This window comes from Anoplopoma fimbria, chromosome 2 (genome assembly GCF_027596085.1).
Source record: "Anoplopoma fimbria isolate UVic2021 breed Golden Eagle Sablefish chromosome 2, Afim_UVic_2022, whole genome shotgun sequence".
Classification (NCBI taxonomy): Eukaryota; Metazoa; Chordata; class Actinopteri; order Perciformes; family Anoplopomatidae; genus Anoplopoma; species Anoplopoma fimbria.
Window position 1 is genome coordinate 14,653,241 of NC_072450.1, and position 102,136 is coordinate 14,755,376.

General features: G+C 40.6%; 3 protein-coding genes across 4 annotated transcripts; all 3 read right to left on the minus strand.

Annotated features, from left to right (window-relative positions):
* Positions 1–7,045: 7,045 nt before the first annotated feature.
* cenpf (centromere protein F) lies at positions 7,046–25,753 on the minus strand. Its single transcript, XM_054611649.1, is given in 39 exon segments — positions 7,046–8,421; positions 8,791–8,912; positions 9,360–10,058; positions 10,356–10,485; positions 11,018–12,154; positions 12,363–12,404; positions 12,578–12,675; positions 12,759–12,948; positions 13,036–13,179; positions 13,734–13,952; positions 14,187–14,392; positions 14,662–14,748; positions 14,751–14,769; positions 14,877–15,130; positions 15,423–15,534; positions 15,761–15,884; positions 15,993–16,131; positions 16,297–16,511; positions 16,642–17,471; positions 17,708–17,881; positions 18,084–18,671; positions 18,787–19,065; positions 19,493–19,622; positions 19,945–20,153; positions 20,412–20,618; positions 20,967–21,246; positions 21,373–21,502; positions 21,589–21,724; positions 21,879–22,001; positions 22,529–22,657; positions 22,773–22,898; positions 23,048–23,250; positions 23,451–23,724; positions 23,802–23,893; positions 24,145–24,278; positions 24,463–24,533; positions 24,737–24,862; positions 25,013–25,184; positions 25,699–25,753. Coding segments are annotated over 38 exon segments (8,496 nt in total). The 5' UTR covers positions 25,175–25,184; positions 25,699–25,753; the 3' UTR covers positions 7,046–8,265.
* A 567-nt stretch (positions 25,754–26,320) lies between these two features.
* Positions 26,321–37,181, minus strand: smyd2a (SET and MYND domain containing 2a). Its single transcript, XM_054613131.1, has 12 exons — positions 36,895–37,181; positions 35,027–35,090; positions 34,182–34,292; positions 33,659–33,719; positions 32,390–32,517; positions 31,564–31,631; positions 31,068–31,170; positions 30,827–30,937; positions 30,200–30,320; positions 29,840–30,014; positions 29,123–29,231; positions 26,321–28,829 (listed from the first exon to the last, which is right to left on the minus strand). The coding sequence occupies exons 1-12, from the start codon at positions 37,065–37,067 to the stop codon at positions 28,746–28,748; spliced, it is 1,308 nt and encodes a 435-aa protein (XP_054469106.1). The 5' UTR covers positions 37,068–37,181; the 3' UTR covers positions 26,321–28,745.
* A 4,659-nt stretch (positions 37,182–41,840) lies between these two features.
* Positions 41,841–99,385, minus strand: galnt2 (UDP-N-acetyl-alpha-D-galactosamine:polypeptide N-acetylgalactosaminyltransferase 2). 2 transcript variants are annotated; one of them, XM_054608352.1, is made up of 16 exons: positions 99,013–99,385; positions 61,149–61,236; positions 56,767–56,920; positions 54,011–54,109; positions 53,832–53,899; positions 53,679–53,744; positions 53,425–53,546; positions 51,293–51,380; positions 50,744–50,831; positions 50,446–50,549; positions 48,894–49,020; positions 45,457–45,549; positions 44,677–44,760; positions 43,983–44,133; positions 43,296–43,415; positions 41,841–43,169 (listed from the first exon to the last, which is right to left on the minus strand). In XM_054608352.1, exons 1-16 carry the CDS (start codon positions 99,106–99,108, stop codon positions 43,014–43,016), a joined length of 1,704 nt encoding a protein of 567 aa, XP_054464327.1. In that variant the 5' UTR covers positions 99,109–99,385; the 3' UTR covers positions 41,841–43,013. The 2 variants fall into 2 exon arrangements, with proteins under 2 accessions (XP_054464327.1, XP_054464328.1); XM_054608353.1 differs by having other exon boundaries at positions 44,007–44,133; positions 99,013–99,384.
* Between the last annotated feature and the right edge of the window lie 2,751 nt (positions 99,386–102,136).

Genomic DNA, 102,136 nt, shown 5'->3' on the forward strand with positions numbered 1-102,136 from the left:
ACCGTAAAAGTCTTAGCTCTTAGGATCTCTTTATAATGTTGGCATCTCAACATTTTGGTTTTGATAGAAGGCATCATTGGATGTTATTTGCTACCAACTCTTCTTAGTTTTAGTAAAGAGGAAGAAGCTGGATGCATTTCAAAGTGGTCTTAGTGTGTCCCTCTGATTGTGGATGTAGTTTTAAAATAAATTAGAGCCCTGAATGTCTATACTAGGAGATTTTTCAAACCATCGCTGTGCCTTAAAGTCTTTTCTTTGCCAAACCAAGGCCAAGCACAACACACTGTGAGGAGGGCAACAGATTTAACGTGGTCATATACTGTTGGTGTTTATCCAGTCCAACAAAACTAAATGTGTTGCTCACACTCATAATGTTCTACTGGCCTGGATCCAAATGTAGCCATATTCATCTAATCATTTGTGTTTCCTATAATAATATCATCTGTATGTCTCAGTGGAAGAAGACTGTTATAGGCTTGACTGCTTGATCTGTTTTTGTGGCTGGATAGAGAAAATGTTCACAACTAGACTTTTTTCACAGCAGACTTTTTGGTATGTCCCAACAGGAAAAGGGCAGCTGTAATTAATTACATTAGTTACTGGATTACATTTAAGTGATATAGTTTAAGGTCCCCCCATTGGCTCATGCTGACTCTCTATCATTCCTTACTGGGACACTTAATGGAACTGAGCCATCATTAACATAATTTATTTGACCTTCTGGTGTCCCACATGGGGTCTTATTTCATTAAAAAAGAAATATGCTGGTCAATGGTGAGAAACAAATATGTTTTGGATCCTATTTGAATTGTGCCATAATGAAACAACTTCACCTCTCTATTCTGAGGATCTGTAGAGCCTCTGATGTATTTTGTTATTGCTATTCCAGTAAAAGTTTCAGTTTATCATCTGCAGACCAACCTTAAGCTGCAATAATATAACACAGTGAATTCATTCTATCTGTATTTGTCATTGTTATAGCTGTCATACCTCTGGTGTCCTGGGTAACATGTATCTCTACTTTAATCAATTTACTGTCTACATCTTTAAGAGGAATAGTGGGAAATTCTTAACATTGTTGATGGTTGATTCACAGATGTGGATTTGCTCAATGACAAGTCATGAAAGTTTAATTGTGACAGTAGAAGACTCAGTATTAATGCCCAGCTTTCACTCAGTCGCACACGCACACACAATGAACGTTGTCTTTCATGTGTGTACGCCTGCTGCTGAAAATGCACTTTGATTTAACAGCCTTTAAACGTAACAACATGCTATCCAGTCGATCCAATCAGAAGGCATGATTCAGTTGTTATGTGGCATTAACAACAACTACACCATTTAACACACAAACTTTTCTCTTTACTGGAACAATCCAAGCAGGATAATTTAACCCTTAGACAATTACCCACATATAAGAGGAGTATGAAACCATTTTATATCTGACTGCTTGATTCAGTTGACAACTTACAAAATGATTCATGTTGAGAATTTTCTGAGAGGGTTTTGAATTGGTCTATTGAATGTAAAGACAATGAGTCAGTTGTCCAGCTTGTGGTTTTATATGGCACCAGTAATACACTGAGAACAGCAGGTAAAATCCTTATGAATCAGAAAACAAAAAAAAGAATCCAGTACAATTTCAATTATTTGATGTTTTCGGTTCTAATTGACTTGTATCTGTGAGAAATGTTTGTTTTACTTTTATTGGATGTCCTAATGAGTCTTTAAGGAGCCCACTTGACATCCTAATTGAACAGATAGAACGGTTGGGGGAGCAGCAGGAAAGTCTTATAGATGTTTTAACTTTAACTAAAGTAGACTATAACAGTGCCTATGGTTCATTACTAACTAAATAGAAACAGTAGAGGCGTTACACTGTGTAGTGTAGTGGTCTGCCTGTGCCTTTTTCTAGCAAACATATGGCATTGTAACATAGTTATCAATTTTAGCTGTGCTTAACTCTTTAAGATTTAATTTACTGCTAATGTGCTAGATATGTTAATGCTTTGTATGATGATGAAAACTGTATTTTTCTAAACTGTATGTTTGTACTTGTAGTGTTTCTATACAGATGTGAGTCCGGGAGAACACATTTTATTAATAATGTCTGTAGAGCTGATCTAAACACAATGTAAGAAAGATTTTTGTAAGATGAATGACTTAAAAATACACCAGATTTTAATTAATTGGCTGGTTGCTGTCTTATTCCAAGTGCTCGACCTTTGCTGTTGGTTCTGTATATCCACAAGAAGAATATGCATCTCATGATCAATCTATCTGTAACTGCTTCCGTCCTCACAACATTTTCCAAACAACAAAAGATTGTTCCTTAGCTTTTTCATCTCCATTGTAAAAAATGTTTAAACTCATTATTTGTTGAATTACATCATACTTTGTCAGTAATTCCAAAGGTGCTGGATATAAGCATTTCTATTGCCACTCAACATGGCGCAAACTGGAGCATGGGTGCTACACTTCCACGATAATGCCATCGTTGGGGACCGCGCTATCAGATATAACTAGTATTTGAGCATGCTTTATTTTGTGTTTGAATTAATACAACCCACAACTGGCTAACCCTCAGTCTAGACACCAATGGACTGTAATTCATCCTAAAACACATTTCTTTCGAACTCAAAAATAAGTCTTAATTAATCCAAATGAATCCAGGCGATTGGTTCAAAGTCTATGTATAATACCTGTCATACAATCCTGCACAAACAAAATTAAACTCACCAAGCTGCCTGCTCGCCCAGTCGCAGCTGAATTGCTTGTAGGTACAGCGATGTGTACTTGTAGTTCAGTTAGCTGTTAGCGGTTAGCCAAACACACCGTCCAAAACAATAAATGTGAAGCATTGAGCAGCAGACCAGAGGTAAGCAGTAGTGTGTGTATTGGTAGTTGAGTTAGCTGTAAGTCAAACAAACAGAGTAGCTGATAGAGGGTCGGAGATGCACTGTGTTATCACCAGTGGCCCCTTCCGGACAGGGGCCGGTTAAGAGTAGTTAGTGAGGACTAAGCAGGCATTCAATGACAGAATATAACATGCAATGAAAGATGATTTGAAAGTGTGAGTCACCACAATAACGAGAGGTCCTTGAACATACAGTCACAACTGGGCACCCAGAACCTATGCAGTTTGCTGCTGAAGAATGGGAGATTAGACGTGGACAGACACAGAGATACACACTCACTCACGGACGCACGCGCACACACACACACGACTGATCGCATGATCCACCTGGGGGAGTTAATAACTTCAGTAACACCAGGTTGAAATGGAGCATTCAGTACCCTGCCTGGTTGAAGGGGTTAATTTTACTGTAACTCTGACCGAATCTAGCAATAATGATGGGTGTGATCAAAAGTGTACTCTCTTACACCCTGTAACCACACCCAACACGGTATACCAACATACCATGGAGTACACTTCTACATCATTGCAGCAAAGTGAGTAGTTTAACAACTGGAAGTTTAAAAAAGAGGCTGACACACCACATAGAGGCAATTAAGATACTTTAAAATCCATTAGATCCTGATTGCTTCAATTCCCGTAAAAAGTCAAATCCGAACACACAGACATAATACATATATTTTTTAATTCATTGTGACTTTACACTTGGGATGACGTAACTGTCAGCAGTGGTGGCTTAACTTTATTAGATAATTGGAAGCACAATAATCAGTATCTTCTCTTCTCCCACACAGTTCACAGCCAGTGAACCACTGAATAATTATTATAGTTTAAACTTCCTGGATGAAAGAGTGGTCTGATGAGTGTGAAGGGCCAGGGGTAGCAGGTCTTATGATGCATGAGATAAAGTTATCAAAGCAGGAAGTACACACCAGAATCAACAGCACACAGTCAGACAGATACAGTCCACTGGATCATTTCACCATTATATTTTCTCCATAGTAAGAGTCCATCTAGCCAGCCAAGCTGGCTCATGCAAAACTGAGTCCTGATTACACTAATTTGTACGGAATATGGTTAGTGAATATGTACCCTCTTTAGGTCCACTGAAGGTTTTCTAATCAGGTGATATTGCAAATCCACAGTTTTTGCCAGTAAATGTTTCTACAACTTCAAATTTACAGAAAACTCACAAGCAGCCTCATGGAGCAGAGATGACTGGTATTTATCTTCTCTTGCCTTTTTTCCACAGCTCTATATTTTTATCACAAGTCTTTCGAAGCGATTTCCCTGAGGGAGGTTAATGTTTGATCAAGTCAGAAGAACTGAAGCGTCGAGAGGATTTTATGTTGGTTTTATACTAAAGATTTCTATTTTTAGTTCTGTGTGTATGAACACATTATTTGCTGTAAAGGTGCTTTAAAAAATTGGCCTGGGGACACTGGTTGTTAAAAATAGCTTGTTTCTGTGTGAACATAGAACATTTTATCTCAAACCAAGAGGAGGCGTTGAGTTCAGAGAGGAAATCCTGTCAGTTATATGTGCTGTAGCTTCAGGGTTAAGGTTTTTCTTTATTTTCCTATAAAGATATTTTTAAGAGAAAGCCTGCGCTACCAATCGCTTGCATGGAGTGTGAAAGAGTTGACCAGGTAGGGAGGGTCTAACAAAAGACACTTTAAAGTTGCATTATGGAAAACTTTGGTTCTTAAGCCATACTAGGAACTTAAAGTCTGTCTCTTTTAAGTCCTCCAACTTGTGTTGAGTTCAAAAGATGATAGGAATGAAGGCAGGATGTCAGCAGCTATATGAAATATTTTGCAAAAAATACAATGAGACATGTTAAAAAAATCTGTGTGGTCAGTGGCTAATTTCATGAGCCCACTTGGGAGGCTCATGGGGGTTTAAGAAATACCTATGGAATATGGTTAACCCTGAGCCCCATAACCTGCCGGTGGGATTGAAAAACGTGTTTTCTTTAAACAATCGCCAAAACTACACCGACGGTCCTTGAAAACGTATGTATGACAACCGCTTCCATCAAAAAAAGCAACCGAAACAAAGCTTAAAATTGTGATATTTATGGCATGGTAACAGTCTTACTGCACAAAATACATTTTTGAGTTACCTCTGCTTCTAGCCATGATTGTGCTTTTTCCATAAAGGTGCAGTGCTTCTATATTGCATTGAAAATCAAGGCCAGGGAGTGAAAAATGTGAGTAGCAAAAAAACACCCCAAAACTGCTTGGGGTTCAGGGGGTAAATACATAATTTACAAATGGTTTGTAACTTAGTTAAAAGAGATTGATAATAATATATAGTTTGCTGGTCAAACAGTGACTGATAATAATTTAGATAAAGCCTAATCAAATAATTAATTTACTATTGATAAAGCCAATGATTACAACTTAAAAGCCTTCTGTAAAACCATACTTGAAAGTGGTTCCCATGTGGTGCGTTGCTTCGTCCATATTTCTTCCTCACTCCCTCTTAAAAAGCTACCTGTGGGTAATATTTTAACATTGCAGATAACATAACTTTTTTAAATAATTTAAATGCACTACCATCGGTTCAACTCTTCCCCTCTGTCCTATTCATACAAACTGGTGGACACTTCCTGCCGGTGACTCCCTCTGGCCCCGAGATCTGCTGCTTACACAGTGTTGCCTGGTGAAGAATGGGACAAATCATGCATACAGCAGGGGGATCGACGGTCAGTCAGTCTGTCAGTTTTAAAGACAGACACACCCACACATGCATACACAAACACACACTCTCCAGTCTGAGTGCCAGTGATAACACAGCTCAGTGGACTCATCTCCTCGTTTCCCGTGTCCTCGTCCAGAGTTGGTTCTGGCACTGCAGCTTCCGCTTACAGCTCCAGCCAGAGACATCAGAGCAGGACAGTATACGCTGTGAGGTGTGTGACTCCGTCGTCTCCTCTCTGTTCCCATAACCCAGCATGCCCTGCTGCCCCCTCACCCACTGCCAGGCAGTAAAGAGTCGGGAATGCATGACAGTGACTAAACAAACCAGGTGTGTGTAAAAAAACCTCAGCGATGCTCCAAGAAGAAACTGATGAACGTCTATTGTGTCCCATCTTAAAGTGTCCTTACATGCTCTCAGAAGAACAAGAGGTCAAAAGGTCGGCACACATCAATACCTCAAATGCTAACATCTATGCACCAGAGTAGAAGATCAATGTTATTGATCCAAAGCAGTGTTCCTCAGACACAACGTAAAGGTTCAGAATTTAATCATTTCTGGCATTTCCTGTTAGCTTGTATTGTCACAGTCAGCATGAAGGGCACTTGAGGTTACATGTGTGGCATACTGATGAGCAATAAGCTGCTTTTAATCAAAAGATGAATGTCAAAAAGAAGAGCGTACATAGCTTTTTGTGCCGTAGAAACTCGATCTTTAAAATGTTATCCTGAATTAGAAATGTAGAGATGTTACATCGTTCTGTGCAGTGAGCAAACACATCAGTGTACTAGAAATGGAAGTTATGAAAAGATTATATTAAGTACTGATTTCAGATACGTGTTGATGTTTTTCTGTTAAGAATAAATATATTATATTTTAAAAATAAAAAATATCTATAATAGTGTATGCCGGGACTTAATCTAAGTAGAGTAGTTGTCCTGAGACAAGCCTGATCACTTTAATACCCCAGACAAACAAACAGAATCACTATATGATTACTTCACTCCATCATGAGGCAATTAGTTTGCTTCCCAATAATCTTTTGTTATATTACACGATACACCTTCTTCGGTACTTTGTGAGTAAATTCTATCAATTTTGCATCAGGATCTGCGTTATTAAAAAGGCCGAGAGGCCGCTGGGGAATCTTCCTCACCAACATATTAGGTTAACGAGATGTTAAAGTGAACTGGAAGAAGATCATTGTGTCCCAATGTCCTGCAGGGCATGAAGTGAGTAAAGGTGGACTGAAAGATTATATGTTGACTCTAAAGTTCAAAATGAAAATCCGATAAATTATGATACATTTATCAGTGCAACATAGCTTTCAGTATTGCACAACAGTTTCAATAACATTTATGCTTCTGACTTTTAACTCATTTTACGCTTTTTTGTACTCGTTTCTAGTGTCCGTCCTGAGGAACCATAAACAATTGTCTCATTCGTCATTAAATTGTCCTTCACTACCATCCTAAGGTGTAATATTCACTGACAGTCACACTCAGTCATCCCTCTGCAGTACACGCATGTCAAACATCTTTTCTCCGTATGGCTCAGGTTCTCCACCTTGTGGTGGCAGAGTTTTTAGTGTACTTGTATTGCAGCTACATACATACTAGTGTGTGCCTACTCTACCACACTTCCTTTAATTTCCTATATCTTTTCCAAAGTTACCATTTAATAGCAGCAAAGACAAGACTCCTGTGTGTGTGCAACAAAGAGACCACACAAGCTATGAAGCAGTTAAGGTTTAGTATAAAAAGGGAAATTAACTATTTACAATGGTCAGTAACATTTAACTACAGCTACATAAAACAGACACTAAATTCAAATCTGCATTCAATATTTACTGCAAAGATTAGTAAGAAAGAAAAAAGTTCAAAGAAAACTTTTCTTGACTTCAACTATAAAAATATTTAGAAAATATCAAAATCTATAAAATCTTAGCTGCCATAAGCCATCAGTTGATATGTAACAGGATTGATAGATGGAGGAAGCATAGCTGTTCTATATCATCTACAATGTACAAAGTTCAAGACATCTCTCACTCTCACAGACAAGAACTATACAAAGGAAAACAAAGTACGACCAGTAAGTCAGTGGTAAAAAGTCATGAAGAGAGAGGAACAAACAAACGTAGCTTGTTTACCTTCTGAGCCATCACAAAACAATCAGGGTTTCATTCAGTCTAAAACATTAAAACACCAAAATAAAAAAAAGCCTAAAAACATAGCATAATGAAAAATAGTGCTTTGAAGAATATCGGCTCTTGGAGAGAGTTATCCACTTATCTTTAATCTGTCTCAACATCTTACTTTGGTTAGTGATTTATTGTTTTTCTCATGACTTTAAGATACCACCAGAACATGAGATTGTAGTCGTGTCTTTTGCAGTCCTGGAAGAAAATGATCTAACAGGAAACAAAAAACCAAGCGATACACACACAGACACACACACACACACGCAGCCTCCCCACTACCCCACAAAGAAAGAAAAGGTGCGTCTGAAGTGTTTACTTATAAAATGATTGCATCCTAAAATAAAGTATTAATATTTTGTGTATCTATGAGTGTGCATGTGTATATTTAAAAAAGAAAATCAATGCAAGACTTTATGTGTGTGTTTCTGTTTGTATGTACATCCATCTACTGGACATGACAGTTGTCTTCTTGTTGTCTCTGCTCCGGTGTCTTGTGTGAACTCAGTGAACGATTCGCAAGTTTCTCCTCGCCATTAGGGGAGACACACTTCCTGTTGGAGCTCTCCGCAGAAGGACTCTGGAGGAGTATGGACCCCAAAGTCTGTGGATGAAGAGCAAGACGAGACAGAAGACAAGATTAACAGAGTAAAAGAGAGAAATACAACAAAGATTTGGGGAATTCAACACACTAGTGCATTGCCTGTGGAGTCAGACTCTGTTTTTACAATTTAGTTTGGTCAACTCTGGTTGCTTTTTAATGCGCAATACAAATTAAGTTTAACTTGACAATACTCTGTTTTATACTGTGGTCCTTATAGTAATGACTACATTTTAAAATGAATGGACATGATTCACTGTTTTAAAGCTCTTGTCACGAATGCAATGCATATGACAAGCGAGTGTGTTCATTTTGTGATGCTGGCACAGTTGGTCATGTGTTTGGTAGCGAGAGATGGTTGCTGCTGCTCACCTTGCCGTCAGATGCAGATGTGGGAGCAGACTGTCTGGCAGCCAGTCGAGGACTGCAGCGCTTCACTGTGGTTCTCCTCATGATGAAAGGACTGGCCTCACCCATAGGAATGTCAGCAAAACCTGTCAGAGTACAAATAATGACTTCACTTTTCTGTGCGGAGAGTGGAACTGAAAATGTGCTTTGTTCTGCCCGCTACTATTTCACCCAGTCATCATTTTCGTTGACTATACGGTTTATTTTACACACACACTTAAGCATGTCTTCAGTGTGTGTTCTTAAGGATCAGCAGAAACCTCAGAACAAAAAGCTGGAGGGTCTACAGTCAAAGAGTATTTAAACCGATACAAATTAGGGCAGAGCATGTAACTTGTGCTTATTCCCTGTTAACACTATGCTCTTCCTCCATGTTAGTAGCTAATCACACTACATCCCACTGGCATGAGAGACCAATCTGCTAAAACTATCACTCACACTACAATACACTGGCATAGAAAACACAGAAAACAAACTACAAGTGGCTTTTTTTCTTGATGTTGGTGAACTACAGTTGAGGCGACAAAATGTACCTCTCTGCACCAGCTCAGGAAGTCCCTCTGGTTTGAATTCGTCGTCTTCCTGTTCAGTTTTTGGTTTGGGTGTAGTCACTGAGTTGGCTTTGATCTTCTTTGTCAGGTTGAGAAGGGCCTCCTGGGCACTGTCTTTATTACTGATGTCACGGTGACTGCGCTTCACTGGAGATGAACCCTGAGGAGAGTTCTGAGGTGTTGAAGGAGCAATGTTCTCTGTGTTGTGATCCATTACTTCCTGGTGTTTGGAGGAAGACTTCCTTCCTGAACGCCGGCGGGGAGTATCGTCAGTGCTGCTAGAGGGGACTTTAGCTTCGTTAGCGCGGTGGCTAGCAGTGAGCTGCTCCAGCCGGGTTGTCAGTGCATCATTAGTCTCTTCCAGTTTGTGGACCTTAACCATCAGGCTGCAGTATTTATCGATGCTCTCATCCGCCTCCCTGCTTTTCTCCTCCAGGAGTTTATTCAGTTCATCTAACTCACTCTTCATCGTCCCCACCTCTGAGTTCCTCTCTTCCAGCTCCTTCTTCGTTCCACCGAGGGCAGCCTCAAGTTCTTCCACCTCCTTAGTTTTTTCTTCTTCCTCCACCCTCTTCTGCTGCAGGGCAGTGTTCAGGTCTTCCACTTCCTTCTTTCTTTTCTCTTCCTCCATCTTCAGCTGGTTCCCCTCAGTCTGCTCCTCCTCGCTGCTCTTTCTGTCACCTGTAACAAAAAAAAATTACATTAATAGAATTACTAAACTGATACATGGACTACGGCATGTCTGAAACTGCTATCATAGCCTTCTTGTTTCATGTGATCGTCTATGCATTTCATTATATTAGCCTTTTTCTGGAATAGGTTTTATAAATAAATAAAATTTGGATTAATTTAAAAACAAATCGGATGTCTGTAACCAGATTGAGAATTGTAGTTGGTCCTGATTACTTCAATTGCAACAACATTTTTTTTTTTTTTTTTTTTTTAATAATACCATAACACTTAAATGTGTTTCCACACCTGAGCTGTTTAACATCTCTTGCTTCTCCTGCTCCAGCTGTTTGCAGGTCTTCATCCAAAGACCCATCTTGCTCAGGGCAGAGTCCCTCTCTTTAGACAGACGAGCGACCTGAGAAGTTAGCTTTGACACCTTAAGTGGGAGGACAGAAAGTGTCAAGATTTAGTCATGAATAAGATAAAACAAGATATCAATATCACTTACAGTACATCTGTCTTGTATGTAGGGTCATTTTAAAATTCACAATTTTTTGTGATACATGCAGAGTGTTGGTTATTTGGATAGTCAAGTAGAACACATAACTCCTGCTTAAAAAGATGTCAGTGTAGTTTGGATTATATTGCCCACTATCGACTATAAATGTAAAAACTCATACATCTCATCCAAAGAAAAATCTGCGGTTGTTTATAAGAATTACTGAATAACAGCTTGTGGAAACTGCTGCACTATCATTCTGAATCTGTTGTGTTGAACAGTGCATGTACTGAGGTGACTGCTTGTGGCAAATTCAATTATTGGAACTTTTTGTTATGGGACCAAGATGACACAAACAAGTAAAAGTTAGCAGATGATTATTATTTAAAGCTAGTGGGTTAAAATGGATTATTTCAGAGTGCATGTGTGGACATTTTATATCTTAACAGATCTTAATGTGTCTCTGTACCTGCTCAGTCAGCTGTGCAGCAGACACTTTGGATGCTTCCAACTCCTTCTCTATAGAGGCAACTGTAGTCTGAAGAGTCTCTTGTGCTTCTTTAAGTTTCTCTTTCTCTTCTTCTGCTCGTTGCTTCTCTTGTTCCAGTGAAGAAAGAGCTGAAGATAGGTTATTATTCTCAACCTCACTCAACGAAAGGCAAGACTGCAATTCCTGTTTTTCAGCCTCTAACATCTGTTTCTGCTCCTCTATTCTGTTCTTCTCTTCATTTAATGAAGAAAGAGTTTGTTGCATGCTACATTTCTCCTTTTCTATCAAGGAGAGACTAGACTGAAGCTTCTCCCTCTCATCAGCTAACATCCCCCTCTCTTGCTCCAGTCTTTCTTTCTCTTCCTCAACAGATGCGAGAGTGCATTGCAGATTATCTCTCTCTTGTTCCACTGAATTCAGGGTTGAGTGCAGTTTCTCATTCTCCTCTGCCAGCCGTCCATTTTCTCTTTCTATCTGTTCTTTTTCATCCATGATAGACGAGATGGATTTTACTGAGGCGAGTCTCTGCTCTGCCTCCTTCTCCAGCATTTCTCTCTCTGCCTCTTTAGCTTTTATGAGTGTTTCAAGCTCCTTAATTTCTTCTTCCAAAGCCACAATACTGGTCCTCAGGTTGTTTCTCTCTTTCTCCCACTCATCTCCTTGAGAGCGGAGCCTCTCTACTTCTGTCTCGCACTCCTCCAGACAAGACTGCAGAGAATTTTTTTCTTTCTCCATCTTTTCCCACAGAGACTGCATTTTCTCTTTCTCCCCTTCTGTTTCTGCACTCTTTTGTTCATGGGAGATCTCTCTCTGCTGAGAGGCCAACAGCTGTGCCTGGATGTCTTCCATTTGACTCGTTAGCCTTTCTGCTTCCTCTCTCATTCCTTTCTTCAGCTCTTCTTCCCTGTGTTTCTGTCTCTCCTCTTCCTCTCTTCGATCCACCTCGGCCCTCTCCAACCCCCTCTCCAGCTCCTCTTTAGCGGCCTTCAGTTCTTCTATCTCTCTGTTTTTGGTTTCCAGCTCTCTCTCCATTTGTTCTTTCTCAGATCTGAGGTTTTCCAGCTTGGCAGAGAGCGCTGATAGTTTCTCGCTGAGCTCTCTCTTCTCCTCCTCAACCTGAGGGTCAGAAGGTAGTGACGATAATAGAAAAACAGCAGCAGAGTTTGTGATTCGAGACAAGGCAGATGATAAGTGTAGAAAGGAAAAGAGTAGAATGAGAGAAAGGGGGAGAAATCTGATTAATATATTGTGTGGTTTACAACAACTGTCACTTTTACTATAAGCGCAAAAAGAAAAAACATCACATAGATAAATATGAATGTACCTTTCTCCTTTCCTCCTCCAACTCAGCTTTGGCTGTTTCGGCCTGTGTTAAGAGCATAAAACACTTGTATTAAATACAAACTGAGAAAATACTGACCTTTTTTTGAACACCCTAAATGTGAATTTAACAAGGCAATGGTGAAAATGAGCAATTACAATGTAAGACAGATAAAGTGGTTATTTCTCTCAGACATAAACATGTTTACAACAGAATACCTGTAACACAGCGTCCTCTAGACTTTGCTCGTCGTCTTCCTTCTCTCGCTCCAGAGTATCAATGCGATCTTGCAGTGAGTCAGACTTCCTATTGGCAGCTAGAAAAGTAAAGAGTCACAATTAGAAAACAACTCACAAAACTCAATAGGGTATGTCATTTCAGAGGATGTAAAGAGCCAACCTTTGAGGAGCTCTCCCATCTTCTTTTTCTTCCTCTCGTCCGACTCAATGCGGACCTGGAGCTTTTCAATACCAGTCCTCATCTGCCGGACTTCGTCTTGTGTTGAGTTCAGACGAGAGGCAATCTCTCCTTTTTCAAGTAGAGAGGACTCCAGAGACTGTGAGAGACGGCAAACTTCTCCCTCTAAAGCCTTGAGGAGAAACGAGGAGGATTAGAAACTAAAGAGTTAAACGGTTTCTCTGAGGAAACACAACCACAATAAGTTATAACCCCTCACCTGTATCTTGCCCACCATGGACTCAGTGTTTTGATCGGCAGAGGTGTGGTCTACTGTGATCTTGTCCAGCTGGCTGATAAGATCCTGTCTTTCTCCACTCTGTTGGAATATTGCCTGTTCCAGCGCTTTAATCTGCTCCAGCAGCTTTAGAAGATGAGAACCAAAGTGGGAGAAAAGGGAATTAACTCTCTTATCCTCTAAATTGCAATGTCAACATATCTGACCACATGACAGGATCTTCTTTGGATCCCATCAGAAACATCATTAAATTAATCAATTGTTCATTTTTGCTATTCACATATCTTTAGATCCACAATTATGATTAGGATACAGATAAGAATGTGCAGAAAAGGTCAGAATCTGAACTTTTATTTTAAACTTGGATTAATTAATAAGTTTGAGTTTTCATCATCAATTTAGCCAATAGAATCAAAGAAGCATTTCTGCTTCTATCCATCCATGTTGCCGTGTTCTGAATTGAAAACATAAAAAGCCAAAAGAGAAGGACTCTGTGCCTCCTTGACTGGCCCAAAGAAGCAAACCTAATAACTTTATGGACTTGTGCACATTGATAGCGGTTCTTTATGCTATCAATGTAAGCCAACTCTAATCAAAAGCCTCTTTCAGCCTGTATTACAGTAGTTGGGCTACAGGAACTTTGCACAAGTCCCAGACTCTTGAATGTCACATGTACATACCTGTCGCCTCTCAGTCTTCAGTTTCTCCATGCTGCTTTGCAGGGCTTCATACTCCTTCCTCCCTGCTCTGATGTCATCCTCCAGGATGGAAATCAGGTTTCTGGTGTCACAGTTAGTCTTCTCCAGACTGTGAACTTTCTCTCTCCACTGGCTTAAAGACTGGTTCAGGTCATCTCTCTCCTCGGTGCAGGACACAAGCTCAGACCTCAGCTGGGTTGTCTGGAGAAAATTAAAGATTGAGAACAGATATGGCACACTGATTGATCAGTAAGCCTAAAAACACACCATGTTCCATAATGTCTTGCTGTTGTCCCGTTTTTGGACAAGGAAAAACAAATGCTTGAGCTTACATATTGCTTTAATCGATAAATCCCTGATACATGCACATTAATTCAGCTCTTACATATCCAGTATTTCGATGTTTTAGCTCACAAGCTCTTGATAAGTCCTCACCTCTGTCGTAAGTGTTTCTATCTGCTGCTCCATGCTGGAACAAGTCTTCCTCTGGGTCTCAATCTCATCCCCAAGTTTTCTCTTCTCTCCCTGAAAGGTGTCCAGCTCAGACTCCATGCCCAGGATGTGCTGCTCCAGGTTGGCTTTCTCAGAGCGAACCCTCTTCAGCTCACTCTCCTGCTGAAGGAATTTCTCGTCCCATCCACCTACAGAATCAAGGAAAATATCTCTAATAGATGCAATAACATAGTACAGACCTTAAAGCCGACACAATCCTTCAGAAATCATGCTGTGCCGGGGCATTTAAGCTGCTGTTAAAATATGAACTAAAACTATGCTTATATTTTATTTGAAGGCATTATCAGACACGTACTAGGCATTTAGCACCTTGTATAAGGCTGAGGTTCAAAATAAGTTCATCATCATGCATGTTGAACTTAATCCCTCATATGCAGTAAAATGGGGCAATATTTACCTTTCGCCATTTCCAGTCCTTCAAGCATCTCCAAAACATCAGCCAGCTGGAATTTAGACGTTTGAAGCTGCAGACTTAATGTCTCCTCTCTTCTGACAGTTGAGCCATCTAAAATTGAGGTAGGAGTATTAATATCAGTTGAACATAAGTGGCAGTGTGAACATTTAATGTATTATTCAAGCAGTGTTTGGCATTCTGCAATTTCTCCTCCCTACCTGGTCAGCAACGTCTTTCTTCTCCTCCAAAGCGATCTTCAGCTTCTGTGCTGCACATTGTGCTTGCTCCTCTGCTGCATGAACTTTCATTTCTAAGTTTTGAACTTGGACTTCCACTTCAGAAGTCAACTCCATTCTCAGTGCGAGGTCGGACCTCAGCATCTCACACTCTGAGCGTAGGGTCTGGAGTTCTTGTTTTGGGATCATTTCCGTGAAGTGGTTGAGGTCATCTTGTACCTTGGATGACTCTGCTGCTGACAGACAGATTGAATGACAAGTTATTGAAACATATTTGGTCTGATTTAAAACAATATTTCCTAGTGTAGAGTCAATTCTAAGTCGCTAAAGTTTAAAATAGGGTGCGATGCTTATATCGTGTTTACGTTTCAAAAACTTTTGGATTCCCTTTCTGATTTAAGTATTTTTTGCAGAAGAAATGTTGAAATCATGAGTCCATGGTGGCAGGTCAGTGTAAAGCAAATTAAATGAAACAAGAAAACGCTCAATTATTGAAACTGCAGTTATTAACACCATTGAATTACTCACCAGAGGATTCTAACTGTGTAGTTTCAATAAAAGAGGTAGATGCTAGAGAAATATCGCATATTTCAGGATTACTTTCAAGAACATCTCCAGGACTACTGCTGTCTTCAGGAAGCTGCAAGAAAGAAAACAAAATTCAAACTTTGTCTTCATCAAAACTCAAATTTACCAGGAACAAATTGCATCTTAATGCAAAACATGACTTACAAATAGAGAAATATTACTAGGAGTTGGCAAGTTCCCTGATTACATAAATGATAAATCAATAAATGAAGTATCCCAAATTTAAACCCATGAAAGCATCATGACTGAAGTACAATTACACAGTTATCATTTTCTACCTGATCTAAGGGTTGCTGTTCCTCGTTATCCTTAGAACCAGACACACGTGCCTCTCTTTCCTCGTCCAGCTGTTGGACCTCATGTTGTTCAATGATGTCCTCCTTCATTACCAGCTCTGTCTCACTGCCAGGGTTGAGGGAGATTTCATTTATTTATCACACAATAAAAACACATACAACATACAAAAGCACATTATTGTGCATTTATGCTTATTATAAATACTCATTGTACCTGAAAGCCTCATCAGACTGGTGGGAAAGTTCATCCAGTTCAGCTACCATTGGGCTAAGCTGTTCTTTTACTGGGAGAGACTCAGCATTGATGCTTCTATCAAGTGTTGGCTCTGCATCAGTCTGTCCTCCTGCTTCTGCTGGGGAAATCAATTTAAATACATGTATTGTAGAGCTGGCCGATAAATCAATTTCATCAATAAATTCAAATTTATGGTTAAGGAAGATGTTTAAAAAAAAAAGGAAAATCTAATTAAGAAAAAACCCCAATAAAAACCTGTAATCTAGTTTTGGTTTACACTCACCACCAATATCCGTCTCCTCGGTCTCCATGTGGCTAATCTTTTCTCCTGGGTTCTTCTGGGTCCCCTGTGATTCTGAGAGCTGCTGAATGAGTCTGTGCTGTTGGCCCACCTGCTCCAGCAGGGAGTCGTACTGCTGCTTGAACACAGTCAGCTCCTTCTGTAAGCTCGCCAGCTTCTGATGCAGTTCTGCCTGCTCCGCCTCAAACTGTTGAACCCTGTCAAACGTCAACATGAAAGTGATACCATTATAATCCCAGCTAATATTACAAGTAAAAATACAAAAAATAAAGAAACTTAAGAATTTAACTATAGTGACAAATAAAACTAAATATGTACGGTCTGTACCTGTCTCTGTTCTCCTCCTCAGTCCTCTTGTCCCTCGTCTGGAGCCGCTCTTTAAGTGAAGCCACCTCTTCTTCATGCCTTTCTATTCTGTCTTGTAACTGCAGCTTCTCTTCAGTTACTTGATTCACACTAGATAGTAGTTTGATGTTCTCTTCAGTCAACTCATTATAGTTAGCCTCCAGCTGAAGCTTTTCCTCAACTACTTGATTCAAGTTAGCGACAGAGTTATATTTCTCTGAGATTAGCTCAGTTAGTTTAGCCTCGAGATGAAGTTTTTCCTCGTTTATGAGATTGAGGGTAATATCTAGTTGGGCTTTCTTCTCAATAACTTGTCTAAGGGTCGATTCAGCTTCCTGTTTCTCTACAGTAATTTGATCAATCTTCTGCTTCTCCTCAGTTAACTGCTGAATGTTGGTCTGCAGTTGTTTTTTCTCCTCAGACAGCTTGTCTAAACTGGCTTCCAGCTGTTTCTTCTCTGCATTCAATTGAATCACTTCAGTTTCTACTAGCTCTTTTTCATCTATTATCTGTTTCAAAGTAGTCTCAAGGTTGTTTTTCTCCTGTTGTAACTGGTTAAGATTGTTGTCTTTGTCCTCAATTGCCTGCCTGAGAGTTGCCTCTAACTTGATATTTTCCTCTGTGGTCCGGCTGAGTTTAGACTCTAAAGTCGCAACATTCTCCTCCAGCTGTTTTTGTCTGAGAGTGTCCTCTTCCAGACGAGTTAATTCACAGCTCCTCTCCATCAGCTCCTCCTTAGCTGTGACATACTGTGTCTCCAGCACTGAGTTCTGAGATTGGACCTCATCCAACCGGGTTTCCAAGACAGAGACCTGAAAAGGTTAGAGTTAAGATAAAATCCAATCAGGGACATTTCTTCCCTACAGAGAAATAGGAGCCGGTAAAGATGATGACATTTGCAGTCTGAAGTAAAGATAAGTAAATACAATCAGGCAGTTATGAGACACATGGAATAACTTTAAATATTGAGCTCCAAAGAATGATGAAAAGTAATCTCAACACTAAATCTAGCCTCTGTGGCACAAATGATAGAACAAAGTGGCTCTACCTGGGCTTTGCTGTCCTCCAGCCTGGCCTCCATGTCAGACATCTGAGTTTGGTTGTGAGCTAGCTGAGCATCCAGTGACTCTATGGTTCCCTTCAGCTCCTCCACCTGACTCTCAAAAGAGTTCATGACTGTCTCGTTGTCCTCAAGGTCCATTTGCAGCATCTCCAGCTGAACCTGAATGTGAAGAATGACACAAATAAAGCAAAAGATCCAAATATGACTCATCAAACTTCATTTTAAGATAACCTCTTCTGACTTACCCATTTAGTACAATACTCCAGGAAAGACTAACAATGTTGTACCCTTCCCTCTATATGTAATAAGATTGTCAACATGTAAGGCCAAAAACATAACCAAGAATCATTCAGTAACCAACCTTGATTTTGTTCATGGCAACCATCTTTTCCTTCAGGAGATCTGCTGTTTTGCCCTGCTCTGCCTCTGCTTTGTTCAGCTTCTCCTTCAGACTCTTTATCGTGTTGTCTCTCTCTTCTAAGCCGTGTGACGCAGCCGACAGAGTCGTCTTCATGGACTTGATCTCCTCTCGTCGAGAACTTGATTCCGTTTTAGCAGCGGCCACTGATTTTTTGGCGGCTTCAAGCTTCTCTTTGAGGATCTTCTCTTTGTTGAGGAAATTTTCTACATCCAAAGCATGACTCTCTGAGTCTTTGCTTTTCTTCTCTGTGAGCTCTTTGACGTCATTCTCCAATGTTAAGATCAAATTGATTTTCTCACTGAGAGTGTTCTCCAAATTACACTTGATTTCAATAGTGGAGGAGTGATTCATCTCAAGAGCTTCTAGACTCTTCTTAAGGTCAGCATGGGACTGGTTGACCACGGCCAATTCATTCTTCAAGACTGGAAGCTTCTCTGCTGCATCTTTGCCTGCGGTTACCTCCTCTTCCAAGGAAGATATCTGCTCCAGAAGGTTGTTGATTTTCTCAGTATGAGCTTTCTGGAGGTTCTTCGTGAGAAAAAGAGTTAAGATTATTATTTGTAACATGTACAGAGCATGGTAAATCCAGTATTAGATATGCAGAACCAACGAAACATACTTTTGTATTAGTACAATATTTTACCTCAGCCTCTTTCTTCGTCTCTTGAACTGCGTTTTCCAGCTCAGCCTTTTGTTTCTCCAGAGACGAAATCTGAGCTTCAGCCTCTCTGAACTGCTTCTCCTGCTCTTCTGTTTGGCTCTGCAGATCGCTGAGCTCATCCTCTAACTGTTTTAGCTCTTCTGATTTCTTCTCATGCATCTTTTTGTGTTCCTCTGCATTGTCGGAAAGCGTCTTTATTTCTTTCTGCAGCTCAGCTCCCAGTTGCTCCTGGACCTTCAGGAACTGATCCGTTGAACTGACCTGAAAAGAAAGAGAACTATAGCTTTTACCGGTTCAGACTAAAGTAAGGAATAACACCCAAATTAATGTAAAAGCACGGGGCATAAGATTACTAAATAGGCAGAATAGATTGAATCTACTACTGGAATTCAAACCACTCATTCGTAAAATGATTCTAGAGCCAGATATAACATTTGTAAATATGACATTTATGACAGCAAAGATACTCTGATCATAATTTACTCATTGGTTATAAGATTATTTTGTATCTTACAATATATTGCAATCTGTTACAACAACACTTAAATCAGCCAAAAAATGTCCATTTAGTTGAATCAACTCTAAACGAAACAACTGAATGTGTAAACAAAAGACTGCTACATGTTAAAATAATAAATAAATGGTAATCTGTTTATAATGGTTGCTGTTGCAGCACAGTATAACTGACCTGGTTTTTAGTGAGCAGCAGCTCTTGCTTTGTCTCCTCCAACTGAAACTTGAGCTGCTCATTCTCTTCAACCTTTGCTGAAACACTCTCCTCACACTGCTTCAGCAGAGCACCTTTCTCCTCTGCCAACCTGGTGGAGTTCAGAAAACAAAGAGAGAGAATTGAATGTTAAAAGCAAGCTACAGTTATTGTTTCCCCAAAGGAAACAATAGGGACACAGTGCTCATATCATACTTATAGAATAAGACACTAAAGCATCCCTGAGTATTTTATTGTGTTGGCCATTATCAATTACGCTCTTAAACCCTGCAATCTCATGTTGCAAAATGACGCACTCCCAACAAATTCTAAACGTTAATCAAGTTTATAAAGGTAGGCTTTATCGCAGGGCTGTTATACAGGAAAAATAGTTTTTTCAAAAATATTAACTAAACAACAAATCAAACTCCCACCTGGTAGTTTGCTCCTCTTGCTGTGCAGTGGCTTGAGTGAGGCTCTCCCTTAACTGGCTGATCTCCACTTGGCCCAACTCGATGAGCTGGTCTTTGGAGCGAGCCAGGTCGCAGGCTGCCTGGTGCTCGTCCTGCAGCTCTACGTTGGTCCTCTCAGCCTGCTCTGCTCGACTAATTACCTTTTGGAGCTGCAACTCCAGACCTTTGACCTATTCAGATTAAAGAATAAGCACCAGTCAAAGTTAAATCAATGGGTATTCATTGTATTGCTTTAGGTCAACTCATCATTTAAAATGTTATTGGTGCTGTAACAAGACTAAAATCTCAATTAAAAAAGGACATTGTAATTCAGTAATGCAGAAAATTTGCTTATCATCTAATTCCATCACAAATTAGGGAGGGATGCCATGTTTTCAATAATAAAAATCAACATTTAAAGATGTACAAAAAATAATCAAATAAATCACCTGTGCTTCAAGCTGAGCCACCTGCACAGCGACATTCTCCAGGTCTTTGGTGTGTTTCTCTCTGGCCTCAGAGAATTCAGACTGGAGCACGTTGTACTGATGCTCCCTCTCCTCCAACTCTGTGCTCTTGTTGAGGAGTTCTCCCTTCAAAGAATCAATGTGAGCAGACATGCTGGCCTTGTCTCCCTCTACACTCATGAGCTGCTTCTACAATAACAAGTAGAAATGAATCAGAACACAGAATTAATGACATAACTAAAAATAAAACCCATCCTAAACTGCACTTGGCAACACAGGTTGAAGATTTTCACATTGAATAGACTTAATACACTGTGCTACTTGTGCTTTCTAACTTTGTTATTATTAAATAAATAATTTGTGAATTCAGAGCAAACCTAAAATCTAAAAACAGGTTTTGGGGTATTACACAAACAGGTTCTTTCAATATGCATGTCTTTGTGCTAAATATGACAGAACAAGTGTTCAGTATGCAAGTGTATCAATTATACCTAATCCATACTTTAAGTGAATATATTGGGAGCCACAGCGCCTTACCTTAACGTTATCATTAGCCTCATTCAGCGAGATGATGCTGTTCTCCAAGTTGCCAATTTTGTCAGTGAGGTCTTTTTGCACAGCCTCAGTCTCATTAATCAAAGTCTCCTTTTCTTTCTTCCACTCCAGCAGAGCTTGGTGTTCTTGTTTCAGTTCCTTACTCTCATTTTGACTCGCAGTGAGATTGGATTTCAGCTCCTGACTCTCGTTCTCTTTCACCGTCAACCTGTTGGCCAGGTTTTCTGTCTCTTGCTTCTGTTTCTGAAGTTCACTCTGATATCTACAGTGTGATGAATAAATTGACAATAATTGAAGAGCATGTTAAATATCATAGTATATAACGCTTTTTACTTTTACTCCAAGCGTGACTGAACTTTCTTCTTTTCTACAGTGAAACTATGCTTACCTGTCATTTTTGGCCTCTGCATCAGAAAGTGTCTTCTTCAAGTTTTCCAGCTCCCGGGACGAAGACTGAGTCTGCTGCTCCAGTTTAGTCTGAAGTTTCTTCAGCTCCTGAGCCTGTCCTTCTGATTTGGCTGAAGTACATATAGACATAAAAGTTAAAAACTGATATAATTCTCCAAAATATCTGCTGTCATTGCCAGTCCTACAACACATTTACCTTTAATGTCATCCAGTAATCCCTGGGTGCGTTTGAAGCTCTGGTCTGCGCTCTTCTTCTCGTCCTCCAGCTGAATCAGACGCCTGCTACTCTGGTCCAGCTGGACAGACAAACTGTTCTTCTCTTTCTGCAGCTCCTGGAGGGAAGAAAAAATGCAGAGAACATGAGTGGCAGCAAAAGATGCTCACCGTTTGGGGGGGACGGGTCTTTTTCTTTAATATTGGAGTGGAAACCTCAGCATCAAGGCCAAAAATGCAGCATCCAGTATAGTGAAAGGAAAAGCAACACACCTCCATTTTCTTGCGGAGGTCCTGCTCTTTGTTCTGGCTTGCCTGGAGGCTCTGCTCTGACCTCAGCAGTTTCTGTTTCTGGTCCTCTACCTCCTTTTCAATATGACTCTTCTGGAAGCACATCTGGAAGAAAAAAAAAAACAAGAGGAGAGAAAAAGTTAAGACGAGAAGAGAGAAGTAAATCCAAGAGCAGAAAGTGAGAAATTTGACACAAATGTCAAGTGCCCTAAATCCTTCAACAGAAAGAAGTTGATGCAAAAGCTGGAGTTACTACTTAATGCCAACATTCCATCATGTATCAGCAAATGTGAGCTGCAAGATAACGGTAAGCGTTTACAGCATTGCCGGCGGGTGGAATGTTTGCATAAGTACATGATTCCACCAAATCTTGAACTGAATTGCACACTTCTCACAGCTATCATTAAATGTAGTTTTGGTCTGCGTAGACTATGCTGACAGTAACAATATCAGTGAGGTAGACAATAATATTAGCTACACAACATAATGAGAAAGAAATAAGTAGAAGCTTATGGGCTACCCTCAGAGAAGGCTCAGTGACTTCCAGGTTATTCAAGTGGATGGCTGCCTGAAGAACAAGTGATCAGAGTAGATTGAGGAGCAGAAGAGTGACAAAAGAGCGACAAAGTTACCTTCTCCATGTCAGCCTGCAGTACGTTGTGGTCTTTTTTGGACTGTTGAATCTCTTGGGACATCTTGGTTCTGGTCTGGTTCAGCTGCTGTTCCAAAGCCTGGTGAGAAGTCTGCAGCTGGGCTAGCTCCTACATTAAATATAACAGAGAGTCAGAAACAAACTTACTAAAATATTAAAAAGCATTTTCACCATAAACCTAAAACTATTAAGGTCTTATAATATTTATCTCCAAGTTATTGCACCTTTTGACTATCTCTCTCTTGGTCCTTGAGTTTCTGCTCCAGGGCTCGTTTGCAGCTCTCAGCGTTGTGCCTCTGACAGCTCATCTCCTCCGAGACTTGTTTCATCTTCTGCTCAACTGATGAACACTAAGAGCAATAAGCAGAATAGTTGTCATTTACAGATTGTCTCGTGTTTTACCCATCTTGCCTTGTATAACTATGTTATAAAGCAGAAATAGAAAAAAATACGTATCACATATTAATAAAGTCTTTATGTACTGATCATGGTCGCCTACCTTGGCCACAACCTGCTGATGTTCGTTCGTGGCCTGACTCAGCTCGTGGCTGGTCTTAGCCAGGTCTCTGTCCCGTTCTGTCAGCTCTTTGCGGGCCTGGTTCAGCTGAGTTTGTAGTTCCTGCAGCTTGGAGGCCTGGCTACGAATTTCCTTCTCCTGAGTGGAGAGATTCTTTTCCAGCTCTGACACACGGCCACGCAGCTCTGATGAAGAAAGAGTAACATTTAGGTGCTGTGGTGGAACATAATCAAGATATTTAACTCAAAAGGAGCCAAATACATATTCCAGTGGTAGTAGCTGTGCAAAATAATAAAAGCCTCCCTAATATTTCACGGGAAACCGAAAGATACCGAAACACTTTATAAAAGGTATCAATTCAAAAAACTAATTATTAACAGTCCACCTTGGTTGATGGTCTTCAGCTGCTCCATCTGCTGGGAGGATCCACAGGGACTCTGCACTGCTCTGGCAGAGCTCATCCGCTGGCTGGTTTTAATAGGCGTCTCCTCATGGGCGTCCCATAGGGATGTTCCCCGCCTCTTCAGAGGCGTTTCCATTGCATCCTGAGACTGGCGACTGTGGGCCTGATCCTGTAGTTGCCATGGGAATATGGAAGATCCAGCTTGGCGGGCAGCAATGTCCTTGTGGCTTACAGTGACTGAGGACTGATTCAACATCTAAAAGGAAAGAGTTAAGTTAGCGTCAACAAATAAAAGAAATAAACCCACATAGTAAACATAAGTAATGTACTTGCCTTGACCTGCATGACTTTGAGTTCAGTCTCCAGCCTTTTTCTTTCTTCTACCTCCTGGCTGTATTTCTCCTGAAGCTCATCTAGTCTGTTATCTATGGAACACAAATACAATCATCATGTTAGGGCAAACTGACTAACTCATCCAGATTTACTCAGATACATATGTCATTTTTGCTTATATGCAAAAAAAGATAAGTAGATGAGAAGCAGCAATATAACTAAAATGTGCCTTAATACCACCCTGGCAGGTGAGCATACAGTATTTCTGGTAACCAAACAAGTAAAACAAACATAATACATACAGCAGAAACTTGAGAAACAGGTTAAAAACAAACTGAAATACCCTGCTGTCTGTAGGCTTGGACAGAAGCTGGGGTAGTAAAACTTTTCTGTGGAGTGGTGTAGGGCTGAAGCTCAGAGGAGGAGGATGACAAGGAAGAGCCAGCAGTCTGCGAACGATCCAGTTCATTTTTGTACCTGAGCAGATGGAAAGACAACGAAGAATGCAGTGCTCTCCATCAGGTCAAATGGTTTATAATATCCATTCATATTGATCATGACTCACTCAGTACTTGACAAAGCCACAAGTCCCAGGAGCTACATTGTAAATCCACCCTCTCTACTCATGTAAAAAATATCTAATAACAGAAACTGAACTCACTTTTTGAGCTCCTGCTCCAGTCGCTCTATGGTCTTCCTACAGGAGTTAAGCTGACCATCCAGATAGCTCACCTAGGTTTAAGAAAAGAATGGAGTTATGGTTAAAAAAAATGTATACATGTAGTCTTAAAAATGTATTATATGTTAGCTTTAAATACATCTGTAAAATATAAATATTAACTGAAAATGTCTGTCTGCTAATACTGATTTAATAATGTTCAAACTTAAGAGCAATAAACTGCAGAAGATCTTTCTTTCTCAAACCAGTCACTAACCTGCTGCTCTTTGACTCCAAGATCATGGACAGCCTTTTGACGGGATTTATCTAGAGAGTCACAGGACTCTACTAAACCCTGGTTCTCCCTTTTCAAAGCAGAGGTCTCAGAACGTTCACTGTCCGCCTGGAGAAAGATGGATAATTAAGAAACAGATTTCTATAATAAAAAAATAAAGAGATAATTCCATTGTTTGTATTTTTCTGTTAGAATTTCAACTTCTGTCGAGACAATATGCAAAGGGATTCAATGCAGTTTATTTGATCAAACACTGACCTTTTGTTTCTGTTTTTGCAGGGCGGCTTCTAAGGAGTCCAGCTGAAACTGTTTCTGGTTCCTCTCCTTCTTCAGTTTGTCCAGCTGGCCCTCCATCTCCTGGATCTTCTGCAGGGCTTTCCCTGGAAGTCCATCCTTCCACTCCTCCACCGCCCAGCTCATGGTTGATAACCTGCCCAAACAGATTCCTATTTATTTGATGGGAGGAGACAATACCAATCTGCAAACTGAATGAACAACTCATCAATCACATGATGACCAGTAGGTAATAGTATTACTATATGATGACAACACATGTGTTTAGCCTAACAGCAGCACAACAATGGACAGGGACAATGCAGAAGTAAATCACAACACAATAAACTACGTGAGCCACGTGACGTCAATGTAACCACATTAGTTGCATTTGAGTTAACGTAAGTGAAGTAACATTTACGACAGATAAACATCACAGGTTCATTTGAAGAGAGGCCTGAACGTTGACGTTACGTTAGCGGAGCACGTTTCTGTTGGACTCGACGTCAGACGACGTCAACGTTAGCTGCGTTAAACAAGGTTTTACCTAACGTAACATTTAAAAAAACGGACTGGAAGCAACTAAATATTTTTTTGAAATGACACGTGTTAGCGTTAAGACTCAAAGGAATCGCATCAAGTTAAGGTTCAACATATCTGGGTTCACTTACTTTGGGCGCGACGCGTCTGATCACACAAACTGTTTGTGTCTCTGGTTGAAAATTCAAACTCCACAGGAGCAAACCGCAACTCACTCAGCTCCACGCCCATTGGCTACTTCATATGACGTCAGCCATACAACGCACACGATTGGTTGGTTTGTTTTTAGTCTCCCAGCCCACCATGCGTTGGGACTGTGTAAGTACTCATCCTCCACAGATTGACATCTCTGAAACGCCCAGTCTGTCTAGCTTATTCGTTGACAAATGTTAGGCTGGGAAGTAAATGGAAAACATTTAATATCCTCCCAAGAAGTTATACAAGATTTGCACAGCTAAGATAAATTGCTATTTGGTGATGGTCTGTCTGCCTGGTAAGATGATGCTACAGGAAATATGTCTTATAGATGCTCTGTAATTGAATTAATTGGTATAGGGGTAGGAGGTTGTGATGACTATTGACTTAATTGAGTGTAGTCCTCGTGCTCACTCTCAATAGAGGATAAAAAACAATAGTCAGATAACTCACATAAAATAGTGTTGGTTCAGGACCATTTATAGCACAGGGGCCAGAAAGGAGACTTCCTGGTTAAATAAAATAAGTATATTTATCAACGCAAGTGCAATGCTGCCATTTCTTTATTTCCACTGACATGGTACAGAAAGAATCAGAGGCTCAGATTTTAGTTGTGCATTCCAAAAGAACAACATTCATGCCTGATTAAGTAACAGCTCATTACAGTAAAACATCTGTGTGGCCTTTCATCTGGTTGTATATGAGCAGTATGTGTTTCAGGTGTTCACCGTTATGTCACAGGTTCTCTTTCAGGAAATCACAGGAAAAAAATGATATGCATGTCAAGAGTCTGGCAAGAAAAAAAAAATGAAGCGCTCAAATGGCAAACAGATTGCTTAGATGTTTTAAGCTTGTGCAAACTAGCCTACAAACCCTCTTTTCATCGTCTTACCTTTGTAAAAACACATGAAAAAATAAACATGTGGAACAGAGTTGCTAAGACAGTGGATTACACTTGCAAAACTGTCAGGCAGGCACCTATTTGATGTATTTTTGCAGGTGACAGAGAGTCACATATTTATGAGTTGCTACAAATATGACCACAGGCAACTTATTACAATGGGCCATTTTTAACCCTCAGTAACCCACATTCATGAGGTGCATAAAACCACTCCCATAGTAAACAAGAGGGAGAAGCTACCGGCATTAAAAAGACTTAAGATGAGATTTGTGTCTGTAGTTTCTCTTGAAGACTGCAGGCAGGCAAACTGTCCACTGACATAAACTGGTAAAAATGAACAAAAATTGCTTACAGGTTTGCCATTTTGCCATAATTTAATCACAAATAATGTACAAAATTTGAGTGCAACAATAACCCTTAAATAAGGCCCAGATGATTATATTGCCTCAGCTTTTTAAAGGCTTTTACACACACTGCATGCTTGGTCTTATGATTCAGTCAAATCAACAGCAAAGAGAAAACTTTGGTTTCATGACCTATGACTGCTCCTCCTCATGATATTGGAACGGGGTCTTTTATTGAATACACATAGTCAACTCTTCCAGAGTCTCCAAGTCTTTGTTTGGAGTACCCATTCCTGCTGAAGTTAATACTTCCTTAAAAAGTTGCCATGTTGGTACAATTTGCTATATATTATGGTTTAAACATAACAAGTAAAACCATGCAAACATGATGGGGGCACTAAAGCAGAGATTAAAGGAAGATGCATTCCCCTTTTTAAGATATGTTGCATTCATTCTTGTTGATTATACAATTAAAACTGTTTCCAACTGCATGTAAAAGGTAATCATTCCAAGTTATACTGCATGTTAATATTCTGCCTGCTGCTGCTTAAGTAATTTGATTTCCAGCTAATGACTATCTGGATTTACAATGCTTCTGAGAAATCCCCAACAAATGGTAGAATAATGCATCTCTAGACAAAAGGCAACAAAAGCTACAGTGTTGAGCCTTTTTATAGGGACCCTGATCCAGGATCATAGGTCAGGTCACAGTACCAATGTCTTCACTGTGACTCAGCAGGCACCCTGGTCTCAGATCAGCACCCCTGTTTAAGGAAACACTAAGTAGAGAATTATAGCTGGTTCCCTGTCAGTTAAACCTGTGGCCCCTTTGGTCAACAAGTCTCATATGAAAAAAGAAAATGCATATCATAAACATGCAACGTGTTTTCTGGTTATTTAAAACAAGCAAACTTACTTTAAGACAAGCCACTCAAACGACTTATTCATTCAGGAACAGTTCTTTGCATTCTTTTCTCCGTTGCTACAGAGTACCTGATGCATGGTCAGACACGTTTTTTTCCCAGTTTAAACAAGAATTAATGATGACAGAAACTCCGTTTGATAGAATTAATATGCAGTGGCTGGGAAAAAGTAGTAATGCCCTTGATATCAACTACACATCAGTTTGTACAGAAGTCCAAATCATTAAACAACTGCTCCGGGGCCCAAATGTGCAGCTAAAACTGCTTACAAAGACATACATGATGATGAAAACATGGTCTGTTGATGGGTCTAAAGAACACAGTGAATGTTTTCACAAGGAAATATAACTGAGCATTTTACATCAGAAAATGGATTTTACGTAGAGGTCAAATGAAAGCTCTGTTTCTATTAAAATACAGCTTTAAAGACAGTCTTTAAGTTTTTCTTTTTTCCACTGATTTGATCCCTTTTTATATTACAGTATGGGTGTTCAATTGGTTTTATGAGCTTCGGCACACAGAAAGTATTCTGTTTCATTGTTTTCATTCCCCCAAAAAATATGTAATCAAATTTGTCTGCTTTTAACTCCAGGTCTGGTACAGGTTCAAAACGTGGTATTCTTCAGCCAGAATATGTAGACATGAAAAAAAGAAACTCTGCCTATAAAGAGGCATTGAAAACAAAAGAGTGGGCGATGAAAATCGGAGGGCAATTAGATGCATGTATTGTTGTTGCTTTAAGGGAGTCTCCTTAATCCAGTGCTTCTCCTAAATTTTTTCAAATGTATCTTTTTGCTCCTCCTGCTGCACCTCGTTTACTTCTTCTCCGCAATTTCTCGTTTGACTTCTGCTACATAATTGTGATCCTTTCCATGAGCCACCTCCATGATGGCAACTGCCTGGAGACAGAAACAAAATAAAATAATAAATAAAAATGATTTGGAGTTATCAAATTGCAAATGTAAGATGTGGTTATTTCCCAACACATTTGTACACCTCAGGACATGGCAATGAATGACTATCAAGATGTTGAACAAGATACTGACTCACTTCAAACCTCTAAACTTCCGACTGTAGAAGCCTTTCACAGCTCATTTATCTCCTGCTCCATTTTCTTCAGAGTCTACAGTATTTCCTGCCTTCACTTTGCCAACCATTAATATCCCAACTGGCCAGATGTCTGTAAACTTACTTTTTTCAGAGCTCTGACTCCCTGTTTCTTCTTCTCCAGCCCCAAATACAGACGTCCCAGTTTCAGATACATAGACGCCACATTCAGAGAGTAGGCCGGGTAGTGAACACTGTGGAGAGAATGTAATTTATTCAACAGGCCAAGTAGTGAATGTGAGAGAAACAAGATATAGTCTATAATTAATGTTACAATGGGTTTTGTTGTAGTGCTACAAAAATGCAAAGTGTGTCAAGCTGGAAAGTACAACTATATAAATTATATAGTGGATGTGGCAGAGTGTTGTGGACCACAGAGTGAAAATAGAGTGTGAGTGAGAGTGCACTGAAGGAACACAATACAACATGTTGTGTGAAGGTGGGACAGAGAACGCTTCAGGGGAAAATAAGTTGTACTGTATTTTGTAAATTATGAAGCCAATAAAACATGAAGACCATTGTGAGCAGCGGAGTATAGTTGAAGCAAATTATTAAAAAAACTAAAATAGGAATTAAAATACTCATTCTTACTATATTCTGGACAAACTCATAGAGGAGTGGAGAAAATCTCATTACAAAACTGGGTTGTCTTATTCTACAGTGCTTTATTATGGCCTCTGTACTGGGATTGTCTGACAATAGTGCGGTTACAACTGACTGACTTCCTTTACAATGATCTATTGTAATTCATGTATTTATTGTGATTACTGTCTCACTGCAGACCCGGCAAAGATAAATTCACCTGTATGGATGAATGATCTTCTCCCCGTAGCTCATAGCTCCGTCCCAGTCTTGCATGTAGAGACAGACACCCATGGCCTGATACATCATGTGCAGCATGTAAACGTTGGTGTCTGCAAATATAGCTCCCATCTTCTCCTGGCTAAGCTCACACATCTCCAGCAGCTCACTAGGGGGTGCAAGAGAGTCAAGGAATAATGACACAAACTTTGAAGAGAAAGAAGAGGAGGCTCGGAAGTAAAAGGTTGTCCTTGATGAAGAAAGACAAACTGTCAGACTGAGAGGGAAAAACACTAAGGTAAGAGAAAATAGAAACAAGAGAGAGTGAATAAATACAAGTATAAACTCAGGAAGAGGATATTCTTGTAGTGTTTGGCCTTCCTGAACTCCTCGATGACATTCTTGGCATAACGGATCATAGATCGGATTTCTTCTGGCTCTGGTGGAGAACTCAGCTTCTTGATCTCCATTTTTGCTTTGTCCTAGAAAGAGATGGAAAGGAAGGACATATGAAACAGGTGTATGGTAACAAGACACTCAAAAGCTTTAAAAAGGAGTTATGTTAAAGGAATTGCAGGACAATAAAGCCTTTTAATAATAACAGTTTTAACGCTAGCCGCGTCCCAATTGTACACACCCATCTTGACCGGTATGTAGTTCTAGACCTAAACTATACATAGTGGTAGACATGTTGGCACATGTCTGTTATCATTTCCTGCCAAAAATGGAGAATGAATTATTAACCACCATACACCTAAAAGGTGATCAAGTTGTTTGACTTACAATACACCACAGTGAAAACCACACGAAAGTGTGAACTTGCAGTATTTCTCCAACAGACAGCACAGACTGAAGAAGATGAGCGATTTCTTGTATATTCCTTACGTCAACAATGCAAAAAGGTTACCTACATTCTATATATTAAAGAAATGATTTGGAAAAAACGACATGAGGGCGTATGAGCTTCAGAGAGACCAGCCAACAGTACCTTAGACTTGGTTGTGCACTCGGTACACTGGCATGTGAAGAAGTAGGAATCTAACAACCTCTCTTTCCTGTCCTCTGTTGGATAGAGCAGGTCTATGTAGCTGTTAAAGACCTACAGAGAGAGAGGGAGATAATCATGCATCAATTAAAATAACTGGATTTATTCCTGACTGTTTAGGGTCTCAGAAATTGCTATGACTAAGAAGCATCTTCGAGGCTAGATGAGTACAGTGATTACGTACCTCATCTCCGGGGTTTATCTCTTGGACAGCTCTGACCTCAGCCAATGTGCCTTTATAGGTCACTATGACATTAGGACTGCAGCTGTGATTCATCAGTGCTACACTAGAAGGAATAAAGGGAAGGAGGAGAAGCACAAAAAGGTTTAAAAATAAATTGGAATTGGAAGCTTGAAGACGTTGTGACGACACTGATTATGAAACATTTTTTAATTAACCAAGTGAATCATAAGCAACTGAGATATGTAATGATTAAAATTGTTTAATAATGAGAGAGCGGGAAAGGAAGTGCCCTGAGGGGGAGACTGACTATGCATGTAAGGAGACAGACAGATAGATAAGAGGGAGGAACTGCAAGACATGATCATTTAATTTCATATGCAACATGTTGACAAACACTATCATTTCCAACTTTATCAATAGAGTAAAACACACCGACGAAAGGAATGAATGGAATGAACTGCTGAACGATGATGATGTGTTGACATGGACTACTCACTCAGGAAAAACAGCTGATCCCAGATGGGAGAGCTCTTCGTCCTCTATGGTGAAACCATTACAGTTAACCTGGAGACACGAAGAAAAGGAAACATGAGAGAGAAGGAGAGACAGAGCAAGAAAGAAGGAAGGGAAGACACAAACAAACAGGTGGAGACAGCGACAGAGAACGGCATGGTGGGTAATATGATATAACAACTGGCATCAGCCTCCACCAACATGTGCTGGAACCCCCCCTCTGCTAAGAAGGAGGAGGAGGAGGAAGATATCCCGTAGTGGAGATTAAATGCAGCTGTGAGATGAAAAGCCATCGAGGCCGTTGGTGTAGCTTGGAGAACCAAGGTGACAGCAGTACTGATAGACGGACCTAATTGAAGAGCTAACCGCTGTAGAGCTAAACAGACAGGACCTGTGTGTGTGTGTGTGTGTGTGTGTGTGTGTGTGTGTGTGTGTGTGTGTGTGTGTGTGTGTGTGTGTGTGCGTGTGTGTGTGAGATACAGATCCTGGTTTCACTTAAACATGTGCTTCAGTGCTAAAGTGAAAGACACCTCGTGATGATGTGAGGGGAAGAAGATAAAAAGATGAACACGAGCAGGCATTAAGCAAAAATGAGAATAAGTAGAGTGCACATAAACACAATGTATTTGCACATTGTGTGTCTGAATGTTTTGTATAATGCAACTCGAGAAAGTTCAACAACTGTCTATATGTCCTTACCAATCACATGACAGTAAGAGACTACACCCAACCTAAACTCCTGGATCCTCCTAGAAAATGAAGGTTTTTTTTTTATCAGTGGATTTCTAGGTGGGAGGACGTAGTTTTACCTGTGCAAAGAGCTCCGTGAGAGCCTGTTCATCGGGAAGGTCACTGATGTGTCTGGAGTAGAAGTGGTGCAGCGCTGCTATGTCTGTCTGGTTCATCTCGTCCTTCTCACTGTCCATCTTATCTAAATCTGGAAAAAGGCAATAAAAAACGGACAATAACAGAATAAGAGACAATAAATACAGACAAGAATGGAATGAAAGAACAAAGATTAAAAAAAGGGACAGAGAGAAAGAAAGAGTTTGGCTGTTTGTGATGTACATTGGAGCCTTATTGAGCCAATAGCTAGACTTAAGTCTTTTAGTTTGTGTAAGAGGTAGTGCTTCACTTTTAGAGAAGAGGGATCACTAAAAAGGGAAAATATGGACGAAACAATAAAGACAAGAGATAAAACATAAAGTTGACTATTCATCCAGAATTACATCAGTATGTATATTGTTGTTGTTGATTCAAAGAAAACCCATTTAGTTTTGGCAGCAGGTGTAGAATATACTACTGCTATAAACCATGTGTCATGGTCAGTCAAACACAGACGTATGCATGCACATACACACACACACAGTCACACACACGGACAGACAGTCTGGTGGCAGCAGGCAGCAGCTGGCCACTGATTTGCTTTGTGTGCATGAAAAACAGGTGTGAAGGTTAATTCTGTGACAATCCTCTGATGACACATTTGAGGCTGCAAACACAGCTCAGACTAAATGATAAAACCAAATGGAGCAGAGAAAAAAAGAGTTTGTAGTCACTTACATGAAGCAGACTTGTTTTTGTTTGTTTTGACAAATACACTCTTTTATCCACTTACAGTGTATGAAAATGCAAAAACATACCAATTTAAAATTGGACAGAGTTTAGTTTCCTTGCTGTCACGGGGCTTTGGAGAAAATATGTTAACACTTCTTCTCAGTACAAACACAGACTCCCAAAGAAGAGGGTTGAGTGCGTTGCCCAAGGGCACAGTGGCAGTCGTTTTTAAAGGAGGGTAGCGAACATGAAATTACAGCACCCAGAATCTTGGGATTTAAATCCCAGAGCTCTGCAGACTTTGAGTGAATAAAAAGAGACAGAATCAGGACTGGAGGCTACAGCAGAGGATATTAATAGACACACTGCTATAACGGAGGAGACACAGAAAAATCACTCAAACACACACACACACACACATATACACACACACACACTGTGTAACTAAAAAATGCACACAAATGTAACTAAACATACATGCTCATGTATTCATACACGCACACACACACACATCTACTTACGGGATTCAAACTCTGTGAGCAGAAGCAGCCTTTCTGAAGGGGTGCGCTCTGTTGTGACTCTCTGCAACATGAGAGTCATTTTAGTCAAAATAGCAAAATCATAAAAATCATCTTTATTATAGCAAATTGTTTAAGACTTTCAAGCCAATTAAGAAGTCAACAGAGAGCTATAACAGTACAGCAGCTGCTGAGCACAAAGGGACGAGAGCAGCACTGGCTTCAGGAGCAACATGTTCACATTGCAAAAGTATAGTTTGCTTTGATGTAACTGTTCATCACCTTTCTGAACTGTAATACAAGACTAGCAAAGACATGACAAACATGATACTCCTATCACACCACTCATGCAAAAGCATACAAATGAAGCTGAGATCAGTTAAGTCGTTGCATCGCTGCTTCTGCGGCTCTCAGCTTATTATCAGGCGAGCCACTAAAATTATTTGACTCTTTATGTTATTTAAAGTTTTTTTAAATGCATTAAACTTTGCGTTAATATTCTCACACAGCATGTTGAAACATTTACCTGTTTCATGATGATTCGAGCCACCAGTCTGACGGTCTCTGATGGACACCAGTTTTCCCCGTAGGCACACATAGCTACACACTCCAGCTTATGCATGGACCAATCGCCTCTCTGTATAAATACACACACACACACACATAAAAAGAAGAAGAATTACAACTACAGTTAGTAAAACCCACCAATATTACGGCAAGTGATATTTACGGCCATTCAACAGGACAATACATGAGAGAGACAAAAAGCAAGAATGTGAGAGGAAAAGAGAGAATAAATGAACACAATGGATGACTAATTATTTTACCATCACAAAGCAAATTATCCTGAAGTGCAACGAGTATGTTTTGTGCCATTAAACCAAACTAGACAGAAGCAGAGGGAGGACAGACCAAGTTGTCATAGCAACAGCAGTGTGACCCTATGAACTCTCCGTCTTTTGCTGGCTGCATCCTGCATTTTGCTCTGCTGCAGTGGTTCTCAATGTGTGGTCCAAGGTCCGGAGGTCGGTCACAAAAACAATTAAATGAATAATATTTTTTTACTCTACGGTGGTACCAGTTAAGCTAAATGCTCATCTTTTGTCGCTACAAGTGTGGATGAACACGAAAGACTCAATGTGACACAAAAAAAGAAGTAACCTGCTAAATTGGTAAACTTCTAAAAAAATACTCATAGGCTTGGTCTTTGCCTTTTCTCACTCTCTCAGTCCTTCAATTAGAAAATAGCAGGAATAAGATCAATACAAATGAGGACTAAAAAAGATACTTTAAACTGGCACACATACTCGCACCAAAAACTACAAGCCCTTCATGAAAGTGCAAAAAAAAAGAAGCAGAAAAGACTCTTACCTGACAGTCAACATTGCAGTAGTAGGACTGCTTACATTTGCCACACTTAAAAAGGTCTTCTCTCCTGTAATGACATGAAGACAAAACGGGTTCCATCATTACAGCTGAGATAACTGGGCCGGAGTAACATTTTGCATGTAGGATTGAATTGGATGCATCTACATGAAATAACAGGCTGCACATCTTCATCTGTAGAGACATTGACGTGGGACTAAATAGATTTTTTTCTGACATAACTCTTTTCCCACTATATTTAGATACAAGGTATATTTATCGTTAAACTGATGACGTAAGAGAGTCTTTCAGGTTTGTTTCAGTCATGTGACAGAAGGTGGAAACACAAACGCACAAAGCACTAGTTCAAACATCAACATCAAGTTAATTAGTTGCCAAAACTTTAATATCATTCATAACCACTCCATCTGCATTAGAAGAAGACTTTCCAATTATATTCCTAGCTATTTCTATATATATTTCCAGTCAAAAAAGGTCTGATTAAAGAACACTAATACAAAAAGAGACAGCATGTTGAAGACTGTACATGAGCAAACATACACACGTCCTTCACCCAACACACACATGCACCCCCGATCTTCTCATCTCTTGGCTCCTCCTCTCTTGGGACACATGGACAACTATAATTAGCAGCCTAACCTTTTACTGCTCTACAAACGTTAACAGCAGCTTGAGTAGGAGGCACATGTGCATGAAAGTGTGTGAAAATCAGTGAAGTGCTTCTTTAAATGAACATAATACCTGTGATCAGTGGTGGAATGTAAAGAAGTACATTTACTCAAGTATTTAAGTACAAATTCAAGGTATTTGTACTTTGTACTTGAGCATGTCCATTTAATGTTACTGAATATTTCGACTTCACTCCAATTCAGAGGGAAATGTTGTACTTTCTACTCCATCACACTCATTTGATAACTTAAATTACTCATTACATTGCAGATTAATACAAAATACAACTCAACAAACAAATTATGATATATTAATCTAAATTAAGATACACAGCAGTGTGCAGAGTAGCAGATCCTCCTTCATCAGCTACAACAGTGAAGTGATGGATGAATGAATGAATGAATGAATGAATGAATGAATAATCATAATTCAGTAACATATGACGCTGAAATGGGTCATTCTGCACAATGAATACTTTCATTTTAATCCTAATACTTGTATCCTTTTACTTGAGTGTCATTTTAAATGCAATACTTGTAACAGAGTATGTCTGTACTGTGGTATTACAACTTCTACCTACAGTACCAGTCAAAAGTTTGGACACACCTTCTCATTCAGTGGTTTTTCTCTATTTTATTTTTTTGAAGATTAATATTGAAGACATCCAAACTATGAAGGAACACATATGGAATTATGTGGTAAACAAACAAATGCTCAACAAACCAGAATATGTTTTAATTTTAGATTCATCAAAGTAGTTGAATGAGAAGGTGTGTCCACACTTTTGACTGGCACTGTAAGTAAAGATCTGAATGCTGCCTGTGATTATGAGTAGCCTATTTAAGACAGTATGCCATCATACTCATAGACTCATCAGTAAAGCTATAGGAAAGCAGGGTTTATCAAAACAAAACAATGAATGTTTGCACGAGTCTGCAGTGCAACACACTAGTGCTGCAGCGTCAGTCAGGTGAGCTGCACTGACCCATTTAAATGTCTGCAGCAGCTATGTGTGCATGTCCAGAGGAGCTAACAGAGCTAGGTGAGGAGGTCGTTCAACCGGACACACCACTCACTCTGTTCTGCTTTAAGCTGGACTGACAATAAAACACACCAGCATGGAGGTACAGTAACTGTCACGTGGTTTCCCCCCCACCAGCTGCTCCAGAGAGGTGAGACTTTACCTGGTGAAGCAGTTCTCGCATTGCGCGCCCCTCTCGTTCACCGTCAACACGTACGAGTACGCAGGGCACGCAAACACCAGCTCCCCCACCGCGAAGTGCCTCACCGCCCGCAGGCCCCGTCCGCTGCCCGGGCTCAGGAACCTCTCCGTCCCCTCTATGCCTTCGTTCGTCATGGTAGTTTTACTGTTGCGTTCACGGTTCTTCGCTCGGATACCACCGAGCACCACCTGTGTCTGCAGGGTTGCTCTGAGCCTTGTGTCCGGAGCCCCGTCGTCTTCTTCTCCGGTGCTCTCGGGCCGGTGTGGCTCTCATCGCCCCCTGCTGGAGAGGCGACTAGTGTACAGGTGTGTGTATAGTGAAGTACAGTGAAATGGCATGTAGGCCTACTGATGGACTGTCAGGGGTGGAAGAAGTATTTAAAAAGTACGAGGAACACACTGGGGAAATACTTCACTGCAAGTAAAAGTTATGCAATCAAGAAGTAGTCATTGTGCAGTAAAATAGTCCCTCTCCACTATTATGTATGGTGTTCCTGTATTAATAATACTCTTGCATTGATGTGTATGTTTCATTTTATTGCTGAAGAAGATTGTGCTTATTTTTAACTACTGCTCGACGATGCATCATTCTCTAAAGATCATTATGTTTTTCGCGTCACTGTCGTGTGAGAACCACGTATCTCTAAGAGGATTTTTTTTTCTTGATATCAGATAAACAGTCCTGTTTTCAGCTTTGTGATCATGCCTTTTCAAGCGGATCCAAATGTTATTTTTTAAATTGTTTATTAAGCTTAAGAAGTTCAATTTTCTCAAACCTTAAAGGAACACTTAAATGTACCTAGTTACATTCCACCACTGTGCACTAGCTGTCTGCACTGATATGGAAAACAATTGACGATAAACTTACCTTGGCTGCTCTAATTTTTCCTGCCATTATGTTGGTTTGTGAGATTGTGTCCCTTCTAATTTGACCTTGCCTATGTCTTCTGTCTAATGTTGTGTGATTCTATGTTGTCATGTTTTAACTGTCTGTTTCCACCTTCTTTTGCCAGTTCTAAATTTTACATGTTGTGGGTTTTTTTTATGGCTAATTTAACATCTGGCCAAGGGACAACAAGATGGAAAAAGATCCTTCTTTAAATAATAAAGTTTCACAATACATGTAAAACACATTTTTCATTGGAGGTTATGCAGATAATGATCCAGCTCCACAACTGTATAACTGTGAGAACTGAAACAGACCAACTCGATATATACTCTGGGTATGTTTGTGTTTTTGTACAGTATCTATCGTGAGCTTGCACCATCGACCACTGAAGGAAACCAAAATACTCAACACAGTTTTTATATATATAAATGCATTTATTTAAGTTAATCAGTTCTCCTCATTCAAAGTTGAATTTCTGCAGTATCTATAAAACAGGGGACAGTTAGAAGCGCTGTACAGTCTGACAACAAAACTAGGAACCGCAGCTGAGTACACTGTGTATATATGTACATACTGTACACACACTGATGTAGGTATATACAAAAATATACACTTTTACATGTCACCCACCACTGTCGTTCCATGAAGCCACTCTCCTCTTAGAAAACACATCATCACCCCTTTATTTCCTTGATTACTATTTCACCTTTTTATCTGTCATTACTGGTCGATGAGACTCGTACAGTATTTTCTCTCACATGTGTTAAGTCCCTCTTATGCCCGGACTCACGCACAACGTTACAGTCACTCGTTGAAAAAGATGCAGGAGCTTAAGCGGTCCTGAGCTGGATGTCTCAGCAGGGCTTTTCACATATCAGAGAGGGCTCTTCTGTTAATCCTCAAAGGGGATTTAAGGTGGGCTGAAGGGGGAAGACATCCCTCTTGTTAGGACAAACATGACATAACTCTGCTCCTTGGTTGAGGGAAAAGCTGAGAGAACAGAAAGCTTGACCTTTACACCGCCTTTAGAATAAAGCCATTGATTGTTTTCTTTCAAAACACAGTGAGTATGAATAAAGTCCTACTGGCTCAGTGGGGAAGACGCTCTTAATAACTGACCGGTGTTCAGTGATACGCCCCTTTTTAATGCTCACAAAGATGCCCGTATATAAGACGGACACCAGATAAGCAGCTAAGAGAGTCCTCGTCCCGGCGTATCCTGCAGGTCTAACGGAGACTGGGAAGAAGAATGAAATACACAACATGTACTATCTGCAAATGTGCAATGAGATCTCTACGTCTCATTCTACATTTCTGAAGACTTTTTAACCCTTCTCATTCTTCCTCACACAGAGAAAAACAGGAAGGAAAACTTTGGCACATTGTGCTAAAGATGTAAACATTTAATCATCCAATCAAAATGAGGCGCTGGACTACTTAATTATTACAGTAATTTCCTCCGCGCATAAAATAGAAATAATGAAAAGTAAAATAGCAATCTTTTAACTTTCAACAAAAGAATAAGACTGGTTTAAAAGAAAAAAGGCTTTAAAATAACATATCTGAACCGTTGTAGCAATGGTCGCTGAGGTGTTTGCAGTTTGGTTTTCATGCCTGCTCGGTTTGCGCTGCATGTTTACAGTTTTATGACAAAAGAAAAAGTAAGACAAAAAAATAAAAATGTCTGAAACTCCAGTTGGTTCATTGTGAATCAGAAATGTACTACTTTGAGTCCCTTTTTCTTTCTTGTTCTGATTCTGTACTTGTTGACCACAATAAGTGTGACAATAGAGGGCGCTGTACACCACAAAAAAAAACAAAAAACATAACAGAGAAGGGACAGATACTTTTGAAAAAATACCTTCTAGTATGGGGTTCTCCTCAAAAATGTTTAAGCGTCACAATTTGACAACAAATGTTAATACTTGAGGATTGCCAAACAGTTTGATGTCAAAAAGATATCAAGTTAGGAGACAATATTTGTGTACTACCCAAACTCTTTCAAACATATGTGAGATGTAAAGGAATTATAAAAAAAAAAAAAAAAAAAATGATAGTACCTACAGCCGACATCAGAAGAAATCCCCAACCTCAGACCTGCTTATCATCAAGTTTACACCCATCAGGCTCAAAAAGCGGTTGTCATATGCTGCAGTTCACCAAAGCCTCTGATCTGACTGCAGATACTGTTTGGATGCTCAATTGAGGACATTTAACACCATAATATCAATTAGCTACTAAAATAATTGATTTGCAACATTCTTAAGAAATTAAGATAGAACTTAGAATGTTTCAGACTTTTTCTGCAATTTCTAAACAGAATGTTACTTTTCCAATACTTGTTGGAAAATCCATCTCCTGCTTAACATGAATTCTAACTGAAACCTTAAATCTGGTTTGGGCCCCTTTAGTCTGGTCACCATGGCAACATAAACATTGTACTCATATCTAGGCTCACCCTGGGTTCTGCCCTCATCGAACCCAGGGTGTGCCTCGCACCACAATGCAGCGACCTATCAAGTCACAAGATAGGCTTTTCAACCAGCTGCAGTCTAGGCGGACCTTCTGAAAACCGCTCCTTCTGCTTACAGTCATGTGAATGATTAAGATAAGGCAAACATCAGTAACAAGGAACAAAATGGCAGTAAAACAAACAAAGTGATCAAACAGAGGATGAAAAAGTATCAGACAGCACATTAAGCATGAACAGCTGTCTTTGTCCGTTTTGGTAACACAGTAAAACAAAGAAATCAATATTTAGAGGCAAAGATGAGAATGTGAGAGATGGAGAGAGAAATATTGAGAAACAGAGAGGAGGTTTGACATTAAATAACATTTGAGGCTGTAACTTCCTCCTTGAATAAACTGAGGAATAGATGTGATTTTTATAATCCATTTCTGTTGAACAGTACTGTATATTGGTTGTGATGAGTCACTCCAAATTTAATTCCAACCAATTTCCCCAAACTATACCACCATTACTCGTCAGTGACTAACAGTACAGGGGATCATAGCAGTTAAGACAAACCCATGTGGAAGCCAGGGAGAGGCTAGTGTTGCAAAGATGCACAACAGGCATCAGGTGTTGAACTAAAGCAAGCAGGTACATGTACTGTAAATGGTTTCAGTAACACTTTCAGGTAACAAAAAAGGAAGTGTCACAATGCTGTTTGGTGACACTGAAATATTGTTCCACAGTATAAAGTAACTCTCCAAAATAAACAAGAAGTGATCTCAGTTGTACTTTGCATCAGCCAAAACTGAGCAGCCCTGCTTGTGCAATCAGAAAAACCTCCTCACCTCCAGCAGAAGCACAGTGAAGACAAACAGTAAAACCTTGTTTATTGCAGTTTTAAACTTCTGAGCAGATGGCTCCTCTAACAGGCACAATGAAGAGGGGAAAAAAAACATGTTGATGGGAACCAGTTCTGACCGAGTGCAAAGTTCGCTGCACTTATTTACTTCTGGTGACTAGTAGTTCTCTTGAATACCTATGTTGAATACACTTCCTGTAAGTCGCTTTGGATAAAAGCGTCTGCTAAATGACTGTAATGTAACTGTGGGAGCTGGTTTGGTGATGCACACAGCTAGATGGAGCTTTTCAGAACACATTGTGCATGCACGTTTTATACAGTTTGACTACAGCCAGGAAACCGTTTCTTTTTGCATGACAACTATCGTCAGACTGGAATAAGCAAGGTTTTACTCTTGTCAACAAGTGGGACCTTGTCGAAAATGGTAGCCACATATGAGCGCTGGTGTTTACTTCTATTGCCATGCAAGAGCAGGCAAGTGCATGTTGAACGTATATTATAAATGGTACAGTTATCCTTTTGCAGCCACCTGTTACCTCTAGGAAAATAGCTGCAACATTAACTCCAGTTTGGATGTGATTATTAGACAGTAACCTTCCTAATAATGGCAATATTAGACAAAGGCAAAAAGTTATCGGTGCAGGAAGAGAAGATGTTTAAACTGAGCTGCTCCACAGGGAGCCGTTAGAGAGCAGCGAGAGTATGTAAAGAAAGAACTCTTTTTAATCACTCATATGGTATTCCTGAAACACAAAAACATCCATTTGAAATTTGGTTCCATTTCTTTTTGACAAAGGTAAACAAAACAAAAAAAGACGATTAAGAGATTTTTTTCTGTGTATTGTTTCTTTAGAGACATAATGGTGTAGAAGTGAAGATGCTGTGGCAGCCAGTGCTACAGTCGGACGACAAACGGTTAATCCTGAGGGGTGGCTTCAAGACACTTCCTGGCCGGCCAAACCAAACCCTTGTCAGGCCCCATCCAAAGCGGAGAAGCTCCTCCCTGGACCCCCTCCCCCTCCCCAAGACACAATCTGTAGGAAAACTGTGTAGAAATCAAAGCAGAAATCACAGCATTCTTCTCTCCACTTTGCCCCTCTTTTCTCTGGTGTTCCTGTGAACAGATGACAGTAAACAAGAGGAGCAGCTCAAGGATTCAAGTCCATTTCCTCCCTTCACATCCTCTACACCACAACATCACCGAAACCAGAACCTGAAACTTCCACATGCCGTTACAGGCTGTAGTTTAGGCCCCGAGCTCTAGTTCGGTGTGGTGACACAAAGAGAGAGAGAGCACCGGAGAGGAGCAACAACACCAACGTCACATTCTTTCAAGGATGAAAAAAACCTCCTGCAAAACCTCCATCAAGAGTTAACAGCAAGAAATAAAAAATATTAATAATAAAATAAAATAATTACAAAGTAAAAAGAGTTCTACCTCACCAGCATTAAAGAAAGTTAAAGAACAAAATTAGCCTCCGGAACCATCAATGAAAAAACACTGAGGTATGTAGTTTGGATGGAAAGCCTCTTCATCGTTTTTTATCCTGGTCATCACTGTCACCATCCATCCACCAAATACAGTCAGTTTCCTGTTTACTCCATTTGGGTCTACAAGCCCCTCCCCCAGTGGGTGTGGCTCTTTGTAATCTTGGGAGGGGTGAGGGTGGGGGAGAGGTGTATAGACATGACTGGCTGCACCTCTGAGGAGGAGGAGGAGGAGGAGGAGGAGGAGGAGGAGGAGGAGGAGCGAGAGGGATCCATTTATCCATCAAGTTTGTCTTTCTCCTCAAGTCTGTTTGCATCTCTTTATCCGCGTCTCAGAGTCTGTTGGTGTCTCTGTCCATTATCCAGCTCTTCCAGGGTTGGTAGCGTCCCCTATGATTGTAAATTCAGGGTGAACTTCCACTGCTGGTTGAGGCTCGGGCTGCAGACCTCCACAGTGAGTCCGCCCATCCTGGCACTGCGGCTGTCCAGACAGAGGTTACTGCCCACGTGACGAAGCTTCGAGTTGGACTCAATCTGCTCCCATTTCTGCAACAATGTCATGACATAAACAGTTTAGAAAAGTTGCAAATGCGCAGTGATGTTTTTTTTTTTATATTTTGCGAGTGAGAGTACAGCTCTGGTAAACAGTCCAAGCAGAGTGGGTGATTTTACCTGTCTGCTGTCGTTCTCTCGACAGCCTTGTAGTTTGATGAGGGAGGCGGACGTTCGGTCGACCACCGTCAGACACAAGTCCATGTGTTTGACTGACTTATCCTTGGTCAGGGCCCACTCCTTTTCAAAAATGGATAAAAACATTAGTATATGCCTACATAATGGGGGTTAGGGATGTCCTGTGCAAACAATGATCTTAGTTGTTTTATATCAACTTGTGGCACATGTTGAAGCTCTGCACATCAAGGGTCAGAAAATCAGTCCAGAAAGAATGCATGATAGCTAAATACTTGTTAACACAGAAAAATAACTGCATCGCAGCTTTCGTTTCTTTCTATTTTTCATTCTATATTTTTAAAACATAAAGTTTGCAAACTTAAACAGGAATTTTAGGCCAACTTTCCTACTTGTGACAACCAGCAAAGACTGACAGTACCAGCAGCAGTAGCTTGGACTTGTAACATCAAATACTAATCAAACAAAGGATTTCTTCATCACAGTGGCTGATCCAGTACGTAGATAAAATGTATGCAAAGCTTTTTACATGAACACATAATATAACTCAACTTGTGTGCACCTTTTGGCCTTTAATAGATGAATCCTGTGACACACTCCCATATGCTATCACCACCAGCACCACCATTTACCCCAAAGGTGTCTTTAGAACAAAGGATTTGACAATCTGACCTGTGTGTGTTGTCGTAACGCTACCTGGTTTCCCCCGGCGTTGTGGCATTCGTAGACACCCACCACGCCGTCGGCAAAATGACCCAGGGTGTCCAGACAGTTTCCTCCTTGCTGCAACGCTCCAAACGCTATGTCCTGGTGGTCTGGGACACTGAACACACACACGAACACGGTGTTGTTAAAATGTTTACTCTAACATGATTGTATCAAATCCATAAAGATATTAAGGGTTTATTATTTAATAGTGTATAGTGGAAGGTAACACTAATCAGGACAGAAGTAGGATGAGCTCAATAGAGAGAACAATGTTTCTGTACCATTTTCTTCTGACAAATAGGAGACTATAACCCAATTACATCTAAAAATTATTAAAATTAAGATCTGTTACATTTATACATTATTAATATCATCCATACAAGTGACAAATTGCAAACCAGCCAAAATTTAACAATGTGCCGGAGGCATAATTACTAGTACGGGTTAGTCATTAGTGTCCCCACCACAGACATTTGTGAGTCTTATTAAAGTATGAAACATTAGATCCCAGCACACAGGAGATCACAGTCACACTGATACCCCTGGCAGAGCGTTGGTCTCTTACAAACTGAGCCCTCATATTACTGAAACTCAGGTGGGAGGTATTCTTCAGTGCCATTTAACTCACATATTACATAATATGCTCTAATTCTCTTACCGTAGTTCAGGGTAGACGTTCTCCAGGTACCATTTGAATGGCTTGCATTCTAATCTCTTCTTCATCTCCAAACGACTCTGGATACTGAGAGAGAGAGAGAGAAAGAGACAGTTAGAGGGTGGCACACTTGTGGTTCTCTAAGCTCTTCCCAACATTGATTAAGTTATAGCCACTCTGTTAGGGCAGATAGTGGAGGCTTAGGGGACAATAACTGCTTAGTCTGGCCCTGGAGGGAGATGACAGGAGTGACCAGCTACACTGTTTGAATGTGAGAGGACTAACTGTTGTGTGGCCTATTCTGGGAAAAGTGGAAAAGGGTGAATAGTCACGCAGCAGCAGCAGTCAGCTATCACACAGATAAAAGTGAAATAACATAGAAAACAAAAAACAATCATGGATCAAAGAATACATGAGGGCCCTGCATGCATGCATGACTAAAACCTATATAACTAGCCTGTTAAATATGGATCCTTGCTCCTCTTTAATGCGTTGCACGTCCATCGTTTTCTTTTGCTTTGACGTATGCTGTCATAATCTAACACTATTCCCTACAGCCTGTCAAATAATTCGGCAGTCTTTTGACTTTTGCCCTCTTTTAAGCCACATTAACTGCCTCATGTCACTTCAATGAAAGGGGTTACTGACTTCTTTCATAGCTGACATGCTGCTAATTGGCAATCCAATTAATATGCCCATTCAGGTGGCTGGCTTTTGTAATTTTATGATCTAGCTACATTATGCTGTCTGACTCCTGTAGGGCTCGTATTTCATGGTACTTACTTTCCGTAGGGGACGTTTCTCGCTGAGGGGACGGCAGCATAGTAGAAGTTTTTGAACTCATCCATCCACACCTCTGCTGCTCTCCTCGTGTTTCTAGGAGAGGTGAGAAAAGGAACATGAGGGGAGGGTGATGGACAGGGAGAAAATAGGGAGAGGTGTGACGGAAGACAGACAAAAGGAGGCATGAAACCGAGAATAATGTGAGGAAAATATGGGTTGGAGAAGGAAATTAAAACATAGTGAGAGAGAGAGAAGAAGAAAATGAGACAGAGAGATGGAAAACAGGGACAGAGAGACAGATTTAAGATGATGCAATTAGTGGATTAGTCGACTAATCAGTAATTATGATTTTAGTCAACTGAGATTTTTTTTGTCGATAAGCCATTTTAGCTTTTAACATGCTGAATGGCAAGAAACTTATGAACACATCTCTGGTAAACACAAAATTGTGATTGTAAAGTGGTGCTTTTGTATGATTCTCTGTGATGATATTCGATTTACAGATCTGTCAATCGAATAGTCGGTCAGTCAGTCGTAGAGCTGTGCACAGACATGTCATATCTGTGCCTTTTTTTGGTGATGTAACACTGTACTGTCAGACTTTGTGTGAGCTGGAGTCAGAATAATACACAACTTGATCATATATTCTTTCTAAAAGAGGGGTTTTCAAAGTCTGACACTGTGGACTCTGTGGACGTTGAGACAGCACTGGATTACTTTAAAGTGAAGAAATCAGAAAAAAACATGATGATTCTCAAGCAAGTTCTGGAGTTATAAGGAGCACAATGGATATAAAGATATGTGTATCATGTTCAAATGAAGTCCATGTTCCACATTTACGAGGTTATTTAGTCGGCAAAGTGATGAAGCTAACTTCATTCGAGTTGATTAATCAATTGATTGGCAGTACAAATAATCAGCAGCCATTTAAATAAAAGCTTCAGCCGTTCTTTTTTAAAGCAAAAGAACAAACATTGCCTTATTCCAGCTGCTCAGTTTTGAGGATTTGTTACTTTTTTTTGTTTTTAGTGATCATTAGCAGAAGATTTTTGGGTTTTTGACTGTCAGTTGTACAAAACAAGCAATCCAAAGACATCACCTCAGGCTTTGATAAATTGACATTTTCCGTTTTTTACACCAAACAATTAAGCATGAAAGTAATCGTCAGATTAAATCAATAATGAAAATAATTGTTATCTTTATTAATAGTGCCTCATGAGACAGCTGAAAACATCTGAGGAAGTTGTGGCTGCAAAGACTGACAGAAGGTGTTATGATTCGTCAACTATGGCCGAGTAAAGAGCCTGTACCTGCATTTATTTTGTCTGTGACACTAGGCAAATAAATGACTACAGTATTCTATAGAAAATGATAATTCTTACAAACAACACGGCAATAATAGTGTTTTTGTGCTCAGACAGGAAGGAATGATTCATCGACACAGTGAACTTCTAGTAATGTGAATGTCTCAGTCTCAAACACAGAGGAGGAGTTTTGTCTGAATGAGTATCCAGACATTTCCAACAGCCATTTACTGGACTAAAAGAGCCAACGACCATCAACACTGGCATCTGATAATCAGTATTTTTGGCTCAAACTAGCTTAGCCTTATGCAAAAAAATGTAGTATTTCCTCCTGATAGACAGTGCACTCGTTGGGAACTTTATCTGAGGCCTAGAGGGGATTTTCTTCACGTTGATCTGAAAGAGCCTCAAAGCACAGATGAAGCTGTTCTGCATGGTGAGTCTCCATTGTTGAGGCTAATGCCAGAGAACACCACTGCACCCATCAATTAATAAACTATATTTTGAAATGTCGGAAAGGGGTTATGCAACTACTTTTAAGACTGCAGAAATGTGGACCACAGGAGGTGTCTAAGCTGAAACGGCAGAGCCACATCCACAGCCACCACGATATAATAAGCTCTGAAACTGTTTTAACTAATGTTCAAGTTCATGTCCACTGGAGTCGTCTCATTTTGGTTTCATCTAGCTCAGGGCCCATTCACAATTCATAATTCTAAATTAGTAAGTATTATTAAGATGTCAGTGCTCTTTATTTGGGCGACGTAGGGTTCATTTCTATCTTAAAACAACCCTGTAGGTCACAGCCACCTGGAAACATTCAGTCACTTTCATCTGCAGCTGGCATCAGAAATGTCACTCGGCATCTCAGAGTGACCATCTAGACATCAACTTATTATAGAGATGAGCCCATTCCAAAGATACTCCACCATGTTGGTTTATGACACCCTTCCTTTCTTGTTTGCTCTACAGTGCTATGAGGAACCAGAGAAACCACAGCCACTTTAAATTCCCTGTTATCGGTTTGTTGAAGTTCGTAATCAGGGCCATGAGGGTTTGCCGGGCTCTTTTCCCGGGGTGGTTACTTGTGGTTGGAGACTGTTTCAAAGCAGATAGATCCATATCTTTCCACGGATCATGTTTCCCATTACTGAGGTTCACTGATTATGTTGTCACATTTATCAGAGCTATAGAGTGCAGCGCATGCAGAAACAGATCTTCTATATTTAAAAGAGCATTCTTTCTCAATCTGAAGCCAATTTTCCCTGTGATTACTTTTTTATTGTTTTTTAATTGTTGATGCTTAGCTTTAATTATCCAACACTGGTTTAAATTCTCAAAGTTGTAGTAAAACTCAATAATGTGTTTACAACAGTACTAAATAAATTCAGTTTAAAAAGAAGTCTATAGAGTTTTGTATGGGGGGGAAGTAATCAACACAAATTAAGAAATAACATACAATTACAATTTTTCCCAAACAAGAAATAATTAATGATAGAGCTTCTCAATACATAAACAAAATGATATTAGATATGATGTTAGATTAGATGCTATCTGGTATTTTGGTTATTGTAGTATTATGGTGCAGCTTAAATGTTGAGAAAAGGTCCATTTAGCAGCTTTTCTGGATCTTCTCAATCATATCACATTCCTCAGCAGTTAGAGTTTGCCAACTAGGCTGAAAATATTACTTTAAAGGAATAGTTAGTTAGGAGTTAGTTGATTCTTAGAAGTAAAATTAGCTTCTGGCAGTCACTGTTAATGTTGTTAGCACAGTTAGCTGCGAGCCTTCTCCATGTTAAGAGCCGTTGGGAGGCAATAGAAGTGCTCTGAATATCGTATTGAGCACCTTAAAGCACAAGATATCTTGTACCCACTAAACAAATAGCAGCAATGCAACACGTGTGAATGGGACATACTGTTCTTTAATAATTGAATGAATTAATGAGTGTAGCCTGGATTGACAGTGGGTTTTGAGGACCATGGGGCAAAAATCCCATAAGATCCTGTACATGCATGTTTGCGCGTGTGAGTGTGTTCGTGTGTGTGTGTGTGTGTGTGTGTGTGTGTGTGTGTGTGTGTGTGTGTGTGTGTGTGTGTGTGTGTGTGTGTGTGTTCGTGTTCGTGCGTTACCTAGCAAACACAGTCCCGCTGCCCCCAGGGAAGGTGTATGGATGCTGCTTTCTGAAAACATGGCCAACTCTGCTACAGGGGATGATCTCCAGGCTGCCACCACACTGCCACACGCGAAATGAGATTTCTGAAACACACACAACACACACAGACGTCATAACACATTTGTTCCAACAAACTGTTTCTATAAAAATATCACAGTGGATTATTTTAAGCAGTATGTAAGACATCTTATGGTGTTGATAACTCAGGACGTCTGCACCTCATTAATGTCAGTGTGCTGATATTGTCAGCTTCCCTCTGCAACATTGTCTGCATTTGAATAAGTGTTGACTAAATGAGCATACAAGTAAACCAGTATCTGAATTGTCAATCCAGCTCTGAATCATTGTGCCGTCTCGAGAAAAGCATGATTCATTCTGTTTATTCTTGACTATTTCCCAGCTGACTTAAGACAAAGGCAGCAGGGAGACACAGCTGTTATTTTCTCATTGTGCCGTTTGCAAATGATCTCTTTTGTGCTCACTGTAGTTATTATCACATTAAAACTGTAATTTTCTAAAGATCAACTGTAGTCTGGGAGACTCTTATCCCCGGATACGACGACCAAATTACTGAAGGATTTTCTTGGCACTCAAACCCAAAATAATCTCATCAGTTAATCACAGCGTGAGACACATCACAAGAAACAGTGCAGAATTTACAAGTGAGCAGAAATCTGTTGTTTTTCAAGCCAAAAGAAAGAAGTTACAAATGTGTGCCTGTTTAAGACTTAAAGCAATAGTTTGACATTTTGGGAAATACATGTATTTGCTTTCTTGTTCAGAGTCAGATAAAAAGATTGATGCCAGGCATATTTGTATGTTAGATATGAAGCAACAACTCACTGAGCTTAGTTTAGCATTAAGACTGGAAACAGAAGGAAGCATTTAGCCTGACCCTGTCCAAAACAAGACACTCCACCTACCAGCCTGCATTCAAGAAATAGTCCCTGTTAAAACACAAATTGTTATTTTAACATTTAAGTTTTTGGTTAGATTATACGAATGAAATGCTAAAAGTTAATAATTGGGTGCATATTTTAATACTGATGGACAAAGACAGGCTGTCTGTTTCCCTGGTTTCCAGTCTTTGTGCTAAGCTAACTTGCTGCAGCTTCATATTAGAGTACAGATATGAGACCTTTGGTATCAATCTTCTCATCTCACTCTTGCAAGGAAGTTAAAAGCTGCATTTCCCAAAATGTCAAACTATTACTTTAATGCCTCTGGTTAAACTGCTGAAAATGAGACGGTCGGGGTGCAACACATTACAGCAGAGGAGTGTAACGGTAAAGACTGACAGTAGCTTTAGTTTATTTTCTCTACCTGTCACTTTGCTTTCCACTTTTAATCACACTGTGTTTTTCTTTTTCTTTCACTCACCTTCATATTTATCATCATCTGCATTCATTACTGTGACATATTTTATATTCTGTCTGCTGTTATTCTACTGACTTTAAGGTTCCATTGTGACTCATCTGAATTTGCATTTAGACTTTAGCAGCTCTCACCAAGGTTTTCTCCTCCCCATACGTCCATCATCATGTCGTACTTCCCCAGCAGCTCAAAATAATCCTTATCCATGACAAATAGACCCCCTGCTATCATTGGAGTCCTGCAGGGGCGGAGAGAGAGAGAGAGAGAGAGAGAGAGAGAGAGAGAGAGAGGGGGGAGAGACCCAGGGGGGATGGAGCAGGTGGATGGAGCGAGGAAAAGAGCAAGATTAGTAGGAGAAGTGAAAACTGGCAAACAAAAGTGTGTCTGTCGTGCATCATCACTAGAGTGGATGTGTGAGTGTGAATGTCTTACTTAATGGGGGCGATGGGGTTGCCTTGTCTGGCTCGTCTCTGATCCAGAGTCATGTAGTCCCATTTAAACACCAAATTCCAGTCAAAACCTACCGACATAACACACACACACACACACACACACACACACACACACACACACACACACACACACACACACACACACACACACACACACACACACAAAACAAAAGGACAACGGCATTATGACCATTAGCTGGGATAAAGTCGCAGTTGCCTGATGTCACTTGAGTTCCTGTGTCAGCACAGAGAGTACAACTCCTAAACATGATAATGTATAAAGTTGTTGTACTAGAAAGCAAAGGATGGGATATAAAAGTCATTATCATCATTACAAATACAGTTTACTTAGCATTCAGTGTGGAAGACAAAGTTTGTTCAGTGAGCAGTAAAACTAAACATGCTGGGCGTATACTTAGGGGAAGTGTTTGTCTTGTGTGTGAGAAAAAGCAACAACTGTTAATGAAGTAGAATAACAGGTATTAATGCTTCTGGTACCAAACCACACATGAGATAACGTGTACTGTACCTCCTTTCAGATCGGCCGAGGCTCCTACGTACTGGAAGTTGTCCATGTTGATGACGTCAATGATAGGAGACACTACTCTGGTCTTGTCCTGAGAAGGAAGGACGGAGACAAATTAATATATTTGTCCTGAACAAACTCAGAATGGGAATAACAGGAAATGTGTCTCATTAATAAATATGTACTACAAGTCCAAGTTCTCCATGTTTTGTGTAGAGCAGATGTAAATATTCCCCTCAACACCAATGACTCACATTATTAGTTTACCCTCTATATTTAGTTTATCCATGTGTTTATGAAGCAGAACAAAATGTCAAGTCGTCTTTTCTACAATAAATCACTCCCACAGAGTCACATCTTACAGCAGTTAAGAGGAAGGATTTCTCAAGTGACCAGAATGACAACGACAGAAAACAGGCCTCACAGATACCCAGTTCATTTATTTTGGGTTGAAACCTTTTGATGTGACACACAAGGTTTCACCCACACAGACTGCATTTTTCATTCTTTCTGTTTTGTATCGAGTGATTCATTATTTAGAGGTGCAACTAAAGCAAAGAAAAGCAAAGTCAATTACTCTGACAGCGAAATGTTTTGGATTTGGCTCGAGGCGTTTATTAACTAGGGAACGACAAAACACTGCGTTTGGGAGGTTTAAATGCACAATCAGACTATTTTTAGTGGCATCAGATAAATATTTAAAGAACAACCTCCATTTTACAAATAGTGTCCCACTTCAGACTGAGATTACATTTAATCAAGAGATTCCCTCTCAAGTCATTACTGAATGACTTCACTTTAATTATCAACACACTGTTAATCTTTTGTTTGCTTTTATCCTGTGATAGGAAATTACTTTCTCAGCTTGCTGTGATTAGAAAAGAAGGAAACAAAACCTAGTGGGAGGTCTGTCTTCTTAAATCAAATAAACCTGTTGGAAAACTGTTTTTCTATACTGTACTGACACCTGGTATAAAACTTGACTGACATCTTCATGTATCACTCTGAGCTCTGACTGATGATTACGCTCTCTTTCCTGACATAAATCAAATAAAGTTCAACACCAGCAAGTTATGATCTCATGAATCACAGGCGAATACATTATTTGACTTGAACATCAAACTTCATTTTAATAGAGAAAGGGCATTTCTAGCACCTCATATCGGAAAAAGGAAAAGTGAATTTTTTGAGCTGTGAAAATGTGCTTTTATACTGAAGGGTCCAAACATTCCTGTTTTATTGAAGTCATGCGCTGCTTGTTTTTTACAAGACACTGACTGACTACCAGCTCCAGGGAGCTGCTTTGTAGTTGAGCCCGACCCCTGACCTCTATGTGAAAGAGTGAAGGAGAAAGATAATTACCTGACAAATATGAATTACATCATCACCATTGTAAAGCAATTTTGAGCCCTGTGATACAGAACATCTTTAAAACGCTGAAAAAGACTCAAGAAACTTGCGTCTTGAAACATTTTGTACCAATTACATGATGTCACATCCTTTTAAAGTTACAATGGTACTATGAGACTTCTAGCATACGAAAAATGTAATTAGTTACCGTAATATATTGATGCTTTACATCAAAATATAAAAAGGTGAGGACTGTTGCCATGTATTATATCTTCACTGTCACAGTTTAAAAAAGCCTGACAAGCAAAACTAAATTAAAAGTTAGAGAAAGAAGGAGGTCTGTGTGGACTGCTTATAGATCTATAGTATCACACTCTTTGACCTTTGAGCCACAGCAGTCTTTCTCTAAAAGTGTCTCTCTTTAAAAGGGAAACGTCAGTATTTTTTAACAGGAACCCTATTTTCCCTTGTTTTGTCTCAAAGTGATTATGGGGATGTAAAAGAACAAACATGTGAAAACAGGGTCCAGGTCCAAGTTACTATTTCACATTACAGCATAAAAAATCCTTTAATTGTTCATCCGGTTGGACTTGTTCATCTTCTACTTTCTTTGTAGGTTTAATGATATACTTTACTGATGTATAAAGGTATAAAGGTGTGTCTTTATAGGTGTGTGTGTGTGTGTGTGTGTGTGTGTGTGTGTGTGTGTGTGTGTGTGTGTGTGTGTGTGTGTGTGTGTGTGTGTGTGTGTGTGTGTGTGTGTGTGTGTGTGTGTGTGTGTGTACCTCAGCCACTCTCTCCAGTAGCGGTTCCAGCCAGTGGTCGTTGCATTCACAGTGAGAGTCCAAGAAGGTGAGGACGGGTGCCGTGGCGGCGTCTGCACCACGAACCCTTGAACGCATCAGTCCTGAGGGAAACATCAAAGTTATACAGTTAGAATGATTTCACCCCCAACCATTAACATGGGTGAATAATTGCATAAATGTAACGGCACTGAGATATTTTTTTGAATGATATAAAACTTTCTTCTTCTAACTACCTTCTCTGCGGTCGTTTCTCAACACACGCACTTTTTCAATCTTCCCCAGCAGCGCTCCATCCTCGGCTGAAACACACACACAAAGAATGTTGTTTTCTCACAGAACTTATAAGGTTCGTTTAGTTGTACAATTTGTTTGCGTAAATCACTCACGGCTATCACTGTAGTCGTCAACCAGAATGATCTCTTTGACCAAGTGTGCAGGACTTTTCTTCAGGACACTAAACCGAGAGGGAGAGGCAATTTATAGGAAGATAAAACATATTAAAAATGTCAAAAATAAAAATAGGAAATGTTTTCTTAAGTGGACAGCACACACACCATTCACCTACCTGACCACAGTCCGCAGCAGAGCAGAGCGAGCTTCATTGTGGAAGGTGATGACGACGCTGGAGGCCGGCAGGTCTGACTTCCATTGTTTGTGTCTGCAACTACACACACACACGCACAAGAAACCATCACAATAAGGAATAAAAAATTCAATAAATACAGAAAAGCAGAAATGCCTAAATGTGTACAAATGCACAAACACTCCTACGCACATGAGCGCATAGCTGAATGTGTGAGCAAAGCTGCGAGCTGGAACGGCTCCCTAAACAGATTCTGAATACATGAACACAATAAATAGGATTCAACACACACACAGAGAGAGAGAGAGAGAGAGAGAGAGAGAGAGAGAGAGAGAGAGAGAGAGAGAGAGAGAGAGAGAGAGAGAGAGAAAGCTCTGAGAAGCTTGGAGACAGAGAGAGTTTTGAGAGACCACAGAGAGCAAAAGAGAAGATAAATGATCTGCTGAAGCTTGGACTGACAGTGGGTTTTGAGGACCACAGGGCAAAAATCCCATAAGATCCTGTACATGCATGTTTGTGTGTGTGTGTGTGTGTGTGTGTGTGTGTGTGTGTGTGTGTGTGTGTGTGTGTGTCCAACACAGACAAATCCTTCCCCGACTTAAAAGTGAGGAACATGGGTGATGGGATGCTACATGAGACAAGGAGCCAAGTGGAGGATGAATAAATCCTCTAGTATTGCTCTGTACACGTTATATATACACATCACATGAGCAGATGTGTGCGTTTGTGTGTGTGTATGTGTGTTTCGGAAAGATTCCACAATCTTGCTTCAAGAAATTAACCTTCACCTATAATTTGAAAGACTTGCTGCCAACCGAGAGTTTGGCCTTAGAGGCTTATAAACATACCAGATGTACAGTATGTGCCGTTTAAAGAGAACACTACATATTCACACACACACACACACTGTCATTGAATTGTATGTGTGCATGGTGTGTGCTGTCCTTTTGTCACAGCACCGTGTCTGTCAGAGCAGCACTGGCTTTAAAACCCTTAAAACAGTCAATTTGAAGCTGCATCAATCTAGAATTGACCCGATCCTCCTGAACATTTCTGGTGCTGGTGTGTGTTTTATATCTGGAGAACTAAACCTATTGGTTCTTTTGATCTTGTGTTAAAGGCACTAATGAAGCAGCCTTGGCCTGAAAGAACAACAAAAAAGGCTGTTTTTATTTCTGGAAAACCTTCACAAATCAGTGCTGCTGCATGCTGTGCAAATGAATCATCACTACCAGATCAATAAGAGACACATCCCTGCTCTTTTAGCAGGCTAATGGCTCTAGCTGTCGGAGTTAGGTCAATATAGCAGTGAGGTCAGAACACAGCTTTTACAAAAATAGATTTTGAATCACACAGTGTGCATTTTGACAGATACTGCAGGAACCAAAGTCTGAATACGATGACACTCTGTTGGAGGAGCAAAGTGTTGGCAGCACTTTCACTTATTTGTGTGTAAAGTTGATTTACAGCTAAACTTACAAATCACCAGGCCTCATATAAGGCTAGCTGCTCCGCTCCAGCTCTGGGTTTCATTCACAAAAATGTTTACAAAGAGTTGCATTGGGTTGTCTTTATTTTGGTGAATTTTGGTATTGTATCTATACTAAATATGCTGATTAAGGCATTAAGATTTAGCTGTTTAATCTTAAGTGTAAAACGTACATTTTTATTTGATTTTTAACCAGGCAATATTGTTTCAGTCTAGTTTTAGTTAAAGTAAAGTAAAAGGATATAGATTTTATTTAGTTTCAGTTTACCAACAATATTTTTCACAGCTTATTGTTATTTTTGGTTCAGTTTTAGCTTACTATAAATAACCCTGGTCTGAACCACTTGTCAACAAATCAGTTAGTACTGAGTCTTTCTTGCACGAGGCCCATTGTGTTTGTTAAACAGACTCTAAAAGCAAATTCACGATCACTTTAAGACAGCCATGAAATGACATTTAATCCTCTTGTTGAAACACTTAAAACATCAGCATTAACATGTGATTAAAAACATTAAGAAAATAATATTACTTAGAAATATCTTTGAGACTTGACTCAAATTCAGTCACTTTCCAAAGCTTTGTAATTTTTATCTCTCGAAATAAATGATGTTACCACTTCTTTTGTACTCATAGTCTGGTCAACAAATCGTTTTAAACTTTCTTAAACAGACACACTGCCGGGTTCACAACCTTGAATGCACCTCAACAGAGTGACAAGAAAAAACAGATTGTGCATGCACAATCATACTCTGCTCAGTAAAAAGATTTTAGAGAACTTTAAGGGGAAACTATTTGAACCTAAATAGCATCATGGATTAAAATATGCAATTTATTTTTTGAGCATGAAACAAAATCAAATAATTAAGAAGGCAACAAGAAAATGCTGCAGACATACGAATCAAACTTACTAAGTAAAATTTTATTCTAATAAAGGATCCATGATCTATTTTTGTCTCCTCATCCATCTAACAAACAGACCAATCTGCAGCCATTATCAGAAGTTTTATGTTATTTATATAGCAGATGGTAAACAGTGGCAGTCTGCTCTGCTGCTACTTCCTGGTTATTATCTGATAGACAACAATAGCGGGAGTTTCCAAGAGATCTTATCCAGTCTAGAACCAACGAGCCCAACAGACAGACGGCAAAGGGCGGTATGTAAACACACAACCCCTGCAATTTGACGTGCAATAATAAAAGTTGAGGTCACAATGACGCGGACAGTGAGTGTAATGATAGAGATACATACTGGTCATGTCTCGTATCGGGCACGGCTCTGTCCATACGGAGTTTGTCACTTTCCACCTGGTTGAACTTGTTCCTGGCATACGGATCCTGACCCGGTCGGACCACTGTGGCTCCAACATACAGATCCTGGTCAAAGTCCTGCCAGCGCACCTTACCTGAACACAAACACACAAAACACACCGAACACCTTAAGCACACAGCCAATAAACGTCCATAGAAGCTGGATGGATACACTATTTCAGTGTTGCCTTGTTTGTGTCATTCAATTGTGGTTTAACTGAGATGGAAAGGCTCAGAAATTCCAGATATTCCTAAACCTAAATCCAGGCTCCATGATCAGTTTGTGGTATTTTGGAAAAAGCAAACAGGCTGTATGGTTAACAAAAACACATTATTGTACCATGGTGCTGACCTTAAAGTTGACAGGTTCCAGGATTGATTTATACATTTGTTTAGCCTGTATTGTTAAATAAGTAGATAATGAGCACAAAAATTTAACTAATTACACATTTTTCTTAATGCTTCAACTTTCAGATAAACACTAAATGACCAGAAAACAAATCGTACATGTGATAAGAAAACACATTCTCAGTGTGACAGTCCGGTAAAATACATAATAAACAAATATCCAAACATCATATCCAAAAATACAAAATGCCACCATATATGAAGTTCAAACCTTCAGAAAAGGCTGAAAAAATGTGTCTCAGGAATGAATGGCATTATACAGCAGTGGGAATATAAAATGTAGGCAGCAGCCTGGCTGATGCAAGAATCCTTCACGACTGACGGGTAGAAAACCTGGCTGCTTCAAGCTGCTGCTTGACAAGGCAGCAACATGGCACTGAGGAAAGCTGACATGAGATTTATGCTGCTTATATGAGAAACTGTGCAGAACAGAATTCAGAGGACAAGGCCAGACTGCTTTAGTCAAGCTAGGAAACACAAAATAACATTTGCAATGCAATGCACTGAGTTAGAACAAAAATCCTACTCAGTTTAGCCATTTACTGCAGCCTAAAATATACATTTTGGAAAGCATGGACCATAATCAAACAACAAACACACAAACACACAAACACACACACACACAAAATCAGAGCACGTTGTGTCTGTCTGTCCAGATTATGGAGATCATTGCGCTCTAAACAGAGAAAGTTGTCATGTTTAATTTCACACTTTATCACTGACTGGCGAGACACAGACACACACGAATAATAATGCAACTAATTAGCCGGGTGCAGCTGCTATGCTAATGCTTGTGTTAAGCATATGGCAGTGTGAGATTACACTATCTCTCACTATCTCTCAGTATGGACGAGTGTGTGTATGACAGGCAGAGACAGACAGACAGACCCAGAGACACAGAGCTTGACGAGGAGTGTGTGTGTGTCTGTCTGTCTGTCTGTCTGTCTGTCTGTCTGTCTGTCTGTCTGTCTGTCTGTCTGTCTGTCTGTCTGTCTGTCTGTCTGTCTGTCAGCATGTGAATGTGTCTGGCCTGCTAATTATCTAAAGCTCGCAATGATCCGCTGGCGACTGTATAACGGCGTCTCTGAGACACTGCTGTACGTGTCAGAGTGTGTGATGTCCTTGCTGATATCTATGTTTAGTGGCAGCAAGCAATTAATCCAGTGAAATTAGCGTTTCAACTTTGCGAGTGTTTAGCTCACACTTTGAACATCTTCATTTTATGACGTCTCTTTCAATCCATCTTTTCTTTGTTTACTGAACCACTCAAAGCAGATTAACTGTCAGGTCTCTCAGTGGGATTACTCATTGAGCTGTCATTTTTTCCAATGCTCTCTTGAGCAGGTCACTTTAGCTGGTACATCTAGACCCAACTGGTGACTTGTTGTACTGGTGTGTACTGGTGAAAGGTGTGGTCTGTTGGTCTGAACAGTTTTCACTCTCCCTCTGTCTCTCGTCAGCGAGCCGTTTCCACCCACGGCCGCTGAATGCTTGTTTTTGTTTGTTGCAACACTTTCTGGAAGTCCCTTGACGCTGTCGTGCATCCACCCTCAATCTGTGCTGAACCATGAACCCTCCGCCAAACAACTCAGAGAACACCAACGCTCAATGTGCACCAACACACACACACACGCACGTCAGTGATTAACTCACTGAAAATGATCCAATTAGACCTTTAAGAGCAATTTAACATGCTGCAATCACAGCATCATTGATGGATGTGGTGAGAAGGATGCTTCTTTGCACCTGTAGCTTCACCCAACAGTGATGTCATGGTGACCTGGAGTACACTTCTACATCACTGCAGAAATGTGAGATGTCAAACCATTGGAGGTCAACAAGACAAAATATTCAGGAGATGCAGTTACTCTTTAAAGTGGTTTAATTTTTTTGAATTTGACAAAATAATCTAAACACAAGAAGAACTGAAATGATTAGTCGATCAATAGATTAGTCCATTGACAGACAATTAATCAGCAAGAATTTTATATTCAATTAATCTTTCGTTCTCTGCTTCAAGTTTCCAGTTTCTTTTTTCAGATTTCTACCCTTGTAAACTAAATATCTTTGGGTTTTTGGACTGTTAGTTGTACAAAACAAGCAATTTGAAGATTTCCTCTTGGGCTTTAAGAGGCAAATATACTCTGTCAGAAGTACTTGTCTGATGTTTGAATGGCTTCATATCGTTTGCTCCATGTTTTAAATGTTTTAAAATTAAGATTTGAGAAAAAAATGTTGTTAAGTGCCACAGACCCAAAAACTGGTCACTGTTTGAATTATAAAGAGCCTTGATGCACTTCTCAACAACCTGAGCTTTCACTCCTTCACGCTGCTTGCCACCACTTTCTTTCATGACTTTATAATGCATCTTTTTTTATCCCCCACTCTCCCATTCTCCTTCTTCTCCCTCTTCTTTCTCCTCTTGTGTGTGTGTGTGTGTGTGTGTGTGTGTGTGTGTGTGTGTGTGTGTGTGTGTGTGTGTGTGTGTGTGTGTGTGTGTGTGTGTGTGTGTGTGTGTGTGTGTGTTTTGTGGGTGATGTCGTGAATCACTGTGGTTCTGTAATTGTGTAAAGTCACCCTGAAGTTGAAATGCCCCCACTTCAGCAATCAAATTGGATTCCATTTCCAGCGCTGGATCAGATAAGAGAGTGTGTGTTCAGCTTTCGCGGGTCACGGGCTTGTGAGGGAAGGGCGGCTGCTTTGAGCCGGGCCGAGGATGAGAGCTGAATGAGAAATCGCGGCTCAGAAGCTACGTCTGCCGTGACTCTCCTGCTCTGCTCTACACTGCCGGACTCTGAGACAATGCTTCTCAAAGACCGGGTGGAGACGCATAGCTGGGTTTGTGGCCAGATTAAAATGAATTCATGAATTATTTTGGATAGCTCCAACATTTGTAATTTGCATCACTCTGCTTGCTGTGTTGAATTATCTTCTCTTTCTCTGTGGATATTTAAACATGATTAAGGAGGGTGCCACTGTGTTACCACATTTCAAAGAGGAAATGATTTTGGTTGTGGGAACATGGCGTGGAGTTCTTTCTGGATACATCACTGTGGTGTTCATTGTCAGCCATGCACAAGATTTACAGCTGGGATGTATTTTTCCTTTTCCTTTAGTACAATCAAAAGCAGAAGCAGTGAGGTACTGAATTGACCTTGAGGTCTGGTCAAATATCCTGACATTGAATATGATAAGATATATTTGATTAGCTCCTTCCCTTAAAATACTCAAATAAATATCCTTAGAACTAGTATTGTATTTACGACTTTAACGTGCATCATGTAGTCATATACTTAAGGCAGAGTGTTGTTGTAGATGAGACAGTTTGGCGCCCTGTATTTATTTTATGCAGGCTTCACCACCGCCCCTTTAAGAGACTACCAGAAAGTGCTGAGTCTATTGACTCCAATGGGAGAAGTGAACGTGAACACAGATTATGACAGATTCTTTCCATCCATTGTCACCAAAGTAAAAATTGGACCCAATTTTTCACAAGCCAAATATCTTCCAAAACATTCTGACACTGAAATGGCATTTTCTTTTTTTTAAACATACAAATCAGAATCAGGAAAGAATTAACTTTGATCAAGACCTTTCTTCTTCTCAGCTACACACTCTCACCAGGTCTCGCAACACAAGTTGGAACTCCCTAGCTAACAGATATTCGTAATGCTGTTAGCTGTGTAAATATCTACCGTTGGCAAAAGAAAATGTAAATACATTATGCAAATATAACCAAATCTGCTTTCATCTATCCAACAATGTTCACAACACACCTAAAAAGGTATCAGGTGTCCCGTCTGAGGAGACAGGAAGTGTATACAATATCGAACCATTGGATGAGCTTGTAATGTGTCATCTTTGTTATAGAGAATTTTTGGTTGTGGTGCATGATGGGTAGTGTTGTTTCCTTACCTGGCGCCAGAGTCTCCAGGCCGTGAGTCTTGTCGTCAGACAAGTGAGCTTTGCTCCTACTGGACGAGTCGCTGGAGCCCCAATCATCCTGAAACAACCAGAGCAAACACATCATCACACACACGGATAAGCAATGATACACACAGTTTAATCTGAAAGCAAACAAACAGGAGAGCAGCTGAGACACATCTTATACTAGATACGGGAATATGCTATTTTTTTTAAAGATATCAATTACAGCATTTTGGCACTTAAATGTTCCGTATTATTAATGAAGATTATCACACGGTAAAACAGAATACAAGAAATTAGTTTAAACAACACATGAAAGTGAAAGCATTTGCTCTTTTATGTGAAACTAAAATAAAAATGTTGTGCCCCTACAATCATTATAGGATCATTATAAGTAATCGTGCATTGATCAAAATAATCGGGTTTATCATTTGTCCAGCGAACATGATTCTATCATCCCAAGAATAATGAAATCTTCTAGCAAAGCACTGAATGACCAAATCTATTCAAACACACACGTTTTAATCCCATTAATCCCAGATTCACTCATCCACAGCCAGAATACAAATATTTAATTTCACTTCATTCAAGATCTGTACAGTGACTTGGAGGTCTGGAAGCAGACAAAGTCATCCATTCAGTCAAACCTGCAAATTTCCCCGCTGCGGGACTAATAAAGGATTATCTTATCTTATTTTATTTTATTCACCCACTCTTTCATTGGTTCATTTCATTCACTCATGTCCATTCATCATGTCTTCATTCATTCACTCTACCCGTCTTGAGAGAGCACAGTTCATGCCCTTTACACAAATAGACAGAGGCTGAGCCATCCCTCCCCGTGTCCATTTGTGTTCCCAATAAAACCCACTGGATCGATACAGTGGGAGGCAGAGTAATTAGTGCCATTCATTCCCCGTCCAGTCTGCTGCCCTTGACTTGAAAACTATTGTCCAACTCTGTTTGCTCTGTAGTTCCCTTTCACCTTCAGCCTCTCCAAAATGCTTTATTGATCGGTTGTCACGCTGTTTGCCAGTGACAGTGTCACATGAGAGACCACCACAAACACCATTCAACACTTCATTTCCACACCTGAGAGAAGCAGTTAAGGGGAACATAATTTGGTTTTTCTTTCATGTTTTTATGCTTGTTAAGGCCTTTGCTTTTCTAGTCGCAAAAAAACTGCTGTTTTCCGTGACTCTCACATCATTTCACTCTGTGCCAGCCTTTTTCATTCAGCTACTGTGGACTGTGCGTCAAGCTGCTTTAAAAATACACCCCTTTTTCAGCGACTGAAATAAAATGAGATTGTCAACTACAACACCTACAAGTACTATATAAAACCTACATAAAATCAATTTCTATAAGTGTTCATGGCAACCGAGTGAACAGTCAAATGGTTCTGCTCAGTGTAGGATGAAAAGCTGGCAGTGAACTCGCTGCAGAAATACAGTTTGACAGGCTCTGAGGTAAAAACAGGACACGTTTTCAAGTGAAATAAAGCTCCAAATTGGCTCCGGACTTTTGCTTCGTTGGGCTTATTTGTCTTTCTGACATTTTTCGGTCAACTCTTGAAATCAAAATGTTTCAAGGCTCTGCATTTTCAGCTGGTTATAAAATCTCCTCCCCAATCTTAATGTGTTTTCACTGCTGCAGATTGTCACTAACATGCAGCAAGATTGTCAAATTTTGCAGGTGTAAGTATAACACCACCGTAACATGATTGTAAGACCCTTGAGCAATAACAGAGACCAAATGAAGTCAGCTCAAGTGTGTGTTTCTGTCTATCAGATCAGGTCTTCTGTCTCCTCTGATTCTAATCAAGCTTCTTCTGCTTCTTTGCCTCACAGTTCACCGTTCGGCCCACATTAATGACGTTATTTACACCTGTGCTGTTCCTGCTGTGACATTTAAAAAAAGAAATTCTATATAGGCCATAATAGCTATCCTGCAGCTGTAATTAATGTACATGTAATTAATGTCATTAGTAACACCTGTGTTCGACAATTCAGAATGTCCTCTATTAAAGCAGAGATCGGCTACATGTGATCACTGCATCATTTGAATTCAGCATCAGAGTCTAAACTTTAGCCATAATATAATCATATTCTGTCAAAAATTCTTATAATTCTGGCAACAACCTAAGTTTATTTCCAACATGCCAGTTCTGTTTAACACCAACCAGCTGACAGTCCACCTAAAGGGTTTTGAAAGGTATGATAGTTTGAGCAGCTGCTCTCAATTTACAATTTCAATTTATGAGAAGTCGGTTTAAATGACAGACAGCTGGCTGAACAAGCAGCCAACAGCCTGTTGAATATCTACTAGTTTATTTTGATAGAATCTCAACATTCTCAGCAGTAAAGTGATGCCCTGCACATCACTTTCTCTTTCTTTTTTTCTTGGCAGCACAGACTCAAAACATCATGTGAATATGTTAAAAATCTGAATGAGTAAAATTTAATTTGGGAATAAAAAATGTGTTTCTAGTCCCACGCCTTTCGTCTGCTTGTATACCCTCGACACTCTCATGAAGAGCTGGGAGGAGATCGACAAGTACGTTTCCCTGCTGTGCTTGTAAATGACAAATAATAATTGTATGACTCTAGGTCTACGTTCCACTTTTACTCCTTTTAACTACAGAAATTATTTATATAACTTTTTTTTTGATGACCAGACAGGTGAGGAGCGAAAGGTGACGATAGACACAAGAAACTGAAGCTCAACATAAAGGAACAAAAGGGAAAGAAGAGTGAATTGAAATAAAAGTAATGTGAGAGAAAGTACATCTGCATCCGCGCTTCCCATCTAACCCACCCTGTGATTTATGGGTATTGCAGTCCATCACAGATTGTACCAAGAAAGAAAGCATTAGCAGTAGATGACAACAATGCGGTGCCTTAAGGACCCGTACGCATGATTGATCAACAAATAGTTGCTGCTATAAATATGACTTATCGCTGATTGAAACATAATATAAAAGGGTAAGTAGAGAGCCGATATAGGAGAGATATTTATACAACGCACATCGCATGAATGGCTTTGAAAACCTCTTAGTGATAATGGCCCCAGCCGGTATCTGCCTCTCCTCCAACACAACCATGATTGATTAAAACTGTGCACACACAAAAACACACAGCAGGAGCTACATATAGAGGTATTGGAAACTGAAGACAGTACAGTGTTTTTTACAGCGACTGTTAACCACTAAACATCCAGTTTCCCCATTTTTCCCCTTCAGGTGTCTGACACCATCATATAATCTGTAGGGCCTTTAGGAACGGGCAATATATCACTATCCAACGAATCCTCATACAGCAGTTTGTATGATATCTAACATAAAGTTAGTCCTTATTTTTGTGCATTTTCCTATGAAAGTCAGCGACATGTGTCAATTTCTGCTCGCAACATGCAGACTGTCTTTTCAAAATAAACTTCCGTTTCACAGGAAACAATTTAGTTATATCAAGGCAACAAAACGACAAAGTTAGTTTAACAAATATCTGCTAAACCTACACTACGGAAGTGCCATTATTGAAGTACAAAAGTTATGGGACGAATTTCACACGGGGAATGAACAGCAGTCTCCTGACTGAAAGATCTCTGGTTGTTGGACTCAACCACCCCCTCCTGCCCTCCCGGTCTGGGCTTTTGAGGTCTTTATACTTCCTTGTTCATGATTACGTGGATTACATACGAAATACTTTCATGGGATATCCGCAAATAAAGGCACATTATTATTTTATTTTTTAATAGGTGCAGCTACAAATGCTGGATGAGATCAGCCTTCAAATCATACCAAAATTGTGATAGGAGACTAGATATCTCTTAGGTTTTAGATATCGTAAAACTGTAAACGGCGCAAGTATTGCCTTTTCCTGGTTTAAAAGGGCCACAATTCTAGCTGTTCTATGATTTGTCTTTACCCACTTTGTCATTATATCCACATAAATATGGATAATTTATCATAAATGTCATTATGTTGATATTTTGTAGCAGCACCAGTTGTCAATCCCACAATGCCATCACAATATACATATCAAGATATTTGGTCAAAATATCATAATAATCCATAATTACCGTCTTCTTACTCCTAATTTAAGTTATACAGTGTTTAAATAGTGTCATAATTAAAATCCAAGAGGACTTCATGTTTGTGATGAACAAAGTTTGTCTGCACAGCTTTAGTTTATGATGACCGACCCATCAGCTGGTCAGTGTTTAAAGGAACAGTTAGACATTTTGGGGAATACGTTTATTTGTTGGTTTACAGTTTGCTGGATTAGAGAATTGATAAGACTCTCATGTCTGTGTGGTAAACATGAAGCTACATCCAGCAGTCGGTTAGCTTAGCTTAGCATAACGGCGAGAATTGGGCGGAAACAGCTAGCCTTGCTCTGAATATTTGCTTGTTATTTTCTTTTTCTTTTCTCCCTCTTTAGTCCTTCCCCGTCTGTGTCTTTCTCCTTCTTCTCATCTCTCCGTCCATCTGTCTGTATCTCATTCATTCCTTCCTTCTCTCCGTCTTTCACATCGTTTTGTCACTTTGGCAACTGTTTGCTTAGTCTGCCATCTAACAGATGGTCATGACACATACAGGCAAAAAGACACACTTCATACACACATTGATATAACTAAAAAACACACACACACACACACACACACACACACACACACACACACAACACACACACACACAAAAAACACACACACAACACACACACACACACACACACAAAGACACACTCGTGCTCATTCAGAGGAGGACAGTTGAGTCGTCTGTCACTGTGGTGTAAAGCCAGCTTCTGTCCAGCTCTCTGGTCAGTGAGAGAAGAGTTGAAGCTAATCTCATAAATGCTGCACTGAGAAAAGATAATGTTATAAAGGCATGTAAAGGGTGGTTTTACAGATCTGTGTGAGGTTAGGTATAGCTCCTCTTGATTTTGTAATCTTTTAGTGTTGTTTAATCTGCCTTTTTAGGATTTCCTCTGGTGGCGGTTGTTATTTTTTTCCTGGTTTGAGCCACCTGACAACTCCCTTGGGTGTTCCTGTCCCTGTGGTGTGTGTTTATCTCTGTGCTTTGTTGTTGGTTTATGTACGGCAGCATCTGACTGAACAAGGTGCGATCAAGAAAATTTGGGGATCAAGACTGTTTGGGGTATTTTTATGTCATGCAGCAGCACAGAGTCACAGGAAACTAAAAAGGGGCAGTGAGGAAAAAAAGCAGCCTGACGGGTCAGTAGTGACACTCACAATGTGACAGATACATGCTGTATGTCAAAGAACCTGCAGTCAACTAAATATGAATAGTGAGCACACACTGAGGCTGTCAGAATAAATTTCAATATTTCAATTTCAGTTGGATCATGTCAAAAGAGGCTTTCTGTTGCACATGTCAAAAATAGCAAATTTCTGTTTAGCATTTTACAGCTGACAGTACTGAACGCCTCTCTGGCTCTACGTGATGTGACCGCATATGAACACTGAATAGAAGTGAGTGCTGCTTATTTTAACCGCTCGTTCGGGCAGTGTCTAAAAGATTATCAAATTACACAGACTTAAATAATTCAGGAATTAACATCAACGGAAAGGACAGGCTATCAATCATCATAATTCATATCTATTAAATACAAAATATACATGAATTACACCAGCCCAAATAAACTTTTTATTCCCAACTGAAGGATCTCCACAGGGCATAAAAAGAGCGATCACACCTGCTTCTGATAATGGCATGGACTTTAAACCCCCAACAGATCAGACCAAACATGCGTATGTGGGCTAACCTGTGTAAGCTCATATTTGTGTATGTGGAGTTTTCCAGCTCACATGCATTAGTGCGTCATTCTGGTCACACGCATGGGTATCTGTCTGCACGTTTGATCCAGACTTGGTCAAGCCTCTAACAGTCAGAGGATAATCCACAGTAATCTGATCACATTCACGGATAGATTAACTCAGATAGGAGCTCAAGGAATCCAACACATACACAGACACACAGACACACACAAATGAAATGGCCCCAACACACAAGTATAATATACTATTCAAACAATCAGCATTTGAACATTGCATGAATAAAACATCTTTACTCTCCATTTGTGATTAAACACAAGTTATCTTGGGACTTTTTCTAAGCAAAAACAATTCAAACTCAAACCAAAACTGTGTTTGATTTCACATCGTAAATTCAGATGAAACCATATTTCTGAAAATGTCCATAATCTGATTTGCTCTGTGGGCTTAATTCATCACAATATCCCACCAAGAAACAACGGTACAGTCCGCTGCAGGGCATCAGGCATCAAGAGCAGCGGAGAAAGGAGGCAATGAAACCCAATGATGGACGGCAGCACACAGTAATGATACAATATGCTGCTGAAGGTTGTCATTATTTAAAACCCTGCTTAAATTAAATCTGTCTCTCTGTTTTGTATTACACTGTTAGGCTACATCTTGTGTTGGTTGTACGCCCAGAGGCATGAAAACAGGAAGCGCCTTCTGTTCTTCAACTGTGGAAGGTCCCCGATATACAAAATTAAATTAGTTTGTAAATGAAACAAATTTATCATTAAAGAAGATAGGGAGTCTATAGCGACCCTCGTGGTTTGTGAAGCTGTAGTATTAGCTAAATGCTAACGTGATAATGTTTAACGTTAGGGCATGATAATTATCATAAACACAGAGTACAGCTGAGGCTGAAAGAAATGTAATCGTTTTAAAAAGGTAAAGTGCTGCAGGATTGAGTCCAAAACATGGAAATAAGTAAGTTAGCACTTCTGGTTCCCTCGTCTGGAAGTCAACACAAGCGTAAGAGATTCTAACGTCTTTAGGATTCATCCTCTGGGGAACATGAATGTATGTTGAAAACACCATAGAAATACATCTCATAGCTGCTGAGTCCAGGCTGAGATATTGCAGTCTGGACCAAAGTGGCGAACCGACCGACATCACGAGAGCAATGCCACAAAAATGCCACCTCTCACTTTAGTGCACAATTCATAAATTTAAAGTTACATTTTATGTGTCTGCCATTCATTATGGTCATCAAAAAAAAACAGAAAGCGATGCTGCTGGTTTTCGGTTAAGCATGTTATTCTGTGTAACATATGCCTCTTACAGGCTTTTAGCCACAGGGCAGCCTACAGCAACGAGTGCTGTTACTGACAGCCAGCATCTGTCCTGTTGAAGTGTCCTTAAGCAAGACACTTAATCTAGATCAGTGCCAGACGTGCTGCACGGTAGCTGAAACTGACCTTCGACCGCCCCGAGGACTCACAAGTGTTCAAATGTCCCCACAGGGATTCAAAGCAACATCACAAAAATATCATGTTTCAAAACATAATGTTAGAACCATCCTTTTTCTTTTACCATCACTCCTAAGTCGGGGTAACCAGCTCAACATAAAAAATGTCAAAAGAATGACGTTCCCTCACAAGTCAGTAGAGTCACTTTTTAACAAGAACCTCTGAATCATCTCTTCCTCTCCTCTAACTCTATTTTAAACAAATCTACTTAAATATGCTGCTAAAACACACTCCTCTTGCTTTCACTAGCATCATCAACATGGTCATCTTTTAACAGGGTTACCATCATTGGCACTGTAGCGTAGTGTGTATTTTTTGGGGGAAAGCAAAGCATGTTAAAAGGCCTTAAATGTGAAAAGTAAAATAACCCCAAAGAGCGTTAACCTCCATTCAAGGCTAAAATGTATCTTGGAGACTCAACTGCAGATATTTATAGACAATTACCATGGTGTATGCTTTAATGTTAAAGACAAACAAAGAAGTTATCATCAGTTGAAGGCAACTTTAAACCTCTTCAGACTTGACATGGAAATTAACTTGCCATGTTGTTAAACTTCAAGACAAGAACAAAAGCAAGAGACAACCATCAAATAACCACAGAAGAAAATAAAGGAGGAAGAACACAGACAAACACTTGTTTCACCATAAAGTCACATGGACACATTCTATCATATGAAACATCTGAATTTAGCTTTGTGTTATTGCAAAGACTAAGTCCATAGTCAGGCTAGCAGCTCTGTGAGACTGTGTTTAAGCATCGCAGCGCTTTGAGCTAAAAGTTTAGGAGGTATAATGTTTAACATGCTCAACATCTTAATTAAGCCTGTTAGCTAGCATTTACTAATGAGCACTAAAGAAAGTAGAGCCAGCATGGCATAAAAACGTAAGAATACGAACATACAGTTTACTAAAGGGTATTAGGAGTCATTATTTTAAAAAAGAAACCCCACTTTTACAATCAGCTTCTCAGAATTTGCCAGATATTCACAGTTAATGAAAAGCAATTAAAAAGCGAACTCGCTCCAGGGACTTTTGTGGCTCCTGAACTTAGAGTTTCTTACAGTTTATAGAGCAGGCCTGCGTAGATGTGAATGAGTAAGTGCCTCATGGCCGATCACCACAAACAAAGAGCGCTGTGTTTGCTAGAAGACAACTAACGCGTTGGAAAACCAAAATTAGGTTGCAAACACGCCAACTGTGTCTCCGGTACAACCGCAGCCTGAATGTATAAGCAGGGAAACAAAGTTGGGGACACGGTATGTATTTTGTACAAAAATGGGAAATTTTCATCTGCAGGAGACTCGTTTAGAGCGCCGGCTTTCACATTGTAACCATGTTAATATTTGTGATTCAGGCTCCCTGTAGTGATGCTGTCCTCTCCGGCTCGCACGGCAAGTTGTTTATTCAGGAGAAGAAAGAATCTAGAACAAGTCACATTTTTTCCCTCCTCTTTAATCAAAGACTGTGTCCTCGGGCCACACACACACACACACACACACACACACACACACACACGCACACACGCACACACGCACACACAGAACTGTGTCTTCTGGCGGTAGTTCAACATGAAAGGATGAGAGGAGTGAAAGAAGCTTGTTGCTGAAAACAAGTCTTTGAAAAAAAAAACAGCCATAAACTGGGATGTCATCCCTCGCAGGAGGAGAGCAAGGTTATAAGAGGAAGGAGGACGCACACGGAGGTTATTTTAGCATTTGCGATCTTTTTCTTTTTCCTCCCAGCAGAGCTTCTAAGCAATGCAGTGTTGAAGTTGAACCTGTTCTTGTGGCTCTGCAGCAGCAAACTTTGGAATAAAACATACGACTGAACTTTTCACCTGCGAGCTCCCCTCCTCCCAACTTCTCCTAACTTCATTTAAGTTTAATCTCTCTTCTCCTCCTTTGTCATGAGGGGGCATCTCCTCCCATCCCCTCTCCCCTCCCCATGACATCTCCCACTGATCAGAACCTCATCGAACACTTTTAACTCTCCTCTTCCTCCTTTTGCTTCCTCTGTCACAAACTTGACATTTTTAATTTCAGTCTGTTATTTTCCTAAATTCTGCATTTCCCGAGCTCCTGTCTATTCACCACCGACAGAAGCCACAAATAATTCGCTAATGAAGAAGTTGCAACTTCATTTAACCATATGGTCCAATATATCAAAGGACTTCAAGTGAGACCATGATGCTTTGGGTTAAAGCCATTAAATAAAGTGAAAACCTCTCGTCTTCCACGTGTCAGCTTTTCAGGAACTGAGACTCTGCTTGATTTTGTCTAACTGCTTTTGCTAAATACTGCTGAAGGGAAATCATTCTTGGAACATTTTGAACATGGTTGAATAAACACTCGGCATAGCTGGTTGGCAAACAAGGAACATCTTACAAGAGCAAGAAAGATGGTGACAGAAAATGTGCAAAGGACCACAGAGACACTGAAGCAGAGCATAAGGATGCAATAGTCAGCCAATGGGAGGTTGATCCACATCCGTTAAGGACCATGTGGTCTTTCATCTGACATTAAAAACAACAATAAACATTTTATAGAGCCAGGACCTTAATACTTAAAACTAAGTACCTACACTTCAAACAATATCAAAACAACATCACTGTCTTTCTAGGCTGTAAGAAGTCACATTTAATGACTTATATTCTGTGTTAGTTGCGACTGATTCCTCCAGAGGAAACAAGTTTATTATTAAAATACAGTTTTCTCTGATGTCATTATTCTAGAAGAGGTGTATAATGTTTCTTCAGAGATTAGTTATCATTTAATAATTCACACAGAGCCTATGAATAGAAAAATAAATCAATCGGCTCCTCTGTACCGACTCATTTGTCTACACACATATTAATGCACATGTAAAAGGGAAAACAATGCCATCAATCATCCAGCATTGAGCTGTCAGATCATTGGTTGCAGTAAAAATGACATTTATACTATTAAAAACAATGGAAATAAAGAATTCATGCTAACCGTATGAAGGAGGACACACAGAGTGAGGACAGGAATAGAGAATAAATCTGCTCTGGCTTTCACCCAGTAAGGTGACAGTATAAAAAGAGTGCTGCTCTCCGTCCGTCCAACTCTCTGACAATTAATAAGCCGTTCACACACACACACACACACACACACACACACACACACACACACACACACACACACACACACACACACACACACACACACACACACACACACACACACACACACACACACACACACACACACACACACACACACACACACACACACACACGGCTGTAGAAAAGGCCTTCTCTGCTTCAAACACTTGGAGGAGATCATTAGGATAACTATTAAATAATGAAACCTCTTCAAAAGAGAGAAAGGGGAGAGAGAGGGAGGACAGAACAAAAAGAAGAGAGGAGGAGGGGGCTGTTTGTAAAATCCAAAATACTTCAACCCTGAAGTCCCGTCGACTTCACTCAGACTGCACTTAGCAAACTGTGACAAGTCTCACCAGGGTGTGTGTGTGTGTGTGTGTGTGTGTGTGTGTGTGTGTGTGTGTGTGTGTGTGTGTGTGTGTGTGTGTGTGTGTGTGTGTGTGTGTGTGCGCGCACTAGTTAGTGAAAAGAGAGAGAGTGAGAGAGACTTGGGGGATGTGGGTCGGCTCAATGAAGCAATTGTGTGTGCTGGCCCCTTTCCCCAAACCCCATCTGCATCCTACACAGACACACACACACACAAAAAACACATGCAAAGAAAGATGCATTAAAAAAAAAACACACATGCACACATACCACACACACACACTCCAACCTAAAGTCAGACCACACACCCAAAGCATAAATCGAACTAATTATCTTCAGTTGCTGGGTTTTTGTTAAACACCAACTGAAGTGGGTGACATCTGAATCAGCCCAAATGAAGATGTCTAATAAGAGACTTTCTTAGCTTTCTCTTAACTTGCAGCAAACTTGTGAACGGGGAAACTTTAAGCCACAACATCAGCATTCAGGAAACATCAAAATATCCAGTTTAAGCAACAGGTAGAGAAGATAAATGTACAAAGACTTTGTAGGAGTGTTTGTAGGAGGGACACAGAATTATGCATCTTCCACTGGTCCAAGTCCAAAATAGTGAGAAAGACAAACACACTGTTCGTGCTCAGATAAAGTCCACGGCGAGGACCATATTTCTCAGGGGGAAAATAAAGTTTTAAATATTTGAGCTGTCTGCTGCAGTTCTGCACAGCTGCAGCTTAACGACACAGGCAGTGTGTGTGTGTGTGTGTGTGTGTGTGTGTGTGTGTGTGTGTGTGTGTGTGTGTGTGTGTGTGTGTGTGTGACTACTGGCTACTGCTCCACACATGGAAACTTTAGTTTCACTCAAGCTGTAACGATTAGTTGCAACTATTTATTATTATGTAATAGTTCATTTTGTATTATGGGGTTTGGGACTGAAAAATAAAGACATTTGAAGCTGTCACTCGGGCGGTGGGGCTCTGCGCGTGTGATGATCTGGAACAAATCTGAGCAAGTTTGACACGGATCAAAATATTGAACCAATCACATAAAATTCGCAATGACTAAAAGATGATACGGAAGGAGTTACATCCTGAAAGCAGGTAGCAAGAAAGTAGCATTGAAAGGAGGTTGTTGACGATGAAAACAATATGTGACTATAAAATGATTTCTGTCTATGAACTACAGCGAGGATATATTAATCACTAATCAACAATTGTTTGATGCAGCTGTAATATTTAAATTAAGTTGAAAATAATTGATCTGATGAGCTTAAACCTGGGTGAACAGTGTTTAATAAGGGTGACTGTGATACAGATTCCTGGATCAATGCACATTTACTTTACAGTCATTAAACACCGTACTAACCTCTTATGAGAACAGTGGAAAGTACTGCCCATCGATATTTGGTATGATATTTCTTTTATCTGTTAATGACAGCCATTAACCGGTAAATTAAATTACCAAAGTGGCCAATAAACCAAACACTTATTTGTTTGTTTGTTGTCGTCCTTTAAAGTCGGCCTGTTGCCAGGACTACCAACCATCTGATCATCTGTCTGTCTGCCTGTCAGTGATGCTTCAGCGGACACGATAAACTGAGCTCAGGTTCACGGTGCCATGGTGTCCGTTACATCTTTTGTTGTAGCACAGTAGTAGCGCCTTTGAGGACACACACACACATACACACATACAAGTCCTTTCATGTTGAGAGAGAAGGGTCAGAGACTGGATCTTCTGTGTTTTCTGGACTCTCCCGCTTTTTGATGAAAGAGCATCAAAAGCGGGAGATAAAAAGTGAGAAGGCGTGCAAGTAAAGAATGCTTGCGAGTACACTTGATTCACTGCTGATGACAGGAGCCGCGAAGGGATCGGTGAGCAACAAGAGGGCAGATGAACACGAAAGGCAGAGCGATGGAACACGAGACTCAACAAGTCATCGCTGTTATCATGTAAAACTATGCGGTCTTCATCCCTCTGCGTGAATTTAAAGATGATCCTTTATGTGATGACAGAGCAGCACTCAAGGGAGTCATACCACACGATACAGACATCATCAGTCTAAAAACAATCTTTTTAAAATGTCAGATTTTCCCTAGGAGGTAATGATTATATTCAGCATCGTGAAAGCCTGCTTATTCCCCCACTGCTAGTCAGCGGGAGTTTGAGAATGAATTTGAACAAATGACTCCTGATAATGGGGAAGTTCAGATATAATTTTCCAGAGGAGAGGGGGAGGCGCTGTTGGAGACACCGAAAAAAGAGGGAATGCAAAAAAACAAGACGAGGCAAGAGAGGGAGACGGGAGAGAAAGATGGCGAGGGTGAGAGATGAAGCAGGGAGGGAGATGGAGTGAAGTGCTGAATCGTGTGTGTGTGTGTGTGTGTGTGTGTGTGTGTGTGTGTGTGTGTGTGTGTGTGTGTGTGTGTGTGTGTGTGTGTGTGTGTGTGTGTGTGTGTGTGTGTGTGTGTGTGTGTGTGTGTGTGTGTGTGTCAGCAGAGGGGAAAAGTAGGCCAGGGTGGAGGGTTGCAGAGGGTGGGGATGTTAAAATACCCAATTCAGTTATACAAAACTCTTTCATCAACCACTTGCTTCCTCCCTTTTCTTTCCCTACACCCCCCTCTTCCTCCCTGCTTTCTTTGATGCCCCTCCCCCTCCTCCCCGCCAACAGTAAATGACTGTCCCCTCCTCGGCCACAGCGGCGGTCTGTGATTACTGGCACCGAAAATGCTCCTTCTCGCTTTAAGACGACCTGCATGTTGGGGGACTGCCACAGCCAAATCATTGTGATTTGGGAAAATTGCAGCTCCTGGTGTGTTTTTTTTAAAAGAGAATATAATGTGAAGTTTTGAATTTACAGTAACGATTCCAAGGTCATTAATGTTTCAGTACTGATAGCCACTGAAATTGTAACACAGCACATATTACCTCATGTTATAGGGGTGTGTGTGTGTGTGTTCGGAACAGGAAGGAGCTTTAGGTCTATAAATATTTTTCTTTCCCATACAAGGAGAAAAGTTTTCTGTAAGTCAGCAGAAGAAGGTGTGTGTTTTCATGAATGGGTATCACGTATGTATGTGAGCAGTATAGACGTGGGTTATGTGTGTGTATGTTGCTCCGTGTGTGTGTGTGTGTTGAACCAAAGCCAAGATGTCTACAGTATGTTGCTGTTCGTGTGCTGCATAAATCTTTGTGTAAATTCTAAGTAAAAACATACACATATAACCTTTGCTCTAGATTTTTTGCCACACACACACACACACACACACACACACACACACACACACACACACACACACACACACACACACACACACACACACACACACACACACACACACACACACACACACACACACACACACACACACACACACACACACACACACACACACACACACACACACACACACAGTTGTGCATCACTGTATGTCTACACATTCCAGTTTGGACGGTGACCAGAATGGGCCTGTCTTTGGCCTGGCAACAATAACATCCTCTCAAAGTACCAAAGCAGCCTTTCTGTCATTACACAACGCTACAGAGGGACCGCAGGATGACATCAGCAGGTCAAATCCGATCAAATCCAACGTCAATGTACAAGGGCGACATGATGTAAACATCAACCTGCTGTATGAAGTCCTGAGGAGATCAAGATTGAAATGGAAGCATATTCAACCAAAGTCCCTTTTCTTTTTCTTTTTTTTATCCCTCTCTGAGCTAAATTACAGTCACTCACTCATTGAAGGGGAAGCCGGGGATTTAGTGTTGTACTTCAATAAATTTGGCTGGACTGGCAAGAGACAGTTTGCAAAAAATGTGTTCCAATCAAAGCGGCAGAGTCAGACATGCCCTGACTTATTGCTCCTACAGCCCCTTCTGCACTGGATAAAAAACTCACTAACATCTGGCCTTTGTCTTCAGTGGGAAACAAATGAAACAAATGACTCAGCAGTAGTCACAGCAGCTAATTTTCGCCCCTTTTCTGGCACTATGCTATGTGACGCACATTGAAGTCTTCATCTCTCCGATGTTTCAACATTCACCAACTCTTGTGAGAGTTGGTGAAAAAGAGAGACTGAACAAGAAACGGATATAAGAAAAGAAGTCACAACATTTTATCTGTTAACTAACCCCGTCTGTTCGGAACATCCATGAGGTCGAACGGCACACGCAAGAGAAAAAAAACAGAAAGGCATACTTGTCTACTGGCAATGGGAAAAGTGTATATCGCCTGTTTTTAGAGGGTTTTCCCTTGTTAAAAAACGCCACCTATACACACTCTTTTTGGTGGAAAAGGGTATAATATGGGTGAAACTCAGGAAGCAACATCTGGGTCTGGAGAGTGAAGCAATTGTGCCTTTAAGTGCCTTAAACTTGTTATAACAGTGAGCGTGCACACACAGGAATACAACACCATCTTGATTGTATACCTTTAAAATTCACAAACACATTACATTACATTACATTACAGTCATTTAGCAGACGCTTTTATCCAAAGCGACTTACAGGAAGTGTAGCGACTTACAGGAAGTGTAACACGTTAATCAGGCTGACGTTACAGAAAGGGGAGCAGACTTTTATAAAAGGTTAATTACACACTCCGACTATTGTTCTGTAACTTTGGCGGCACACAAAGGAGATTTTTTTTCTTCTGTAATGGGATACAGGCCCTTTGAAATAAATTGCTACTCTCATCATGCCGCTCTCCCCGGGGGGAAAGAAGTCGTCTCGTTCTGAGTTATGACCTATAGTTTCAATAACCAGACAGTGACACATTACAGACCTCAATCAAGCCATTTTTATGAGCGGCTCTGACAGTTCAGAGGCGTGTGCTGTTTTAGGGTGTGTTGTTCAAATCTGGGTTCGGTTACTCAAACATTTGGCCGTTGTCCATTTCATAAAGCTACTGGAAGAGTCCTGATCACTTCATCACATCTGTGACATGAAAACTACAAGTCAAACGTAATGTTTTCATTTGAAACATTAAGCAGCTGCTGTTGCTGCATCCTATCCATTGGTGTGAACATTAGAGCAACAACTGGTAGGCTAAGAAAGGTCAGTCACTGACGTAATGTAAAATGAGTCAGTGTAATATCTACTTTCTTCCTCAATTGTGCCAGTAAAGGGCCAAATTATCCACAGCCAAATCCTTTTTGACTGTGCTGACGTTTGCAGACCAATGATGAAATGTATTTCTTGCAATGCGGAAAGTATAATTTAGATCTAGCTGTAATATGGCGTTTGTGACAGTAGTTACAAGCAACGTGTTTAGTCATCAGTGATATATGTATAAAAAAAAAGAAGAAAGAAAAGCTTCATGTGTTACACTTGAATTCAATGTATCTACATAGGTCAGTCAAGCAGAGTTTGTACATGCTGTATTTTTTATTTTTCATGTTTTACATGTTTTTTTTTGATCATATCATTGAGACATTTTATATGAAACTGTCCAACAATACAGCTGAAGTAACTCTACCACAATGTATCACAGCAAAAGAAAACAGGAATATACCAGAAATTAAATCGGAATCAGCATGTTCTTATAGGCTAAACTGCTAGTTTATGAGAGAGAGTTGTGAATTGGAAAGAATGTAGCTTTATGAAACACATCAGCATATAAGAGTTAAAATTTAATATATTCATATTTAATGCATTACTGTATGCAAGGCAATAAATTGTGATATATTTTTTTATATCTTATTCTAGAAAAAACTGCCACAGTTTAAGAACACCAAAATATTCATAAAGTCTGACTGAAAAGAAGTTAACTTTTTTAAAGCAATCATAAGAGTGGATCTGCATTTGCGTTTATCACATTTAGTCCAACATCATGCTACTACTTTTTGTGCAATGTGGGCCGCTGTCCAACACGAATATTTGCATGTAAACTATTAATACAAAACCGATACACTGAATTGGGGAATCGATACAGTATCACAAAATATAATACTGCTCTACTAAAGTGTACATTTTCTTACACCCCTAGTTTATGACCATAACAATGCATTGCACTGGCTTGGATGACCACAGTGTTCACTGATTAAGTGGCTGATTTCATTAACACAGCTCTGCTCTCCCCCACAAATACATAACAACCTGCGACTGGTCACGTGTGCTTTTTCAATGTCCTTGAATGTTTGTGGTTAATTTCCCCCATGGACATTTGCTCATTTGAAAAGATGAATCGATCGAGACCCACTGAAGCCGTGATAGGATACGATGCTGTGACCGTACGGAAGAATCTGCTCCCGTCTTGAAGTTCAGCCACAAATTGAGGTATTCAGTAAACAGATCATGTTGCAGTGTACAGACATTTACTTCCAGCACAATTTCCCTACTGCAAAGCAATAACTAAGTGTGATTTGATTTCTAGTGTGCTGCTGTTTATAGGAACAGTGAGAACAGAGAGTAATAGACAGAGGGAGAGCTCAGTAATCGGCCAACAACAGAAACAGCAGACACAGCAGTCCGGCTGGAATACAAATTCTCTGCCACCACAATCTATCTCAATCCTGCCGTTACAGCTTTGAAAGTGTAATTTCATTTAGCTGTGTTCATGCATTTTAATGAGTCAGCTGACAGGAGCCACACACACACACACACACACACACACACACACACACACACACACACACACACAGACTCCTGTGCTTGCCGTTCTATGGCTGTAGATCCTTGTTCTGCTGTAGTTACACACCTTTGGGTCAATCATTGTCCGGCAGGATGGGACAGTGAACTCTGACCTGTGAGAGCATCACACGCTCTGCGGCTGCCCTGTTGTTAATGGACGGCAGAATAGAGGGATAATGAAACAGTCCACAAGTATTCACAAATAGAGAGGGTGGTACAAATACAGAGAATAACACAACTGGAGTACTCAAACTCCTTGGCCTCAGCTAGTTGTACCTGCGTCTGTAGACTGTATGTTAGCAGCAGATTTGTCTCCAACATGACGTTAGACTCCAGAGCATGATAACATGCAGAAAGGAGGGCATGAAACCTGCCATTTCAAACCAACCTAAGCGAAGGTGTTGGATGGTTTTAGCTATTCTTAGCCCGTCTTGATGGAGCCTGACACAATCACATCTGCTCCACCCCCACTGAGCTGAAAGCACAGATAAATCAAACCCACCTTTTAAGGCAGAAACGCACACAGAAAAGGGCATGAGGCCTGCTGGCCCAGAGAGCTCTGGATATTCTGTTACTTCCTTCATGTAGGTGGTTTCTAAAGCTGTGGGTTTGGGCCCAAAAGTGGGTCACACTCACATGTCTGCTTCTGGTGGGTCTGTACATGACGACAATTTTGTCTTTTCATAATTGGCTCCCAGGGTGACCAACTGAATATCTGGCCTACTTAAACAGATCAAACAAACTAAATAAAAGAAACACAAACTAACAGAGTAAGTAAGCATGCATGAGAACAGAGGAAAGTATATTTATGCAAGAGAGAAACACAAAGAAGCAAATAACCAGAACCAGGACCAGGGGAACCAGAGCCAGGGGAGAAAGGAAATAAAGAAGAAAAAGGGGGAGGTGAGTGGATTACCATATGGCCGATAGGACAGAAACTGAAGAGTTTAACATCAACGCACACTCAAATAAACCCCGAGTCAGGGAGATTTGGTTGAAGTTGGTCCCTTTTTAATGTTTCCAGCATTAAAAAAAAAAAAAGAACCCTGTAAACGGCTAGAGTCCTTATATTGTGCTAAAAGACTAAGGCAAAAAAGTCAGTGTCATGACCAGTTAATGATTCATGTAGAGTACATGGAAGTTAAGACAAAGCATTGATATTGTATTGCTTTGGTTGCTTGTAAACGTCAGCAGGATGGAGCTACGTTAACCCAAACTCTGATATCGTAGCAATTAGCACAAGCAGTCACACAGTGGATGTGCTATAATGAAAAGGGTTTTTTTTTTTTATGTAAACTGTAACCTAACTAACAAAATAATGGAGTATGAATTGCCACAAGTCTTGGAAAAAACGCTGGATTAGGTTACGTTTGTATTTTACGTTAGAGCAGACAACAGTTTCATCCATTCCTTACACTTCTGCTCTTGTGGGGCAGAGGGTTAGCCAATGGTCAGCTCATACATTTATTATTTACAGAGAACCTAAACGCCACAGTGAGTTTTCTTTATAAATAATGCCACTACAACAAATAAAAGAGCCTACAATCTGTTTCAATATTTGCCACTCGGTTACAAACTGTGTGCTGGCAGTGCCCGGTATTCCTGACTGGTACGTCAGCTTATTTGGAGTAACAAAGAATTTCCTACCATAAATCATTGTAAGTGAACTCATACAATTACAGCTGGCACAGCCTGTAAAGTCCTGAGGCAGCAGAACTAGTCTGGCGTCTAACCTCTGCTGATAGGAAACGCAGACTGAGTTTATGTTCAAATGGAGGGTTTAGGTTAAAACAGAGGCATCGTGTTAAATGTATATATGCATGCTTCTATTTTTACACAACCACCATCTAAGGTTTCTGTCACTAGAGTATTATGCCACACAGTGGAAGTCTGTTTTTAGCTCCAGACTAGCTGTGCTTGTCTCAGAGTCTTACTTTTTCTTAAATGATGTGATTTGCAGGCTTTTTCCTTCAGTATTTCAACCTCTTGGACAGATGACTCCTGTTCATGCTGCCTATTTACTGCTTTTTTGGGCCATCCAGGTCAGACACAACAAGAAAATTGACTTGAAGGGACGAGTGGAAAAAAACATTTTTGTCCGACCATATTTTGCAATAAGTTGGTATATAAACACAGGACAGTCTGAGACACAAACGCACTTAATCTGCTGACGTGTCCCTGAGAGGAGAGCCCACAGGAAAAGCCCGCAAAATAGGAACATGTGGTCAAAAGGTACGTACGTACGTACGTACATACATACGTACGCGCACACGCGTACTTACGTAATTTCACCCACTTCCATCTTCGGGCTATTACTCTTCATACACTGGCTGTAAATACAGGAGCCAAAGAAAAGACTGGTCACTTCAGTCTCTCAGATTCTTCCTCATTTTAACTGAAAGAAGCCAGGAGAGCCGAGTCAGCACCTCTGCTTCCTGCAAACTGTTTCAACATACTGTAAAAAGACACTTTACAAGCTTTTTCTTTACTAGCATTGACCAACTACAAACTTTACTGTTGAATTTGGACCTTTGCCGTTTTTATGGGTGTTTGTGTGCAGCAGTAAGCCTGATATTGCAGTAACGAGGCTGGAGAGGTCATGAGCTGCAGCTGCAGTCAGACACTTATTCTAGTTATTACAGGAATTATCTTTAGAAATATTAAGTTGTATTTTACCTTTTTGCACCTATTTCCGGCAATTACTTTCCCAAAGTTCCTTTAGGCAACCTCCACAGAGCGTGTCTGAAATTCTGACAGCAGCAGTGATCTTGACAGTCGATCCAGCTGAGGAAATCTGCTGATTGCACTAAAATGAAACACAAGCAGTCTTGTGACTGCATTGAATTCAGGTCTATTGAGGCCGCTGTCAGAGGAAACATTTCCCCTTGTTTAACTTGTCAACAATCATTGCAAAATGCTAATGTTTACCATTAATGCCATCCCAGAACTAAATAAGGCAGAGCAGTCAAGTTTGTGTAGCCCTTAATCCAGACATCGATGAACAGTCAGAGAGTGCAGTAGGTCCTGAGCATTGCCAAACCAAAAACTAGACAGAGAGTAATAAGACAATAAAAGCATGAAAATGAGTGGAATTAAAGCAGGAGAATCAATTTAAACAACATCTGAAAGACAAAGTACTAAATTAATAGGTGTTTTAACAGTACTATGAGTATTTTTTCTTACTGGGAGTTAAGCTGAGACAAATGTCAGTTGGTTATTGAATGGCCATGATGTGATGGAGGGTGAGAAATTAACACCTCCCACCAGACCAGTGTTAAAAAAAAAATCCATCAACCCACCACTTTGGCAGATGGTCAAACATTATTTGGACATTTTTTCCATTAAAAAAAAAAATGTGTTAGTTTCAACACAGAAGAGCTTTTGCTGTACATACATCACTACAACACCCTCGACCATCACTACTCTCCACAGCGCATACTGAACTAAATAGGGAGAAGCTGTCAATATCTCAGTATTGTCTTATGAATGATGTAATAAAATCGCCAACATTTTGAATAACTTAGAGAATATTATTACTAGGATTTTACTATTCAACATGATTTTGCATGTAAGCGTTGCCATTACATACTATAGTGTAATTTGTTATGAATTATTAAGATAATGCCAAAACATTCTGCAAAGCTCTGCACCTCATTGGATGTTCAGGCCGATGCACATTGTCAGCATCAGGATTCTGTGACCCAAATGTTACGGATCCACACACGTCTCCTTTGAGCGATTCAGGATGAGGATGAAGTGGGCGGCCAGGAGGCCTGTTTGCATGCACCTCAATCCGCTCTGCGTTATATTTGTTTTGTAAGTCGTACAGCAACAAACAGCTGAGAGCGGAGCAGATGGGACATTCAGAGATCTTGTATCTTTCAAAAAACAGGTTGAACTAAAATATTCTCTAAGAACCAATACATATGCCGATACAGACGGTTTGTCTCTTGATACCACTTCAGATCATAAAACACACAACTATTTTTATTCTACCTTTGAATTGCCAATCATAGATTGCAAAACGTCTTAGTCTTCTGACATAAAGTAACTTTGTTCTTTGCTGCACTTTGTTCCTCAGGTGGTTGAATATCAAAATAATATTCACATTGTGCAGCCTGATGGAAGTCATTTCAGTTCGTTTGCTACATTAGAAGAGAAAAAGCAAAAAAGTTTGAAGTGATTCATTTTTCAGCTTTTTCTTATAATTTATTCTCAAACATCATGCACATCCTTTTCATAATTCCAGTCACACAAAATACAAAGAGCAGCATTTCCATTAAATCAGTACACAGTCCAGTAGCAGTGACTGAAAGTGCACCAACTAAATTTAATAATTGTATGGGTGGTAGCTGCACTTTATTTACTGATTTGAATGTCCTTGCTACAGAGAGGGCACAGGCAAAACGTCATGGCCACCTGCGGTCCCTATCAGGCACATTTGAATAGTTAAAGTTGATGACGGGAACACAGATTACTGCTGACCTGACCATTTGCTTCACTGTGAATTTCTAAAGACGTCAATATTTTTCCTTTTAGCGACAAACTGAAAAAAAGAGGGTGGCTCTGTTTTTCCTTGATCTCTGAATAAAAAACAGATCTTTGAAAAAGCTTTCTCATCGGCACTGGTCCCGTGAACAATGAATATCCTCATCCCTTTCAACTTTTCCATGAATGCTCGTCGTCAGCCAAGGAAGAAAATCATCATAAGAAGAAAATAATCCAGTCTAGAGCACACTCACAGATGCAACATGCTGTTGTGTTTAACAACAAGGAAACTACCCAAGACAGAGACGGGTGGATACAAAAGAAAGACATTCAGAATAAATGAGGTAGACAGAGCGGTCTTATGCCACAGATCAGGATGTAGTGAATCTGACAGTTTGATATCAACAGATACAAACTGCTCTTTTAAACACCTACCTTTATGGTGCCATTAACTAAACTTTATGTCTTCTTTTGTGGCAATGTCTCAATCTATATGTCCTGATATCTGCACAGCTGTCCGCCTGTTCACGGCAGTCAGTCACTGGGTTTCAGTGCTGACGGATTTGGACTAACTCCTTCTGACTGGTGGAAAATAAAAGACTTTTAGTGTTTCCAGCTGACTTGTATTACACAACAACCCTGTAAAAGGCTCTTAAATATGCACTTTTGGGCTATGTGAGACATTGCTAAAGGACTGAATTCAAAGCTACATGAGTGTTCACCAGCTGATGATCCACATAGGAGACATGGAAATAAAGGCTACATCCACACTGGGAAACTCCAGGGTTACTTGTGGTGTGGACAGGCTGAACTGCATAAGTTTGGAAATGATGACGTAGACACCCACGTTCGCTACTTGGTGGGTCTTCGCAGCAATGATGTGTCCTTCCCTGATTTGTCACGCCCCTATCACATGGCTTTTTTCCGGAAGAAATATAAATTCTGCAATTTATAAATCTACTTCTGCCGACACAAAGAAGAAGCAGCTGTTATTTGAGCGATTAGCGAGCATCCTGTCCAGCGGCATCATCAGTCTTACGGAGGGGACGTCTGAAGTCCCGGTTTGCTGCTTTTGAGGAGGGAGATGGACACAAAATGGAGGACTATACTATACTTTTATTATCAATTCTTATTTTGTTCCACACGACTACTCTAAGTTAACAAAGAAACTGTAAACGAACAAAAGCATAAATGCTCTCCAGTGCTACAGGGACTTCAGTCACCAGCAGAGTTATGAGTGAGAACAGACAGCAATGAAACCAAGAAAACGAGTGAGAGACAATCTTTCTTCAGGGGAGGGATTTAGCCAACGGTTAGTTCCCCACATCAACTAGGAAAATCTGGGGTTGACCCGATGAAACGGTAACAGCTTCTTTTCTCCCTTGTGTAGTGTCAACTGTCCCTTGAGAAAGTCACTCCCCCCCATGCAGGTGGAGGCGTTCCAACAGAACACTGTCTCTCTCTCCCGGGACTCGCAGCTATGATGTTGTAGAACTCCGATGAGACTGTAATGCAGTTTGTTGAGTTAATACGAGTTTTTGTTTCACTATATGCTCAGAAAATAAACCCTGAGTAAACAACAGTGACACATCCTCTTCTCTGGTTTCTCTATTTACAGTCTGTTGAGAATCTGTCAGAGGTGATCATTACTTATAATAAAAACACACACACAGAGTCAATATTTCAAAGAAAAGCCTGTGTATGAAGGATTCAGTACCAAGGGGTTTCCACATCTTAATTCAAGCCTTTTATTGATTCAGTGTCGGCTCTATAGAACTGCATTTAGTTAGTTTCTAATAATGGCTCTGCTGACTGAAATTACACTGTATTCTGGCATTATATACACCTTGAACTGCTGAGGTCTCAAGTGGTTTTAAAGCCACAGCTCATTCAGCTAGATGATTGTACTGCAGTTACACAACAGCAGGAACTCTAACACATGTAATCAGTGTTATGAGTGAAGCAGTGTGTGTGCACATTAGTGTGCATTTACAATAGGAGCTTGACTGTAAAGATAATGGATGCACTGCTGCGTCTGTGAGAGAGCTGACGATGGTGTTGTGGCAGAGGCCAACATCCTCCTAGCTCCTTTTAATCATACTCACTAAAGTCAAAACACACACTAATAATGCACCACCATCACCTTCACCCTGACAGAGAGTGTGAGGTGCAACTGATCCATTTTCTAATATATCCTGCTGTAAAAACAGCAAAATGCTAACAGTCGGTGCGTACACGCGGCCATCGATGAGAGACAGATGTATTGATAAAGCCGTTCACTGAGACATGCAGGGACAGGCAGAAGTTGAACGTCTAGAGCTGCGGATAACAGAGGCTGCAACTTTCACTCACAAGCTCTGGACCAGCCAGCGTTAAAAGCTCTGAATCCCCGTTGAGCTGATTTATGCGTATGCCTCTCCGCCGTTTGCTGCACTGAACTCCCTTCTGAATCCTCTGCCACCAACTAGAAACTAATCCAGACCTCTGGCTAATCGCAACACTCTGAGAAATACTTCTACTGCTGTGATCCACCTTTGGGTGAGAGCCGAGCTCCATATAAACAGTGGACAGTGTGTGCAGGACTGTGTTTACCACATGTGTATGTGATTTGTTCTTGCAAAGTCATTCTTCCCTGCTCTTATTCTTTGAAAAAGTGAATACAGTTCAAATTATATATATTTAAGGATATTCTTCGTTACGCTGATACATTCTTATGAGAGACATGTGAACTGGAGGTTATACATGCCACACACCTCATCTTTGGAAAGAAAACTCTCACTGTTTACCACTTTGATAAATCCAATTACCGTCCGTCGGCTGGATTAATCAAACAGCTGATAACCTTCTTACTAAGTCTGTTGGGTTTTCCTGTGGTTCGGTGCCACCCTTCACTATCTGCCATTTTGCTCCCATATCAGGCCGCTGATTGGCAGGAAAGTAGACTCAACAGTGGGACGTTGGTCTCTCAAGAGCTGGCAGGAAAAGCCCTCTGAGGTCTGTCAAGCTAGGAAGACGTTAATGGGGCATCCTGGTGAGCCAGCAGGCTCAAGATTGCAACATTATCCTCCTGAGTACAACAATACAGAGAGAGGCACATGTTTGTACTGAGTCGGGCTGTTGGGTGCCTCCCAACAGTTCCTGTCATTCTACATACTGTTTATTGTGTATGGAAGGAGGAAGAAGGGGGGGAAACTTCGTTTTAAATACATAAACTACACTGCAGGAAACATACTGTTTATTATATAATACTGTAGAAAGATAACAATGTATGTTCTATGTATTTCCATAATTTACGAATGTCAATGGTTGAACTCGTACAATGTGCCTCAGTTTCAGAGCTACCAGAATGCAGTTGCATGTCGTTGATTGGTAGGTAAACCTTAAAATAAAGGTCAGCTAAAATCTATGCTCCTGTCTTATCAGTTTACACTGTGAGTCAGGCCAGTAAACATGGAAAAAGCTCATGTGTACACTAACAAAAGACACACTTTCCCAGTGACGCAGATCTAAATTCATGATGAGGAACATTGTGTGCAGAAGGTTGTTTAAGACCTTTGGAGACACATGGTGACATTTCAATGATTTTCTTTTTTATTGCCAGACCAAAAAAAACTTGAATTTGTCAGAAATGGCAACGTTCAATTTTGCACAAAGGCACTGATACTGTGTTCTAACAGTGTCTTTAAATTGGAACCGAGACTCTAACCAGAGGGACATTCTTCGAAAAAGGATACTTTTGAACTGATAATAGTAGAAATGCTGTTTGGTGGGTGCTTTGATCTTAAGAGACACAGTATCATGGATGTGAATGACAGAGCTGAGGAAACTAGTTGAACTAGTTTTTCTGGTGGAGACGCGACCATTCAGGTTATTCAGAAGTGGGCATTTGAATCAGCAGTCCAAACAGGCTGGCAGGCCCACGGCTGCTGGATCCACCTAAGTGGTTGCAAGCAGCGATGACTCAACATGTGGCTTACTGAGGTGTAAAGTTGGATGCTGTGGTATATTTTCAGGTCTTATACAATACAGTGAAGGCCCCATGTCTCTTTGTTTTAGATAAGAAGTAGATGTGCAGGACACCAGGGCCCCATACATGACCTGGACTTCAGCCCAAATGTAAATAACATGTACCCCATATAAGGTGGGGTAAGAGCACAAAAAGTTTAGGATTCTCACATTCGACTCGAGACCTCCGGGCGCTCGAGACGTCCGTCATGACATGTGTTGCTTGTTTGTAATAAACTTTAATACCAGCAAGAACAGTGTCCGCGGAGCATCCTTCCTCATCACTTCAACAGCACTGTCGCATGAAAGATACGACAAATTTGGCGTCACGAACAGGATCGGAGGTGGCCTCGCGGTTTTCTGCTACAACTTCACATACGGTGAGCTCACTCGATTGAATGCTGGTCATGAATTGGGGCTGTTATGTGGAGTTGTTTGGTCACACCGTAAATTAAGAATCTTCTTGTTATGGACACGCCTGTTGATTTGATGTTTAAAGTGAGGCTCCGTGCTAAAATTAATGTGAAAGGGGAAGATAAAAAGTGAAGGAAAGAAGTATGAGAAATACAAGGAATAGTTTAGAATAGCTTCATGGTAACGATAAGGTGTGCTAAACAGTATCGTGCAAGATTAATTGAAGATGGGCCCTCAACTTCTTAACGGTAAGACACATGCATATTAGCCACTGCGTAACGATGGCTTTGACATAGTCCGGAATTAAGTTAGAAAGACAAAATTGGGGAAACCTGGATCCAGGTAATTTGTATAAATATATGTAAAAAGTGATAAGGAAATAAGGAAATAAGGAAATAAAGGAAATAAAGGAAAGGATCATATGATTGAGCCGCAAAATCAGATAGGATAGAGCCCTCAAGAGTAGGAGCATGTAGTATGGGCCGAATAAAACCTGGAATGACATCTGATGGTCAGTTTAATAACTGGAGAGTGTAGAATCACAATTCGATTGACTGTTCCCACTCTGACATTGGTTGACGAACGGTGTCTGATGCAGCCTCTCATCGAATATCTACATCTCATAGGTAGCATAAATTTTATGAAAAAATAAGGAAATAGCGGCAATAAGCATGCTGTATGAATGAAGAGATCTGAAACTAGGTGAAGAGAATGAGTGTGTGTGTTTACTTTGGGATGAGAAGAGAGGGGGAGAATGGGTGTGCGTAGGAGTGCTGAATGTGTGTGTGTGAAACTTGGCTGCTGATGTGTTCAAACTGTGTGCCATAAAATGCATAGGAAAAGAATAGATGTGTTAAAGTTAAAAGAAAGAAAAACACATTATGATTGAATAAACATGCATAGGTGGTGATTTGAGAACGAGACATTTAATAATTTGTAAGGATAGATATGTGGCCCGATGTATTGTATAAAACTATGAGCTTCTTTTTAGAAGACTTAATGAATTGAATAAGTTATTGTATAAAACCATGAGCTTCTTTTTAGAAGACGTAATGAAGTGAATAAAGTAAGGTATAAAACTATGAGCTTCTTTTAAGAAGACTTAATGAATTGAACAAATTAGTAAATAAAACATGAGCTCTTCTTAAAAGGGACGTAATATAATAAATGTTAAATGCACAATGAACTTCGTTTAAGAAGGGTAGCATTTGAAACCCCCCCCCTCACTCGTCTCAAAACTCTCTCTAGATGGAGGTCAGAATGTAGGGGGTGAAGGCGTTCGGTGACACTTTCTTGGGAGTCACAGAGAATTCCTTTGCCGTTTGAACTGTTTGGTAGAGGCAATCCGAGGAATTGAACCACAGATTGAAGGACTTTTTAAGGCGGGTGTTTTAAGGATAACACAGGATCCCCAGAGCAACACGCCTTTGTTGCCGATAAAGAAGCCAGATAATTCATATCGCCTGACACATGATTTAAGAGCGGTCAATGAAGTGGTGGTTGATTTTCCAGCAGAAGTGCCGGATCCACATACTTTGTTAGCCCAACTTCCGCCAAATGCGACACATTTCACAGTGTTAGATTTATGTGGTGCGTTTTTCAGTGTTCCACTTAGTAGGGAAAGCCAAAGCTTATTTGGGTTCACGTACAACGGACAATCTTATGAGTATGAGAGACTGCCACAAGGGTTCAAACATAGTCCTCACATTTTCAACAAAATAGTGAAAGACGATTTGGAGGGGATAGAGCAGGTATTAAAAAGCAATGTAATTCAATACGTGGACGACATCATCATTTGTTCACCAGATGAGGAGACATGTCATAAGGACTCAATTAAATTGCTACAAATACTGGCAGAGAAGGGTCACAAGGCCTCTCTGAAGAAACTGCAGTATTGTCAGGAGAAGGTAACTTATTTGGGTCAAACAATAACGCAGGGACACAGAAGCACTCTGATAGTCACGTGGAGGCTATTCGCAAGGCTCCAAAACCCAGAACAGTCCGAGAGATGATGACATTTCTTGGTATTGCAGGATATTCTTCAGCATGGGTTGAGGATTATGCTAGCTTGACGGGGCCTTTGAGAGCTATGATTAAAAGTACTGGGAATGCTAAGCTACACTGTAATCTGTCCTGGACACACGATGGCCTTTTGGCATTTGAAACAACAAAAAGAAGTTGCAAGAGGCTCCGGCGCTAGCAATTCCAGACTACTCTAAGAATTTTGTGTTATATGTATCGACTTCTACTGGGGGTAAACATGCATGTGCAGTTCTTTGTCAACCAACGGGTACGGGGACGAGTCCTCAACCCATTTCATATTACTCCACGGCTTATTCAGAAGTGGAGCTAGGGTTACCACTGTGTTACAGAGCTATGGTGGGAGTTTCTCTAATGTACAATAAAGCATCATCTGTAACAATGGGTTATCCAGTGACAATTCTTACACATCATAGTCTCAGAAATCTTTTGAATTATGGTAAGAACAACTTGACTATGTCTAGGCTCAGAGACTATCATAGGCTCTTAGAGCAGGAAGATGTTACCCTAGCAAGGTGTGTTACGGTAAATCCAGCTGAGAATTTGCCAACTCCAGAAGATGGTGAGCCACACGATTGTGTTCAAGAAGCAGAGAAATACTCTAGGCTTAGATCAGATTTACAAGCTCTCCCATTGCATGTGGTGGACCTGGAGTATTGGACTGATGGGTCTTGTTATCGTGTGGGCGATAAATTAAGTGCTGGCTATGCGGTAGTAAAAGCCCAAGGAACTGGATTTGCAGTTGAGAAGGCTGAAGGGATACCACAGCCTGCATCTGCACAACTTGCTGAGCTGGTGGGGCTAACTGAAGCGTGTTTGTTGGCAGAAGGGAAGCGAGTGACGATATATACCGACTCTGCATATGCACATAATGTGTGCCACTTGTTTGGAGCAGTGTGGAAGAACCGAGGGTTTAAGAAAACGGATGGTTCGCCGATACAGCATCACGCCCAGATCATGAAATTGCTGCATGCTATGATGAAGCCTAAAGAAATAGCAATAGCTAAGTGTGCAGCACATAGGAGGGATGCATCAAGGGTTTCACAAGGGAATAGAGCGGCTGATGAAGCTGCAAGAGCAGTCACAGGAGCAGATAAATTGGGCAAAGTTCTTCTCGTCACGCATGAAGTGAACTTGGAAGACAAAATTACGCTCAAAGATGTGATTTTAATGCAGGAAGCTGCTCCTGAAATGGACAAACAGTTGTGGCTAGACCGAGGTGCCACCCGAGATTTTACTGGACTTTGGAGAAATCATGAGGGGCTGATACTATCACCTCCAGACCTGTTGGGTCTGATGATTCAGGAGGCGCATGGTTTAGCTCACGTTGCAAGGGGGGAAGTTAAGAGAAAGATTACAAAAGAGTATGGTTTTTGGGCACCATGTTTGCTTGAACAGATTGATTATGTCATAAGCAGGTGCACTATCTGTCTGAAAAACAATGTTCGGAGGGGAGTGACGGTTCCTCCTGGCCACATCCCAACTCCAAGGGGTCCTATGCGTGAACTAGTTGTGGACTATGTTGACATGATAAAACCGATTGAAGGGAAAAGATATATGCTAGTCGTTGTGGACAGATTTTCACGATGGCCTGAGGCTTGTCCAACAAAACGGAAAGATGCTCAATCGGTTGCCAAGTTCTTATGTAGAGAGGTCATAAGCAGGTGGGGACTTCCAGATCGAATATCCTCAGACAATGGGAAAGAGTTTGTGGATAAGACGGTGAAATTGATTTTGCAAAAACTAGGAATTAAACAGCGTCTTGGTGCAGTCTATCATCCGCAAAGTCAAGGGATGTGCGAAAGAATGAATGGTGTTCTGAAAAATCGTATTGTCAAAATATGCCAGCACACGGGGTTAAATTGGATAGCAGCGCTTCCATTGGCGTTAATGGTATGTCGCTCTAGTGAGCCGCGATTTGCATATGACACCTCATGAGTTGGTTACAGGAAGACTGATGCCAACGCCTTGTCTGCGGACAAGTGGGAAAGGTCCAAGTCTGGCCCTTTTAGAAGATGAAATGCAAACATATGTCACATACATGGTTAATCTACATAAAAGAATATCCACATATGTGTCTGACAGGCAAACTAAGGAGGAGGTGCAGGAGAAGCTCAATGAGCAAAAAGGATCACAGTGCAACCTGGAGACAAGGTGTTCGTGAAGGTGTTTAGACGGAAGTGGTATAACGAACGCCGTGAAGGACCATTTGAAGTAGTTCGCAGTACTGGAACCGCGGTCCAGGTTAAAGGGTCTCCCACGTGGTATCATTTATCACATTGTGTCAAAGCGCCAAGTGAAGAGGCGCCACATTCACCGAGCCAAGATGTTGAAGGCTCAAGAGAGCCCGAAGACAATGTGGAAGAACACACACCAGAGAGGGAGATGCATGAAAATCCCCAGAGTCAGAATTCAGAAGGAGAGATCGTCCAAGTTGTGGACAATGGTGATGTTTCTGTACATATTCCTGATGATGCCAGAAATGACTCGGCAGTTGATGGACAGGAAAGAAGATTTAGAGACATTGTCTTTCAACATGTCCCAGACCCAGCAGGACCTATTTCAGTTGCCTGCAAAGCGCCAGAGATATCAAAGGGCGGTGACTCCGCTGCAGGACAACCCAGGGATCCAGTTAGACAAAGGAGCCCGAGACCAGTTAGGAGAAGAGTCAAACCAAACCGTTACGAGAACCAGGGTTGAAGCAACCTTGGGGGAGTCAGTTCGGCTTCCATGTCAGTGTACAGAAGAAAATAGTGGTAAAGGGAAACTCAGAGTTCAGTGGGAAGATGGCCATGGTAAGATCTTAGATCTGTCAGAGACAGTACCATTAGGGAAATATACATTAATTAATGACAAAAGGAGAGTGAAGGTTGAGGGAGACTGTAGTCTCTATGTACGCAAGCCTCAACAGGAAGATCAGGGTGATTACAGGTGTACTTTTTACGATCGACATATTGGAAGTAAGCGGATCCGAGTTAGGATTTAGAGTTCGCATAGTGTCTCTAGTGATACTAGGGGGAATAAGAGTATAGACCTCCAAGATGTTGGGGAAACAAGAGAATTGACAACGATGACATCAACTCTCCAGACGAAAGCTGGGAAAATGGAAGAGAAATCTACTCTTTCAACGACAAAAGCTATTGAAAGTATAAATGCATCACATGTAACTACAAAAGCGCCTCAGGTGGTATCTATAACGTCACCTCCTTTGAGTACTGTGATCAGAGTTAGGTTAGGAGGAACAGCTTACCTTCCTTGTCAATGTGGGAGATGGAACAGTGGTGGTAACTTGCCTCCCAAATGGGAGAATAGTCGTGGTGAAGATTTGTTGTTGACAAGACCTGAAGATGACATTGTGCCTCGTGATCAAAGGAAGTATATTTTGTTTAATGAGATGAGGTGGAAGAAAAGTAAAGATGATTGTTCCCTTGTCCTGCGTAATGTTACTCGGGAAGACGAAGGAGAATATACGTGTACTTATGTAGAACCAGAGTTTAAATTTGTTCCACATCAAAATTATTGGATCGAAGGTCGTGTAACTCGTAGAGTGTCACTCCTGATAAAAGATTTGGGGCCTACTGGAGTTTCTACGACTACTAAAGGGGTTCAGAAACAATTTACTACAGTAACTACTCCAAAGGTGATTAGTACACAGATGAAGCTTGTTACGTTAGTTCCAGAAACAACTAAGAATGTTCATACACCTACTCAGGCTACTACTCTAGCTATGACTTCAAAGGGGATGAATGCTACAACAGTGACGACATCTGTGACATCTACGACATTTGTAAATATAACGCAGACATCTAATATGACATCTTGGACATTTAAGGATGTGATTAATGCAACCCAGAAGCTAATGTCAAAATTAGAGCCTAGCGTGAACAGCAGTAATGACACTGTTGAAGTTAGAGAACAGAGGATAGAAGAGAGGCATGTAGAGTCATCTATGACAGCTCAGAGGACTATTTCAAACGTAGATAATAACTTTGTTGACTCTGATCAGACACCAGAATACATGATGGATCAATACCATGCAGTACAAAAGAGAGACACTAAATGGAAGGCATTTGGGTTTGATCCTTCAGTGTTACACATCGCAGACCCTTGGGCAGGTAGGAACTTATGGTTCCAGCAAGTAACCCACTCTGTAAGATCGGTTGTGAAAACGGATGGTCCATGTCTGGTGAAAGTCCTATCGCCGAACTCATGGCCTTCGATTTTAGAGACTATACCAGAACCACTAACCGCTATGTGTCAAAGTTATGCATTATCATGGCTGTTGTATCACCAGCAGTCAGCAGTAGATATAGTGATGTCTTGGTCAGTGCTTCTGTTTAGGCCTAGATTTACTTGTTCTTGGTTGATGGAATTATCATATGTAAATTTACTTGATCAGCATGAAGATATCAGAACTGCGTTCCCTGATGTAATGGAGGTGACAGAAGTGAGAGCTACCAGCTGCTTTTGTTCAAATACAACTTATGATGGGCCGGGAACGTTTATGGGGTTATCAGATTGTGATGACTATATGATGGACTTGGGTAAAATGAAACATGGGAATAGTAATGATTCGTATGAAGCATCTTTTCAGGTACCAGAACACAAAAAGAAGACAATTTTAAGGGTACATAACCAGATATTGCCGGGGAATGTGACTATAGGAAATTTCAAAGATATTTGGTGGGTCTGTGGTAATAAGGCATACATATTTCTACCATATGGGTGGACAGGATGCTGTTATATGGCACTGTTGAAACTTCCATATGAGGTTCTTACTATCCAGAAGGGAGTAGGGCCAGATGGGGTCCAATCCGATGTCGCTTCAAGTAGTAGGAAGAAACGTGAGTTGGCACAGTTCCACAATTTGGAATCTTACCATTGGAGAATAAGTATAGGAGAGAAGTGGGGTATAGGATTATTTCCATGGTATGGGGTGACATTCTTGGCAGATCACATCGACAACATTACCTACACCTTGCAGGGCTTTGCGAACGAAACCATAAGAGGTTTTGAATATTTGTCAAACACTCAGAGAAGCCACAGACTGACGTTGCTAAAACATGACATGGCTCTTGACTATATTTTGGCCAAACAAGGGGGCCTTTGTATGACTTTGAACTTAACAGGGTCGGCTTGCTATACGTTGATTCCTGATAGTTCTGATAATATGACTAGTGTCATAGAGGCATTGAAGCTCATAAGAGATGCGTTTGGCCCGTCAGAAGACGCGGGATGGTCTGCAAATGCTTGGTTGCAGGATAAATTGGGGCCACTAGGAGCAGTGTTAGTTCAGGTTTTGGTAGCGCTCGTTCTGTCGTTGTGTGTGATGTTTTGTTTTTGTACGCTGTTGTTGACCTTTGCAAAGGCTATGATACTTAGATGGGTTGGAGTTGTGCTGCCCGGCGATCAAACTCTGATGCCATTATTACACGAAGCTGACACGGACGTGGATGAGGATGACGCGATAAAGATCGAATTGGTGGAGGAATATCCATTTTGAATATCTCATATGATTATAATCCAATTATTTACCTCTGTTATTGCTTGCGTAGTTTGTAGTGTTGATTTTGTTTTGCTCTTTCGAGACTTTGTTTAGTCTCGAAGGGGGGGTATGGAAACAAATGAACAATATGATTAATGGACAATATGATTTATAATTTCACATTTTTACTTATAGAAGTGTTCTTATTCTGTGTTTGATGTTTTAATTTGTATCTGTTCTGTATGCAAAAGATACTGGTTTTCTTTTCTTTCATTATAGAACATATTGGGGGAAGACCACTGTGAGGGTGGTGGATTGTCAGGGACTCCGATGGGCTGAATGGATTCAGACACTTCAAACATGAAAATACGAATGGTCTGAAGGACTCTGAACGTGGACTGGCGATACAACATCCAGATTCAAGACGTCATCGACACTACACCTGAGTCAACGCTGCTGAGAAACTGCAGCGTTATACAGTCTTATGTCTTCTCTTAGATGTTACATTAGTATTATTAAAAATGAATTTTCTTCTTTGTGTATTAAATGCTTGGGAAATGATGGGTTTTAAATATAATGGGACCTCGGATGTTTTCTTTTTCTCGATGTTAGGGACAGTGGGGTAGGCAGGAAAAGGTCCATAGAAAGGTGCGATGGGTCGACCAGCCTGACTTTGGACATTGTTTTGTTTTGATTTACTGAGAGTTCCATATGTATTTGCTTAGGTCATTTCCTTACACTAATTGCTAAAATTTCAGTGTTATGGAGTACTGCGTATGGTCGCCTTGGCAGAGGGACCGTGAGAAAATTTTCCTGTCTACATTGTTTAATGGATATTTCAAGAAAGATTAGCTGCCTGACAGGTTTTTCACTCTCACTTTTATACTCCGTATAGTTGCTTTAATGTTAAAAAGGACGGGTTGTTAAGTTTGTCATGATTATACACCTGTATGTCTCTTCTTTTATTTTTTCGAGACTTTGTATAAGTCTCGAAGGGGGGAATATGTGGTATATTTTCAGGTCTTATACAATACAGTGAAGGCCCCATGTCTCTTTGTTTTAGATAAGAAGTAGATGTGCAGGACACCAGGGCCCCATACATGACCTGGACTTCAGCCCAAATGTAAATAACATGTACCCCATATAAGGTGGGGTAAGAGCACAAAAAGTTTAGGATTCTCACATTCGACTCGAGACCTCCGGGCGCTCGAGACGTCCGTCATGACATGTGTTGCTTGTTTGTAATAAACTTTATTATACCAGCAAGAACAGTGTCCGCGGAGCATCCTTCCTCATCACTTCAACAGCACTGTCGCATGAAAGATACGACAAATTATAAGTTGATTGGAAATTTTTAAGTGGAACAATGCAAGACTGCTCACAGATATGCTTCATGCTAAACAGTCTCCATTCTCAGCAAGTCGCAATTATCTAATGTCTTGCTGATGAATGAACGTGAAAACCTGTGAATCACACTTTTAGTGTAACTCTACAGGAATGAGCATTTATCCACATTTTGCAACCTTTCGACATTTCATTCACAGCAATCCCAAATCACCTCTCTTTTACCAAGAGAAGGAAACATGAAACGGAACCGCAGAGAACCATGAAAGAACTCTTTATATCATTATAATGGGTTGATGACGAGAGTACTATAATAATACGTCTTAGTCAATTCACTTCATTATTAAGAAACACTTCGGTTTCGGCGTCTCAAATATGTAGATTAGCTGGTTTTCTCTATTTTATAACATTTTGTGAAATGTTTTCGGTTATGGACAGTCATTTGGACACAACTAGCAGTTTTTACTCATAATGTTCTTTTTAACATTTTATAGACTAAACAATTAGTAGAAAAAATGATCTGCTGATTAATGGATGTCAAAATAATCGTTAGATGTAACTCTAAAACGGCAGCAAAGCAACTAACTACAAATTCAAGTTTTTAATGTCTTAAACATTCATAAGTCCTCGGTTCAGCAGAGTTATTCCTTCTATGTGTGATTCTTGAGTGCTTTTGAAATATTCACTCACCTGCAGATACAAAGTTTGTTTCTTGACAGCGCTGAGAAATTATTAAATGCCTCTACTCTTTCAAAGGGGATGAAGATGTGATGGAAAACAGCACTTACCCTGCGCAGTTCCACCTTTGTTTTAACAGATTAAACCTCTCTTTGTGTAATGACACCATATTAATGCCGCCTGCAATCCAACTCCAGTGAAAGTTGCTTATCATGTAGTGTCTCTTTGACCCCCTGAACAACCACAAATATACAGGCAAGCTCACACACACAGATACACACAGCTATCAGCCTAATGGAAAAGTAAAAGCGCTGCTCTGGTTGACTGGAGCAAAGCAAACACAGAGAGACAGATAGGACAAGACAAGAGACAGGTGGACTACACACAGGGCGTTCACACACACACACACACACACACACACACAAATCTAGAGGGGTAATAGAGGGAGTGTACACAACCACCCACGCAGAGCACCACCACACACACACACACACACACACACACACACACACACACACACACACACACACACACACACACACACAGAATATAGATGTATGTACAATGGAAAACATGTCTTCATCTACACACATACTACTGCATGTACAGGCCTGGTATTTCGTGAATGGAATCTATTCCTCCACATACACAAAGTCCATCTTACCAGCTAGTACTACTTCTACTACCTCTGCTACAATGGTTTACAGAGTTCTGTAGTATTACCACGAAGGCCTTCTAATGTAAAACGTTGTTGTGAAGCAGCTACATGACACACACGTAAAATAAGAAGCCACATATGTAATAGTAAACTGATAATAACTAATAACTAATAATTTGTGTGTCAGCATAAAAAGAGTGACTTATATAGTTTATTAGCTACACCTCCCTAAAACTAATGCAGGTTAATACAACAGTCCTGCACCTTCATGAAGGTTATAATGTTCATGTTTGTTTTAAAGAGATGTTGAATCAACTTTACGGTCGTTCAGGAGGATGTAGTAGGTGGTGCTGTTTGAACTGTATTGAGTTCTAATTGTTAATAGCGCTGCAACTAACAATTGTTTGCAGAATCCATTAATCTGCCAGGTCATTTCTTGACTGATCGTTTTGTCTAATGTCAGAAAATAGTAAAAGAAATCCTTCACAGTTTTCCCAGATTCTAAGGTGGCGTCTTGTTTTGACCGACAAACAGAAAAGACTGGATGAATTTAAACTTTGTGTGCCAACAAATCTGGCACCAGAGTGTTTATGAAGTCACCTATCCTTATCACACAGACAGAACAATGTGGACATTACAACAGTCTGGTTCATGCAAATCTCGGTTCTTCCCACAGGAGATAAAAAAAATAAAAAAAAATTCCATCCTGACAGCATGGTGTATCAGTGATTTAACTCAGAGTTAATCTGCACACTTCCTGATCTCTGCTCATTTCTGGGAGCAGCAGTTTGTGCTGACGTGCTCTACAGGCTCTCCCCCTCCTCCCCCTCCTCCCCCTCGGCCCTGCGAGCCAGGCCAGCAGCCTAACATTAATAACAATCACTATGCATGCTTTCACCTCTATGCTGCTGTCACATTCACCGGCGCCACGTTAAAGTGTCTGACAGGCTGCTGCCCGGCGTGGACGTGCTCCTCTCCCACTTCCACGGGCGGACAAATCACCGGCACAGCGGGAGGTCCGTGCACGCCGACCGGCTACCCTGCTGCCCGTGTCTACACTCATCTCCACCAAAACCACTGCCTGCCCACTGATACCAGCAGGCCCTTTTTTTTTTATTATTATTACTATCACATTCCTCACAGCATCGGTGCAGCTGCAGAAAACAAAACGGAGCCCCCGGAAAAAAAAAAAAAAAAGGGGAAAAAAAGAGGCACAACAGCGCCGGAGCACAGCCGCTCCATCTTCGCTTTGTCCGGGGAGAAAAAAAAAAGATCCACCCGGAGAGAAAAAAGCGACCGAGCACCGGGAGTCCTACCTTTCTGCTCAACGCTGTCCCCGAGTAGAAGTAGTAGGCTATCCCCAGCACCCACAGCACCGCAAAGCATAACATTATCCTCGATTTCCTCCGCATGGCTGCCTCGCTTCGTCCTCCTCCGCCGGCCCGTGTGTGTGTGTGTGTGTGTGTGTGTGTGTGTGTTCGGTGCTCGGTGCTCTCGACGCGGCTCGTCCCGGTCGGGCTGTGTCCGTGCGGGGCGCTTCGCCGTGCGGCTTACGGAGAGCGTCGTCAGTCGGTCAGGGGGAGCGGAGGGAGCAGGAAGCACCGAGCCAACATCAGCGGGGTGAGAGGGCAAAGGCTACCCGACTCTAATCCAATCAAACGCCGGCTCAGGCAGCGCTGGAGGAGGGCCGGGGCTTGACAGCGAGTCGAGTCGAGCCGTGCGGTCCCGTGCTAGAGCCGAGTGGAGGGGAGGGGAGGGGTCGGGGGACGGTCCCTGGAGGAAACGATTGGGGTAAAACCTCAGTTATGTGGCTGAGGGAGAGAGAGGGAGGGAGGGAGGGGGGAGAGAGAGAGGGAGAGAGAGAGGGAGGGAGGGAGAGAGAGAGAGGGAGGGAGGGAGAGAGAGGTCTGTGATCATCGTGTATCACTGTCTGCTGTGGAGCTGCACGTGCTCACAGGAGACGCTGGGGGCGCGAGAGACACTTTAAACCGAGTTAAAGAGAAAACAAAAGATTTTATCTGCTGGTTGTCTCATTCCTCCCTTCATTCCAACCTTCCTCTGTTCTATCCTTCCTCCCTTCCCCCTACATTCCTTCCTTCTTTCCTTCTTGCTCTGTTCTAACCTTCCTTCCTACCCTAGTTCCCTCATTCTTTCCTTCCTTCCTTCCTTCCTTCCTTCCTTCCTACTTTCTTTCATTTCCTTCTCCCTTCTTTCCTTTCACACGTTGTACCTTTCTTCTTCTGCTCTTCCTTTCCTTTATCCTTTTTTTTCTTCCTTTCCTCCATCCTAACCTAGTTCCCTCCTTCTTTCCTTCCACCCTTCCCTTCCGTCCTTCCTTCCTTCCTTCCTTCTCCCTTCTTTCCTTTCACACGTTGTACCTTTCTTCTGCTCTTCCATTCCTTTATCCTTTTTTTTCTTCCTTTCCTCCATCCTAACCTAGTTCCCTCCTTCTTTCCTTCCACCATTCCCTTCCTGCCTTCTTTTATTTCCTCCTCCCTTCTTTCCTTTCACACTTTATACCTTTCTTCTTCTGGTCTACCTGTCCTTCTTCCCTTTGTTTCTTCCTTCGTTCCTTCCTTCCTACCCTAGTTCCCTCCTTCTTTCCTTCCACCCTTCCCTTCCTTCCTTCCTTCTTTCCTTTCACACTTTGTACCTTCTTCTTCTGTTCTACCTTTCCTTCATCCCTTTGTTTCTTCTTTCATTCCTTCCTTCGTCCCCTTGTTCCCTCCTTTCCTTTATCTTCTCGGGTTCTGAACCAGGCTACCAAAGTTAGAGACAACCAGAAAGGCTGGAAGAGTATCATATTCTTCCCCTTTCCTTTCCTTTCCTTCCTTCCTTCCTTCCCTCCTTTATTTCTCCCTTGCACCCTCCCTTTGTTTGTATCTTATCCAATGGACCCCAGACAAACCATCAGTCGCCCTGGGTTTCGGGATGGTGTGATGAGCATTTTTCATTATTCAAATTAATAATCAAGAAAATAATCAGCACAATAATCAATAATGACATTAACCTTTAGTTTGAAGCCCTAAGTAGAATGTCAAACCATATAATCACAACCAAACACCAGCAGCTTTCTCAGCCCTGTTTATCTGGTTCTCAGCAGCTGCAGCACCTCTGTACTCAAACCAGTCTGCATCACACGGGAGGTCACGTTTGAAATGCAGTTAGATGAGACTTTAGTTGAAACTTAAATTTAGATTTGTGAGGGTTTATGACTCAGTATAGCAAACCAGAACTTTACATTTACTTGTGCAGCGGAAATGTCGATATAGCAGTGTTTATATAAGGCTACATGTGACAGCAAGGACCTCCAATAAAACCACCACAAGGCAAGTCGCTTCCAGTTAAAAAATAACTAGGATGAAATATCTAGAAGTTGGTCACAGGGAACATTTCAGTAAATATTTTGAATTGTGACTTTTTGGTTCTTCTTGGTCTTATTGCAAATGCCAGAGGAATCACAAAGTCTTGATTCACTATCATATGGCATACAACAGTTTATGAGGAAGGGAACACTTAGCAATGTTAATAATAATGCAGTTACGAAGAAGTAAATGAAGAAGATATGTTTTGGATTTTCTTTAAAGCACGTGGAAATGTTTTTCTACAACATAAAATATTCATTACTACATATTGTATATACTACAAAGTTTGAAAAACATTGCTAGGCAGTATTTATTAAGAGATCAACTCTTAAATTGCTTGACAGTTGTGTGCACCTTTTTTGATACTTTGAGTACATTTTGCTGATAATACCCTTATACTTTTACTAGATGTAGGACTTTTACTTGTTATTGAAAACCACCATCATTGGAAGCCAATTCAAAAAAACTAAAACTGATTTTAGGGGCCATTAAAGCAGCAGAAAGGGGCCTTCATAACATTCAGGAACTTTCGGATACAAAGAAAAAGAAGCATTTGTGAAATAAAATAAATATTCTGAGACGTTTAGGAGGAAGTCAGCCTATCTTTGTTAAACCACTTGATATTTACATGGTCTGTGGTGCTCAGATCAGCTCTGTCTGAGATAGAGCTCATCCGGAACACCGTTGGCTAAAATAAAAGGTCTCGTTCATGTTCAGCGCGGCTAAATCTGCCTCTGACATTTTTCATGTGAACGGTGACAAAATGTAATTTTGATCGGAGAGCAAAACGGCCCACAGTTAAAAAACACCATCAATACACACTTTGTGCTGTGTCTCCAAAGAGTGTCCCAGTAGTATTACACACACAGACACACACACACACACTTATTCATTGCTGCTCCCGCTACGGTGGTCTGAAGAGAGACTCAGTGTGTTTATGTTACCTACAGTAGTGTTACAGCACGGATGGGTGGAAGTCAAAACCAAAGTGAGAGAGGTGGAGGAGTGAGAAGCAGTGAAACAGATGTGCGACTTGAGCAGCACAGAGGTGAAAGAGTTGTTTTATCTTTTTCGG

Excerpts from the sequence above, each read along its gene's own strand:
- galnt2 (XM_054608352.1), bottom strand. The coding sequence starts at position 99,108 with ATGCGGAGGAAATCGAGGATAATGTTATGCTTTGCGGTGCTGTGGGTG. Across the intron at positions 61,237-99,012 it reads GGACAGCGTTGAGCAGAAAG|GATGATTGGGGCTCCAGCGA; the intron begins GTAGGACTCCCG and ends TGGTTGTTTCAG. Across the intron at positions 43,170-43,295 it reads GAGAGAACGACAGCAGACAG|AAATGGGAGCAGATTGAGTC; the intron begins GTAAAATCACCC and ends ACATTGTTGCAG.
- smyd2a (XM_054613131.1), bottom strand. The coding sequence starts at position 37,067 with ATGACGAACGAAGGCATAGAGGGGACGGAGAGGTTCCTGAGCCCGGGC. Across the intron at positions 30,938-31,067 it reads AGATAAACCCCGGAGATGAG|GTCTTTAACAGCTACATAGA; the intron begins GTACGTAATCAC and ends CTCTCTCTGTAG. Across the intron at positions 29,232-29,839 it reads AAGATCATTCATCCATACAG|TGTTCACTACCCGGCCTACT; the intron begins GTGAATTTATCT and ends TTCTCTCCACAG.